This window comes from Triturus cristatus, chromosome 11 (genome assembly GCF_964204655.1).
Source record: "Triturus cristatus chromosome 11, aTriCri1.1, whole genome shotgun sequence".
Classification (NCBI taxonomy): Eukaryota; Metazoa; Chordata; class Amphibia; order Caudata; family Salamandridae; genus Triturus; species Triturus cristatus.
The window spans coordinates 585,963,859-586,108,037 of NC_140594.1; positions in this window are offsets into that span (position 1 = coordinate 585,963,859).

The window sequence follows — 144,179 nt, forward strand, 5'->3', positions numbered from 1 at the left end:
GGTCACATTGAGGCTTTAAAAAGTAGTTATTCAACATGAGGCACAATCCAAGTGACATTTTGAATCAATTTTTCTACAGTCAAAAAAATCAATTTTCTGATGAAAAACGATGACCCGGGACCTATCGAACATTCTCTAGATGGTCAGAAATGGTATTTTTTTAATGATTAATTTTTTTACTGTAAATGACTATTGCATGTGAATGATCACTTTTGGAACAAAAATAAGTGTGTTTAGAGTCATTTTAATGCCTGACATTGGTTGAAATAGAAGCTTCTGAGTATAAGAAAAAGTCTGTAAAAATGGCAATTTTATTCACATTGAGGCTGTAAAAAGTAGTTATTCAACATGAGGCACAATCCAAGTGACATTTTGAATCAATTTTTCTACAGTCAAAAAAATCAATTTTCTGATGAAAAACGATGACCCAGGACCTGTTGAACTTTCTCCAGATGGTCAGAAATGGTAATTTTTTAATGTTTAATTTTTTGACTGTAAAAGACTATTGCATGTGAATTATCACTTTTGGAACAAAAATAAGTTTGTTTAGAGTCATTTTAATGCCTGAAATTGGTTGAAATAGAAGCTTCTGAGTATAAGAAAAAGTCTGTAAAAATGGCAATTTTATTCACATTGAGGCTTTAAAAAGTAGTTATTCAACATGAGGCACAATCCAAGTGACATTTTGAATCAATTTTTCTACAGTCAAAAAAATCAATTTTCTGATGAAAAATGATGACCCGGGACCTGTTGAACTTTCTCCAGATGGTCAGAAATGGCAATTTTTTAATTTTTAATTTTTTGACTGTAAATGACTATAGCATGTGAATTATCACTTTTGGAAGAAAATTAAGTGTGTTTAGAGTCATTTTAATGCCTGAAATTGGTCGGAATAGAAGCTTCTGAGTAGGAGAAAAAGTCTGTAAAAATGGCAATTTTGGTCACATTGAGGCTTTAAAAAGTAGTTATTCAACATGAGGCACAATCCAAGTGACATTTTGAATCAATTTTTCTACAGTCAAAAAAATCAATTTTCTGATGAAAAACGATGACCCGGGACCTGTTGAACTTTGTCCAGATGGTCAGAAATGGTAATTTTTTAATTTTTAATTTTTTGACTGTAAATGACTATTGCATATGAATTATCACTTTTGGAACAAAAATAAGTTTGTTTAGAGTCATTTTAATGCCTGAAATTGGTCGAAATAGAAGCTTCTGAGTAGGAGAAAAAGTCTGTAAAAATGGCAATTTTGGTCACATTGAGGCTTTAAAAAGTAGTTATTCAACATGAGGCACAATCCAAGTGACATTTTTAATCAATTTTCTACAGTCCAAAAAATCTATTTTCTGATGGAAAATGATGACCCGTGACCTGTCGAACCTTCTCCAGATGGCCAGAAACGATAATTTTTTATTGTTAAATTTTTTGACTGTAAATGACTATTGCATGTGAATTATCACTTTTGGAACAAAAATAAGTGTGTTTAAAGTCATTTTAATGCGTGAAATTGGTTGAAATAGAAGCTTCTGAGTAGGAGAAAAAGTCTGTAAAAATGGCAATTTTGGTCACATTGAGGCTTTAAAAAGTAGTTATTCAACATGAGGCACAATCCAAGTGACATTTTGAATCAATTTTTCTACAGTCCAAAAAATTTATTTTCTGATGAAAAACGATGAGCCGTGACCTGTCGAACCTTCTCCAGATGGTCAGAAATGGTAATTTTTTAATGTTTAATTTTTTGACTGTAAATGACTATTGCATGTGAATTATCACTTTTGGAACAAAAATAAGTGTGTTTAGAGTCATTTTAATGTCTGAAATTGGTCGAAATAGAAGCTTCTGAGTAGGAGAAAAAGTCTGTAAAAATGGCAATTTTGGTCACATTGAGGCTTTAAAAAGTAGTTATTCAACATAAGGCACAATCCAAGTGACATTTTGAATCAATTTTCTACAGTCCCAAAAATCTATTTTCTGATGGAAAACGATGACCCGTGACCTGTCGAACCTTCTCTAGATGGTCAGAAATGGTAATTTTTTAATGTTTAATTTTTTGACTGTAAAAGACTATTGCATGTGAATTATCACTTTTGGAACAAAAATAAGTGTGTTTAGCGTCATTTTAATGCCTGAAATTGTTCGAAATAGAAGCTTCTGAGTAGGAGAAAAAGTCTGTAAAAATGGCAATTTTGGTCACATTGAGGCTTTAAAAAGTAGTTATTCAACATGAGGCACAATCCAAGTGACATTTTGAATCAATTTTTCTACAGTCCAAAAAATGTATTTTCTGATGAAAAACAATGACCCGGGACCTGTCGAACCTTCTCTAGATGGCCAGAAACGGTAATTTTTTATTGTTTAATTTTTTGACTGTAAATGACTATTGCATGTGAATTATCACTTTTGGAACAAAAATAAGTGTGTTTAAAGTCATTTTAATGCCTGAAATTGGTTGAAATAGAAGCTTCTGAGTATAAGAAAAAGTCTGTAAAAATGGCAATTTTATTCACATTGAGGCTTTACAAAGTAGTTATTCAACATGAGGCACAATCCAAGTGACATTTTGAATCAATTTTTCTACAGTCAAAAAAATCAATTTTCTGATGAAAAACGATGACCCGGGACCTGTTGAACTTTCTCCAGATGGTCAGAAATGGTAATTTTTTAATTTTTAATTTTTTGACTGTAAATGACTATTGCATGTGAATTCTCACTTTTGGAAGAAAAATAAGTGTGTTTAGAGTCATTTTAATGCCTGAAATTGGTCGAAATAGAAGCTTCAGAGTAGGAGAAAAAGTCTGTAAAAATGGCAATTTTGGTCACATTGAGGCTTTAAAAAGTAGTTATTCAACATGAGGCACAATCCAAGTGATATTTTGAATCAATTTTTCTACAGTCAAAAAAATCAATTTTCTGATGAAAAACGATGACCCGGGACCTGTTGAACTTTCTCCAGATGGTCAAAAATGGTAATTTTTTAATTTTTAATTTTTTGACTGTAAATGACTATTGCATGTGAATTCTCACTTTTGGAACAAAAATAAGTATGTTTAGAGTCATTTTAATGCCTGAAATTGGTCGAAATTGAAGCTTCTGAGTAGGAGAAAAAGTCTGTAAAAATGGCAATTTTGGTCACATTGAGGCTTTAAAAAGTAGTTATTCAACATGAGGCACAATCCAAGCGACATTTTGAATCAATTTTTCTACAGTCAAAAAAATGTATTTTCTGATGAAAAACAATGACCCGGGACCTGTCGAACCTTCTCTAGATGGCCAGAAACGGTAATTTTTTATTGTTTAATTTTTTGACTGTAAATGACTATTGCATGTGAATTATCACTTTTGGAAGAAAAATAAGTGTGTTTAGAGTCATTTTAATGCCTGAAATTGGTCGAAATAGAAGCTTCAGAGTAGGAGAAAAAGTCTGTAAAAATGGCAATTTTGGTCACATTGAGGCTTTAAAAAGTAGTTATTCAACATGAGGCACAATCCAAGTGATATTTTGAATCAATTTTTCTACAGTCAAAAAAATCAATTTTCTGATGAAAAACGATGACCCGGGACCTATCGAACATTCTCTAGATGGTCAGAAATGGTATTTTTTTAATGATTAATTTTTTTACTGTAAATGACTATTGCATGTGAATGATCACTTTTGGAACAAAAATAAGTGTGTTTAGAGTCATTTTAATGCCTGACATTGGTTGAAATAGAAGCTTCTGAGTATAAGAAAAAGTCTGTAAAAATGGCAATTTTATTCACATTGAGGCTTTAAAAAGTAGTTATTCAACATGAGGCACAATCCAAGTGACATTTTGAATCAATTTTTCTACAGTCAAAAAAATCAATTTTCTGATGAAAAACGATGACCCAGGACCTGTTGAACTTTCTCCAGATGGTCAGAAATGGTAATTTTTTAATGTTTAATTTTTTGACTGTAAAAGACTATTGCATGTGAATTATCACTTTTGGAACAAAAATAAGTTTGTTTAGAGTCATTTTAATGCCTGAAATTGGTTGAAATAGAAGCTTCTGAGTATAAGAAAAAGTCTGTAAAAATGGCAATTTTATTCACATTGAGGCTTTAAAAAGTAGTTATTCAACATGAGGCACAATCCAAGTGACATTTTGAATCAATTTTTCTACAGTCAAAAAAATCAATTTTCTGATGAAAAATGATGACCCGGGACCTGTTGAACTTTCTCCAGATGGTCAGAAATGGCAATTTTTTAATTTTTAATTTTTTGACTGTAAATGACTATAGCATGTGAATTATCACTTTTGGAAGAAAATTAAGTGTGTTTAGAGTCATTTTAATGCCTGAAATTGGTCGGAATAGAAGCTTCTGAGTAGGAGAAAAAGTCTGTAAAAATGGCAATTTTGGTCACATTGAGGCTTTAAAAAGTAGTTATTCAACATGAGGCACAATCCAAGTGACATTTTGAATCAATTTTTCTACAGTCAAAAAAATCAATTTTCTGATGAAAAACGATGACCCGGGACCTGTTGAACTTTGTCCAGATGGTCAGAAATGGTAATTTTTTAATTTTTAATTTTTTGACTGTAAATGACTATTGCATATGAATTATCACTTTTGGAACAAAAATAAGTTTGTTTAGAGTCATTTTAATGCCTGAAATTGGTCGAAATAGAAGCTTCTGAGTAGGAGAAAAAGTCTGTAAAAATGGCAATTTTGGTCACATTGAGGCTTTAAAAAGTAGTTATTCAACATGAGGCACAATCCAAGTGACATTTTGAATCAATTTTCTACAGTCCAAAAAATCTATTTTCTGATGGAAAATGATGACCCGTGACCTGTCGAACCTTCTCCAGATGGCCAGAAACGATAATTTTTTATTGTTAAATTTTTTGACTGTAAATGACTATTGCATGTGAATTATCACTTTTGGAACAAAAATAAGTGTGTTTAAAGTCATTTTAATGCGTGAAATTGGTTGAAATAGAAGCTTCTGAGTAGGAGAAAAAGTCTGTAAAAATGGCAATTTTGGTCACATTGAGGCTTTAAAAAGTAGTTATTCAACATGAGGCACAATCCAAGTGACATTTTGAATCAATTTTTCTACAGTCCAAAAAATTTATTTTCTGATGAAAAACGATGAGCCGTGACCTGTCGAACCTTCTCCAGATGGTCAGAAATGGTAATTTTTTAATGTTTAATTTTTTGACTGTAAATGACTATTGCATGTGAATTATCACTTTTGGAACAAAAATAAGTGTGTTTAGAGTCATTTTAATGTCTGAAATTGGTCGAAATAGAAGCTTCTGAGTAGGAGAAAAAGTCTGTAAAAATGGCAATTTTGGTCACATTGAGGCTTTAAAAAGTAGTTATTCAACATAAGGCACAATCCAAGTGACATTTTGAATCAATTTTCTACAGTCCCAAAAATCTATTTTCTGATGGAAAACGATGACCCGTGACCTGTCGAACCTTCTCCAGATGGTCAGAAATGGTAATTTTTTAATGTTTAATTTTTTGACTGTAAAAGACTATTGCATGTGAATTATCACTTTTGGAACAAAAATAAGTGTGTTTAGCGTCATTTTAATGCCTGAAATTGTTCGAAATAGAAGCTTCTGAGTAGGAGAAAAAGTCTGTAAAAATGGCAATTTTGGTCACATTGAGGCTTTAAAAAGTAGTTATTCAACATGAGGCACAATCCAAGTGACATTTTGAATCAATTTTTCTACAGTCCAAAAAATGTATTTTCTGATGAAAAACAATGACCCGGGACCTGTCGAACCTTCTCTAGATGGCCAGAAACGGTAATTTTTTATTGTTTAATTTTTTGACTGTAAATGACTATTGCATGTGAATTATCACTTTTGGAAGAAAAATAAGTGTGTTTAGAGTCATTTTAATGCCTGAAATTGGTCGAAATAGAAGCTTCAGAGTAGGAGAAAAAGTCTGTAAAAATGGCAATTTTGGTCACATTGAGGCTTTAAAAAGTAGTTATTCAACATGAGGCACAATCCAAGTGATATTTTGAATCAATTTTTCTACAGTCAAAAAAATCAATTTTCTGATGAAAAACGATGACCCGGGACCTGTTGAACTTTCTCCAGATGGTCAAAAATGGTAATTTTTTAATTTTTAATTTTTTGACTGTAAATGACTATTGCATGTGAATTCTCACTTTTGGAACAAAAATAAGTATGTTTAGAGTCATTTTAATGCCTGAAATTGGTCGAAATTGAAGCTTCTGAGTAGGAGAAAAAGTCTGTAAAAATGGCAATTTTGGTCACATTGAGGCTTTAAAAAGTAGTTATTCAACATGAGGCACAATCCAAGCGACATTTTGAATCAATTTTTCTACAGTCAAAAAAATCTATTTTCTGATGAAAAACGATGACCCGTGACCTGTCGAACCTTCTCCAGATGGTCAGAAATAGTAATTTTTAAATTTTTAATTTTTTGACTGTAAATGACTATTGCATGTGAATTATCACTTTTGGAACAAAAATAAGTTTGTTTAGAGTCATTTTAATGCCTGAAATTGGTTGAAATAGAAGCTTCTGAGTATAAGAAAAAGTCTGTAAAAATGGCAATTTTATTCACATTGAGGCTTTAAAAAGTAGTTATTCAACATGAGGCACAATCCAAGTGACATTTTGAATCAATTTTTCTACAGTCAAAAAAATCAATTTTCTGATGAAAAACGATGACCCGGGACCTGTTGAACTTTCTCCAGATGGTCAGAAATGGTAATTTTTTAATTTTTAATTTTTTGACTGTAAATGACTATAGCATGTGAATTATCACTTTTGGAAGAAAAATAAGCGTGTTTAGAGTCATTTTAATGCCTGAAATTGGTCGAAATAGAAGCTTCTGAGTAGGAGAAAAAGTCTGTAAAAATGGCAATTTTGGTCACATTCAGGCTTTAAAAAGTAGTTATTCAACATGAGGCACAATCCAAGCGACATTTTGAATCAATTTTTCTACAGTCAAAAAAATTAATTTTCTGATGAAAAACGATGACCCGTGACCTGTCGAACCTTATCCAGATGGCCAGAAACAGTAATTTTTTATTGTTTAATTTTTTGACTGTAAATGACTTTTGCATGTGAATTATCACTTTTGGAACAAAAATAAGTGTGTTTAAAGTCATTTTAATGCGTGAAATTGGTTGAAATAGAAGCTTCTGAGAGGAGAAAAAGTCTGTAAAAATGGCAATTTTGGTCACATTGAGGCTTTAAAAAGTAGTTATTCAACATGAGGCACAATCCAAGTGACATTTTGAATCAATTTTTCTACAGTCAAAAAAATCAATTTTCTGATGAAAAACGATGACCCGGGACCTATCGAACATTCTCTAGATGGTCAGAAATGGTATTTTTTTAATGATTAATTTTTTTACTGTAAATGACTATTGCATGTCAATGATCACTTTTGGAACAAAAATAAGTGTGTTTAGAGTCATTTTAATGCCTGACATTGGTTGAAATAGAAGCTTCTGAGTATAAGAAAAAGTCTGTAAAAATGGCAATTTTATTCACATTGAGGCTTTAAAAAGTAGTTATTCAACATGAGGCACAATCCAAGTGACATTTTGAATCAATTTTTCTACAGTCAAAAAAATCAATTTTCTGATGAAAAACGATGACCCAGGACCTGTTGAACTTTCTCCAGATGGTCAGAAATGGTAATTTTTTAATGTTTAATTTTTTGACTGTAAAAGACTATTGCATGTGAATTATCACTTTTGGAACAAAAATAAGTTTGTTTAGAGTCATTTTAATGCCTGAAATTGGTTGAAATAGAAGCTTCTGAGTATAAGAAAAAGTCTGTAAAAATGGCAATTTTATTCACATTGAGGCTTTAAAAAGTAGTTATTCAACATGAGGCACAATCCAAGTGACATTTTGAATCAATTTTTCTACAGTCAAAAAAATCAATTTTCTGATGAAAAATGATGACCCGGGACCTGTTGAACTTTCTCCAGATGGTCAGAAATGGCAATTTTTTAATTTTTAATTTTTTGACTGTAAATGACTATAGCATGTGAATTATCACTTTTGGAAGAAAATTAAGTGTGTTTAGAGTCATTTTAATGCCTGAAATTGGTCGGAATAGAAGCTTCTGAGTAGGAGAAAAAGTCTGTAAAAATGGCAATTTTGGTCACATTGAGGCTTTAAAAAGTAGTTATTCAACATGAGGCACAATCCAAGTGACATTTTGAATCAATTTTTCTACAGTCAAAAAAATCAATTTTCTGATGAAAAACGATGACCCGGGACCTGTTGAACTTTGTCCAGATGGTCAGAAATGGTAATTTTTTAATTTTTAATTTTTTGACTGTAAATGACTATTGCATATGAATTATCACTTTTGGAACAAAAATAAGTTTGTTTAGAGTCATTTTAATGCCTGAAATTGGTCGAAATAGAAGCTTCTGAGTAGGAGAAAAAGTCTGTAAAAATGGCAATTTTGGTCACATTGAGGCTTTAAAAAGTAGTTATTCAACATGAGGCACAATCCAAGTGACATTTTGAATCAATTTTCTACAGTCCAAAAAATCTATTTTCTGATGGAAAATGATGACCCGTGACCTGTCGAACCTTCTCCAGATGGCCAGAAACGATAATTTTTTATTGTTAAATTTTTTGACTGTAAATGACTATTGCATGTGAATTATCACTTTTGGAACAAAAATAAGTGTGTTTAAAGTCATTTTAATGCGTGAAATTGGTTGAAATAGAAGCTTCTGAGTAGGAGAAAAAGTCTGTAAAAATGGCAATTTTGGTCACATTGAGGCTTTAAAAAGTAGTTATTCAACATGAGGCACAATCCAAGTGACATTTTGAATCAATTTTTCTACAGTCCAAAAAATTTATTTTCTGATGAAAAACGATGAGCCGTGACCTGTCGAACCTTCTCCAGATGGTCAGAAATGGTAATTTTTTAATGTTTAATTTTTTGACTGTAAATGACTATTGCATGTGAATTATCACTTTTGGAACAAAAATAAGTGTGTTTAGAGTCATTTTAATGTCTGAAATTGGTCGAAATAGAAGCTTCTGAGTAGGAGAAAAAGTCTGTAAAAATGGCAATTTTGGTCACATTGAGGCTTTAAAAAGTAGTTATTCAACATAAGGCACAATCCAAGTGACATTTTGAATCAATTTTCTACAGTCCCAAAAATCTATTTTCTGATGGAAAACGATGACCCGTGACCTGTCGAACCTTCTCTAGATGGTCAGAAATGGTAATTTTTTAATGTTTAATTTTTTGACTGTAAAAGACTATTGCATGTGAATTATCACTTTTGGAACAAAAATAAGTGTGTTTAGCGTCATTTTAATGCCTGAAATTGTTCGAAATAGAAGCTTCTGAGTAGGAGAAAAAGTCTGTAAAAATGGCAATTTTGGTCACATTGAGGCTTTAAAAAGTAGTTATTCAACATGAGGCACAATCCAAGTGACATTTTGAATCAATTTTTCTACAGTCCAAAAAATGTATTTTCTGATGAAAAACAATGACCCGGGACCTGTCGAACCTTCTCTAGATGGCCAGAAACGGTAATTTTTTATTGTTTAATTTTTTGACTGTAAATGACTATTGCATGTGAATTATCACTTTTGGAACAAAAATAAGTGTGTTTAAAGTCATTTTAATGCCTGAAATTGGTTGAAATAGAAGCTTCTGAGTATAAGAAAAAGTCTGTAAAAATGGCAATTTTATTCACATTGAGGCTTTACAAAGTAGTTATTCAACATGAGGCACAATCCAAGTGACATTTTGAATCAATTTTTCTACAGTCAAAAAAATCAATTTTCTGATGAAAAACGATGACCCGGGACCTGTTGAACTTTCTCCAGATGGTCAGAAATGGTAATTTTTTAATTTTTAATTTTTTGACTGTAAATGACTATTGCATGTGAATTCTCACTTTTGGAAGAAAAATAAGTGTGTTTAGAGTCATTTTAATGCCTGAAATTGGTCGAAATAGAAGCTTCAGAGTAGGAGAAAAAGTCTGTAAAAATGGCAATTTTGGTCACATTGAGGCTTTAAAAAGTAGTTATTCAACATGAGGCACAATCCAAGTGATATTTTGAATCAATTTTTCTACAGTCAAAAAAATCAATTTTCTGATGAAAAACGATGACCCGGGACCTGTTGAACTTTCTCCAGATGGTCAAAAATGGTAATTTTTTAATTTTTAATTTTTTGACTGTAAATGACTATTGCATGTGAATTCTCACTTTTGGAACAAAAATAAGTATGTTTAGAGTCATTTTAATGCCTGAAATTGGTCGAAATTGAAGCTTCTGAGTAGGAGAAAAAGTCTGTAAAAATGGCAATTTTGGTCACATTGAGGCTTTAAAAAGTAGTTATTCAACATGAGGCACAATCCAAGCGACATTTTGAATCAATTTTTCTACAGTCAAAAAAATGTATTTTCTGATGAAAAACAATGACCCGGGACCTGTCGAACCTTCTCTAGATGGCCAGAAACGGTAATTTTTTATTGTTTAATTTTTTGACTGTAAATGACTATTGCATGTGAATTATCACTTTTGGAAGAAAAATAAGTGTGTTTAGAGTCATTTTAATGCCTGAAATTGGTCGAAATAGAAGCTTCAGAGTAGGAGAAAAAGTCTGTAAAAATGGCAATTTTGGTCACATTGAGGCTTTAAAAAGTAGTTATTCAACATGAGGCACAATCCAAGTGATATTTTGAATCAATTTTTCTACAGTCAAAAAAATCAATTTTCTGATGAAAAACGATGACCCGGGACCTGTTGAACTTTCTCCAGATGGTCAAAAATGGTAATTTTTTAATTTTTAATTTTTTGACTGTAAATGACTATTGCATGTGAATTCTCACTTTTGGAACAAAAATAAGTATGTTTAGAGTCATTTTAATGCCTGAAATTGGTCGAAATTGAAGCTTCTGAGTAGGAGAAAAAGTCTGTAAAAATGGCAATTTTGGTCACATTGAGGCTTTAAAAAGTAGTTATTCAACATGAGGCACAATCCAAGCGACATTTTGAATCAATTTTTCTACAGTCAAAAAAATCTATTTTCTGATGAAAAACGATGACCCGTGACCTGTCGAACCTTCTCCAGATGGTCAGAAATAGTAATTTTTAAATTTTTAATTTTTTGACTGTAAATGACTATTGCATGTGAATTATCACTTTTGGAACAAAAATAAGTTTGTTTAGAGTCATTTTAATGCCTGAAATTGGTCGAAATAGAAGCTTCGGAGTAGGAGAAAAAGTCTGTAAAAATGGCAATTTTGGTCACATTGAGGCTTTAAAAAGTAGTTATTCAACATGAGGCACAATCCAAGCGACATTTTGAATCAATTTTTCTACAGTCAAAAAAATCTATTTTCTGATGAAAAACGATGACCCGGGACCTGTCGAACCTTCTCTAGATGGTCAGAAATGGCATTTTTTTAATGATTAATTTTTTTACTGTAATTGACTATTGCATGTGAATTATCACTTTTGGAACAAAAATAAGTGTGTTTAGAGTCATTTTAATGCCTGAAATTGGTTGAAATAGAAGCTTCTGAGTATAAGAAAAAGTCTGTAAAAATGGCAATTTTATTCACATTGAGGCTTTAAAAAGTAGTTATTCAACATGAGGCACAATCCAAGTGACATTTTGAATCAATTTTTCTACAGTCAAAAAAATCAATTTTCTGATGAAAAACGATGACCCGGGACCTGTTGAACTTTCTCCAGATGGTCAGAAATGGTAATTTTTTAATTTTTAATTTTTTGACTGTAAATGACTATAGCATGTGAATTATCACTTTTGGAAGAAAAATAAGCGTGTTTAGAGTCATTTTAATGCCTGAAATTGGTCGAAATAGAAGCTTCTGAGTAGGAGAAAAAGTCTGTAAAAATGGCAATTTTGGTCACATTCAGGCTTTAAAAAGTAGTTATTCAACATGAGGCACAATCCAAGCGACATTTTGAATCAATTTTTCTACAGTCAAAAAAATTAATTTTCTGATGAAAAACGATGACCCGTGACCTGTCGAACCTTATCCAGATGGCCAGAAACAGTAATTTTTTATTGTTTAATTTTTTGACTGTAAATGACTTTTGCATGTGAATTATCACTTTTGGAACAAAAATAAGTGTGTTTAAAGTCATTTTAATGCGTGAAATTGGTTGAAATAGAAGCTTCTGAGAGGAGAAAAAGTCTGTAAAAATGGCAATTTTGGTCACATTGAGGCTTTAAAAAGTAGTTATTCAACATGAGGCACAATCCAAGTGACATTTTGAATCAATTTTTCTACAGTCAAAAAAATCAATTTTCTGATGAAAAACGATGACCCGGGACCTATCGAACATTCTCTAGATGGTCAGAAATGGTATTTTTTTAATGATTAATTTTTTTACTGTAAATGACTATTGCATGTGAATGATCACTTTTGGAACAAAAATAAGTGTGTTTAGAGTCATTTTAATGCCTGACATTGGTTGAAATAGAAGCTTCTGAGTATAAGAAAAAGTCTGTAAAAATGGCAATTTTATTCACATTGAGGCTTTAAAAAGTAGTTATTCAACATGAGGCACAATCCAAGTGACATTTTGAATCAATTTTTCTACAGTCAAAAAAATCAATTTTCTGATGAAAAACGATGACCCAGGACCTGTTGAACTTTCTCCAGATGGTCAGAAATGGTAATTTTTTAATGTTTAATTTTTTGACTGTAAAAGACTATTGCATGTGAATTATCACTTTTGGAACAAAAATAAGTTTGTTTAGAGTCATTTTAATGCCTGAAATTGGTTGAAATAGAAGCTTCTGAGTATAAGAAAAAGTCTGTAAAAATGGCAATTTTATTCACATTGAGGCTTTAAAAAGTAGTTATTCAACATGAGGCACAATCCAAGTGACATTTTGAATCAATTTTTCTACAGTCAAAAAAATCAATTTTCTGATGAAAAATGATGACCCGGGACCTGTTGAACTTTCTCCAGATGGTCAGAAATGGCAATTTTTTAATTTTTAATTTTTTGACTGTAAATGACTATAGCATGTGAATTATCACTTTTGGAAGAAAATTAAGTGTGTTTAAGTCATTTTAATGCCTGAAATTGGTCGGAATAGAAGCTTCTGAGTAGGAGAAAAAGTCTGTAAAAATGGCAATTTTGGTCACATTGAGGCTTTAAAAAGTAGTTATTCAACATGAGGCACAATCCAAGTGACATTTTGAATCAATTTTTCTACAGTCAAAAAAATCAATTTTCTGATGAAAAACGATGACCCGGGACCTGTTGAACTTTGTCCAGATGGTCAGAAATGGTAATTTTTTAATTTTTAATTTTTTGACTGTAAATGACTATTGCATATGAATTATCACTTTTGGAACAAAAATAAGTTTGTTTAGAGTCATTTTAATGCCTGAAATTGGTCGAAATAGAAGCTTCTGAGTAGGAGAAAAAGTCTGTAAAAATGGCAATTTTGGTCACATTGAGGCTTTAAAAAGTAGTTATTCAACATGAGGCACAATCCAAGTGACATTTTGAATCAATTTTCTACAGTCCAAAAAATCTATTTTCTGATGGAAAATGATGACCCGTGACCTGTCGAACCTTCTCCAGATGGCCAGAAACGATAATTTTTTATTGTTAAATTTTTTGACTGTAAATGACTATTGCATGTGAATTATCACTTTTGGAACAAAAATAAGTGTGTTTAAAGTCATTTTAATGCGTGAAATTGGTTGAAATAGAAGCTTCTGAGTAGGAGAAAAAGTCTGTAAAAATGGCAATTTTGGTCACATTGAGGCTTTAAAAAGTAGTTATTCAACATGAGGCACAATCCAAGTGACATTTTGAATCAATTTTTCTACAGTCCAAAAAATTTATTTTCTGATGAAAAACGATGAGCCGTGACCTGTCGAACCTTCTCCAGATGGTCAGAAATGGTAATTTTTTAATGTTTAATTTTTTGACTGTAAATGACTATTGCATGTGAATTATCACTTTTGGAACAAAAATAAGTGTGTTTAGAGTCATTTTAATGTCTGAAATTGGTCGAAATAGAAGCTTCTGAGTAGGAGAAAAAGTCTGTAAAAATGGCAATTTTGGTCACATTGAGGCTTTAAAAAGTAGTTATTCAACATAAGGCACAATCCAAGTGACATTTTGAATCAATTTTCTACAGTCCCAAAAATCTATTTTCTGATGGAAAACGATGACCCGTGACCTGTCGAACCTTCTCTAGATGGTCAGAAATGGTAATTTTTTAATGTTTAATTTTTTGACTGTAAAAGACTATTGCATGTGAATTATCACTTTTGGAACAAAAATAAGTGTGTTTAGCGTCATTTTAATGCCTGAAATTGTTCGAAATAGAAGCTTCTGAGTAGGAGAAAAAGTCTGTAAAAATGGCAATTTTGGTCACATTGAGGCTTTAAAAAGTAGTTATTCAACATGAGGCACAATCCAAGTGACATTTTGAATCAATTTTTCTACAGTCCAAAAAATGTATTTTCTGATGAAAAACAATGACCCGGGACCTGTCGAACCTTCTCTAGATGGCCAGAAACGGTAATTTTTTATTGTTTAATTTTTTGACTGTAAATGACTATTGCATGTGAATTATCACTTTTGGAACAAAAATAAGTGTGTTTAAAGTCATTTTAATGCCTGAAATTGGTTGAAATAGAAGCTTCTGAGTATAAGAAAAAGTCTGTAAAAATGGCAATTTTATTCACATTGAGGCTTTACAAAGTAGTTATTCAACATGAGGCACAATCCAAGTGACATTTTGAATCAATTTTTCTACAGTCAAAAAAAACAATTTTCTGATGAAAAACGATGACCCGGGACCTGTTGAACTTTCTCCAGATGGTCAGAAATGGTAATTTTTTAATTTTTAATTTTTTGACTGTAAATGACTATTGCATGTGAATTCTCACTTTTGGAAGAAAAATAAGTGTGTTTAGAGTCATTTTAATGCCTGAAATTGGTCGAAATAGAAGCTTCAGAGTAGGAGAAAAAGTCTGTAAAAATGGCAATTTTGGTCACATTGAGGCTTTAAAAAGTAGTTATTCAACATGAGGCACAATCCAAGTGATATTTTGAATCAATTTTTCTACAGTCAAAAAAATCAATTTTCTGATGAAAAACGATGACCCGGGACCTGTTGAACTTTCTCCAGATGGTCAAAAATGGTAATTTTTTAATTTTTAATTTTTTGACTGTAAATGACTATTGCATGTGAATTCTCACTTTTGGAACAAAAATAAGTATGTTTAGAGTCATTTTAATGCCTGAAATTGGTCGAAATTGAAGCTTCTGAGTAGGAGAAAAAGTCTGTAAAAATGGCAATTTTGGTCACATTGAGGCTTTAAAAAGTAGTTATTCAACATGAGGCACAATCCAAGCGACATTTTGAATCAATTTTTCTACAGTCAAAAAAATGTATTTTCTGATGAAAAACAATGACCCGGGACCTGTCGAACCTTCTCTAGATGGCCAGAAACGGTAATTTTTTATTGTTTAATTTTTTGACTGTAAATGACTATTGCATGTGAATTATCACTTTTGGAAGAAAAATAAGTGTGTTTAGAGTCATTTTAATGCCTGAAATTGGTCGAAATAGAAGCTTCAGAGTAGGAGAAAAAGTCTGTAAAAATGGCAATTTTGGTCACATTGAGGCTTTAAAAAGTAGTTATTCAACATGAGGCACAATCCAAGTGATATTTTGAATCAATTTTTCTACAGTCAAAAAAATCAATTTTCTGATGAAAAACGATGACCCGGGACCTGTTGAACTTTCTCCAGATGGTCAAAAATGGTAATTTTTTAATTTTTAATTTTTTGACTGTAAATGACTATTGCATGTGAATTCTCACTTTTGGAACAAAAATAAGTATGTTTAGAGTCATTTTAATGCCTGAAATTGGTCGAAATGGAAGCTTCTGAGTAGGAGAAAAAGTCTGTAAAAATGGCAATTTTGGTCACATTGAGGCTTTAAAAAGTAGTTATTCAACATGAGGCACAATCCAAGCGACATTTTGAATCAATTTTTCTACAGTCAAAAAAATCTATTTTCTGATGAAAAACGATGACCCGTGACCTGTCGAACCTTCTCCAGATGGTCAGAAATAGTAATTTTTAAATTTTTAATTTTTTGACTGTAAATGACTATTGCATGTGAATTATCACTTTTGGAACAAAAATAAGTTTGTTTAGAGTCATTTTAATGCCTGAAATTGGTCGAAATAGAAGCTTCGGAGTAGGAGAAAAAGTCTGTAAAAATGGCAATTTTGGTCACATTGAGGCTTTAAAAAGTAGTTATTCAACATGAGGCACAATCCAAGCGACATTTTGAATCAATTTTTCTACAGTCAAAAAAATCTATTTTCTGATGAAAAACGATGACCCGGGACCTGTCGAACCTTCTCTAGATGGTCAGAAATGGCATTTTTTTAATGAATAATTTTTTTACTGTAATTGACTATTGCATGTGAATTATCACTTTTGGAACAAAAATAAGTGTGTTTAGAGTCATTTTAATGCCTGAAATTGGTTGAAATAGAAGCTTCTGAGTATAAGAAAAAGTCTGTAAAAATGGCAATTTTATTCACATTGAGGCTTTAAAAAGTAGTTATTCAACATGAGGCACAATCCAAGTGACATTTTGAATCAATTTTTCTACAGTCAAAAAAATCAATTTTCTGATGAAAAACGATGACCCGGGACCTGTTGAACTTTCTCCAGATGGTCAGAAATGGTAATTTTTTAATTTTTAATTTTTTGACTGTAAATGACTATAGCATGTGAATTATCACTTTTGGAAGAAAAATAAGCGTGTTTAGAGTCATTTTAATGCCTGAAATTGTTCGAAATAGAAGCTTCTGAGTAGGAGAAAAAGTCTGTAAAAATGGCAATTTTGGTCACATTCAGGCTTTAAAAAGTAGTTATTCAACATGAGGCACAATCCAAGCGACATTTTGAATCAATTTTTCTACAGTCAAAAAAATTAATTTTCTGATGAAAAACGATGACTCGTGACCTGTCGAACCTTATCCAGATGGCCAGAAACAGTAATTTTTTATTGTTTAATTTTTTGACTGTAAATGACTTTTGCATGTGAATTATCACTTTTGGAACAAAAATAAGTGTGTTTAAAGTCATTTTAATGCGTGAAATTGGTTGAAATAGAAGCTTCTGAGAGGAGAAAAAGTCTGTAAAAATGGCAATTTTGGTCACATTGAGGCTTTAAAAAGTAGTTATTCAACATGAGGCACAATCCAAGTGACATTTTGAATCAATTTTTCTACAGTCAAAAAAATCAATTTTCTGATGAAAAACGATGACCCGGGACCTATCGAACCTTCTCTAGATGGTCAGAAATGGTATTTTTTTAATGATTATTTTTTTTACTGTAAATGACTATTGCATGTGAATGATCACTTTTGGAACAAAAATAAGTGTGTTTAGAGTCATTTTAATGCCTGACATTGGTTGAAATAGAAGCTTCTGAGTATAAGAAAAAGTCTGTAAAAATGGCAATTTTATTCACATTGAGGCTTTAAAAAGTAGTTATTCAACATGAGGCACAATCCAAGTGACATTTTGAATCAATTTTTCTACAGTCAAAAAAATCAATTTTCTGATGAAAAACGATGACCCAGGACCTGTTGAACTTTCTCCAGATGGTCAGAAATGGTAATTTTTTAATGTTTAATTTTTTGACTGTAAAAGACTATTGCATGTGAATTATCACTTTTGGAACAAAAATAAGTTTGTTTAGAGTCATTTTAATGCCTGAAATTGGTTGAAATAGAAGCTTCTGAGTATAAGAAAAAGTCTGTAAAAATGGCAATTTTATTCACATTGAGGCTTTAAAAAGTAGTTATTCAACATGAGGCACAATCCAAGTGACATTTTGAATCAATTTTTCTACAGTCAAAAAAATCAATTTTCTGATGAAAAATGATGACCCGGGACCTGTTGAACTTTCTCCAGATGGTCAGAAATGGCAATTTTTTAATTTTTAATTTTTTGACTGTAAATGACTATAGCATGTGAATTATCACTTTTGGAAGAAAATTAAGTGTGTTTAAGTCATTTTAATGCCTGAAATTGGTCGGAATAGAAGCTTCTGAGTAGGAGAAAAAGTCTGTAAAAATGGCAATTTTGGTCACATTGAGGCTTTAAAAAGTAGTTATTCAACATGAGGCACAATCCAAGTGACATTTTGAATCAATTTTTCTACAGTCAAAAAAATCAATTTTCTGATGAAAAACGATGACCCGGGACCTGTTGAACTTTGTCCAGATGGTCAGAAATGGTAATTTTTTAATTTTTAATTTTTTGACTGTAAATGACTATTGCATATGAATTATCACTTTTGGAACAAAAATAAGTTTGTTTAGAGTCATTTTAATGCCTGAAATTGGTCGAAATAGAAGCTTCTGAGTAGGAGAAAAAGTCTGTAAAAATGGCAATTTTGGTCACATTGAGGCTTTAAAAAGTAGTTATTCAACATGAGGCACAATCCAAGTGACATTTTGAATCAATTTTCTACAGTCCAAAAAATCTATTTTCTGATGGAAAATGATGACCCGTGACCTGTCGAACCTTCTCCAGATGGCCAGAAACGATAATTTTTTATTGTTAAATTTTTTGACTGTAAATGACTATTGCATGTGAATTATCACTTTTGGAACAAAAATAAGTGTGTTTAAAGTCATTTTAATGCGTGAAATTGGTTGAAATAGAAGCTTCTGAGTAGGAGAAAAAGTCTGTAAAAATGGCAATTTTGGTCACATTGAGGCTTTAAAAAGTAGTTATTCAACATGAGGCACAATCCAAGTGACATTTTGAATCAATTTTTCTACAGTCCAAAAAATTTATTTTCTGATGAAAAACGATGAGCCGTGACCTGTCGAACCTTCTCCAGATGGTCAGAAATGGTAATTTTTTAATGTTTAATTTTTTGACTGTAAATGACTATTGCATGTGAATTATCACTTTTGGAACAAAAATAAGTGTGTTTAGAGTCATTTTAATGTCTGAAATTGGTCGAAATAGAAGCTTCTGAGTAGGAGAAAAAGTCTGTAAAAATGGCAATTTTGGTCACATTGAGGCTTTAAAAAGTAGTTATTCAACATAAGGCACAATCCAAGTGACATTTTGAATCAATTTTCTACAGTCCCAAAAATCTATTTTCTGATGGAAAACGATGACCCGTGACCTGTCGAACCTTCTCTAGATGGTCAGAAATGGTAATTTTTTAATGTTTAATTTTTTGACTGTAAAAGACTATTGCATGTGAATTATCACTTTTGGAACAAAAATAAGTGTGTTTAGCGTCATTTTAATGCCTGAAATTGTTCGAAATAGAAGCTTCTGAGTAGGAGAAAAAGTCTGTAAAAATGGCAATTTTGGTCACATTGAGGCTTTAAAAAGTAGTTATTCAACATGAGGCACAATCCAAGTGACATTTTGAATCAATTTTTCTACAGTCCAAAAAATGTATTTTCTGATGAAAAACAATGACCCGGGACCTGTCGAACCTTCTCTAGATGGCCAGAAACGGTAATTTTTTATTGTTTAATTTTTTGACTGTAAATGACTATTGCATGTGAATTATCACTTTTGGAACAAAAATAAGTGTGTTTAAAGTCATTTTAATGCCTGAAATTGGTTGAAATAGAAGCTTCTGAGTATAAGAAAAAGTCTGTAAAAATGGCAATTTTATTCACATTGAGGCTTTACAAAGTAGTTATTCAACATGAGGCACAATCCAAGTGACATTTTGAATCAATTTTTCTACAGTCAAAAAAAACAATTTTCTGATGAAAAACGATGACCCGGGACCTGTTGAACTTTCTCCAGATGGTCAGAAATGGTAATTTTTTAATTTTTAATTTTTTGACTGTAAATGACTATTGCATGTGAATTCTCACTTTTGGAAGAAAAATAAGTGTGTTTAGAGTCATTTTAATGCCTGAAATTGGTCGAAATAGAAGCTTCAGAGTAGGAGAAAAAGTCTGTAAAAATGGCAATTTTGGTCACATTGAGGCTTTAAAAAGTAGTTATTCAACATGAGGCACAATCCAAGTGATATTTTGAATCAATTTTTCTACAGTCAAAAAAATCAATTTTCTGATGAAAAACGATGACCCGGGACCTGTTGAACTTTCTCCAGATGGTCAAAAATGGTAATTTTTTAATTTTTAATTTTTTGACTGTAAATGACTATTGCATGTGAATTCTCACTTTTGGAACAAAAATAAGTATGTTTAGAGTCATTTTAATGCCTGAAATTGGTCGAAATTGAAGCTTCTGAGTAGGAGAAAAAGTCTGTAAAAATGGCAATTTTGGTCACATTGAGGCTTTAAAAAGTAGTTATTCAACATGAGGCACAATCCAAGCGACATTTTGAATCAATTTTTCTACAGTCAAAAAAATGTATTTTCTGATGAAAAACAATGACCCGGGACCTGTCGAACCTTCTCTAGATGGCCAGAAACGGTAATTTTTTATTGTTTAATTTTTTGACTGTAAATGACTATTGCATGTGAATTATCACTTTTGGAAGAAAAATAAGTGTGTTTAGAGTCATTTTAATGCCTGAAATTGGTCGAAATAGAAGCTTCAGAGTAGGAGAAAAAGTCTGTAAAAATGGCAATTTTGGTCACATTGAGGCTTTAAAAAGTAGTTATTCAACATGAGGCACAATCCAAGTGATATTTTGAATCAATTTTTCTACAGTCAAAAAAATCAATTTTCTGATGAAAAACGATGACCCGGGACCTGTTGAACTTTCTCCAGATGGTCAAAAATGGTAATTTTTTAATTTTTAATTTTTTGACTGTAAATGACTATTGCATGTGAATTCTCACTTTTGGAACAAAAATAAGTATGTTTAGAGTCATTTTAATGCCTGAAATTGGTCGAAATGGAAGCTTCTGAGTAGGAGAAAAAGTCTGTAAAAATGGCAATTTTGGTCACATTGAGGCTTTAAAAAGTAGTTATTCAACATGAGGCACAATCCAAGCGACATTTTGAATCAATTTTTCTACAGTCAAAAAAATCTATTTTCTGATGAAAAACGATGACCCGTGACCTGTCGAACCTTCTCCAGATGGTCAGAAATAGTAATTTTTAAATTTTTAATTTTTTGACTGTAAATGACTATTGCATGTGAATTATCACTTTTGGAACAAAAATAAGTTTGTTTAGAGTCATTTTAATGCCTGAAATTGGTCGAAATAGAAGCTTCGGAGTAGGAGAAAAAGTCTGTAAAAATGGCAATTTTGGTCACATTGAGGCTTTAAAAAGTAGTTATTCAACATGAGGCACAATCCAAGCGACATTTTGAATCAATTTTTCTACAGTCAAAAAAATCTATTTTCTGATGAAAAACGATGACCCGGGACCTGTCGAACCTTCTCTAGATGGTCAGAAATGGCATTTTTTTAATGAATAATTTTTTTACTGTAATTGACTATTGCATGTGAATTATCACTTTTGGAACAAAAATAAGTGTGTTTAGAGTCATTTTAATGCCTGAAATTGGTTGAAATAGAAGCTTCTGAGTATAAGAAAAAGTCTGTAAAAATGGCAATTTTATTCACATTGAGGCTTTAAAAAGTAGTTATTCAACATGAGGCACAATCCAAGTGACATTTTGAATCAATTTTTCTACAGTCAAAAAAATCAATTTTCTGATGAAAAACGATGACCCGGGACCTGTTGAACTTTCTCCAGATGGTCAGAAATGGTAATTTTTTAATTTTTAATTTTTTGACTGTAAATGACTATAGCATGTGAATTATCACTTTTGGAAGAAAAATAAGCGTGTTTAGAGTCATTTTAATGCCTGAAATTGTTCGAAATAGAAGCTTCTGAGTAGGAGAAAAAGTCTGTAAAAATGGCAATTTTGGTCACATTCAGGCTTTAAAAAGTAGTTATTCAACATGAGGCACAATCCAAGCGACATTTTGAATCAATTTTTCTACAGTCAAAAAAATTAATTTTCTGATGAAAAACGATGACTCGTGACCTGTCGAACCTTATCCAGATGGCCAGAAACAGTAATTTTTTATTGTTTAATTTTTTGACTGTAAATGACTTTTGCATGTGAATTATCACTTTTGGAACAAAAATAAGTGTGTTTAAAGTCATTTTAATGCGTGAAATTGGTTGAAATAGAAGCTTCTGAGAGGAGAAAAAGTCTGTAAAAATGGCAATTTTGGTCACATTGAGGCTTTAAAAAGTAGTTATTCAACATGAGGCACAATCCAAGTGACATTTTGAATCAATTTTTCTACAGTCAAAAAAATCAATTTTCTGATGAAAAACGATGACCCGGGACCTATCGAACCTTCTCTAGATGGTCAGAAATGGTATTTTTTTAATGATTATTTTTTTTACTGTAAATGACTATTGCATGTGAATGATCACTTTTGGAACAAAAATAAGTGTGTTTAGAGTCATTTTAATGCCTGACATTGGTTGAAATAGAAGCTTCTGAGTATAAGAAAAAGTCTGTAAAAATGGCAATTTTATTCACATTGAGGCTTTAAAAAGTAGTTATTCAACATGAGGCACAATCCAAGTGACATTTTGAATCAATTTTTCTACAGTCAAAAAAATCAATTTTCTGATGAAAAACGATGACCCAGGACCTGTTGAACTTTCTCCAGATGGTCAGAAATGGTAATTTTTTAATGTTTAATTTTTTGACTGTAAAAGACTATTGCATGTGAATTATCACTTTTGGAACAAAAATAAGTTTGTTTAGAGTCATTTTAATGCCTGAAATTGGTTGAAATAGAAGCTTCTGAGTATAAGAAAAAGTCTGTAAAAATGGCAATTTTATTCACATTGAGGCTTTAAAAAGTAGTTATTCAACATGAGGCACAATCCAAGTGACATTTTGAATCAATTTTTCTACAGTCAAAAAAATCAATTTTCTGATGAAAAACGATGACCCGGGACCTGTTGAACTTTCTCCAGATGGTCAGAAATGGCAATTTTTTAATTTTTAATTTTTTGACTGTAAATGACTATAGCATGTGAATTATCACTTTTGGAAGAAAATTAAGTGTGTTTAGAGTCATTTTAATGCCTGAAATTGGTCGGAATAGAAGCTTCTGAGTAGGAGAAAAAGTCTGTAAAAATGGCAATTTTGGTCACATTGAGGCTTTAAAAAGTAGTTATTCAACATGAGGCACAATCCAAGTGACATTTTGAATCAATTTTTCTACAGTCCAAAAAATCTATTTTCTGATGAAAAACGATGACCCTTGACCTGTCGAACCTTCTCCAGATGGTCAGAAATGGTAATTTTTTAATTTTTAATTTTTTGACTGTAAATGACTATTGCATGTGAATTATCACTTTTGGAACAAAAATAAGTTTGTTTAGAGTCATTTTAATGCCTGAAATCGGTCGAAATAGAAGCTTCTGAGTAGGAGAAAAAGTCTGTAAAAATGGCAATTTTGGTCACATTGAGGCTTTAAAAAGTAGTTATTCAACATGAGGCACAATCCAAGTGACATTTTGAATCAATTTTTCTACAGTCAAAAAAACTCAATTTTCTGATGAAAAACGATGACCCGGGACCTGTTGAACTTTCTCCAGATGGTCAGAAATGGTAATTTTTTAATTTTTAATTTTTTGACTGTAAATGACTATTGCATGTGAATTATCACTTTTGGAACAAAAATAAGTGTGTTTAGAGTCATTTTAATGCCTGAAATTGTTCGAAATAGAAGCTTCTGAGTAGGAGAAAAAGTCTGTAAAAATGGCAATTTTGGTCACATTGAGGCTTTAAAAAGTAGTTATTCAACATGAGGCACAATCCAAGTGACATTTTGAATCAATTTTTCTACAGTCAAAAAAATCAATTTTCTGATGAAAAACGATGACCCGGGACCTATCGAACCTTCTCTAGATGGTCAGAAATGGTATTTTTTTAATGATTATTTTTTTTACTGTAAATGACTATTGCATGTGAATGATCACTTTTGGAACAAAAATAAGTGTGTTTAGAGTCATTTTAATGCCTGACATTGGTTGAAATAGAAGCTTCTGAGTATAAGAAAAAGTCTGTAAAAATGGCAATTTTATTCACATTGAGGCTTTAAAAAGTAGTTATTCAACATGAGGCACAATCCAAGTGACATTTTGAATCAATTTTTCTACAGTCAAAAAAATCAATTTTCTGATGAAAAACGATGACCCAGGACCTGTTGAACTTTCTCCAGATGGTCAGAAATGGTAATTTTTTGACTGTAAAAGACTATTGCATGTGAATTATCACTTTTGGAACAAAAATAAGTTTGTTTAGAGTCATTTTAATGCCTGAAATTGGTTGAAATAGAAGCTTCTGAGTATAAGAAAAAGTCTGTAAAAATGGCAATTTTATTCACATTGAGGCTTTAAAAAGTAGTTATTCAACATGAGGCACAATCCAAGTGACATTTTGAATCAATTTTTCTACAGTCAAAAAAATCAATTTTCTGATGAAAAACGATGACCCGGGACCTGTTGAACTTTCTCCAGATGGTCAGAAATGGCAATTTTTTAATTTTTAATTTTTTGACTGTAAATGACTATAGCATGTGAATTATCACTTTTGGAAGAAAATTAAGTGTGTTTAGAGTCATTTTAATGCCTGAAATTGGTCGGAATAGAAGCTTCTGAGTAGGAGAAAAAGTCTGTAAAAATGGCAATTTTGGTCACATTGAGGCTTTAAAAAGTAGTTATTCAACATGAGGCACAATCCAAGTGACATTTTGAATCAATTTTTCTACAGTCCAAAAAATCTATTTTCTGATGAAAAACGATGACCCTTGACCTGTCGAACCTTCTCCAGATGGTCAGAAATGGTAATTTTTTAATTTTTAATTTTTTGACTGTAAATGACTATTGCATGTGAATTATCACTTTTGGAACAAAAATAAGTTTGTTTAGAGTCATTTTAATGCCTGAAATCGGTCGAAATAGAAGCTTCTGAGTAGGAGAAAAAGTCTGTAAAAATGGCAATTTTGGTCACATTGAGGCTTTAAAAAGTAGTTATTCAACATGAGGCAAAATCCAAGTGACATTTTGAATCAATTTTTCTACAGTCAAAAAAACTCAATTTTCTGATGAAAAACGATGACCCGGGACCTGTTGAACTTTCTCCAGATGGTCAGAAATGGTAATTTTTTAATTTTTAATTTTTTGACTGTAAATGACTATTGCATGTGAATTATCACTTTTGGAACAAAAATAAGTGTGTTTAGAGTCATTTTAATGCCTGAAATTGTTCGAAATAGAAGCTTCTGAGTAGGAGAAAAAGTCTGTAAAAATGGCAATTTTGGTCACATTGAGGCTTTAAAAAGTAGTTATTCAACATGAGGCACAATCCAAGTGACATTTTGAATCAATTTTTCTACAGTCAAAAAAATCAATTTTCTGATGAAAAACGATGACCCTTGACCTGTCGAACCTTCTCCAGATGGTCAGAAATGGTAATTTTTTTATTTTTAATTTTTTGACTGTAAATGACTATTGCATGTGAATTATCACTTTTGGAACAAAAATAAGTTTGTTTAGAGTCATTTTAATGCCTGAAATTGGTCGAAATAGAAGCTTCTGAGTAGGAGAAAAAGTCTGTAAAAATGGCAATTTGGTCACATTGAGGCTTTAAAAAGTAGTTATTCAACATGAGGCACAATCCAAGTGACATTTTGAATCAATTTTTCTACAGTCAAAAAAATCAATTTTCTGATGAAAAACGATGACCCGGGACCTGTTGAACTTTCCCCAGATGGTCAGAAATGGCAATTTTTTAATTTTTAATTTTTTGACTGTAAATGACTATAGCATGTGAATTATCACTTTTGGAAGAAAATTAAGTGTGTTTAGAGTCATTTTAATGCCTGAAATTGGTCGGAATAGAAGCTTCTGAGTAGGAGAAAAAGTCTGTAAAAATGGCAATTTTGGTCACATTGAGGCTTTAAAAAGTAGTTATTCAACATGAGGCACAATCCAAGTGACATTTTGAATCAATTTTTCTACAGTCCAAAAAATCTATTTTCTGATGAAAAACGATGACCCTTGACCTGTCGAACCTTCTCCAGATGGTCAGAAATGGTAATTTTTTAATTTTTAATTTTTTGACTGTAAATGACTATTGCATGTGAATTATCACTTTTGGAACAAAAATAAGTTTGTTTAGAGTCATTTTAATGCCTGAAATTGGTCGAAATAGAAGCTTCTGAGTAGGAGAAAAAGTCTGTAAAAATGGCAATTTTGGTCACATTGAGGCTTTAAAAAGTAGTTATTCAACATGAGGCACAATCCAAGTGACATTTTGAATCAATTTTTCTACAGTCCAAAAAATTTATTTTCCGATGAAAAACGATGACCCGGGACCTGTCGAACCTTCTCTAGATGGTCAGAAATGGTATTTTTTTAATGATTAATTTTTTTACTGTAAATGACTATTGCATGTGTATTATCACTTTTGGAACAAAAATAAGTGTGTTTAGAGTCATTTTAATGCCTGAAATTGGTTGAAATAGAAGCTTCTGAGTATAAGAAAAAGTCTGTAAAAAGGGCAATTTTATTCACATTGAGGCTTTAAAAAGTAGTTATTCAACATAAGGCACAATCCAAGTGACATTTTGAATCAATTTTTCTACAGTCAAAAAAATCAATTTTCTGATGAAAAACGATGACCCGGGACCTGTTGAACTTTCTCCAGATGGTCAGAAATGGTAATTTTTTAATTTTAAATTTTTTGACTGTAAATGACTATAGCATGTGAATTATCACTTTTGGAAGAAAAATAAGTGTGTTTAGAGTCATTTTAATGCCTGAAATTGGTCGAAATAGAAGTTTCTGAGTAGGAGAAAAAGTCTGTAAAAATGGCAATTTTGGTCACATTGAGGCTTTAAAAAGTAGTTATTCAACATGAGGCACAATCCAAGTGACATTTTGAATCAATTTTTCTACAGTCCAAAAAATTTATTTTCTGATGAAAAACGATGACCCGTGACCTGTCGAACCTTCTCCAGATGGTCAAAACTGGTAATTTTTTAATGTTTAATTTTTTGACTGTAAATGTCTATTGCATGTGAATTATCACTTTTGGAACAAAAATAAGTGTGTTTAGAGACATTTTAATGTCTGAAATTGGTCGAAATAGAAGCTTCTGAGTAGGAGAAAAAGTCTGTAAAAATGGCAATTTTGGTCACATTGAGGCTTTAAAAAGTAGTTATTCAACATGAGGCACAATCCAAGTGACATTTTGAATCAATTTTTCTACAGTCAAAAAAATCAATTTTCTGATGAAAAACGATGACCCGGGACCTGTTGAACTTTCTCCAGATGGTCAGAAATGGTAATTTTTTAATTTTTAATTTTTTGACTGTAAATGACTATTGCATATGAATTATCACTTTTGGAACAAAAATAAGTTTGTTTAGAGTCATTTTAATGCCTGAAATTGGTCGAAATAGAAGCTTCTGAGTAGGAGAAACAGTCTGTAAAAATGGCAATTTTGGTCACATTGAGGCTTTAAAAAGTAGTTATTCAACATGAGGCACAATCCAAGTGACATTTTGAATCAATTTTCTACAGTCCAAAAAATCTATTTTCTGATGGAAAATGATGACCCGTGACCTGTCGAACCTTCTCCAGATGGCCAGAAACGATAATTTTTTATTGTTTAATTTTTTGACTGTAAATGACTATTGCATGTGAATTATCACTTTTGGAACAAAAATAAGTGTGTTTAAAGTCATTTTAATGCGTGAAATTGGTTGAAATAGAAGCTTCTGAGTAGGAGAAAAAGTCTGTAAAAATGGCAATTTTGGTCACATTGAGGCTTTAAAAAGTAGTTATTCAACATGAGGCACAATCCAAGTGACATTTTGAATCAATTTTTCTACAGTCCAAAAAATTTATTTTCTGATGAAAAACGATGAGCCGTGACCTGTCGAACCTTCTCCAGATGGTCAGAAATGGTAATTTTTTAATGTTTAATTTTTTGACTGTAAATGACTATTGCATGTGAATTATCACTTTTGGAACAAAAATAAGTGTGTTTAGAGTCATTTTAATGTCTGAAATTGGTCGAAATAGAAGCTTCTGAGTAGGAGAAAAAGTCTGTAAAAATGGCAATTTTGGTCACATTGAGGCTTTAAAAAGTAGATATTCAACATAAGGCACAATCCAAGTGACATTTTGAATCAATTTTCTACAGTCCAAAAAATCTTTTTTCTGATGGAAAACGATGACCCGTGACCTGTCGAACCTTCTCCAGATGGTCAGAAATGATAATTTTTTAATGTTTAATTTTTTGACTGTAAAAGACTATTGCATGTGAATTATCACTTTTGGAACAAAAATAAGTGTGTTTAGCGTCATTTTAATGCCTGAAAATGTTCGAAATAGAAGCTTCTGAGTAGGAGAAAAAGTCTGTAAAAATGGCAATTTTGGTCACATTGAGGCTTTAAAAAGTAGTTATTCAACATGAGGCACAATCCAAGTGACATTTTGAATCAATTTTTCTACAGTCCAAAAAATGTATTTTCTGATGAAAAACAATGACCCGGGACCTGTCGAACCTTCTCTAGATGGCCAGAAACGGTAATTTTTTATTGTTTAATTTTTTGACTGTAAATGACTATTGCATGTGAATTATCACTTTTGGAACAAAAATAAGTGTGTTTAAAGTCATTTTAATGCCTGAAATTGGTTGAAATAGAAGCTTCTGAGTATAAGATAAAGTCTGTAAAAATGGCAATTTTATTCACATTGAGGCTTTACAAAGTAGTTATTCAACATGAGGCACAATCCAAGCGACATTTTGAATCAATTTTTCTACAGTCCAAAAAATTTATTTTCCGATGAAAAACGATGACCCGTGACCTGTCGAACCTTCTCCAGATGGTCAGAAATGGTAATTTTTTAATGTTTAATTTTTTGACTGTAAATGACTATTGCATGTGAATTATCACTTTTGGAACAAAAATAATTGTGTTTAGAGTCATTTTAATGCCTGAAATTGGTCGAAATTGAAGCTTCTGAGTAGGAGAAAAAGTCTGTAAAAATGGCAATTTTGGTCACATTGAGGCTTTAAAAAGTAGTTATTCAACATGAGGCACAATCCAAGCGACATTTTGAATCAATTTTTCTACAGTCAAAAAAATCTATTTTCTGATGAAAAACGATGACCCGTGACCTGTCGAACCTTCTCCAGATGGTCAGAAATAGTAATTTTTAAATTTTTAATTTTTTGACTGTAAATGACTATTGCATGTGAATTATCACTTTTGGAACAAAAATAAGTTTGTTTAGAGTCATTTTAATGCCTGAAATTGGTCGAAATAGAAGCTTCGGAGTAGGAGAAAAAGTCTGTAAAAATGGCAATTTTGGTCACATTGAGGCTTTAAAAAGTAGTTATTCAACATGAGGCACAATCCAAGCGACATTTTGAATCAATTTTTCTACAGTCAAAAAAATCTATTTTCTGATGAAAAACGATGACCCGGGACCTGTCGAACCTTCTCTAGATGGTCAGAAATGGCATTTTTTTAATGATTAATTTTTTTACTGTAATTGACTATTGCATGTGAATTATCACTTTTGGAACAAAAATAAGTGTGTTTAGAGTCATTTTAATGCCTGAAATTGGTTGAAATAGAAGCTTCTGAGTATAAGAAAAAGTCTGTAAAAATGGCAATTTTATTCACATTGAGGCTTTAAAAAGTAGTTATTCAACATGAGGCACAATCCAAGTGACATTTTGAATCAATTTTTCTACAGTCAAAAAAATCAATTTTCTGATGAAAAACGATGACCCGGGACCTGTTGAACTTTCTCCAGATGGTCAGAAATGGTAATTTTTTAATTTTTAATTTTTTGACTGTAAATGACTATAGCATGTGAATTATCACTTTTGGAAGAAAAATAAGCGTGTTTAGAGTCATTTTAATGCCTGAAATTGGTCGAAATAGAAGCTTCTGAGTAGGAGAAAAAGTCTGTAAAAATGGCAATTTTGGTCACATTCAGGCTTTAAAAAGTAGTTATTCAACATGAGGCACAATCCAAGCGACATTTTGAATCAATTTTTCTACAGTCAAAAAAATTAATTTTCTGATGAAAAACGATGACCCGTGACCTGTCGAACCTTATCCAGATGGCCAGAAACAATAATTTTTTATTGTTTAATTTTTTGACTGTAAATGACTTTTGCATGTGAATTATCACTTTTGGAACAAAAATAAGTGTGTTTAAAGTCATTTTAATGCGTGAAATTGGTTGAAATAGAAGCTTCTGAGAGGAGAAAAAGTCTGTAAAAATGGCAATTTTGGTCACATTGAGGCTTTAAAAAGTAGTTATTCAACATGAGGCACAATCCAAGTGACATTTTGAATCAATTTTTCTACAGTCAAAAAAATCAATTTTCTGATGAAAAACGATGACCCGGGACCTATCGAACCTTCTCTAGATGGTCAGAAATGGTATTTTTTTAATGATTAATTTTTTTACTGTAAATGACTATTGCATGTGAATGATCACTTTTGGAACAAAAATAAGTGTGTTTAGAGTCATTTTAATGCCTGACATTGGTTGAAATAGAAGCTTCTGAGTATAAGAAAAAGTCTGTAAAAATGGCAATTTTATTCACATTGAGGCTTTAAAAAGTAGTTATTCAACATGAGGCACAATCCAAGTGACATTTTGAATCAATTTTTCTACAGTCAAAAAAATCAATTTTCTGATGAAAAACGATGACCCAGGACCTGTTGAACTTTCTCCAGATGGTCAGAAATGGTAATTTTTTAATGTTTAATTTTTTGACTGTAAAAGACTATTGCATGTGAATTATCACTTTTGGAACAAAAATAAGTTTGTTTAGAGTCATTTTAATGCCTGAAATTGGTTGAAATAGAAGCTTCTGAGTATAAGAAAAAGTCTGTAAAAATGGCAATTTTATTCACATTGAGGCTTTAAAAAGTAGTTATTCAACATGAGGCACAATCCAAGTGACATTTTGAATCAATTTTTCTACAGTCAAAAAAATCAATTTTCTGATGAAAAACGATGACCCGGGACCTGTTGAACTTTCTCCAGATGGTCAGAAATGGCAATTTTTTAATTTTTAATTTTTTGACTGTAAATGACTATAGCATGTGAATTATCACTTTTGGAAGAAAATTAAGTGTGTTTAGAGTCATTTTAATGCCTGAAATTGGTCGGAATAGAAGCTTCTGAGTAGGAGAAAAAGTCTGTAAAAATGGCAATTTTGGTCACATTGAGGCTTTAAAAAGTAGTTATTCAACATGAGGCACAATCCAAGTGACATTTTGAATCAATTTTTCTACAGTCCAAAAAATCTATTTTCTGATGAAAAACGATGACCCTTGACCTGTCGAACCTTCTCCAGATGGTCAGAAATGGTAATTTTTTAATTTTTAATTTTTTGACTGTAAATGACTATTGCATGTGAATTATCACTTTTGGAACAAAAATAAGTTTGTTTAGAGTCATTTTAATGCCTGAAATCGGTCGAAATAGAAGCTTCTGAGTAGGAGAAAAAGTCTGTAAAAATGGCAATTTTGGTCACATTGAGGCTTTAAAAAGTAGTTATTCAACATGAGGCACAATCCAAGTGACATTTTGAATCAATTTTTCTACAGTCAAAAAAACTCAATTTTCTGATGAAAAACGATGACCCGGGACCTGTTGAACTTTCTCCAGATGGTCAGAAATGGTAATTTTTTAATTTTTAATTTTTTGACTGTAAATGACTATTGCATGTGAATTATCACTTTTGGAACAAAAATAAGTGTGTTTAGAGTCATTTTAATGCCTGAAATTGTTCGAAATAGAAGCTTCTGAGTAGGAGAAAAAGTCTGTAAAAATGGCAATTTTGGTCACATTGAGGCTTTAAAAAGTAGTTATTCAACATGAGGCACAATCCAAGTGACATTTTGAATCAATTTTTCTACAGTCAAAAAAATCAATTTTCTGATGAAAAACGATGACCCCGGGACCTGTTGAACTTTCTCCAGATGGTCAGAAATGGTAATTTTTTAATTTTTAATTTTTTGACTGTAAATGACTATTGCATGTGAATTATCACTTTTGGAACAAAAATAAGTATGTTTAGAGTCATTTTAATGCCTGAAATTGGTCGAAATTGAAGCTTCTGAGTAGGAGAAAAAGTCTGTAAAAATGGCAATTTTGGTCACATTGAGGCTTTAAAAAGTAGTTATTCAACATGAGGCACAATCCAAGCGACATTTTGAATCAATTTTTCTACAGTCAAAAAAATCTATTTTCTGATGAAAAACGATGACCCTTGACCTGTCGAACCTTCTCCAGATGGTCAGAAATGGTAATTTTTTTATTTTTAATTTTTTGACTGTAAATGACTATTGCATGTGAATTATCAGTTTTGGAACAAAAATAAGTTTGTTTAGAGTCATTTTAATGCCTGAAATTGGTCGAAATAGAAGCTTCTGAGTAGGAGAAAAAGTCTGTAAAAATGGCAATTTGGTCACATTGAGGCTTTAAAAAGTAGTTATTCAACATGAGGCACAATCCAAGTGACATTTTGAATCAATTTTTCTACAGTCAAAAAAATCAATTTTCTGATGAAAAACGATGACCCGGGACCTGTTGAACTTTCCCCAGATGGTCAGAAATGGCAATTTTTTAATTTTTAATTTTTTGACTGTAAATGACTATAGCATGTGAATTATCACTTTTGGAAGAAAATTAAGTGTGTTTAGAGTCATTTTAATGCCTGAAATTGGTCGGAATAGAAGCTTCTGAGTAGGAGAAAAAGTCTGTAAAAATGGCAATTTTGGTCACATTGAGGCTTTAAAAAGTAGTTATTCAACATGAGGCACAATCCAAGTGACATTTTGAATCAATTTTTCTACAGTCCAAAAAATCTATTTTCTGATGAAAAACGATGACCCTTGACCTGTCGAACCTTCTCCAGATGGTCAGAAATGGTAATTTTTTAATTTTTAATTTTTTGACTGTAAATGACTATTGCATGTGAATTATCACTTTTGGAACAAAAATAAGTTTGTTTAGAGTCATTTTAATGCCTGAAATTGGTCGAAATAGAAGCTTCTGAGTAGGAGAAAAAGTCTGTAAAAATGGCAATTTTGGTCACATTGAGGCTTTAAAAAGTAGTTATTCAACATGAGGCACAATCCAAGTGACATTTTGAATCAATTTTTCTACAGTCCAAAAAATTTATTTTCCGATGAAAAACGATGACCCGTGACCTGTCGAACCTTCTCCAGATGGTCAGAAATGGTAATTTTTTAATGTTTAATTTTTTGACTGTAAATGACTATTGCATGTGAATTATCACTTTTGGAACAAAAATAAGTGTGTTTAGAGTCATTTTAATGTCTGAAATTGGTCGAAATAGAAGCTTCTGAGTATAAGAAAAAGTCTGTAAAAAGGGCAATTTTATTCACATTGAGGCTTTAAAAAGTAGTTATTCAACATAAGGCACAATCCAAGTGACATTTTGAATCAATTTTTCTACAGTCAAAAAAATCAATTTTCTGATGAAAAACGATGACCCGGGACCTGTCGAACCTTCTCCAGATGGTCAAAACTGGTAATTTTTTAATGTTTAATTTTTTGACTGTAAATGTCTATTGCATGTGAATTATCACTTTTGGAACAAAAATAAGTGTGTTTAGAGACATTTTAATGTCTGAAATTGGTCGAAATAGAAGCTTCTGAGTAGGAGAAAAAGTCTGTAAAAATGGCAATTTTGGTCACATTGAGGCTTTAAAAAGTAGTTATTCAACATGAGGCACAATCCAAGTGACATTTTGAATCAATTTTTCTACAGTCAAAAAAATCAATTTTCTGATGAAAAACGATGACCCGGGACCTGTTGAACTTTCTCCAGATGGTCAGAAATGGTAATTTTTTAATTTTTAATTTTTTGACTGTAAATGACTATTGCATATGAATTATCACTTTTGGAACAAAAATAAGTTTGTTTAGAGTCATTTTAATGCCTGAAATTGGTCGAAATAGAAGCTTCTGAGTAGGAGAAACAGTCTGTAAAAATGGCAATTTTGGTCACATTGAGGCTTTAAAAAGTAGTTATTCAACATGAGGCACAATCCAAGTGACATTTTGAATCAATTTTCTACAGTCCAAAAAATCTATTTTCTGATGGAAAATGATGACCCGTGACCTGTCGAACCTTCTCCAGATGGCCAGAAACGATAATTTTTTATTGTTTAATTTTTTGACTGTAAATGACTATTGCATGTGAATTATCACTTTTGGAACAAAAATAAGTGTGTTTAAAGTCATTTTAATGCGTGAAATTGGTTGAAATAGAAGCTTCTGAGTAGGAGAAAAAGTCTGTAAAAATGGCAATTTTGGTCACATTGAGGCTTTAAAAAGTAGTTATTCAACATGAGGCACAATCCAAGTGACATTTTGAATCAATTTTTCTACAGTCCAAAAAATTTATTTTCTGATGAAAAACGATGAGCCGTGACCTGTCGAACCTTCTCCAGATGGTCAGAAATGGTAATTTTTTAATGTTTAATTTTTTGACTGTAAATGACTATTGCATGTGAATTATCACTTTTGGAACAAAAATAAGTGTGTTTAGAGTCATTTTAATGTCTGAAATTGGTCGAAATAGAAGCTTCTGAGTAGGAGAAAAAGTCTGTAAAAATGGCAATTTTGGTCACATTGAGGCTTTAAAAAGTAGATATTCAACATAAGGCACAATCCAAGTGACATTTTGAATCAATTTTCTACAGTCCAAAAAATCTTTTTTCTGATGGAAAACGATGACCCGTGACCTGTCGAACCTTCTCCAGATGGTCAGAAATGATAATTTTTTAATGTTTAATTTTTTGACTGTAAAAGACTATTGCATGTGAATTATCACTTTTGGAACAAAAATAAGTGTGTTTAGTGTCATTTTAATGCCTGAAATTGTTCGAAATAGAAGCTTCTGAGTAGGAGAAAAAGTCTGTAAAAATGGCAATTTTGGTCACATTGAGGCTTTAAAAAGTAGTTATTCAACATGAGGCACAATCCAAGTGACATTTTGAATCAATTTTTCTACAGTCCAAAAAATCTATTTTCTGATGAAAAACGATGACCCTTGACCTGTCGAACCTTCTCCAGATGGTCAGAAATGGTAATTTTTTAATTTTTAATTTTTTGACTGTAAATGACTATTGCATGTGAATTATCACTTTTGGAACAAAAATAAGTTTGTTTAGAGTCATTTTAATGCCTGAAATCGGTCGAAATAGAAGCTTCTGAGTAGGAGAAAAAGTCTGTAAAAATGGCAATTTTGGTCACATTGAGGCTTTAAAAAGTAGTTATTCAACATGAGGCACAATCCAAGTGACATTTTGAATCAATTTTTCTACAGTCAAAAAAACTCAATTTTCTGATGAAAAACGATGACCCGGGACCTGTTGAACTTTCTCCAGATGGTCAGAAATGGTAATTTTTTAATTTTTAATTTTTTGACTGTAAATGACTATTGCATGTGAATTATCACTTTTGGAACAAAAATAAGTGTGTTTAGAGTCATTTTAATGCCTGAAATTGTTCGAAATAGAAGCTTCTGAGTAGGAGAGAAAGTCTGTAAAAATGGCAATTTTGGTCACATTGAGGCTTTAAAAAGTAGTTATTCAACATGAGGCACAATCCAAGTGACATTTTGAATCAATTTTTCTACAATCAAAAAAATCAATTTTCTGATGAAAAACGATGACCCCGGGACCTGTTGAACTTTCTCCAGATGGTCAGAAATGGTAATTTTTTAATTTTTAATTTTTTGACTGTAAATGACTATTGCATGTGAATTATCACTTTTGGAACAAAAATAAGTATGTTTAGAGTCATTTTAATGCCTGAAATTGGTCGAAATTGAAGCTTCTGAGTAGGAGAAAAAGTCTGTAAAAATGGCAATTTTGGTCACATTGAGGCTTTAAAAAGTAGTTTTCAACATGAGGCACAATCCAAGCGACATTTTGAATCAATTTTTCTACAGTCAAAAAAATCTATTTTCTGATGAAAAACGATGACCCTTGACCTGTCGAACCTTCTCCAGGTGGTCAGAAATGGTAATTTTTTTATTTTTAATTTTTTGACTGTAAATGACTATTGCATGTGAATTATCAGTTTTGGAACAAAAATAAGTTTGTTTAGAGTCATTTTAATGCCTGAAATTGGTCGAAATAGAAGCTTCTGAGTAGGAGAAAAAGTCTGTAAAAATGGCAATTTGGTCACATTGAGGCTTTAAAAAGTAGTTATTCAACATGAGGCACAATCCAAGTGACATTTTGAATCAATTTTTCTACAGTCAAAAAAATCAATTTTCTGATGAAAAACGATGACCCGGGACCTGTTGAACTTTCCCCAGATGGTCAGAAATGGCAATTTTTTAATTTTTAATTTTTTGACTGTAAATGACTATAGCATGTGAATTATCACTTTTGGAAGAAAATTAAGTGTGTTTAGAGTCATTTTAATGCCTGAAATTGGTCGGAATAGAAGCTTCTGAGTAGGAGAAAAAGTCTGTAAAAATGGCAATTTTGGTCACATTGAGGCTTTAAAAAGTAGTTATTCAACATGAGGCACAATCCAAGTGACATTTTGAATCAATTTTTCTACAGTCCAAAAAATCTATTTTCTGATGAAAAACGATGACCCTTGACCTGTCGAACCTTCTCCAGATGGTCAGAAATGGTAATTTTTTAATTTTTAATTTTTTGACTGTAAATGACTATTGCATGTGAATTATCACTTTTGGAACAAAAATAAGTTTGTTTAGAGTCATTTTAATGCCTGAAATTGGTCGAAATAGAAGCTTCTGAGTAGGAGAAAAAGTCTGTAAAAATGGCAATTTTGGTCACATTGAGGCTTTAAAAAGTAGTTATTCAACATGAGGCACAATCCAAGTGACATTTTGAATCAATTTTTCTACAGTCCAAAAAATTTATTTTCCGATGAAAAACGATGACCCGTGACCTGTCGAACCTTCTCCAGATGGTCAGAAATGGTAATTTTTTAATGTTTAATTTTTTGACTGTAAATGACTATTGCATGTGAATTATCACTTTTGGAACAAAAATAAGTGTGTTTAGAGTCATTTTAATGTCTGAAATTGGTCGAAATAGAAGCTTCTGAGTAGGAGAAAAAGTCTGTAAAAATGGCAATTTTGGTCACATTGAGGCTTTAAAAAGTAGTTATTCAACAGGAGGCACAATCCAAGTGACATTTTGAATCAATTTTTCTACAGTCAAAAAAATCAATTTTCTGATGAAAAACGATGACCCGGGACCTGTCGAACCTTCTCTAGATGGTCAGAAATGGTATTTTTTTAATGATTAATTTTTTTACTGTAAATGACTATTGCATGTGTATTATCACTTTTGGAACAAAAATAAGTGTGTTTAGAGTCATTTTAATGCCTGAAATTGGTTGAAATAGAAGCTTCTGAGTATAAGAAAAAGTCTGTAAAAAGGGCAATTTTATTCACATTGAGGCTTTAAAAAGTAGTTATTCAACATGAGGCACAATCCAAGTGACATTTTGAATCAATTTTTCTACAGTCAAAAAAATCAATTTTCTGATGAAAAACGATGACCCGGGACCTGTTGAACTTTCTCCAGATGGTCAGAAATGGTAATTTTTTAATTTTTAATTTTTTGACTGTAAATGACTATAGCATGTGAATTATCACTTTTGGAAGAAAAATAAGTGTGTTTAGAGTCATTTTAATGCCTGAAATTGGTCGAAATAGAAGCTTCTGAGTAGGAGAAAAAGTCTGTAAAAATGGCAATTTTGGTCACATTGAGGCTTTAAAAAGTAGTTATTCAACATGAGGCACAATCCAAGTGACATTTTGAATCAATTTTTCTACAGTCCAAAAAATTTATTTTCTGATGAAAAACGATGACCCGTGACCTGTCGAACCTTCTCCAGATGGTCAAAACTGGTAATTTTTTAATGTTTAATTTTTTGACTGTAAATGTCTATTGCATGTGAATTATCACTTTTGGAACAAAAATAAGTGTGTTTAGAGACATTTTAATGTCTGAAATTGGTCGAAATAGAAGCTTCTGAGTAGGAGAAAAAGTCTGTAAAAATGGCAATTTTGGTCACATTGAGGCTTTAAAAAGTAGTTATTCAACATGAGGCACAATCCAAGTGACATTTTGAATCAATTTTTCTACAGTCAAAAAAATCAATTTTCTGATGAAAAACGATGACCCGGGACCTGTCGAACCTTCTCCAGATGGTCAAAACTGGTAATTTTTTAATGTTTAATTTTTTGACTGTAAATGTCTATTGCATGTGAATTATCACTTTTGGAACAAAAATAAGTGTGTTTAGAGACATTTTAATGTCTGAAATTGGTCGAAATAGAAGCTTCTGAGTAGGAGAAAAAGTCTGTAAAAATGGCAATTTTGGTCACATTGAGGCTTTAAAAAGTAGTTATTCAACATGAGGCACAATCCAAGTGACATTTTGAATCAATTTTTCTACAGTCAAAAAAATCAATTTTCTGATGAAAAACGATGACCCGGGACCTGTTGAACTTTCTCCAGATGGTCAGAAATGGTAATTTTTTAATTTTTAATTTTTTGACTGTAAATGACTATTGCATATGAATTATCACTTTTGGAACAAAAATAAGTTTGTTTAGAGTCATTTTAATGCCTGAAATTGGTCGAAATAGAAGCTTCTGAGTAGGAGAAACAGTCTGTAAAAATGGCAATTTTGGTCACATTGAGGCTTTAAAAAGTAGTTATTCAACATGAGGCACAATCCAAGTGACATTTTGAATCAATTTTCTACAGTCCAAAAAATCTATTTTCTGATGGAAAATGATGACCCGTGACCTGTCGAACCTTCTCCAGATGGCCAGAAACGATAATTTTTTATTGTTTAATTTTTTGACTGTAAATGACTATTGCATGTGAATTATCACTTTTGGAACAAAAATAAGTGTGTTTAAAGTCATTTTAATGCGTGAAATTGGTTGAAATAGAAGCTTCTGAGTAGGAGAAAAAGTCTGTAAAAATGGCAATTTTGGTCACATTGAGGCTTTAAAAAGTAGTTATTCAACATGAGGCACAATCCAAGTGACATTTTGAATCAATTTTTCTACAGTCCAAAAAATTTATTTTCTGATGAAAAACGATGAGCCGTGACCTGTCGAACCTTCTCCAGATGGTCAGAAATGGTAATTTTTTAATGTTTAATTTTTTGACTGTAAATGACTATTGCATGTGAATTATCACTTTTGGAACAAAAATAAGTGTGTTTAGAGTCATTTTAATGTCTGAAATTGGTCGAAATAGAAGCTTCTGAGTAGGAGAAAAAGTCTGTAAAAATGGCAATTTTGGTCACATTGAGGCTTTAAAAAGTAGATATTCAACATAAGGCACAATCCAAGTGACATTTTGAATCAATTTTCTACAGTCCAAAAAATCTTTTTTCTGATGGAAAACGATGACCCGTGACCTGTCGAACCTTCTCCAGATGGTCAGAAATGATAATTTTTTAATGTTTAATTTTTTGACTGTAAAAGACTATTGCATGTGAATTATCACTTTTGGAACAAAAATAAGTGTGTTTAGTGTCATTTTAATGCCTGAAATTGTTCGAAATAGAAGCTTCTGAGTAGGAGAAAAAGTCTGTAAAAATGGCAATTTTGGTCACATTGAGGCTTTAAAAAGTAGTTATTCAACATGAGGCACAATCCAAGTGACATTTTGAATCAATTTTTCTACAGTCCAAAAAATCTATTTTCTGATGAAAAACGATGACCCTTGACCTGTCGAACCTTCTCCAGATGGTCAGAAATGGTAATTTTTTAATTTTTAATTTTTTGACTGTAAATGACTATTGCATGTGAATTATCACTTTTGGAACAAAAATAAGTTTGTTTAGAGTCATTTTAATGCCTGAAATCGGTCGAAATAGAAGCTTCTGAGTAGGAGAAAAAGTCTGTAAAAATGGCAATTTTGGTCACATTGAGGCTTTAAAAAGTAGTTATTCAACATGAGGCACAATCCAAGTGACATTTTGAATCAATTTTTCTACAGTCAAAAAAACTCAATTTTCTGATGAAAAACGATGACCCGGGACCTGTTGAACTTTCTCCAGATGGTCAGAAATGGTAATTTTTTAATTTTTAATTTTTTGACTGTAAATGACTATTGCATGTGAATTATCACTTTTGGAACAAAAATAAGTGTGTTTAGAGTCATTTTAATGCCTGAAATTGTTCGAAATAGAAGCTTCTGAGTAGGAGAAAAAGTCTGTAAAAATGGCAATTTTGGTCACATTGAGGCTTTAAAAAGTAGTTATTCAACATGAGGCACAATCCAAGTGACATTTTGAATCAATTTTTCTACAATCAAAAAAATCAATTTTCTGATGAAAAACGATGACCCCGGGACCTGTTGAACTTTCTCCAGATGGTCAGAAATGGTAATTTTTTAATTTTTAATTTTTTGACTGTAAATGACTATTGCATGTGAATTATCACTTTTGGAACAAAAATAAGTATGTTTAGAGTCATTTTAATGCCTGAAATTGGTCGAAATTGAAGCTTCTGAGTAGGAGAAAAAGTCTGTAAAAATGGCAATTTTGGTCACATTGAGGCTTTAAAAAGTAGTTTTCAACATGAGGCACAATCCAAGCGACATTTTGAATCAATTTTTCTACAGTCAAAAAAATCTATTTTCTGATGAAAAACGATGACCCTTGACCTGTCGAACCTTCTCCAGGTGGTCAGAAATGGTAATTTTTTTATTTTTAATTTTTTGACTGTAAATGACTATTGCATGTGAATTATCAGTTTTGGAACAAAAATAAGTTTGTTTAGAGTCATTTTAATGCCTGAAATTGGTCGAAATAGAAGCTTCTGAGTAGGAGAAAAAGTCTGTAAAAATGGCAATTTGGTCACATTGAGGCTTTAAAAAGTAGTTATTCAACATGAGGCACAATCCAAGTGACATTTTGAATCAATTTTTCTACAGTCAAAAAAATCAATTTTCTGATGAAAAACGATGACCCGGGACCTGTTGAACTTTCCCCAGATGGTCAGAAATGGCAATTTTTTAATTTTTAATTTTTTGACTGTAAATGACTATAGCATGTGAATTATCACTTTTGGAAGAAAATTAAGTGTGTTTAGAGTCATTTTAATGCCTGAAATTGGTCGGAATAGAAGCTTCTGAGTAGGAGAAAAAGTCTGTAAAAATGGCAATTTTGGTCACATTGAGGCTTTAAAAAGTAGTTATTCAACATGAGGCACAATCCAAGTGACATTTTGAATCAATTTTTCTACAGTCCAAAAAATCTATTTTCTGATGAAAAACGATGACCCTTGACCTGTCGAACCTTCTCCAGATGGTCAGAAATGGTAATTTTTTAATTTTTAATTTTTTGACTGTAAATGACTATTGCATGTGAATTATCACTTTTGGAACAAAAATAAGTTTGTTTAGAGTCATTTTAATGCCTGAAATTGGTCGAAATAGAAGCTTCTGAGTAGGAGAAAAAGTCTGTAAAAATGGCAATTTTGGTCACATTGAGGCTTTAAAAAGTAGTTATTCAACATGAGGCACAATCCAAGTGACATTTTGAATCAATTTTTCTACAGTCCAAAAAATTTATTTTCCGATGAAAAACGATGACCCGTGACCTGTCGAACCTTCTCCAGATGGTCAGAAATGGTAATTTTTTAATGTTTAATTTTTTGACTGTAAATGACTATTGCATGTGAATTATCACTTTTGGAACAAAAATAAGTGTGTTTAGAGTCATTTTAATGTCTGAAATTGGTCGAAATAGAAGCTTCTGAGTAGGAGAAAAAGTCTGTAAAAATGGCAATTTTGGTCACATTGAGGCTTTAAAAAGTAGTTATTCAACAGGAGGCACAATCCAAGTGACATTTTGAATCAATTTTTCTACAGTCAAAAAAATCAATTTTCTGATGAAAAACGATGACCCGGGACCTGTCGAACCTTCTCTAGATGGTCAGAAATTGTATTTTTTTAATGATTAATTTTTTTACTGTAAATGACTATTGCATGTGTATTATCACTTTTGGAACAAAAATAAGTGTGTTTAGAGTCATTTTAATGCCTGAAATTGGTTGAAATAGAAGCTTCTGAGTATAAGAAAAAGTCTGTAAAAAGGGCAATTTTATTCACATTGAGGCTTTAAAAAGTAGTTATTCAACATGAGGCACAATCCAAGTGACATTTTGAATCAATTTTTCTACAGTCAAAAAAATCAATTTTCTGATGAAAAACGATGACCCGGGACCTGTTGAACTTTCTCCAGATGGTCAGAAATGGTAATTTTTTAATTTTTAATTTTTTGACTGTAAATGACTATAGCATGTGAATTATCACTTTTGGAAGAAAAATAAGTGTGTTTAGAGTCATTTTAATGCCTGAAATTGGTCGAAATAGAAGCTTCTGAGTAGGAGAAAAAGTCTGTAAAAATGGCAATTTTGGTCACATTGAGGCTTTAAAAAGTAGTTATTCAACATGAGGCACAATCCAAGTGACATTTTGAATCAATTTTTCTACAGTCCAAAAAATTTATTTTCTGATGAAAAACGATGACCCGTGACCTGTCGAACCTTCTCCAGATGGTCAAAACTGGTAATTTTTTAATGTTTAATTTTTTGACTGTAAATGTCTATTGCATGTGAATTATCACTTTTGGAACAAAAATAAGTGTGTTTAGAGACATTTTAATGTCTGAAATTGGTCGAAATAGAAGCTTCTGAGTAGGAGAAAAAGTCTGTAAAAATGGCAATTTTGGTCACATTGAGGCTTTAAAAAGTAGTTATTCAACATGAGGCACAATCCAAGTGACATTTTGAATCAATTTTTCTACAGTCAAAAAAATCAATTTTCTGATGAAAAACGATGACCCGGGACCTGTTGAACTTTCTCCAGATGGTCAGAAATGGTAATTTTTTAATTTTTAATTTTTTGACTGTAAATGACTATTGCATATGAATTATCACTTTTGGAACAAAAATAAGTTTGTTTAGAGTCATTTTAATGCCTGAAATTGGTCGAAATAGAAGCTTCTGAGTAGGAGAAACAGTCTGTAAAAATGGCAATTTTGGTCACATTGAGGCTTTAAAAAGTAGTTATTCAACATGAGGCACAATCCAAGTGACATTTTGAATCAATTTTCTACAGTTCAAAAAATCTATTTTCTGATGGAAAATGATGACCCGTGACCTGTCGAACCTTCTCCAGATGGCCAGAAACGATAATTTTTTATTGTTTAATTTTTTGACTGTAAATGACTATTGCATGTGAATTATCACTTTTGGAACAAAAATAAGTGTGTTTAAAGTCATTTTAATGCGTGAAATTGGTTGAAATAGAAGCTTCTGAGTAGGAGAAAAAGTCTGTAAAAATGGCAAAATGGTCACATTGAGGCTTTAAAAAGTAGTTATTCAACATGAGGCACAATCCAAGTGACAGTTTGAATCAATTTTTCTACAGTCCAAAAAATTTATTTTCTGATGAAAAACGATGAGCCGTGACCTGTCGAACCTTCTCCAGATGGTCAGAAATGGTAATTTTTTAATGTTTAATTTTTTGACTGTAAAAGACTATTGCATGTGAATTATCACTTTTGGAACAAAAATAAGTGTGTTTAGCGTCATTTTAATGCCTGAAATTGTTCGAAATAGAAGCTTCTGAGTAGGAGAAAAAGTCTGTAAAAATGGCAATTTTGGTCACATTGAGGCTTTAAAAAGTAGTTATTCAACATGAGGCACAATCCAAGTGACATTTTGAATCAATTTTTCTACAGTCCAAAAAATGTATTTTCTGATGAAAAACAATGACCCGGGACCTGTCGAACCTTCTCTAGATGGCCAGAAACGGTAATTTTTTATTCTTTAATTTTTTGACTGTAAATGACTATTGCATGTGAATTATCACTTTTGGAACAAAAATAAGTGTGTTTAAAGTCATTTTAATGCCTGAAATTGGTTGAAATAGAAGCTTCTGAGTATAAGAAAAAGTCTGTAAAAATGGCAATTTTATTCACATTGAGGCTTTACAAAGTAGTTATTCAACATGAGGCACAATCCAAGCGACATTTTGAATCAATTTTTCTACAGTCAAAAAAATCTATTTTCTGATGAAAAACGATGACCCTTGACCTGTCGAACCTTCTCCAGATGGTCAGAAATGGTAATTTTTTTATTTTTAATTTTTTGACTGTTAATGACTATTGCATGTGAATTATCACTTTTGGAACAAAAATAAGTTTGTTTAGAGTCATTTTAATGCCTGAAATTGGTCGAAATAGAAGCTTCTGAGTAGGAGAAAAAGTCTGTAAAAATGGCAATTTGGTCACATTGAGGCTTTAAAAAGTAGTTATTCAACATGAGGCACAATCCAAGTGACATTTTGAATCAATTTTTCTACAGTCAAAAAAATCAATTTTCTGATGAAAAACGATGACCCGGGACCTGTTGAACTTTCCCCAGATGGTCAGAAATGGCAATTTTTTAATTTTTAATTTTTTGACTGTAAATGACTATAGCATGTGAATTATCACTTTTGGAAGAAAATTAAGTGTGTTTAGAGTCATTTTAATGCCTGAAATTGGTCGGAATAGAAGCTTCTGAGTAGGAGAAAAAGTCTGTAAAAATGGCAATTTTGGTCAAATTGAGGCTTTAAAAAGTAGTTATTCAACATGAGGCACAATCCAAGTGACATTTTGAATCAATTTTTCTACAGTCCAAAAAATCTATTTTCTGATGAAAAACGATGACCCTTGACCTGTCGAACCTTCTCCAGATGGTCAGAAATGGTAATTTTTTTATTTTTAATTTTTTGACTGTAAATGACTATTGCATGTGAATTATCACTTTTGGAACACAAATAAGTTTGTTTAGAGTCATTTTAATGCCTGAAATTGGTCGAAATAGAAGCTTCTGAGTAGGAGAAAAAGTCTGTAAAAATGGCAATTTGGTCACATTGAGGCTTTAAAAAGTAGTTATTCAACATGAGGCACAATCCAAGTGACATTTTGAATCAATTTTTCTACAGTCAAAAAAATCAATTTTCTGATGAAAAACGATGACCCGGGACCTGTTGAACTTTCCCCAGATGGTCAGAAATGGCAATTTTTTAATTTTTAATTTTTTGACTGTAAATGACTATAGCATGTGAATTATCACTTTTGGAAGAAAATTAGGTGTGTTTAGAGTCATTTTAATGCCTGAAATTGGTCGGAATAGAAGCTTCTGAGTAGGAGAAAAAGTCTGTAAAAATGGCAATTTTGGTCACATTGAGGCTTTAAAAAGTAGTTATTCAACATGAGGCACAATCCAAGTGACATTTTGAATCAATTTTTCTACAGTCCAAAAAATCAATTTTCTGATGAAAAACGATGACCCTTGACCTGTCGAACCTTCTCCAGATGGTCAGAAATGGTAATTTTTTAATTTTTAATTTTTTGACTGTAAATGACTATTGCATGTGAATTATCACTTTTGGAACAAAAATAAGTTTGTTTAGAGTCATTTTAATGCCTGAAATTGGTCGAAATAGAAGCTTCTGAGTAGGAGAAAAAGTCTGTAAAAATGGCAATTTTGTTCACATTGAGGCTTTAAAAAGTAGTTATTCAACATGAGGCACAATCCAAGTGACATTTTGAATCAATTTTTCTACAGTCCAAAAAATTTATTTTCCGATGAAAAACGATGACCCGTGACCTGTCGAACCTTCTCCAGATGGTCAGAAATGGTAATTTTTTAATGTTTAATTTTTTGACTGTAAATGACTATTGCATGTGAATTATCACTTTTGGAACAAAAATAAGTGTGTTTAGAGTCATTTTAATGTCTGAAATTGGTCGAAATAGAAGCTTCTGAGTAGGAGAAAAAGTCTGTAAAAATGGCAATTTTGGTCACATTGAGGCTTTACAAAGTAGTTATTCAACACGAGGCACAATCCAAGTGACATTTTGAATCAATTTTTCTACAGTCAAAAAAATCAATTTTCTGATGAAAAACGATGACACGGGACCTGTTGAACTTTCTCCAGATGGTCAGAAATGGTAATTTTTTAATTTTTAATTTTTGGACTATAAATGACTATAGCATGTGAATTATCACTTTTGGAAGAAAAATAAGTGTGTTTAGAGTCATTTTAATGCCTGAAATTGGTCGAAACAGAAGCTTCTGAGTAGGAGAAAAAGTCTGTAAAAATGGCAATTTTGGTCACATTGAGGCTTTAAAAAGTAGTTATTCAACATGAGGCACAATCCAAGTGACATTTTGAATCAATTTTTCTACAGTCCAAAAAATCAATTTTCCGATGAAAAACGATGACCCGTGACCTGTCGAACCTTCTCCAGATGGTCAGAAATGGTAATTTTTTAATGTTTAATTTTTTGACTGTAAATGACTATTGCATGTGAATTATCACTTTTGGAACAAAAATAAGTTTGTTTAGAGTCATTTTAATGCCTGAAATTGGTCGAAATAGAAGCTTCTGAGTAGGAGAAAAAGTCTGTAAAAATGGCAATTTTGGTCACATTGAGGCTTTAAAAAGTAGTTATTCAACATGAGGCCCAATCCAAGTGACATTTTGAATCAATTTTTCTACAGTCCAAAAAATGTATTTTCTGATGAAAAACGATGACCCGGGACCTGTTGAACTTTCTCCAGATGGTCAGAAATGGTAATTTTTTAATTTTTAATTTTTTGACTGTAAATGACTATTGCATGTGAATTATCACTTTTGGAACAAAAATAAGTTTGTTTAGAGTCATTTTAATGCCTGAAATTGGTCGAAATAGAAGCTTCTGAGTAGGAGAAAAAGTCTGTAAAAATGGCAATTTTGGTCACATTGAGGCTTTAAAAAGTAGTTATTCAACAGGTGGCACAATCCAAGTGACATTTTGAATCAATTTTTCCTCAGTCAAAAAAATCAATTTTCTGATGAAAAACGATGACCCGGGACCTGTCGAACCTTCTCTAGATGGTCAGAAATGGTATTTTTTTAATGATTAATTTTTTTACTGTAAATGACTATTGCATGTGTATTATCACTTTTGGAACAAAAATAAGTTTGTTTAGAGTCATTTTAATGCCTGAAATTGGTCGAAATAGAAGCTTCTGAGTAGGAGAAAAAGTCTGTAAAAATGGCAATTTTGGTCACATTGAGGCTTTAAAAAGAAGTTATTCAACATGAGGCACAATCCAAGTGACATTTTGAATCAATTTTTCTACAGTCAAAAAAATCAATTTTCTGATGAAAAACGATGACCCGGGACCTGTTGAACTTTCTCCAGATGGTCAGAAATGGTAATTTTTTAATTTTTAATTTTTGGACTGTAAATGACTATAGCATGTGAATTATCACTTTTGGAAGAAAAATAAGTGTGTTTAGAGTCATTTTAATGCCTGAAATTGGTCGAAACAGAAGCTTCTGAGTAGGAGAAAAAGTCTGTAAAAATGGCAATTTTGGTCACATTGAGGCTTTAAAAAGTAGTTATTCAACATGAGGCACAATCCAAGTGACATTTTGAATCAATTTTTCTACAGTCCCAAAAATTTATTTTCCGATGAAAAACAATGACCCGTGACCTGTCGAACCTTCTCCAGATGGTCAGAAATGGTAATTTTTTAATGTTTAATTTTTTGACTGTAAATGACTATTGCATGTGAATTATCACTTTTGGAACAAAAATAAGTTTGTTTAGAGTCATTTTAATGCCTGAAATTGGTCGAAATAGAAGCTTCTGAGTAGGAGAAAAAGTCTGTAAAAATGGCAATTTTGGTCACATTGAGGCTTTAAAAAGTAGTTATTCAACATGAGGCCCAATCCAAGTGACATTTTGAATCAATTTTTCTACAGTCCAAAAATTTTATTTTCTGATGAAAAACGATGACCCGGGACCTGTTGAACTTTCTCCAGATGGTCAGAAATGGTAATTTTTTAATTTTTAATTTTTTGACTGTAAATGACTATTGCATGTGAATTATCACTTTTGGAACAAAAATAAGTGTGTTTAGAGTCATTTTAATGCCTGAAATTGTTCGAAATAGAAGCTTCTGAGTAGGAGAAAAAGTCTGTAAAAATGGCAATTTTGGTCACATTGAGGCTTTAAAAAGTAGTTATTCAACATGAGGCACAATCCAAGTGACATTTTGAATCAATTTTTCTACAATCAAAAAAATCAATTTTCTGATGAAAAACGATGACCCCGGGACCTGTTGAACTTTCTCCAGATGGTCAGAAATGGTAATTTTTTAATTTTTAATTTTTTGACTGTAAATGACTATTGCATGTGAATTATCACTTTTGGAACAAAAATAAGTATGTTTAGAGTCATTTTAATGCCTGAAATTGGTCGAAATTGAAGCTTCTGAGTAGGAGAAAAAGTCTGTAAAAATGGCAATTTTGGTCACATTGAGGCTTTAAAAAGTAGTTTTCAACATGAGGCACAATCCAAGCGACATTTTGAATCAATTTTTCTACAGTCAAAAAAATCTATTTTCTGATGAAAAACGATGACCCTTGACCTGTCGAACCTTCTCCAGGTGGTCAGAAATGGTAATTTTTTTATTTTTAATTTTTTGACTGTAAATGACTATTGCATGTGAATTATCAGTTTTGGAACAAAAATAAGTTTGTTTAGAGTCATTTTAATGCCTGAAATTGGTCGAAATAGAAGCTTCTGAGTAGGAGAAAAAGTCTGTAAAAATGGCAATTTGGTCACATTGAGGCTTTAAAAAGTAGTTATTCAACATGAGGCACAATCCAAGTGACATTTTGAATCAATTTTTCTACAGTCAAAAAAATCAATTTTCTGATGAAAAACGATGACCCGGGACCTGTTGAACTTTCCCCAGATGGTCAGAAATGGCAATTTTTTAATTTTTAATTTTTTGACTGTAAATGACTATAGCATGTGAATTATCACTTTTGGAAGAAAATTAAGTGTGTTTAGAGTCATTTTAATGCCTGAAATTGGTCGGAATAGAAGCTTCTGAGTAGGAGAAAAAGTCTGTAAAAATGGCAATTTTGGTCACATTGAGGCTTTAAAAAGTAGTTATTCAACATGAGGCACAATCCAAGTGACATTTTGAATCAATTTTTCTACAGTCCAAAAAATCTATTTTCTGATGAAAAACGATGACCCTTGACCTGTCGAACCTTCTCCAGATGGTCAGAAATGGTAATTTTTTAATTTTTAATTTTTTGACTGTAAATGACTATTGCATGTGAATTATCACTTTTGGAACAAAAATAAGTTTGTTTAGAGTCATTTTAATGCCTGAAATTGGTCGAAATAGAAGCTTCTGAGTAGGAGAAAAAGTCTGTAAAAATGGCAATTTTGGTCACATTGAGGCTTTAAAAAGTAGTTATTCAACATGAGGCACAATCCAAGTGACATTTTGAATCAATTTTTCTACAGTCCAAAAAATTTATTTTCCGATGAAAAACGATGACCCGTGACCTGTCGAACCTTCTCCAGATGGTCAGAAATGGTAATTTTTTAATGTTTAATTTTTTGACTGTAAATGACTATTGCATGTGAATTATCACTTTTGGAACAAAAATAAGTGTGTTTAGAGTCATTTTAATGTCTGAAATTGGTCGAAATAGAAGCTTCTGAGTAGGAGAAAAAGTCTGTAAAAATGGCAATTTTGGTCACATTGAGGCTTTAAAAAGTAGTTATTCAACAGGAGGCACAATCCAAGTGACATTTTGAATCAATTTTTCTACAGTCAAAAAAATCAATTTTCTGATGAAAAACGATGACCCGGGACCTGTCGAACCTTCTCTAGATGGTCAGAAATGGTATTTTTTTAATGATTAATTTTTTTACTGTAAATGACTATTGCATGTGTATTATCACTTTTGGAACAAAAATAAGTGTGTTTAGAGTCATTTTAATGCCTGAAATTGGTTGAAATAGAAGCTTCTGAGTATAAGAAAAAGTCTGTAAAAAGGGCAATTTTATTCACATTGAGGCTTTAAAAAGTAGTTATTCAACATGAGGCACAATCCAAGTGACATTTTGAATCAATTTTTCTACAGTCAAAAAATCAATTTTCTGATGAAAAACGATGACCCGGGACCTGTTGAACTTTCTCCAGATGGTCAGAAATGGTAATTTTTTAATTTTTAATTTTTTGACTGTAAATGACAATAGCATGTGAATTATCACTTTTGGAAGAAAAATAAGTGTGTTTAGAGTCATTTTAATGCCTGAAATTGGTCGAAATAGAAGCTTCTGAGTAGGAGAAAAAGTCTGTAAAAATGGCAATTTTGGTCACATTGAGGCTTTAAAAAGTAGTTATTCAACATGAGGCACAATCCAAGTGACATTTTGAATCAATTTTTCTACAGTCCAAAAAATTTATTTTCTGATGAAAAACGATGACCCGTGACCTGTCGAACCTTCTCCAGATGGTCAAAACTGGTAATTTTTTAATGTTTAATTTTTTGACTGTAAATGTCTATTGCATGTGAATTATCACTTTTGGAACAAAAATAAGTGTGTTTAGAGACATTTTAATGTCTGAAATTGGTCGAAATAGAAGCTTCTGAGTAGGAGAAAAAGTCTGTAAAAATGGCAATTTTGGTCACATTGAGGCTTTAAAAAGTAGTTATTCAACATGAGGCACAATCCAAGTGACATTTTGAATCAATTTTTCTACAGTCAAAAAAATCAATTTTCTGATGAAAAACGATGACCCGGGACCTGTTGAACTTTCTCCAGATGGTCAGAAATGGTAATTTTTTAATTTTTAATTTTTTGACTGTAAATGACTATTGCATATGAATTATCACTTTTGGAACAAAAATAAGTTTGTTTAGAGTCATTTTAATGCCTGAAATTGGTCGAAATAGAAGCTTCTGAGTAGGAGAAACAGTCTGTAAAAATGGCAATTTTGGTCACATTGAGGCTTTAAAAAGTAGTTATTCAACATGAGGCACAATCCAAGTGACATTTTGAATCAATTTTCTACAGTTCAAAAAATCTATTTTCTGATGGAAAATGATGACCCGTGACCTGTCGAACCTTCTCCAGATGGCCAGAAACGATAATTTTTTATTGTTTAATTTTTTGACTGTAAATGACTATTGCATGTGAATTATCACTTTTGGAACAAAAATAAGTGTGTTTAAAGTCATTTTAATGCGTGAAATTGGTTGAAATAGAAGCTTCTGAGTAGGAGAAAAAGTCTGTAAAAATGGCAAAATGGTCACATTGAGGCTTTAAAAAGTAGTTATTCAACATGAGGCACAATCCAAGTGACAGTTTGAATCAATTTTTCTACAGTCCAAAAAATTTATTTTCTGATGAAAAACGATGAGCCGTGACCTGTCGAACCTTCTCCAGATGGTCAGAAATGGTAATTTTTTAATGTTTAATTTTTTGACTGTAAAAGACTATTGCATGTGAATTATCACTTTTGGAACAAAAATAAGTGTGTTTAGCGTCATTTTAATGCCTGAAATTGTTCGAAATAGAAGCTTCTGAGTAGGAGAAAAAGTCTGTAAAAATGGCAATTTTGGTCACATTGAGGCTTTAAAAAGTAGTTATTCAACATGAGGCACAATCCAAGTGACATTTTGAATCAATTTTTCTACAGTCCAAAAAATGTATTTTCTGATGAAAAACAATGACCCGGGACCTGTCGAACCTTCTCTAGATGGCCAGAAACGGTAATTTTTTATTGTTTAATTTTTTGACTGTAAATGACTATTGCATGTGAATTATCACTTTTGGAACAAAAATAAGTGTGTTTAAAGTCATTTTAATGCCTGAAATTGGTTGAAATAGAAGCTTCTGAGTATAAGAAAAAGTCTGTAAAAATGGCAATTTTATTCACATTGAGGCTTTACAAAGTAGTTATTCAACATGAGGCACAATCCAAGCGACATTTTGAATCAATTTTTCTACAGTCAAAAAAATCTATTTTCTGATGAAAAACGATGACCCTTGACCTGTCGAACCTTCTCCAGATGGTCAGAAATGGTAATTTTTTTATTTTTAATTTTTTGACTGTAAATGACTATTGCATGTGAATTATCACTTTTGGAACAAAAATAAGTTTGTTTAGAGTCATTTTAATGCCTGAAATTGGTCGAAATAGAAGCTTCTGAGTAGGAGAAAAAGTCTGTAAAAATGGCAATTTGGTCACATTGAGGCTTTAAAAAGTAGTTATTCAACATGAGGCACAATCCAAGTGACATTTTGAATCAATTTTTCTACAGTCAAAAAAATCAATTTTCTGATGAAAAACGATGACCCGGGACCTGTTGAACTTTCCCCAGATGGTCAGAAATGGCAATTTTTTAATTTTTAATTTTTTGACTGTAAATGACTATAGCATGTGAATTATCACTTTTGGAAGAAAATTAAGTGTGTTTAGAGTCATTTTAATGCCTGAAATTGGTCGGAATAGAAGCTTCTGAGTAGGAGAAAAAGTCTGTAAAAATGGCAATTTTGGTCACATTGAGGCTTTAAAAAGTAGTTATTCAACATGAGGCACAATCCAAGTGACATTTTGAATCAATTTTTCTACAGTCCAAAAAATCTATTTTCTGATGAAAAACGATGACCCTTGACCTGTCGAACCTTCTCCAGATGGTCAGAAATGGTAATTTTTTTATTTTTAATTTTTTGACTGTAAATGACTATTGCATGTGAATTATCACTTTTGGAACACAAATAAGTTTGTTTAGAGTCATTTTAATGCCTGAAATTGGTCGAAATAGAAGCTTCTGAGTAGGAGAAAAAGTCTGTAAAAATGGCAATTTGGTCACATTGAGGCTTTAAAAAGTAGTTATTCAACATGAGGCACAATCCAAGTGACATTTTGAATCAATTTTTCTACAGTCAAAAAAATCAATTTTCTGATGAAAAACGATGACCCGGGACCTGTTGAACTTTCCCCAGATGGTCAGAAATGGCAATTTTTTAATTTTTAATTTTTTGACTGTAAATGACTATAGCATGTGAATTATCACTTTTGGAAGAAAATTAAGTGTGTTTAGAGTCATTTTAATGCCTGAAATTGGTCGGAATAGAAGCTTCTGAGTAGGAGAAAAAGTCTGTAAAAATGGCAATTTTGGTCACATTGAGGCTTTAAAAAGTAGTTATTCAACATGAGGCACAATCCAAGTGACATTTTGAATCAATTTTTCTACAGTCCAAAAAATCAATTTTCTGATGAAAAACGATGACCCTTGACCTGTCGAACCTTCTCCAGATGGTCAGAAATGGTAATTTTTTAATTTTTAATTTTTTGACTGTAAATGACTATTGCATGTGAATTATCACTTTTGGAACAAAAATAAGTTTGTTTAGAGTCATTTTAATGCCTGAAATTGGTCGAAATAGAAGCTTCTGAGTAGGAGAAAAAGTCTGTAAAAATGGCAATTTTGTTCACATTGAGGCTTTAAAAAGTAGTTATTCAACATGAGGCACAATCCAAGTGACATTTTGAATCAATTTTTCTACAGTCCAAAAAATTTATTTTCCGATGAAAAACGATGACCCGTGACCTGTCGAACCTTCTCCAGATGGTCAGAAATGGTAATTTTTTAATGTTTAATTTTTTGACTGTAAATGACTATTGCATGTGAATTATCACTTTTGGAACAAAAATAAGTGTGTTTAGAGTCATTTTAATGTCTGAAATTGGTCGAAATAGAAGCTTCTGAGTAGGAGAAAAAGTCTGTAAAAATGGCAATTTTGGTCACATTGAGGCTTTACAAAGTAGTTATTCAACACGAGGCACAATCCAAGTGACATTTTGAATCAATTTTTCTACAGTCAAAAAAATCAATTTTCTGATGAAAAACGATGACACGGGACCTGTTGAACTTTCTCCAGATGGTCAGAAATGGTAATTTTTTAATTTTTAATTTTTGGACTATAAATGACTATAGCATGTGAATTATCACTTTTGGAAGAAAAATAAGTGTGTTTAGAGTCATTTTAATGCCTGAAATTGGTCGAAACAGAAGCTTCTGAGTAGGAGAAAAAGTCTGTAAAAATGGCAATTTTGGTCACATTGAGGCTTTAAAAAGTAGTTATTCAACATGAGGCACAATCCAAGTGACATTTTGAATCAATTTTTCTACAGTCCAAAAAATCAATTTTCCGATGAAAAACGATGACCCGTGACCTGTCGAACCTTCTCCAGATGGTCAGAAATGGTAATTTTTTAATGTTTAATTTTTTGACTGTAAATGACTATTGCATGTGAATTATCACTTTTGGAACAAAAATAAGTTTGTTTAGAGTCATTTTAATGCCTGAAATTGGTCGAAATAGAAGCTTCTGAGTAGGAGAAAAAGTCTGTAAAAATGGCAATTTTGGTCACATTGAGGCTTTAAAAAGTAGTTATTCAACATGAGGCCCAATCCAAGTGACATTTTGAATCAATTTTTCTACAGTCCAAAAAATGTATTTTCTGATGAAAAACGATGACCCGGGACCTGTTGAACTTTCTCCAGATGGTCAGAAATGGTAATTTTTTAATTTTTAATTTTTTGACTGTAAATGACTATTGCATGTGAATTATCACTTTTGGAACAAAAATAAGTTTGTTTAGAGTCATTTTAATGCCTGAAATTGGTCGAAATAGAAGCTTCTGAGTAGGAGAAAAAGTCTGTAAAAATGGCAATTTTGGTCACATTGAGGCTTTAAAAAGTAGTTATTCAACAGGTGGCACAATCCAAGTGACATTTTGAATCAATTTTTCCTCAGTCAAAAAAATCAATTTTCTGATGAAAAACGATGACCCGGGACCTGTCGAACCTTCTCTAGATGGTCAGAAATGGTATTTTTTTAATGATTAATTTTTTTACTGTAAATGACTATTGCATGTGTATTATCACTTTTGGAACAAAAATAAGTGTGTTTAGAGTCATTTTAATGCCTGAAATTGGTTGAAATAGAAGCTTCTGAGTATAAGAAAAAGTCTGTAAAAAGGGCAATTTTATTCACATTGAGGCTTTAAAAAGTAGTTATTCAACATAAGGCACAATCCAAGTGACATTTTGAATCAATTTTTCTACAGTCAAAAAAATCAATTTTCTGATGAAAAACGATGACCCGGGACCTGTTGAACTTTCTCCAGATGGTCAGAAATGGTAATTTTTTAATTTTAAATTTTTTGACTGTAAATGACTATAGCATGTGAATTATCACTTTTGGAAGAAAAATAAGTGTGTTTAGAGTCATTTTAATGCCTGAAATTGGTCGAAATAGAAGCTTCTGAGTAGGAGAAAAAGTCTGTAAAAATGGCAATTTTGGTCACATTGAGGCTTTAAAAAGTAGTTATTCAACATGAGGCACAATCCAAGTGACATTTTGAATCAATTTTTCTACAGTCCAAAAAATTTATTTTCTGATGAAAAACGATGACCCGTGACCTGTCGAACCTTCTCCAGATGGTCAAAACTGGTAATTTTTTAATGTTTAATTTTTTGACTGTAAATGTCTATTGCATGTGAATTATCACTTTTGGAACAAAAATAAGTGTGTTTAGAGACATTTTAATGTCTGAAATTGGTCGAAATAGAAGCTTCTGAGTAGGAGAAAAAGTCTGTAAAAATGGCAATTTTGGTCACATTGAGGCTTTAAAAAGTAGTTATTCAACATGAGGCACAATCCAAGTGACATTTTGAATCAATTTTTCTACAGTCAAAAAAATCAATTTTCTGATGAAAAACGATGACCCGGGACCTGTTGAACTTTCTCCAGATGGTCAGAAATGGTAATTTTTTAATTTTTAATTTTTTGACTGTAAATGACTATTGCATATGAATTATCACTTTTGGAACAAAAATAAGTTTGTTTAGAGTCATTTTAATGCCTGAAATTGGTCGAAATAGAAGCTTCTGAGTAGGAGAAACAGTCTGTAAAAATGGCAATTTTGGTCACATTGAGGCTTTAAAAAGTAGTTATTCAACATGAGGCACAATCCAAGTGACATTTTGAATCAATTTTCTACAGTCCAAAAAATCTATTTTCTGATGGAAAATGATGACCCGTGACCTGTCGAACCTTCTCCAGATGGCCAGAAACGATAATTTTTTATTGTTTAATTTTTTGACTGTAAATGACTATTGCATGTGAATTATCACTTTTGGAACAAAAATAAGTGTGTTTAAAGTCATTTTAATGCGTGAAATTGGTTGAAATAGAAGCTTCTGAGTAGGAGAAAAAGTCTGTAAAAATGGCAATTTTGGTCACATTGAGGCTTTAAAAAGTAGTTATTCAACATGAGGCACAATCCAAGTGACATTTTGAATCAATTTTTCTACAGTCCAAAAAATTTATTTTCTGATGAAAAACGATGAGCCGTGACCTGTCGAACCTTCTCCAGATGGTCAGAAATGGTAATTTTTTAATGTTTAATTTTTTGACTGTAAATGACTATTGCATGTGAATTATCACTTTTGGAACAAAAATAAGTGTGTTTAGAGTCATTTTAATGTCTGAAATTGGTCGAAATAGAAGCTTCTGAGTAGGAGAAAAAGTCTGTAAAAATGGCAATTTTGGTCACATTGAGGCTTTAAAAAGTAGATATTCAACATAAGGCACAATCCAAGTGACATTTTGAATCAATTTTCTACAGTCCAAAAAATCTTTTTTCTGATGGAAAACGATGACCCGTGACCTGTCGAACCTTCTCCAGATGGTCAGAAATGATAATTTTTTAATGTTTAATTTTTTGACTGTAAAAGACTATTGCATGTGAATTATCACTTTTGGAACAAAAATAAGTGTGTTTAGCGTCATTTTAATGCCTGAAAATGTTCGAAATAGAAGCTTCTGAGTAGGAGAAAAAGTCTGTAAAAATGGCAATTTTGGTCACATTGAGGCTTTAAAAAGTAGTTATTCAACATGAGGCACAATCCAAGTGACATTTTGAATCAATTTTTCTACAGTCCAAAAAATGTATTTTCTGATGAAAAACAATGACCCGGGACCTGTCGAACCTTCTCTAGATGGCCAGAAACGGTAATTTTTTATTGTTTAATTTTTTGACTGTAAATGACTATTGCATGTGAATTATCACTTTTGGAACAAAAATAAGTGTGTTTAAAGTCATTTTAATGCCTGAAATTGGTTGAAATAGAAGCTTCTGAGTATAAGATAAAGTCTGTAAAAATGGCAATTTTATTCACATTGAGGCTTTACAAAGTAGTTATTCAACATGAGGCACAATCCAAGCGACATTTTGAATCAATTTTTCTACAGTCAAAAAAATCTATTTTCTGATGAAAAACGATGACCCTTGACCTGTCGAACCTTCTCCAGATGGTCAGAAATGGTAATTTTTTTATTTTTAATTTTTTGACTGTAAATGACTATTGCATGTGAATTATCACTTTTGGAACAAAAATAAGTTTGTTTAGAGTCATTTTAATGCCTGAAATTGGTCGAAATAGAAGCTTCTGAGTAGGAGAAAAAGTCTGTAAAAATGGCAATTTGGTCACATTGAGGCTTTAAAAAGTAGTTATTCAACATGAGGCACAATCCAAGTGACATTTTGAATCAATTTTTCTACAGTCAAAAAAATCAATTTTCTGATGAAAAACGATGACCCGGGACCTGTTGAACTTTCCCCAGATGGTCAGAAATGGCAATTTTTTAATTTTTAATTTTTTGACTGTAAATGACTATAGCATGTGAATTATCACTTTTGGAAGAAAATTAAGTGTGTTTAGAGTCATTTTAATGCCTGAAATTGGTCGGAATAGAAGCTTCTGAGTAGGAGAAAAAGTCTGTAAAAATGGCAATTTTGGTCACATTGAGGCTTTAAAAAGTAGTTATTCAACATGAGGCACAATCCAAGTGACATTTTGAATCAATTTTTCTACAGTCCAAAAAATCAATTTTCTGATGAAAAACGATGACCCTTGACCTGTCGAACCTTCTCCAGATGGTCAGAAATGGTAATTTTTTAATTTTTAATTTTTTGACTGTAAATGACTATTGCATGTGAATTATCACTTTTGGAACAAAAATAAGTTTGTTTAGAGTCATTTTAATGCCTGAAATTGGTCGAAATAGAAGCTTCTGAGTAGGAGAAAAAGTCTGTAAAAATGGCAATTTTGTTCACATTGAGGCTTTAAAAAGTAGTTATTCAACATGAGGCACAATCCAAGTGACATTTTGAATCAATTTTTCTACAGTCCAAAAAATTTATTTTCCGATGAAAAACGATGACCCGTGACCTGTCGAACCTTCTCCAGATGGTCAGAAATGGTAATTTTTTAATGTTTAATTTTTTGACTGTAAATGACTATTGCATGTGAATTATCACTTTTGGAACAAAAATAAGTGTGTTTAGAGTCATTTTAATGTCTGAAATTGGTCGAAATAGAAGCTTCTGAGTAGGAGAAAAAGTCTGTAAAAATGGCAATTTTGGTCACATTGAGGCTTTACAAAGTAGTTATTCAACACGAGGCACAATCCAAGTGACATTTTGAATCAATTTTTCTACAGTCAAAAAAATCAATTTTCTGATGAAAAACGATGACACGGGACCTGTTGAACTTTCTCCAGATGGTCAGAAATGGTAATTTTTTAATTTTTAATTTTTGGACTATAAATGACTATAGCATGTGAATTATCACTTTTGGAAGAAAAATAAGTGTGTTTAGAGTCATTTTAATGCCTGAAATTGGTCGAAACAGAAGCTTCTGAGTAGGAGAAAAAGTCTGTAAAAATGGCAATTTTGGTCACATTGAGGCTTTAAAAAGTAGTTATTCAACATGAGGCACAATCCAAGTGACATTTTGAATCAATTTTTCTACAGTCCAAAAAATCAATTTTCCGATGAAAAACGATGACCCGTGACCTGTCGAACCTTCTCCAGATGGTCAGAAATGGTAATTTTTTAATGTTTAATTTTTTGACTGTAAATGACTATTGCATGTGAATTATCACTTTTGGAACAAAAATAAGTTTGTTTAGAGTCATTTTAATGCCTGAAATTGGTCGAAATAGAAGCTTCTGAGTAGGAGAAAAAGTCTGTAAAAATGGCAATTTTGGTCACATTGAGGCTTTAAAAAGTAGTTATTCAACATGAGGCCCAATCCAAGTGACATTTTGAATCAATTTTTCTACAGTCCAAAAAATGTATTTTCTGATGAAAAACGATGACCCGGGACCTGTTGAACTTTCTCCAGATGGTCAGAAATGGTAATTTTTTAATTTTTAATTTTTTGACTGTAAATGACTATTGCATGTGAATTATCACTTTTGGAACAAAAATAAGTTTGTTTAGAGTCATTTTAATGCCTGAAATTGGTCGAAATAGAAGCTTCTGAGTAGGAGAAAAAGTCTGTAAAAATGGCAATTTTGGTCACATTGAGGCTTTAAAAAGTAGTTATTCAACAGGTGGCACAATCCAAGTGACATTTTGAATCAATTTTTCCTCAGTCAAAAAAATCAATTTTCTGATGAAAAACGATGACCCGGGACCTGTCGAACCTTCTCTAGATGGTCAGAAATGGTATTTTTTTAATGATTAATTTTTTTACTGTAAATGACTATTGCATGTGTATTATCACTTTTGGAACAAAAATAAGTGTGTTTAGAGTCATTTTAATGCCTGAAATTGGTTGAAATAGAAGCTTCTGAGTATAAGAAAAAGTCTGTAAAAAGGGCAATTTTATTCACATTGAGGCTTTAAAAAGTAGTTATTCAACATAAGGCACAATCCAAGTGACATTTTGAATCAATTTTTCTACAGTCAAAAAAATCAATTTTCTGATGAAAAACGATGACCCGGGACCTGTTGAACTTTCTCCAGATGGTCAGAAATGGTAATTTTTTAATTTTAAATTTTTTGACTGTAAATGACTATAGCATGTGAATTATCACTTTTGGAAGAAAAATAAGTGTGTTTAGAGTCATTTTAATGCCTGAAATTGGTCGAAATAGAAGCTTCTGAGTAGGAGAAAAAGTCTGTAAAAATGGCAATTTTGGTCACATTGAGGCTTTAAAAAGTAGTTATTCAACATGAGGCACAATCCAAGTGACATTTTGAATCAATTTTTCTACAGTCCAAAAAATTTATTTTCTGATGAAAAACGATGACCCGTGACCTGTCGAACCTTCTCCAGATGGTCAAAACTGGTAATTTTTTAATGTTTAATTTTTTGACTGTAAATGTCTATTGCATGTGAATTATCACTTTTGGAACAAAAATAAGTGTGTTTAGAGACATTTTAATGTCTGAAATTGGTCGAAATAGAAGCTTCTGAGTAGGAGAAAAAGTCTGTAAAAATGGCAATTTTGGTCACATTGAGGCTTTAAAAAGTAGTTATTCAACATGAGGCACAATCCAAGTGACATTTTGAATCAATTTTTCTACAGTCAAAAAAATCAATTTTCTGATGAAAAACGATGACCCGGGACCTGTTGAACTTTCTCCAGATGGTCAGAAATGGTAATTTTTTAATTTTTAATTTTTTGACTGTAAATGACTATTGCATATGAATTATCACTTTTGGAACAAAAATAAGTTTGTTTAGAGTCATTTTAATGCCTGAAATTGGTCGAAATAGAAGCTTCTGAGTAGGAGAAACAGTCTGTAAAAATGGCAATTTTGGTCACATTGAGGCTTTAAAAAGTAGTTATTCAACATGAGGCACAATCCAAGTGACATTTTGAATCAATTTTCTACAGTCCAAAAAATCTATTTTCTGATGGAAAATGATGACCCGTGACCTGTCGAACCTTCTCCAGATGGCCAGAAACGATAATTTTTTATTGTTTAATTTTTTGACTGTAAATGACTATTGCATGTGAATTATCACTTTTGGAACAAAAATAAGTGTGTTTAAAGTCATTTTAATGCGTGAAATTGGTTGAAATAGAAGCTTCTGAGTAGGAGAAAAAGTCTGTAAAAATGGCAATTTTGGTCACATTGAGGCTTTAAAAAGTAGTTATTCAACATGAGGCACAATCCAAGTGACATTTTGAATCAATTTTTCTACAGTCCAAAAAATTTATTTTCTGATGAAAAACGATGAGCCGTGACCTGTCGAACCTTCTCCAGATGGTCAGAAATGGTAATTTTTTAATGTTTAATTTTTTGACTGTAAATGACTATTGCATGTGAATTATCACTTTTGGAACAAAAATAAGTGTGTTTAGAGTCATTTTAATGTCTGAAATTGGTCGAAATAGAAGCTTCTGAGTAGGAGAAAAAGTCTGTAAAAATGGCAATTTTGGTCACATTGAGGCTTTAAAAAGTAGATATTCAACATAAGGCACAATCCAAGTGACATTTTGAATCAATTTTCTACAGTCCAAAAAATCTTTTTTCTGATGGAAAACGATGACCCGTGACCTGTCGAACCTTCTCCAGATGGTCAGAAATGATAATTTTTTAATGTTTAATTTTTTGACTGTAAAAGACTATTGCATGTGAATTATCACTTTTGGAACAAAAATAAGTGTGTTTAGCGTCATTTTAATGCCTGAAAATGTTCGAAATAGAAGCTTCTGAGTAGGAGAAAAAGTCTGTAAAAATGGCAATTTTGGTCACATTGAGGGTTTAAAAAGTAGTTATTCAACATGAGGCACAATCCAAGTGACATTTTGAATCAATTTTTCTACAGTCCAAAAAATGTATTTTCTGATGAAAAACAATGACCCGGGACCTGTCGAACCTTCTCTAGATGGCCAGAAACGGTAATTTTTTATTGTTTAATTTTTTGACTGTAAATGACTATTGCATGTGAATTATCACTTTTGGAACAAAAATAAGTGTGTTTAAAGTCATTTTAATGCCTGAAATTGGTTGAAATAGAAGCTTCTGAGTATAAGATAAAGTCTGTAAAAATGGCAATTTTATTCACATTGAGGCTTTACAAAGTAGTTATTCAACATGAGGCACAATCCAAGCGACATTTTGAATCAATTTTTCTACAGTCAAAAAAATCTATTTTCTGATGAAAAACGATGACCCTTGACCTGTCGAACCTTCTCCAGATGGTCAGAAATGGTAATTTTTTTATTTTTAATTTTTTGACTGTAAATGACTATTGCATGTGAATTATCACTTTTGGAACAAAAATAAGTTTGTTTAGAGTCATTTTAATGCCTGAAATTGGTCGAAATAGAAGCTTCTGAGTAGGAGAAAAAGTCTGTAAAAATGGCAATTTGGTCACATTGAGGCTTTAAAAAGTAGTTATTCAACATGAGGCACAATCCAAGTGACATTTTGAATCAATTTTTCTACAGTCAAAAAAATCAATTTTCTGATGAAAAACGATGACCCGGGACCTGTTGAACTTTCCCCAGATGGTCAGAAATGGCAATTTTTTAATTTTTAATTTTTTGACTGTAAATGACTATAGCATGTGAATTATCACTTTTGGAAGAAAATTAAGTGTGTCTAGAGTCATTTTAATGCCTGAAATTGGTCGGAATAGAAGCTTCTGAGTAGGAGAAAAAGTCTGTAAAAATGGCAATTTTGGTCACATTGAGGCTTTAAAAAGTAGTTATTCAACATGAGGCACAATCCAAGTGACATTTTGAATCAATTTTTCTACAGTCCAAAAAATCTATTTTCTGATGAAAAACGATGACCCTTGACCTGTCGAACCTTCTCCAGATGGTCAGAAATGGTAATTTTTTAATTTTTAATTTTTTGACTGTAAATGACTATTGCATGTGAATTATCACTTTTGGAACAAAAATAAGTTTGTTTAGAGTCATTTTAATGCCTGAAATTGGTCGAAATAGAAGCTTCTGAGTAGGAGAAAAAGTCTGTAAAAATGGCAATTTTGGTCACATTGAGGCTTTAAAAAGTAGTTATTCAACATGAGGCACAATCCAAGTGACATTTTGAATCAATTTTTCTACAGTCCAAAAAATTTATTTTCCGATGAAAAACGATGACCCGTGACCTGTCGAACCTTCTCCAGATGGTCAGAAATGGTAATTTTTTAATGTTTAATTTTTTGACTGTAAATGACTATTGCATGTGAATTATCACTTTTGGAACAAAAATAATTGTGTTTAGAGTCATTTTAATGCCTGAAATTGGTCGAAATTGAAGCTTCTGAGTAGGAGAAAAAGTCTGTAAAAATGGCAATTTTGGTCACATTGAGGCTTTAAAAAGTAGTTATTCAACATGAGGCACAATCCAAGCGACATTTTGAATCAATTTTTCTACAGTCAAAAAAATCTATTTTCTGATGAAAAACGATGACCCGTGACCTGTCGAACCTTCTCCAGATGGTCAGAAATAGTAATTTTTAAATTTTTAATTTTTTGACTGTAAATGACTATTGCATGTGAATTATCACTTTTGGAACAAAAATAAGTTTGTTTAGAGTCATTTTAATGCCTGAAATTGGTCGAAATAGAAGCTTCGGAGTAGGAGAAAAAGTCTGTAAAAATGGCAATTTTGGTCACATTGAGGCTTTAAAAAGTAGTTATTCAACATGAGGCACAATCCAAGCGACATTTTGAATCAATTTTTCTACAGTCAAAAAAATCTATTTTCTGATGAAAAACGATGACCCGGGACCTGTCGAACCTTCTCTAGATGGTCAGAAATGGCATTTTTTTAATGATTAATTTTTTTACTGTAATTGACTATTGCATGTGAATTATCACTTTTGGAACAAAAATAAGTGTGTTTAGAGTCATTTTAATGCCTGAAATTGGTTGAAATAGAAGCTTCTGAGTATAAGAAAAAGTCTGTAAAAATGGCAATTTTATTCACATTGAGGCTTTAAAAAGTAGTTATTCAACATGAGGCACAATCCAAGTGACATTTTGAATCAATTTTTCTACAGTCAAAAAAATCAATTTTCTGATGAAAAACGATGACCCAGGACCTGTTGAACTTTCTCCAGATGGTCAGAAATGGTAATTTTTTAATTTTTAATTTTTTGACTGTAAATGACTATAGCATGTGAATTATCACTTTTGGAAGAAAAATAAGCGTGTTTAGAGTCATTTTAATGCCTGAAATTGGTCGAAATAGAAGCTTCTGAGTAGGAGAAAAAGTCTGTAAAAATGGCAATTTTGGTCACATTCAGGCTTTAAAAAGTAGTTATTCAACATGAGGCACAATCCAAGCGACATTTTGAATCAATTTTTCTACAGTCAAAAAAATTAATTTTCTGATGAAAAACGATGACCCGTGACCTGTCGAACCTTATCCAGATGGCCAGAAACAATAATTTTTTATTGTTTAATTTTTTGACTGTAAATGACTTTTGCATGTGAATTATCACTTTTGGAACAAAAATAAGTGTGTTTAAAGTCATTTTAATGCGTGAAATTGGTTGAAATAGAAGCTTCTGAGAGGAGAAAAAGTCTGTAAAAATGGCAATTTTGGTCACATTGAGGCTTTAAAAAGTAGTTATTCAACATGAGGCACAATCCAAGTGACATTTTGAATCAATTTTTCTACAGTCAAAAAAATCAATTTTCTGATGAAAAACGATGACCCGGGACCTATCGAACCTTCTCTAGATGGTCAGAAATGGTATTTTTTTAATGATTAATTTTTTTACTGTAAATGACTATTGCATGTGAATGATCACTTTTGGAACAAAAATAAGTGTGTTTAGAGTCATTTTAATGCCTGACATTGGTTGAAATAGAAGCTTCTGAGTATAAGAAAAAGTCTGTAAAAATGGCAATTTTATTCACATTGAGGCTTTAAAAAGTAGTTATTCAACATGAGGCACAATCCAAGTGACATTTTGAATCAATTTTTCTACAGTCAAAAAAATCAATTTTCTGATGAAAAACGATGACCCAGGACCTGTTGAACTTTCTCCAGATGGTCAGAAATGGTAATTTTTTAATGTTTAATTTTTTGACTGTAAAAGACTATTGCATGTGAATTATCACTTTTGGAACAAAAATAAGTTTGTTTAGAGTCATTTTAATGCCTGAAATTGGTTGAAATAGAAGCTTCTGAGTATAAGAAAAAGTCTGTAAAAATGGCAATTTTATTCACATTGAGGCTTTAAAAAGTAGTTATTCAACATGAGGCACAATCCAAGTGACATTTTGAATCAATTTTTCTACAGTCAAAAAAATCAATTTTCTGATGAAAAACGATGACCCGGGACCTGTTGAACTTTCTCCAGATGGTCAGAAATGGCAATTTTTTAATTTTTAATTTTTTGACTGTAAATGACTATAGCATGTGAATTATCACTTTTGGAAGAAAATTAAGTGTGTTTAGAGTCATTTTAATGCCTGAAATTGGTCGGAATAGAAGCTTCTGAGTAGGAGAAAAAGTCTGTAAAAATGGCAATTTTGGTCACATTGAGGCTTTAAAAAGTAGTTATTCAACATGAGGCACAATCCAAGTGACATTTTGAATCAATTTTTCTACAGTCCAAAAAATCTATTTTCTGATGAAAAACGATGACCCTTGACCTGTCGAACCTTCTCCAGATGGTCAGAAATGGTAATTTTTTAATTTTTAATTTTTTGACTGTAAATGACTATTGCATGTGAATTATCACTTTTGGAACAAAAATAAGTTTGTTTAGAGTCATTTTAATGCCTGAAATCGGTCGAAATAGAAGCTTCTGAGTAGGAGAAAAAGTCTGTAAAAATGGCAATTTTGGTCACATTGAGGCTTTAAAAAGTAGTTATTCAACATGAGGCACAATCCAAGTGACATTTTGAATCAATTTTTCTACAGTCAAAAAAACTCAATTTTCTGATGAAAAACGATGACCCGGGACCTGTTGAACTTTCTCCAGATGGTCAGAAATGGTAATTTTTTAATTTTTAATTTTTTGACTGTAAATGACTATTGCATGTGAATTATCACTTTTGGAACAAAAATAAGTGTGTTTAGAGTCATTTTAATGCCTGAAATTGTTCGAAATAGAAGCTTCTGAGTAGGAGAAAAAGTCTGTAAAAATGGCAATTTTGGTCACATTGAGGCTTTAAAAAGTAGTTATTCAACATGAGGCACAATCCAAGTGACATTTTGAATCAATTTTTCTACAGTCAAAAAAATCAATTTTCTGATGAAAAACGATGACCCCGGGACCTGTTGAACTTTCTCCAGATGGTCAGAAATGGTAATTTTTTAATTTTTAATTTTTTGACTGTAAATGACTATTGCATGTGAATTATCACTTTTGGAACAAAAATAAGTATGTTTAGAGTCATTTTAATGCCTGAAATTGGTCGAAATTGAAGCTTCTGAGTAGGAGAAAAAGTCTGTAAAAATGGCAATTTTGGTCACATTGAGGCTTTAAAAAGTAGTTATTCAACATGAGGCACAATCCAAGCGACATTTTGAATCAATTTTTCTACAGTCAAAAAAATCTATTTTCTGATGAAAAACGATGACCCTTGACCTGTCGAACCTTCTCCAGATGGTCAGAAATGGTAATTTTTTTATTTTTAATTTTTTGACTGTAAATGACTATTGCATGTGAATTATCAGTTTTGGAACAAAAATAAGTTTGTTTAGAGTCATTTTAATGCCTGAAATTGGTCGAAATAGAAGCTTCTGAGTAGGAGAAAAAGTCTGTAAAAATGGCAATTTGGTCACATTGAGGCTTTAAAAAGTAGTTATTCAACATGAGGCACAATCCAAGTGACATTTTGAATCAATTTTTCTACAGTCAAAAAAATCAATTTTCTGATGAAAAACGATGACCCGGGACCTGTTGAACTTTCCCCAGATGGTCAGAAATGGCAATTTTTTAATTTTTAATTTTTTGACTGTAAATGACTATAGCATGTGAATTATCACTTTTGGAAGAAAATTAAGTGTGTTTAGAGTCATTTTAATGCCTGAAATTGGTCGGAATAGAAGCTTCTGAGTAGGAGAAAAAGTCTGTAAAAATGGCAATTTTGGTCACATTGAGGCTTTAAAAAGTAGTTATTCAACATGAGGCACAATCCAAGTGACATTTTGAATCAATTTTTCTACAGTCCAAAAAATCTATTTTCTGATGAAAAACGATGACCCTTGACCTGTCGAACCTTCTCCAGATGGTCAGAAATGGTAATTTTTTAATTTTTAATTTTTTGACTGTAAATGACTATTGCATGTGAATTATCACTTTTGGAACAAAAATAAGTTTGTTTAGAGTCATTTTAATGCCTGAAATTGGTCGAAATAGAAGCTTCTGAGTAGGAGAAAAAGTCTGTAAAAATGGCAATTTTGGTCACATTGAGGCTTTAAAAAGTAGTTATTCAACATGAGGCACAATCCAAGTGACATTTTGAATCAATTTTTCTACAGTCCAAAAAATTTATTTTCCGATGAAAAACGATGACCCGTGACCTGTCGAACCTTCTCCAGATGGTCAGAAATGGTAATTTTTTAATGTTTAATTTTTTGACTGTAAATGACTATTGCATGTGAATTATCACTTTTGGAACAAAAATAAGTGTGTTTAGAGTCATTTTAATGTCTGAAATTGGTCGAAATAGAAGCTTCTGAGTATAAGAAAAAGTCTGTAAAAAGGGCAATTTTATTCACATTGAGGCTTTAAAAAGTAGTTATTCAACATAAGGCACAATCCAAGTGACATTTTGAATCAATTTTTCTACAGTCAAAAAAATCAATTTTCTGATGAAAAACGATGACCCGGGACCTGTCGAACCTTCTCCAGATGGTCAAAACTGGTAATTTTTTAATGTTTAATTTTTTGACTGTAAATGTCTATTGCATGTGAATTATCACTTTTGGAACAAAAATAAGTGTGTTTAGAGACATTTTAATGTCTGAAATTGGTCGAAATAGAAGCTTCTGAGTAGGAGAAAAAGTCTGTAAAAATGGCAATTTTGGTCACATTGAGGCTTTAAAAAGTAGTTATTCAACATGAGGCACAATCCAAGTGACATTTTGAATCAATTTTTCTACAGTCAAAAAAATCAATTTTCTGATGAAAAACGATGACCCGGGACCTGTTGAACTTTCTCCAGATGGTCAGAAATGGTAATTTTTTAATTTTTAATTTTTTGACTGTAAATGACTATTGCATATGAATTATCACTTTTGGAACAAAAATAAGTTTGTTTAGAGTCATTTTAATGCCTGAAATTGGTCGAAATAGAAGCTTCTGAGTAGGAGAAACAGTCTGTAAAAATGGCAATTTTGGTCACATTGAGGCTTTAAAAAGTAGTTATTCAACATGAGGCACAATCCAAGTGACATTTTGAATCAATTTTCTACAGTCCAAAAAATCTATTTTCTGATGGAAAATGATGACCCGTGACCTGTCGAACCTTCTCCAGATGGCCAGAAACGATAATTTTTTATTGTTTAATTTTTTGACTGTAAATGACTATTGCATGTGAATTATCACTTTTGGAACAAAAATAAGTGTGTTTAAAGTCATTTTAATGCGTGAAATTGGTTGAAATAGAAGCTTCTGAGTAGGAGAAAAAGTCTGTAAAAATGGCAATTTTGGTCACATTGAGGCTTTAAAAAGTAGTTATTCAACATGAGGCACAATCCAAGTGACATTTTGAATCAATTTTTCTACAGTCCAAAAAATTTATTTTCTGATGAAAAACGATGAGCCGTGACCTGTCGAACCTTCTCCAGATGGTCAGAAATGGTAATTTTTTAATGTTTAATTTTTTGACTGTAAATGACTATTGCATGTGAATTATCACTTTTGGAACAAAAATAAGTGTGTTTAGAGTCATTTTAATGTCTGAAATTGGTCGAAATAGAAGCTTCTGAGTAGGAGAAAAAGTCTGTAAAAATGGCAATTTTGGTCACATTGAGGCTTTAAAAAGTAGATATTCAACATAAGGCACAATCCAAGTGACATTTTGAATCAATTTTCTACAGTCCAAAAAATCTTTTTTCTGATGGAAAACGATGACCCGTGACCTGTCGAACCTTCTCCAGATGGTCAGAAATGATAATTTTTTAATGTTTAATTTTTTGACTGTAAAAGACTATTGCATGTGAATTATCACTTTTGGAACAAAAATAAGTGTGTTTAGCGTCATTTTAATGCCTGAAATTGTTCGAAATAGAAGCTTCTGAGTAGGAGAAAAAGTCTGTAAAAATGGCAATTTTGGTCACATTGAGGCTTTAAAAAGTAGTTATTCAACATGAGGCACAATCCAAGTGACATTTTGAATCAATTTTTCTACAGTCCAAAAAATCTATTTTCTGATGAAAAACGATGACCCTTGACCTGTCGAACCTTCTCCAGATGGTCAGAAATGGTAATTTTTTAATTTTTAATTTTTTGACTGTAAATGACTATTGCATGTGAATTATCACTTTTGGAACAAAAATAAGTTTGTTTAGAGTCATTTTAATGCCTGAAATCGGTCGAAATAGAAGCTTCTGAGTAGGAGAAAAAGTCTGTAAAAATGGCAATTTTGGTCACATTGAGGCTTTAAAAAGTAGTTATTCAACATGAGGCACAATCCAAGTGACATTTTGAATCAATTTTTCTACAGTCAAAAAAACTCAATTTTCTGATGAAAAACGATGACCCGGGACCTGTTGAACTTTCTCCAGATGGTCAGAAATGGTAATTTTTTAATTTTTAATTTTTTGACTGTAAATGACTATTGCATGTGAATTATCACTTTTGGAACAAAAATAAGTGTGTTTAGAGTCATTTTAATGCCTGAAATTGTTCGAAATAGAAGCTTCTGAGTAGGAGAAAAAGTCTGTAAAAATGGCAATTTTGGTCACATTGAGGCTTTAAAAAGTAGTTATTCAACATGAGGCACAATCCAAGTGACATTTTGAATCAATTTTTCTACAATCAAAAAAATCAATTTTCTGATGAAAAACGATGACCCCGGGACCTGTTGAACTTTCTCCAGATGGTCAGAAATGGTAATTTTTTAATTTTTAATTTTTTGACTGTAAATGACTATTGCATGTGAATTATCACTTTTGGAACAAAAATAAGTATGTTTAGAGTCATTTTAATGCCTGAAATTGGTCGAAATTGAAGCTTCTGAGTAGGAGAAAAAGTCTGTAAAAATGGCAATTTTGGTCACATTGAGGCTTTAAAAAGTAGTTATTCAACATGAGGCACAATCCAAGCGACATTTTGAATCAATTTTTCTACAGTCAAAAAAATCTATTTTCTGATGAAAAACGATGACCCTTGACCTGTCGAACCTTCTCCAGGTGGTCAGAAATGGTAATTTTTTTATTTTTAATTTTTTGACTGTAAATGACTATTGCATGTGAATTATCAGTTTTGGAACAAAAATAAGTTTGTTTAGAGTCATTTTAATGCCTGAAATTGGTCGAAATAGAAGCTTCTGAGTAGGAGAAAAAGTCTGTAAAAATGGCAATTTGGTCACATTGAGGCTTTAAAAAGTAGTTATTCAACATGAGGCACAATCCAAGTGACATTTTGAATCAATTTTTCTACAGTCAAAAAAATCAATTTTCTGATGAAAAACGATGACCCGGGACCTGTTGAACTTTCCCCAGATGGTCAGAAATGGCAATTTTTTAATTTTTAATTTTTTGACTGTAAATGACTATTGCATGTGAATTATCACTTTTGGAAGAAAATTAAGTGTGTTTAGAGTCATTTTAATGCCTGAAATTGGTCGGAATAGAAGCTTCTGAGTAGGAGAAAAAGTCTGTAAAAATGGCAATTTTGGTCACATTGAGGCTTTAAAAAGTAGTTATTCAACATGAGGCACAATCCAAGTGACATTTTGAATCAATTTTTCTACAGTCCAAAAAATCTATTTTCTGATGAAAAACGATGACCCTTGACCTGTCGAACCTTCTCCAGATGGTCAGAAATGGTAATTTTTTAATTTTTAATTTTTTGACTGTAAATGACTATTGCATGTGAATTATCACTTTTGGAACAAAAATAAGTTTGTTTAGAGTCATTTTAATGCCTGAAATTGGTCGAAATAGAAGCTTCTGAGTAGGAGAAAAAGTCTGTAAAAATGGCAATTTTGGTCACATTGAGGCTTTAAAAAGTAGTTATTCAACATGAGGCACAATCCAAGTGACATTTTGAATCAATTTTTCTACAGTCCAAAAAATTTATTTTCCGATGAAAAACGATGACCCGTGACCTGTCGAACCTTCTCCAGATGGTCAGAAATGGTAATTTTTTAATGTTTAATTTTTTGACTGTAAATGACTATTGCATGTGAATTATCACTTTTGGAACAAAAATAAGTGTGTTTAGAGTCATTTTAATGTCTGAAATTGGTCGAAATAGAAGCTTCTGAGTAGGAGAAAAAGTCTGTAAAAATGGCAATTTTGGTCACATTGAGGCTTTAAAAAGTAGTTATTCAACAGGAGGCACAATCCAAGTGACATTTTGAATCAATTTTTCTACAGTCAAAAAAATCAATTTTCTGATGAAAAACGATGACCCGGGACCTGTCGAACCTTCTCTAGATGGTCAGAAATGGTATTTTTTTAATGATTAATTTTTTTACTGTAAATGACTATTGCATGTGTATTATCACTTTTGGAACAAAAATAAGTGTGTTTAGAGTCATTTTAATGCCTGAAATTGGTTGAAATAGAAGCTTCTGAGTATAAGAAAAAGTCTGTAAAAAGGGCAATTTTATTCACATTGAGGCTTTAAAAAGTAGTTATTCAACATGAGGCACAATCCAAGTGACATTTTGAATCAATTTTTCTACAGTCAAAAAAATCAATTTTCTGATGAAAAACGATGACCCGGGACCTGTTGAACTTTCTCCAGATGGTCAGAAATGGTAATTTTTTAATTTTTAATTTTTTGACTGTAAATGACTATAGCATGTGAATTATCACTTTTGGAAGAAAAATAAGTGTGTTTAGAGTCATTTTAACCCCTTCCATGCTGCGCAGATTCCGCCGCTGTGCTGGCGGAATCTTGCGCGGGCGGGGTCATGACGGAATGGTTCCGTCATGAGCACAGCTCAACCGTGGGTCATGACGGAACCATTCCGTCATGAGCACCGAAGGGGTTAATGCCTGAAATTGGTCGAAATAGAAGCTTCTGAGTAGGAGAAAAAGTCTGTAAAAATGGCAATTTTGGTCACATTGAGGCTTTAAAAAGTAGTTATTCAACATGAGGCACAATCCAAGTGACATTTTGAATCAATTTTTCTACAGTCCAAAAAATTTATTTTCTGATGAAAAACGATGACCCGTGACCTGTCGAACCTTCTCCAGATGGTCAAAACTGGTAATTTTTTAATGTTTAATTTTTTGACTGTAAATGTCTATTGCATGTGAATTATCACTTTTGGAACAAAAATAAGTGTGTTTAGAGACATTTTAATGTCTGAAATTGGTCGAAATAGAAGCTTCTGAGTAGGAGAAAAAGTCTGTAAAAATGGCAATTTTGGTCACATTGAGGCTTTAAAAAGTAGTTATTCAACATGAGGCACAATCCAAGTGACATTTTGAATCAATTTTTCTACAGTCAAAAAAATCAATTTTCTGATGAAAAACGATGACCCGGGACCTGTTGAACTTTCTCCAGATGGTCAGAAATGGTAATTTTTTAATTTTTAATTTTTTGACTGTAAATGACTATTGCATATGAATTATCACTTTTGGAACAAAAATAAGTTTGTTTAGAGTCATTTTAATGCCTGAAATTGGTCGAAATAGAAGCTTCTGAGTAGGAGAAACAGTCTGTAAAAATGGCAATTTTGGTCACATTGAGGCTTTAAAAAGTAGTTATTCAACATGAGGCACAATCCAAGTGACATTTTGAATCAATTTTCTACAGTTCAAAAAATCTATTTTCTGATGGAAAATGATGACCCGTGACCTGTCGAACCTTCTCCAGATGGCCAGAAACGATAATTTTTTATTGTTTAATTTTTTGACTGTAAATGACTATTGCATGTGAATTATCACTTTTGGAACAAAAATAAGTGTGTTTAAAGTCATTTTAATGCGTGAAATTGGTTGAAATAGAAGCTTATGAGTAGGAGAAAAAGTCTGTAAAAATGGCAAAATGGTCACATTGAGGCTTTAAAAAGTAGTTATTCAACATGAGGCACAATCCAAGTGACAGTTTGAATCAATTTTTCTACAGTCCAAAAAATTTATTTTCTGATGAAAAACGATGAGCCGTGACCTGTCGAACCTTCTCCAGATGGTCAGAAATGGTAATTTTTTAATGTTTAATTTTTTGACTGTAAAAGACTATTGCATGTGAATTATCACTTTTGGAACAAAAATAAGTGTGTTTAGCGTCATTTTAATGCCTGAAATTGTTCGAAATAGAAGCTTCTGAGTAGGAGAAAAAGTCTGTAAAAATGGCAATTTTGGTCACATTGAGGCTTTAAAAAGTAGTTATTCAACATGAGGCACAATCCAAGTGACATTTTGAATCAATTTTTCTACAGTCCAAAAAATGTATTTTCTGATGAAAAACAATGACCCGGGACCTGTCGAACCTTCTCTAGATGGCCAGAAACGGTAATTTTTAATTGTTTAATTTTTTGACTGTAAATGACTATTGCATGTGAATTATCACTTTTGGAACAAAAATAAGTGTGTTTAAAGTCATTTTAATGCCTGAAATTGGTTGAAATAGAAGCTTCTGAGTATAAGAAAAAGTCTGTAAAAATGGCAATTTTATTCACATTGAGGCTTTACAAAGTAGTTATTCAACATGAGGCACAATCCAAGCGACATTTTGAATCAATTTTTCTACAGTCAAAAAAATCTATTTTCTGATGAAAAACGATGACCCTTGACCTGTCGAACCTTCTCCAGATGGTCAGAAATGGTAATTTTTTTATTTTTAATTTTTTGACTGTAAATGACTATTGCATGTGAATTATCACTTTTGGAACAAAAATAAGTTTGTTTAGAGTCATTTTAATGCCTGAAATTGGTCGAAATAGAAGCTTCTGAGTAGGAGAAAAAGTCTGTAAAAATGGCAATTTGGTCACATTGAGGCTTTAAAAAGTAGTTATTCAACATGAGGCACAATCCAAGTGACATTTTGAATCAATTTTTCTACAGTCAAAAAAATCAATTTTCTGATGAAAAACGATGACCCGGGACCTGTTGAACTTTCCCCAGATGGTCAGAAATGGCAATTTTTTAATTTTTAATTTTTTGACTGTAAATGACTATAGCATGTGAATTATCACTTTTGGAAGAAAATTAAGTGTGTTTAGAGTCATTTTAATGCCTGAAATTGGTCGGAATAGAAGCTTCTGAGTAGGAGAAAAAGTCTGTAAAAATGGCAATTTTGGTCACATTGAGGCTTTAAAAAGTAGTTATTCAACATGAGGCACAATCCAAGTGACATTTTGAATCAATTTTTCTACAGTCCAAAAAATCTATTTTCTGATGAAAAACGATGACCCTTGACCTGTCGAACCTTCTCCAGATGGTCAGAAATGGTAATTTTTTTATTTTTAATTTTTTGACTGTAAATGACTATTGCATGTGAATTATCACTTTTGGAACACAAATAAGTTTGTTTAGAGTCATTTTAATGCCTGAAATTGGTCGAAATAGAAGCTTCTGAGTAGGAGAAAAAGTCTGTAAAAATGGCAATTTGGTCACATTGAGGCTTTAAAAAGTAGTTATTCAACATGAGGCACAATCCAAGTGACATTTTGAATCAATTTTTCTACAGTCAAAAAAATCAATTTTCTGATGAAAAACGATGACCCGGGACCTGTTGAACTTTCCCCAGATGGTCAGAAATGGCAATTTTTTAATTTTTAATTTTTTGACTGTAAATGACTATAGCATGTGAATTATCACTTTTGGAAGAAAATTAAGTGTGTTTAGAGTCATTTTAATGCCTGAAATTGGTCGGAATAGAAGCTTCTGAGTAGGAGAAAAAGTCTGTAAAAATGGCAATTTTGGTCACATTGAGGCTTTAAAAAGTAGTTATTCAACATGAGGCACAATCCAAGTGACATTTTGAATCAATTTTTCTACAGTCCAAAAAATCAATTTTCTGATGAAAAACGATGACCCTTGACCTGTCGAACCTTCTCCAGATGGTCAGAAATGGTAATTTTTTAATTTTTAATTTTTTGACTGTAAATGACTATTGCATGTGAATTATCACTTTTGGAACAAAAATAAGTTTGTTTAGAGTCATTTTAATGCCTGAAATTGGTCGAAATAGAAGCTTCTGAGTAGGAGAAAAAGTCTGTAAAAATGGCAATTTTGTTCACATTGAGGCTTTAAAAAGTAGTTATTCAACATGAGGCACAATCCAAGTGACATTTTGAATCAATTTTTCTACAGTCAAAAAAATCAATTTTCTGATGAAAAACGATGACCCGGGACCTGTTGAACTTTCTCCAGATGGTCAGAAATGGTAATTTTTTAATTTTTAATTTTTGGACTATAAATGACTATAGCATGTGAATTATCACTTTTGGAAGAAAAATAAGTGTGTTTAGAGTCATTTTAATGCCTGAAATTGGTCGAAACAGAAGCTTCTGAGTAGGAGAAAAAGTCTGTAAAAATGGCAATTTTGGTCACATTGAGGCTTTAAAAAGTAGTTATTCAACATGAGGCACAATCCAAGTGACATTTTGAATCAATTTTTCTACAGTCCAAAAAATCAATTTTCCGATGAAAAACGATGACCCGTGACCTGTCGAACCTTCTCCAGATGGTCAGAAATGGTAATTTTTTAATGTTTAATTTTTTGACTGTAAATGACTATTGCATGTGAATTATCACTTTTGGAACAAAAATAAGTTTGTTTAGAGTCATTTTAATGCCTGAAATTGGTCGAAATAGAAGCTTCTGAGTAGGAGAAAAAGTCTGTAAAAATGGCAATTTTGGTCACATTGAGGCTTTAAAAAGTAGTTATTCAACATGAGGCCCAATCCAAGTGACATTTTGAATCAATTTTTCTACAGTCCAAAAAATTTATTTTCTGATGAAAAACGATGACCCGGGACCTGTTGAACTTTCTCCAGATGGTCAGAAATGGTAATTTTTTAATTTTTAATTTTTTGACTGTAAATGACTATTGCATGTGAATTATCACTTTTGGAACAAAAATAAGTTTGTTTAGAGTCATTTTAATGCCTGAAATTGGTCGAAATAGAAGCTTCTGAGTAGGAGAAAAAGTCTGTAAAAATGGCAATTTTGGTCACATTGAGGCTTTAAAAAGTAGATATTCAACATGAGGCACAATCCAAGTGACATTTTGAATCAATTTTTCTACAGTCAAAAAAATCAATTTTCTGATGAAAAACGATGACCCGGGACCTGTTGAACTTTCTCCAGATGGTCAGAAATGGTAATTTTTTAATTTTTAACTTTTTTGGCTGTAAATGACTATTGCATGTGAATTATCACTTTTGGAACAAAAATAAGTTTGTTTAGAGTCATTTTAATGCCTGAAATTGGTCGAAATAGAAGCTTCTGAGTAGGAGAAAAAGTCTGTAAAAATGGCAATTTTGGTCACATTGAGGCTTTAAAAAGTAGTTATTCAACATGAGGCCCAATCCAAGTGACATTTTGAATCAATTTTTCTACAGTCCAAAAAATTTATTTTCTGATGAAAAACGATGACCCGGGACCTGTTGAACTTTCTCCAGATGGTCAGAAATGGTAATTTTTTAATTTTGAATTTTTTGACTGTAAATGACTATTGCATGTGAATTATCACTTTTGGAACAAAAATAAGTTTGTTTAGAGTCATTTTAATGCCTGAAATTGGTCGAAATAGAAGCTTCTGAGTAGGAGAAAAAGTCTGTAAAAATGGCAATTTTGGTCATATTGAGGCTTTAAAAAGTAGTTATTCAACATGAGGCACAATCCAAGTGACATTTTGAATCAATTTTTCTACAGTCAAAAAAATCAATTTTCTGATGAAAAACGATGACCCGGGACCTGTTGAACTTTCTCCAGATGGTCAGAAATGGTAATTTTTTAATTTTTAATTTTTTGACTGTAAATGACTATTGCATGTGAATTATCACTTTTGGAACAAACATAAGTTTGTTTAGAGTCATTTTAATGCCTGAAATTGATCGAAATAGAAGCTTCTGAGTAGGAGAAAAAGTCTGTAAAAATGGCAATTTTGGTCACATTGAGGCTTTAAAAAGTAGTTATTCAACATGAGGCACAATCCAAGTGACATTTTGAATCAATTTTTCTACAGTCAAAAAAAGCAATTTTCTGATGAAAAACGATGACCCGGGACCTGTCGAACCTTCTCTAGATGGTCAGAAATTGTATTTTTTTAATGATTAATTTTTTTACTGTAAATGACTATTGCATGTGAATTATCACTTTTGGAACAAAAATAAGTGTGTTTAGAGTCATTTTAATGTCTGAAATTGGTCGAAATAGAAGTTTCTGAGTAGGAGAAAAAGTCTGTAAAAATGGCAATTTTGGTCACATTGAGGCTTTAAAAAGTAGTTATTCAACATGAGGCACAATCCAAGTGACATTTTGAATCAATTTTTCTACAGTCAAAAAAACTCAATTTTCTGATGAAAAACGATGACCCGGGACCTGTTGAACTTTCTCCAGATGGTCAGAAATGGTAATTTTTTAATTTTTAATTTTTTGACTGTAAATGACTATTGCATGTGAATTATCACTTTTGGAACAAAAATACGTTTGTTTAGAGTCATTTTAATGCCTGAAATTGGTCGAAATAGAAGCTTCTGAGTAGGAGAAAAAGTCTGTAAAAATGGCAATTTTGGTCACGTTGAGGCTTTAAAAAGTAGTTATTCAACATAAGGCACAATCCAAGTGACATTTTGAATCAATTTTCTACAGTCCAAAAAATCTATTTTCTGATGGAAAACGATGACCTGTCGAACCTTCTCCAGATGGTCAGAAATGGTAATTTTTTAATGTTTAATTTTTTGACTGTAAAAGACTATTGCATGTGAATTATCACTTTTGGAACAAAAATAAGTGTGTTTAGAGTCATTTTAATGTCTGAAATTGGTCGAAATAGAAGCTTCTGAGTAGGAGAAAAAGTCTGTAAAAATGGCAATTTTGGTCACATTGAGGCTTTAAAAAGTAGTTATTCAACATGAGGCACAATCCAAGTGACATTTTGAATCAATTTTTCTACAGTCAAAAAAATCAATTTTCTGATGAAAAACGATGAGCGGGACCTGTTGAACTTTCTCCAGATGGTCAGAAATGGTAATTTTTTTAATTTTTAATTTTTTGACTGTAAATGACTATAGCATGTGAATTATCACTTTTGGAAGAAAAATAAGTGTGTTTAGAGTCATTTTAATGTCTGAAATTGGTCGAAATAGAAGCTTCTGAGTAGGAGAAAAAGTCTGTAAAAATGGCAATTTTGGTCACATTGAGGCTTTAAAAAGTAGTTATTCAACATAAGGCACAATCCAAGTGACATTGTGAATCAATTTTTCTACAGTCCAAAAAATCAATTTTCTGATGAAAAACGATGACCCTTGACCTGTCGAACCTTCTCCAGATGGTCAGAAATGGTAATTTTTTAATTTTTAATTTTTTGACTGTAAATGACTATTGCATGTGAATTATCACTTTTGGAACAAAAATAAGTTTGTTTAGAGTCATTTTAATGCCTGAAATTGGTCGAAATAGAAGCTTCTGAGTAGGAGAAAAAGTCTGTAAAAATGGCAATTTTGTTCACATTGAGGCTTTAAAAAGTAGTTATTCAACATGAGGCACAATCCAAGTGACATTTTGAATCAATTTTTCTACAGTCCAAAAAATTTATTTTCCGATGAAAAACGATGACCCGTGACCTGTCGAACCTTCTCCAGATGGTCAGAAATGGTAATTTTTTAATGTTTAATTTTTTGACTGTAAATGACTATTGCATGTGAATTATCACTTTTGGAACAAAAATAAGTGTGTTTAGAGTCATTTTAATGTCTGAAATTGGTCGAAATAGAAGCTTCTGAGTAGGAGAAAAAGTCTGTAAAAATGGCAATTTTGGTCACATTGAGGCTTTACAAAGTAGTTATTCAACACGAGGCACAATCCAAGTGACATTTTGAATCAATTTTTCTACAGTCAAAAAAATCAATTTTCTGATGAAAAACGATGACCCGGGACCTGTTGAACTTTCTCCAGATGGTCAGAAATGGTAATTTTTTAATTTTTAATTTTTGGACTATAAATGACTATAGCATGTGAATTATCACTTTTGGAAGAAAAATAAGTGTGTTTAGAGTCATTTTAATGCCTGAAATTGGTCGAAACAGAAGCTTCTGAGTAGGAGAAAAAGTCTGTAAAAATGGCAATTTTGGTCACATTGAGGCTTTAAAAAGTAGTTATTCAACATGAGGCACAATCCAAGTGACATTTTGAATCAATTTTTCTACAGTCCAAAAAATCAATTTTCCGATGAAAAACGATGACCCGTGACCTGTCGAACCTTCTCCAGATGGTCAGAAATGGTAATTTTTTAATGTTTAATTTTTTGACTGTAAATGACTATTGCATGTGAATTATCACTTTTGGAACAAAAATAAGTTTGTTTAGAGTCATTTTAATGCCTGAAATTGGTCGAAATAGAAGCTTCTGAGTAGGAGAAAAAGTCTGTAAAAATGGCAATTTTGGTCACATTGAGGCTTTAAAAAGTAGTTATTCAACATGAGGCCCAATCCAAGTGACATTTTGAATCAATTTTTCTACAGTCCAAAAAATTTATTTTCTGATGAAAAACGATGACCCGGGACCTGTTGAACTTTCTCCAGATGGTCAGAAATGGTAATTTTTTAATTTTTAATTTTTTGACTGTAAATGACTATTGCATGTGAATTATCACTTTTGGAACAAAAATAAGTTTGTTTAGAGTCATTTTAATGCCTGAAATTGGTCGAAATAGAAGCTTCTGAGTAGGAGAAAAAGTCTGTAAAAATGGCAATTTTGGTCACATTGAGGCTTTAAAAAGTAGTTATTCAACATGAGGCACAATCCAAGTGACATTTTGAATCAATTTTTCTACAGTCAAAAAAATCAATTTTCTGATGAAAAACGATGACCCGGGACCTGTTGAACTTTCTCCAGATGGTCAGAAATGGTAATTTTTTAATTTTTAACTTTTTTGGCTGTAAATGACTATTGCATGTGAATTATCACTTTTGGAACAAAAATAAGTTTGTTTAGAGTCATTTTAATGCCTGAAATTGGTCGAAATAGAAGCTTCTGAGTAGGAGAAAAAGTCTGTAAAAATGGCAATTTTGGTCACATTGAGGCTTTAAAAAGTAGTTATTCAACATGAGGCCCAATCCAAGTGACATTTTGAATCAATTTTTCTACAGTCCAAAAAATTTATTTTCTGATGAAAAACGATGACCCGGGACCTGTTGAACTTTCTCCAGATGGTCAGAAATGGTAATTTTTTAATTTTGAATTTTTTGACTGTAAATGACTATTGCATGTGAATTATCACTTTTGGAACAAAAATAAGTTTGTTTAGAGTCATTTTAATGCCTGAAATTGGTCGAAATAGAAGCTTCTGAGTAGGAGAAAAAGTCTGTAAAAATGGCAATTTTGGTCATATTGAGGCTTTAAAAAGTAGTTATTCAACATGAGGCACAATCCAAGTGACATTTTGAATCAATTTTTCTACAGTCAAAAAAATCAATTTTCTGATGAAAAACGATGACCCGGGACCTGTTGAACTTTCTCCAGATGGTCAGAAATGGTAATTTTTTAATTTTTAATTTTTTGACTGTAAATGACTATTGCATGTGAATTATCACTTTTGGAACAAACATAAGTTTGTTTAGAGTCATTTTAATGCCTGAAATTGATCGAAATAGAAGCTTCTGAGTAGGAGAAAAAGTCTGTAAAAATGGCAATTTTGGTCACATTGAGGCTTTAAAAAGTAGTTATTCAACATGAGGCACAATCCAAGTGACATTTTGAATCAATTTTTCTACAGTCAAAAAAAGCAATTTTCTGATGAAAAACGATGACCCTTGACCTGTCGAACCTTCTCCAGATGGTCAGAAATGGTAATTTTTTTATTTTTAATTTTTTGACTGTAAATGACTATTGCATGTGAATTATCACTTTTGGAACACAAATAAGTTTGTTTAGAGTCATTTTAATGCCTGAAATTGGTCGAAATAGAAGCTTCTGAGTAGGAGAAAAAGTCTGTAAAAATGGCAATTTTGGTCACATTGAGGCTTTAAAAAGTAGTTATTCAACATGAGGCACAATCCAAGTGACATTTTGAATCAATTTTTCTACAGTCCAAAAAATCAATTTTCCGATGAAAAACGATGACCCGTGACCTGTCGAACCTTCTCCAGATGGTCAGAAATGGTAATTTTTTAATGTTTAATTTTTTGACTGTAAATGACTATTGCATGTGAATTATCACTTTTGGAACAAAAATAAGTTTGTTTAGAGTCATTTTAATGCCTGAAATTGGTCGAAATAGAAGCTTCTGAGTAGGAGAAAAAGTCTGTAAAAATGGCAATTTTGGTCACATTGAGGCTTTAAAAAGTAGTTATTCAACATGAGGCCCAATCCAAGTGACATTTTGAATCAATTTTTCTACAGTCCAAAAAATTTATTTTCTGATGAAAAACGATGACCCGGGACCTGTTGAACTTTCTCCAGATGGTCAGAAATGGTAATTTTTTAATTTTTAATTTTTTGACTGTAAATGACTATTGCATGTGAATTATCACTTTTGGAACAAAAATAAGTTTGTTTAGAGTCATTTTAATGCCTGAAATTGGTCGAAATAGAAGCTTCTGAGTAGGAGAAAAAGTCTGTAAAAATGGCAATTTTGGTCACATTGAGGCTTTAAAAAGTAGTTATTCAACATGAGGCACAATCCAAGTGACATTTTGAATCAATTTTTCTACAGTCAAAAAAATCAATTTTCTGATGAAAAACGATGACCCGGGACCTGTTGAACTTTCTCCAGATGGTCAGAAATGGTAATTTTTTAATTTTTAACTTTTTTGGCTGTAAATGACTATTGCATGTGAATTATCACTTTTGGAACAAAAATAAGTTTGTTTAGAGTCATTTTAATGCCTGAAATTGGTCGAAATAGAAGCTTCTGAGTAGGAGAAAAAGTCTGTAAAAATGGCAATTTTGGTCACATTGAGGCTTTAAAAAGTAGTTATTCAACATGAGGCCCAATCCAAGTGACATTTTGAATCAATTTTTCTACAGTCCAAAAAATTTATTTTCTGATGAAAAACGATGACCCGGGACCTGTTGAACTTTCTCCAGATGGTCAGAAATGGTAATTTTTTAATTTTGAATTTTTTGACTGTAAATGACTATTGCATGTGAATTATCACTTTTGGAACAAAAATAAGTTTGTTTAGAGTCATTTTAATGCCTGAAATTGGTCGAAATAGAAGCTTCTGAGTAGGAGAAAAAGTCTGTAAAAATGGCAATTTTGGTCATATTGAGGCTTTAAAAAGTAGTTATTCAACATGAGGCACAATCCAAGTGACATTTTGAATCAATTTTTCTACAGTCAAAAAAATCAATTTTCTGATGAAAAACGATGACCCGGGACCTGTTGAACTTTCTCCAGATGGTCAGAAATGGTAATTTTTTAATTTTTAATTTTTTGACTGTAAATGACTATTGCATGTGAATTATCACTTTTGGAACAAACATAAGTTTGTTTAGAGTCATTTTAATGCCTGAAATTGATCGAAATAGAAGCTTCTGAGTAGGAGAAAAAGTCTGTAAAAATGGCAATTTTGGTCACATTGAGGCTTTAAAAAGTAGTTATTCAACATGAGGCACAATCCAAGTGACATTTTGAATCAATTTTTCTACAGTCAAAAAAAGCAATTTTCTGATGAAAAACGATGACCCGGGACCTGTCGAACCTTCTCTAGATGGTCAGAAATTGTATTTTTTTAATGATTAATTTTTTTACTGTAAATGACTATTGCATGTGAATTATCACTTTTGGAACAAAAATAAGTGTGTTTAGAGTCATTTTAATGTCTGAAATTGGTCGAAATAGAAGTTTCTGAGTAGGAGAAAAAGTCTGTAAAAATGGCAATTTTGGTCACATTGAGGCTTTAAAAAGTAGTTATTCAACATGAGGCACAATCCAAGTGACATTTTGAATCAATTTTTCTACAGTCAAAAAAACTCAATTTTCTGATGAAAAACGATGACCCGGGACCTGTTGAACTTTCTCCAGATGGTCAGAAATGGTAATTTTTTAATTTTTAATTTTTTGACTGTAAATGACTATTGCATGTGAATTATCACTTTTGGAACAAAAATACGTTTGTTTAGAGTCATTTTAATGCCTGAAATTGGTCGAAATAGAAGCTTCTGAGTAGGAGAAAAAGTCTGTAAAAATGGCAATTTTGGTCACGTTGAGGCTTTAAAAAGTAGTTATTCAACATAAGGCACAATCCAAGTGACATTTTGAATCAATTTTCTACAGTCCAAAAAATCTATTTTCTGATGGAAAACGATGACCTGTCGAACCTTCTCCAGATGGTCAGAAATGGTAATTTTTTAATGTTTAATTTTTTGACTGTAAAAGACTATTGCATGTGAATTATCACTTTTGGAACAAAAATAAGTGTGTTTAGAGTCATTTTAATGTCTGAAATTGGTCGAAATAGAAGCTTCTGAGTAGGAGAAAAAGTCTGTAAAAATGGCAATTTTGGTCACATTGAGGCTTTAAAAAGTAGTTATTCAACATGAGGCACAATCCAAGTGACATTTTGAATCAATTTTTCTACAGTCAAAAAAATCAATTTTCTGATGAAAAACGATGAGCGGGACCTGTTGAACTTTCTCCAGATGGTCAGAAATGGTAATTTTTTTAATTTTTAATTTTTTGACTGTAAATGACTATAGCATGTGAATTATCACTTTTGGAAGAAAAATAAGTGTGTTTAGAGTCATTTTAATGTCTGAAATTGGTCGAAATAGAAGCTTCTGAGTAGGAGAAAAAGTCTGTAAAAATGGCAATTTTGGTCACATTGAGGCTTTAAAAAGTAGTTATTCAACATAAGGCACAATCCAAGTGACATTGTGAATCAATTTTTCTACAGTCCAAAAAATCAATTTTCTGATGAAAAACGATGACCCTTGACCTGTCGAACCTTCTCCAGATGGTCAGAAATGGTAATTTTTTAATTTTTAATTTTTTGACTGTAAATGACTATTGCATGTGAATTATCACTTTTGGAACAAAAATAAGTTTGTTTAGAGTCATTTTAATGCCTGAAATTGGTCGAAATAGAAGCTTCTGAGTAGGAGAAAAAGTCTGTAAAAATGGCAATTTTGTTCACATTGAGGCTTTAAAAAGTAGTTATTCAACATGAGGCACAATCCAAGTGACATTTTGAATCAATTTTTCTACAGTCCAAAAAATTTATTTTCCGATGAAAAACGATGACCCGTGACCTGTCGAACCTTCTCCAGATGGTCAGAAATGGTAATTTTTTAATGTTTAATTTTTTGACTGTAAATGACTATTGCATGTGAATTATCACTTTTGGAACAAAAATAAGTGTGTTTAGAGTCATTTTAATGTCTGAAATTGGTCGAAATAGAAGCTTCTGAGTAGGAGAAAAAGTCTGTAAAAATGGCAATTTTGGTCACATTGAGGCTTTACAAAGTAGTTATTCAACACGAGGCACAATCCAAGTGACATTTTGAATCAATTTTTCTACAGTCAAAAAAATCAATTTTCTGATGAAAAACGATGACCCGGGACCTGTTGAACTTTCTCCAGATGGTCAGAAATGGTAATTTTTTAATTTTTAATTTTTGGACTATAAATGACTATAGCATGTGAATTATCACTTTTGGAAGAAAAATAAGTGTGTTTAGAGTCATTTTAATGCCTGAAATTGGTCGAAACAGAAGCTTCTGAGTAGGAGAAAAAGTCTGTAAAAATGGCAATTTTGGTCACATTGAGGCTTTAAAAAGTAGTTATTCAACATGAGGCACAATCCAAGTGACATTTTGAATCAATTTTTCTACAGTCCAAAAAATCAATTTTCCGATGAAAAACGATGACCCGTGACCTGTCGAACCTTCTCCAGATGGTCAGAAATGGTAATTTTTTAATGTTTAATTTTTTGACTGTAAATGACTATTGCATGTGAATTATCACTTTTGGAACAAAAATAAGTTTGTTTAGAGTCATTTTAATGCCTGAAATTGGTCGAAATAGAAGCTTCTGAGTAGGAGAAAAAGTCTGTAAAAATGGCAATTTTGGTCACATTGAGGCTTTAAAAAGTAGTTATTCAACATGAGGCCCAATCCAAGTGACATTTTGAATCAATTTTTCTACAGTCCAAAAAATTTATTTTCTGATGAAAAACGATGACCCGGGACCTGTTGAACTTTCTCCAGATGGTCAGAAATGGTAATTTTTTAATTTTTAATTTTTTGACTGTAAATGACTATTGCATGTGAATTATCACTTTTGGAACAAAAATAAGTTTGTTTAGAGTCATTTTAATGCCTGAAATTGGTCGAAATAGAAGCTTCTGAGTAGGAGAAAAAGTCTGTAAAAATGGCAATTTTGGTCACATTGAGGCTTTAAAAAGTAGTTATTCAACATGAGGCACAATCCAAGTGACATTTTGAATCAATTTTTCTACAGTCAAAAAAATCAATTTTCTGATGAAAAACGATGACCCGGGACCTGTTGAACTTTCTCCAGATGGTCAGAAATGGTAATTTTTTAATTTTTAACTTTTTTGGCTGTAAATGACTATTGCATGTGAATTATCACTTTTGGAACAAAAATAAGTTTGTTTAGAGTCATTTTAATGCCTGAAATTGGTCGAAATAGAAGCTTCTGAGTAGGAGAAAAAGTCTGTAAAAATGGCAATTTTGGTCACATTGAGGCTTTAAAAAGTAGTTATTCAACATGAGGCCCAATCCAAGTGACATTTTGAATCAATTTTTCTACAGTCCAAAAAATTTATTTTCTGATGAAAAACGATGACCCGGGACCTGTTGAACTTTCTCCAGATGGTCAGAAATGGTAATTTTTTAATTTTGAATTTTTTGACTGTAAATGACTATTGCATGTGAATTATCACTTTTGGAACAAAAATAAGTTTGTTTAGAGTCATTTTAATGCCTGAAATTGGTCGAAATAGAAGCTTCTGAGTAGGAGAAAAAGTCTGTAAAAATGGCAATTTTGGTCATATTGAGGCTTTAAAAAGTAGTTATTCAACATGAGGCACAATCCAAGTGACATTTTGAATCAATTTTTCTACAGTCAAAAAAATCAATTTTCTGATGAAAAACGATGACCCGGGACCTGTTGAACTTTCTCCAGATGGTCAGAAATGGTAATTTTTTAATTTTTAATTTTTTGACTGTAAATGACTATTGCATGTGAATTATCACTTTTGGAACAAACATAAGTTTGTTTAGAGTCATTTTAATGCCTGAAATTGATCGAAATAGAAGCTTCTGAGTAGGAGAAAAAGTCTGTAAAAATGGCAATTTTGGTCACATTGAGGCTTTAAAAAGTAGTTATTCAACATGAGGCACAATCCAAGTGACATTTTGAATCAATTTTTCTACAGTCAAAAAAAGCAATTTTCTGATGAAAAACGATGACCCGGGACCTGTCGAACCTTCTCTAGATGGTCAGAAATTGTATTTTTTTAATGATTAATTTTTTTACTGTAAATGACTATTGCATGTGAATTATCACTTTTGGAACAAAAATAAGTGTGTTTAGAGTCATTTTAATGTCTGAAATTGGTCGAAATAGAAGTTTCTGAGTAGGAGAAAAAGTCTGTAAAAATGGCAATTTTGGTCACATTGAGGCTTTAAAAAGTAGTTATTCAACATGAGGCACAATCCAAGTGACATTTTGAATCAATTTTTCTACAGTCAAAAAAACTCAATTTTCTGATGAAAAACGATGACCCGGGACCTGTTGAACTTTCTCCAGATGGTCAGAAATGGTAATTTTTTAATTTTTAATTTTTTGACTGTAAATGACTATTGCATGTGAATTATCACTTTTGGAACAAAAATACGTTTGTTTAGAGTCATTTTAATGCCTGAAATTGGTCGAAATAGAAGCTTCTGAGTAGGAGAAAAAGTCTGTAAAAATGGCAATTTTGGTCACGTTGAGGCTTTAAAAAGTAGTTATTCAACATAAGGCACAATCCAAGTGACATTTTGAATCAATTTTCTACAGTCCAAAAAATCTATTTTCTGATGGAAAACGATGACCTGTCGAACCTTCTCCAGATGGTCAGAAATGGTAATTTTTTAATGTTTAATTTTTTGACTGTAAAAGACTATTGCATGTGAATTATCACTTTTGGAACAAAAATAAGTGTGTTTAGAGTCATTTTAATGTCTGAAATTGGTCGAAATAGAAGCTTCTGAGTAGGAGAAAAAGTCTGTAAAAATGGCAATTTTGGTCACATTGAGGCTTTAAAAAGTAGTTATTCAACATGAGGCACAATCCAAGTGACATTTTGAATCAATTTTTCTACAGTCAAAAAAATCAATTTTCTGATGAAAAACGATGAGCGGGACCTGTTGAACTTTCTCCAGATGGTCAGAAATGGTAATTTTTTTAATTTTTAATTTTTTGACTGTAAATGACTATAGCATGTGAATTATCACTTTTGGAAGAAAAATAAGTGTGTTTAGAGTCATTTTAATGTCTGAAATTGGTCGAAATAGAAGCTTCTGAGTAGGAGAAAAAGTCTGTAAAAATGGCAATTTTGGTCACATTGAGGCTTTAAAAAGTAGTTATTCAACATAAGGCACAATCCAAGTGACATTGTGAATCAATTTTCTACAGTCCAAAAAATCTATTTTCTGATGGAAAACGATGACCCGTGACCTGTCGAACCTTCTCCAGATGGTCAGAAATGGTAATTTTTTAATGTTTAATTTTTTGACTGTAAAAGACTATTGCATGTGAATTATCACTTTTGGAACAAAAATATGTGTGTTTAGCGTCATTTTAATGCCTGAAATTGTTCGAAATAGAAGCTTCTGAGTAGGAGAAAAAGTCTGTAAAAATGGCAATTTTGGTCACATTGAGGCTTTAAAAAGTAGTTATTCAACATGAGGCACAATCCAAGTGACATTTTGAATCAATTTTTCTACAGTCAAAAAAATCAATTTTCTGATGAAAAACGATGACCCGAGACCTGTTGAACTTTCTCCAGATGGTCAGGAATGGTAATTTTTTAATTTTTAACTTTTTTGACTGTAAATGACTATTGCATGTGAATTATCACTTTTGGAACAAAAATAAGTATGTTTAGAGTCATTTTAATGCCTGAAATTGGTCGAAATTGAAGCTTCTGAGTAGGAGAAAAAGTCTGTAAAAATGGCAATTTTGGTCACATTGAGGCTTTAAAAAGTAGTTATTCAACATGAGGCACAATCCAAGTGACATTTTGAATCAATTTTTCTACAGTCCAAAAAATTTATTTTCTGATGAAAAACGATGACCCGTGACCTGTCGAACCTTCTCCAGATGGTCAGAAATGGTAATTTTTTAATTTTTAATTTTTTGACTGTAAATGACTATTGCATGTGAATTATCACTTTTGGAACAAAAATAAGTGTGTTTAGAGTCATTTTAATGTCTGAAATTGGTCGAAATAGAAGCTTCTGAGTAGGAGAAAAAGTCTGTAAAAATGGCAATTTTGGTCACATTGAGGCTTTAAAAAGTAGTTATTCAACATAAGGCACAATCCAAGTGACATTTTGAATCAATTTTCTACAGTCCAAAAAATCTATTTTCTGATGGAAAACGATGACCCGTGACCTGTCGAACCTTCTCCAGATGGTCAGAAATGGTAATTTTTTAATGTTTAATTTTTTGACTGTAAAAGACTATTGCATGTGAATTATCACTTTTGGAACAAAAATAAGTGTGTTTAGCGTCATTTTAATGCCTGAAATTGTTCGAAATAGAAGCTTCTGAGTAGGAGAAAAAGTCTGTAAAAATGGCAATTTTGGTCACATTGAGGCTTTAAAAAGTAGTTATTCAACATGAGGCACAATCCAAGTGACATTTTGAATCAATTTTTCTACAGTCAAAAAAATCAATTTTCTGATGAAAAACGATGACCCGGGACCTGTTGAACTTTCTCCAGATGGTCAGAAATGGTAATTTTTTAATTTTTAACTTTTTTGACTGTAAATGACTATTGCATGTGAATTATCACTTTTGGAACAAAAATAAGTTTGTTTAGAGTCATTTTAATGCCTGAAATTGGTCGAAATAGAAGCTTCTGAGTAGGAGAAAAAGTCTGTAAAAATGGCAATTTTGGTCACATTGAGGCTTTAAAAAGTAGTTATTCAACATGAGGCCCAATCCAAGGGACATTTTGAATCAATTTTTCTACAGTCCAAAAAATTTATTTTCTGATGAAAAACGATGACCCGGGACCTGTTGAACTTTCTCCAGATGGTCAGAAATGGTAATTTTTTAATTTTGAATTTTTTGACTGTAAATGACTATTGCATGTGAATTATCACTTTTGGAACAAAAATAAGTTTGTTTAGAGTCATTTTAATGCCTGAAATTGGTCGAAATAGAAGCTTCTGAGTAGGAGAAAAAGTCTGTAAAAATGGCAATTTTGGTCACATTGAGGCTTTAAAAAGTAGTTATTCAACATGAGGCACAATCCAAGTGACATTTTGAATCAATTTTTCTACAGTCAAAAAAATCAATTTTCTGATGAAAAACGATGACCCGGGACCTGTTGAACTTTCTCCAGATGGTCAGAAATGGTAATTTTTTAATTTTTAATTTTTTGACTGTAAATGACTATTGCATGTGAATTATCACTTTTGGAACAAAAATAAGTTTGTTTAGAGTCATTTTAATGCCTGAAATTGGTCGAAATAGAAGCTTCTGAGTAGGAGAAAAAGTCTGTAAAAATGGCAATTTTGGTCACATTGAGGCTTTAAAAAGTAGTTATTCAACATGAGGCACAATCCAAGTGACATTTTGAATCAATTTTTCTACAGTCAAAAAAAGCAATTTTCTGATGAAAAACAATGACCCGGGACCTGTCGAACCTTCTCTAGATGGTCAGAAATTGTATTTTTTTAATGATTAATTTTTTTACTCTAAATGACTATTGCATGTGAATTATCACTTTTGGAACAAAAATAAGTGTGTTTAGAGTCATTTTAATGCCTGAAATTGGTTGAAATAGAAGCTTCTGAGTATAAGAAAAAGTCTGTAAAAATGGCAATTTTATTCACATTGAGGCTTTAAAAAGTAGTTATTCAACATGAGGCACAATCCAAGTGACATTTTGAATCAATTTTTCTACAGTCAAAAAAATCAATTTTCTGATGAAAAACGATGACCCGGGACCTGTTGAACTTTCTCCAGATGGTCAGAAATGGTAATTTTTTAATTTTTAATTTTTGGACTGTAAATGACTATAGCATGTGAATTATCACTTTTGGAAGAAAAATAAGTGTGTTTAGAGTCATTTTAATGCCTGAAATTGGTCGAAACAGAAGCTTCTGAGTAGGAGAAAAAGTCTGTAAAAATGGCAATTTTGGTCACATTGAGGCTTTAAAAAGTAGTTATTCAACATGAGGCACAATCCAAGTGACATTTTGAATCAATTTTTCTACAGTCCAAAAAATTTATTTTCCGATGAAAAACGATGACCCGTGACCTGTTGAACTTTCTCCAGATGGTCAGAAATGGTAATTTTTTAATTTTTAATTTTTTGACTGTAAATGACTATTGCATGTGAATTATCACTTTTGGAACAAAAATAAGTTTGTTTAGAGTCATTTTAATGCCTGAAATTGGTCGAAATAGAAGCTTCTGAGTAGGAGAAAAAGTCTGTAAAAATGGCAATTTTGGTCACATTGAGGCTTTAAAAAGTAGTTATTCAACATGAGGCACAATCCAAGTGACATTTTGAATCAATTTTTCTACAGTCAAAAAAATCAATTTTCTGATGAAAAACGATGACCCGGGACCTGTTGAACTTTCTCCAGATGGTCAGAAATGGTAATTTTTTAATTTTTAACTTTTTTGGCTGTAAATGACTATTGCATGTGAATTATCACTTTTGGAACAAAAATAAGTTTGTTTAGAGTCATTTTAATGCCTGAAATTGGTCGAAATAGAAGCTTCTGAGTAGGAGAAAAAGTCTGTAAAAATGGCAATTTTGGTCACATTGAGGCTTTAAAAAGTAGTTATTCAACATGAGGCCCAATCCAAGTGACATTTTGAATCAATTTTTCTACAGTCCAAAAAATTTATTTTCTGATGAAAAACGATGACCCGGGACCTGTTGAACTTTCTCCAGATGGTCAGAAATGGTAATTTTTTAATTTTGAATTTTTTGACTGTAAATGACTATTGCATGTGAATTATCACTTTTGGAACAAAAATAAGTATGTTTAGAGTCATTTTAATGCCTGAAATTGGTCGAAATAGAAGCTTCTGAGTAGGAGAAAAAGTCTGTAAAAATGGCAATTTTGGTCACATTGAGGCTTTAAAAAGTAGTTATTCAACATAAGGCACAATCCAAGTGACATTTTGAATCAATTTTCTACAGTCCAAAAAATCTATTTTCTGATGGAAAACGATGACCCGTGACCTGTCGAACCTTCTCCAGATGGTCAGAAATGGTAATTTTTTAATGTTTAATTTTTTGACTGTAAAAGACTATTGCATGTGAATTATCACTTTTGGAACAAAAATAAGTGTGTTTAGCGTCATTTTAATGCCTGAAATTGTTCGAAATAGAAGCTTCTGAGTAGGAGAAAAAGTCTGTAAAAATGGCAATTTTGGTCACATTGAGGCTTTAAAAAGTAGTTATTCAACATGAGGCACAATCCAAGTGACATTTTGAATCAATTTTTCTACAGTCAAAAAAATCAATTTTCTGATGAAAAACGATGACCCGGGACCTGTTAAACTTTCTCCAGATGGTCAGAAATGGTAATTTTTTAATTTTTAATTTTTTGACTGTAAATGACTATTGCATGTGAATTATCACTTTTGGAACAAACATAAGTTTGTTTAGAGTCATTTTAATGCCTGAAATTGGTCGAAATAGAAGCTTCTGAGTAGGAGAAAAAGTCTGTAAAAATGGCAATTTTGGTCACATTGAGGCTTTAAAAAGTAGTTATTCAACATGAGGCACAATCCAAGTGACATTTTGAATCAATTTTTCTACAGTCAAAAAAAGCAATTTTCTGATGAAAAACGATGACCCGGGACCTGTCGAACCTTCTCTAGATGGTCAGAAATTGTATTTTTTTAATGATTAATTTTTTTACTGTAAATGACTATTGCATGTGAATTATCACTTTTGGAACAAAAATAAGTGTGTTTAGAGTCATTTTAATGTCTGAAATTGGTCGAAATAGAAGTTTCTGAGTAGGAGAAAAAGTCTGTAAAAATGGCAATTTTGGTCACATTGAGGCTTTAAAAAGTAGTTATTCAACATGAGGCACAATCCAAGTGACATTTTGAATCAATTTTTCTACAGTCAAAAAAACTCAATTTTCTGATGAAAAACGATGACCCGGGACCTGTTGAACTTTCTCCAGATGGTCAGAAATGGTAATTTTTTAATTTTTAATTTTTTGACTGTAAATGACTATTGCATGTGAATTATCACTTTTGGAACAAAAATACGTTTGTTTAGAGTCATTTTAATGCCTGAAATTGGTCGAAATAGAAGCTTCTGAGTAGGAGAAAAAGTCTGTAAAAATGGCAATTTTGGTCACGTTGAGGCTTTAAAAAGTAGTTATTCAACATAAGGCACAATCCAAGTGACATTTTGAATCAATTTTCTACAGTCCAAAAAATCTATTTTCTGATGGAAAACGATGACCTGTCGAACCTTCTCCAGATGGTCAGAAATGGTAATTTTTTAATGTTTAATTTTTTGACTGTAAAAGACTATTGCATGTGAATTATCACTTTTGGAACAAAAATAAGTGTGTTTAGAGTCATTTTAATGTCTGAAATTGGTCGAAATAGAAGCTTCTGAGTAGGAGAAAAAGTCTGTAAAAATGGCAATTTTGGTCACATTGAGGCTTTAAAAAGTAGTTATTCAACATGAGGCACAATCCAAGTGACATTTTGAATCAATTTTTCTACAGTCAAAAAAATCAATTTTCTGATGAAAAACGATGAGCGGGACCTGTTGAACTTTCTCCAGATGGTCAGAAATGGTAATTTTTTTAATTTTTAATTTTTTGACTGTAAATGACTATAGCATGTGAATTATCACTTTTGGAAGAAAAATAAGTGTGTTTAGAGTCATTTTAATGTCTGAAATTGGTCGAAATAGAAGCTTCTGAGTAGGAGAAAAAGTCTGTAAAAATGGCAATTTTGGTCACATTGAGGCTTTAAAAAGTAGTTATTCAACATAAGGCACAATCCAAGTGACATTGTGAATCAATTTTCTACAGTCCAAAAAATCTATTTTCTGATGGAAAACGATGACCCGTGACCTGTCGAACCTTCTCCAGATGGTCAGAAATGGTAATTTTTTAATGTTTAATTTTTTGACTGTAAAAGACTATTGCATGTGAATTATCACTTTTGGAACAAAAATAAGTGTGTTTAGCGTCATTTTAATGCCTGAAATTGTTCGAAATAGAAGCTTCTGAGTAGGAGAAAAAGTCTGTAAAAATGGCAATTTTGGTCACATTGAGGCTTTAAAAAGTAGTTATTCAACATGAGGCACAATCCAAGTGACATTTTGAATCAATTTTTCTACAGTCAAAAAAATCAATTTTCTGATGAAAAACGATGACCCGGGACCTGTTGAACTTTCTCCAGATGGTCAGGAATGGTAATTTTTTAATTTTTAACTTTTTTGACTGTAAATGACTATTGCATGTGAATTATCACTTTTGGAACAAAAATAAGTATGTTTAGAGTCATTTTAATGCCTGAAATTGGTCGAAATTGAAGCTTCTGAGTAGGAGAAAAAGTCTGTAAAAATGGCAATTTTGGTCACATTGAGGCTTTAAAAAGTAGTTATTCAACATGAGGCACAATCCAAGTGACATTTTGAATCAATTTTTCTACAGTCCAAAAAATTTATTTTCTGATGAAAAACGATGACCCGTGACCTGTCGAACCTTCTCCAGATGGTCAGAAATGGTAATTTTTTAATTTTTAATTTTTTGACTGTAAATGACTATTGCATGTGAATTATCACTTTTGGAACAAAAATAAGTGTGTTTAGAGTCATTTTAATGTCTGAAATTGGTCGAAATAGAAGCTTCTGAGTAGGAGAAAAAGTCTGTAAAAATGGCAATTTTGGTCACATTGAGGCTTTAAAAAGTAGTTATTCAACATAAGGCACAATCCAAGTGACATTTTGAATCAATTTTCTACAGTCCAAAAAATCTATTTTCTGATGGAAAACGATGACCCGTGACCTGTCGAACCTTCTCCAGATGGTCAGAAATGGTAATTTTTTAATGTTTAATTTTTTGACTGTAAAAGACTATTGCATGTGAATTATCACTTTTGGAACAAAAATAAGTGTGTTTAGCGTCATTTTAATGCCTGAAATTGTTCGAAATAGAAGCTTCTGAGTAGGAGAAAAAGTCTGTAAAAATGGCAATTTTGGTCACATTGAGGCTTTAAAAAGTAGTTATTCAACATGAGGCACAATCCAAGTGACATTTTGAATCAATTTTTCTACAGTCAAAAAAATCAATTTTCTGATGAAAAACGATGACCCGGGACCTGTTGAACTTTCTCCAGATGGTCAGAAATGGTAATTTTTTAATTTTTAACTTTTTTGACTGTAAATGACTATTGCATGTGAATTATCACTTTTGGAACAAAAATAAGTTTGTTTAGAGTCATTTTAATGCCTGAAATTGGTCGAAATAGAAGCTTCTGAGTAGGAGAAAAAGTCTGTAAAAATGGCAATTTTGGTCACATTGAGGCTTTAAAAAGTAGTTATTCAACATGAGGCCCAATCCAAGTGACATTTTGAATCAATTTTTCTACAGTCCAAAAAATTTATTTTCTGATGAAAAACGATGACCCGGGACCTGTTGAACTTTCTCCAGATGGTCAGAAATGGTAATTTTTTAATTTTGAATTTTTTGACTGTAAATGACTATTGCATGTGAATTATCACTTTTGGAACAAAAATAAGTTTGTTTAGAGTCATTTTAATGCCTGAAATTGGTCGAAATAGAAGCTTCTGAGTAGGAGAAAAAGTCTGTAAAAATGGCAATTTTGGTCACATTGAGGCTTTAAAAAGTAGTTATTCAACATGAGGCACAATCCAAGTGACATTTTGAATCAATTTTTCTACAGTCAAAAAAATCAATTTTCTGATGAAAAACGATGACCCGGGACCTGTTGAACTTTCTCCAGATGGTCAGAAATGGTAATTTTTTAATTTTTAATTTTTTGACTGTAAATGACTATTGCATGTGAATTATCACTTTTGGAACAAAAATAAGTTTGTTTAGAGTCATTTTAATGCCTGAAATTGGTCGAAATAGAAGCTTCTGAGTAGGAGAAAAAGTCTGTAAAAATGGCAATTTTGGTCACATTGAGGCTTTAAAAAGTAGTTATTCAACATGAGGCACAATCCAAGTGACATTTTGAATCAATTTTTCTACAGTCAAAAAAAGCAATTTTCTGATGAAAAACAATGACCCGGGACCTGTCGAACCTTCTCTAGATGGTCAGAAATTGTATTTTTTTAATGATTAATTTTTTTACTCTAAATGACTATTGCATGTGAATTATCACTTTTGGAACAAAAATAAGTGTGTTTAGAGTCATTTTAATGCCTGAAATTGGTTGAAATAGAAGCTTCTGAGTATAAGAAAAAGTCTGTAAAAATGGCAATTTTATTCACATTGAGGCTTTAAAAAGTAGTTATTCAACATGAGGCACAATCCAAGTGACATTTTGAATCAATTTTTCTACAGTCAAAAAAATCAATTTTCTGATGAAAAACGATGACCCGGGACCTGTTGAACTTTCTCCAGATGGTCAGAAATGGTAATTTTTTAATTTTTAATTTTTGGACTGTAAATGACTATAGCATGTGAATTATCACTTTTGGAAGAAAAATAAGTGTGTTTAGAGTCATTTTAATGCCTGAAATTGGTCGAAACAGAAGCTTCTGAGTAGGAGAAAAAGTCTGTAAAAATGGCAATTTTGGTCACATTGAGGCTTTAAAAAGTAGTTATTCAACATGAGGCACAATCCAAGTGACATTTTGAATCAATTTTTCTACAGTCCAAAAAATTTATTTTCCGATGAAAAACGATGACCCGTGACCTGTTGAACTTTCTCCAGATGGTCAGAAATGGTAATTTTTTAATTTTTAATTTTTTGACTGTAAATGACTATTGCATGTGAATTATCACTTTTGGAACAAAAATAAGTTTGTTTAGAGTCATTTTAATGCCTGAAATTGGTCGAAATAGAAGCTTCTGAGTAGGAGAAAAAGTCTGTAAAAATGGCAATTTTGGTCACATTGAGGCTTTAAAAAGTAGTTATTCAACATGAGGCACAATCCAAGTGACATTTTGAATCAATTTTTCTACAGTCAAAAAAAGCAATTTTCTGATGAAAAACGATGACCCGGGACCTGTCGAACCTTCTCTAGATGGTCAGAAATTGTATTTTTTTAATGATTAATTTTTTTACTGTAAATGACTATTGCATGTGAATTATCACTTTTGGAACAAAAATAAGTGTGTTTAGAGTCATTTTAATGTCTGAAATTGGTCGAAATAGAAGTTTCTGAGTAGGAGAAAAAGTCTGTAAAAATGGCAATTTTGGTCACATTGAGGCTTTAAAAAGTAGTTATTCAACATGAGGCACAATCCAAGTGACATTTTGAATCAATTTTTCTACAGTCAAAAAAACTCAATTTTCTGATGAAAAACGATGACCCGGGACCTGTTGAACTTTCTCCAGATGGTCAGAAATGGTAATTTTTTAATTTTTAATTTTTTGACTGTAAATGACTATTGCATGTGAATTATCACTTTTGGAAAAAAAATACGTTTGTTTAGAGTCATTTTAATGCCTGAAATTGGTCGAAATAGAAGCTTCTGAGTAGGAGAAAAAGTCTGTAAAAATGGCAATTTTGGTCACGTTGAGGCTTTAAAAAGTAGTTATTCAACATAAGGCACAATCCAAGTGACATTTTGAATCAATTTTCTACAGTCCAAAAAATCTATTTTCTGATGGAAAACGATGACCTGTCGAACCTTCTCCAGATGGTCAGAAATGGTAATTTTTTAATGTTTAATTTTTTGACTGTAAAAGACTACTGCATGTGAATTATCACTTTTGGAACAAAAATAAGTGTGTTTAGAGTCATTTTAATGTCTGAAATTGGTCGAAATAGAAGCTTCTGAGTAGGAGAAAAAGTCTGTAAAAATGGCAATTTTGGTCACATTGAGGCTTTAAAAAGTAGTTATTCAACATGAGGCACAATCCAAGTGACATTTTGAATCAATTTTTCTACAGTCAAAAAAATCAATTTTCTGATGAAAAACGATGAGCGGGACCTGTTGAACTTTCTCCAGATGGTCAGAAATGGTAATTTTTTTAATTTTTAATTTTTTGACTGTAAATGACTATAGCATGTGAATTATCACTTTTGGAAGAAAAATAAGTGTGTTTAGAGTCATTTTACTGCCTGAAATTGGTCGAAATAGAAGCTTCTGAGTAGGAGAAAAAGTCTGTAAAAATGGCAATTTTGGTCACATTGAGGCTTTAAAAAGTAGTTATTCAACATGAGGCACAATCCAAGTGACATTTTGAATCAATTTTTCTACAGTCCAAAAAATTTATTTTCTGATGAAAAACGATGACCCGGGACCTGTTGAACTTTCTCCAGATGGTCAGAAATGGTAATTTTTTAATTTTGAATTTTTTGACTGTAAATGACTATTGCATGTGAATTATCACTTTTGGAACAAAAATAAGTTTGTTTAGAGTCATTTTAATGCCTGAAATTGGTCGAAATAGAAGCTTCTGAGTAGGAGAAAAAGTCTGTAAAAATGGCAATTTTGGTCACATTGAGGCTTTAAAAAGTAGTTATTCAACATGAGGCACAATCCAAGTGACATTTTGAATCAATTTTTCTACAGTCAAAAAAATCAATTTTCTGATGAAAAACGATGACCCGGGACCTGTTGAACTTTCTCCAGATGGTCAGAAATGGTAATTTTTTAATTTTTAATTTTTTGACTGTAAATGACTATTGCATGTGAATTATCACTTTTGGAACAAAAATAAGTTTGTTTAGAGTCATTTTAATGCCTGAAATTGGTCGAAATAGAAGCTTCTGAGTAGGAGAAAAAGTCTGTAAAAATGGCAATTTTGGTCACATTGAGGCTTTAAAAAGTAGTTATTCAACATGAGGCACAATCCAAGTGACATTTTGAATCAATTTTTCTACAGTCAAAAAAAGCAATTTTCTGATGAAAAACAATGACCCGGGACCTGTCGAACCTTCTCTAGATGGTCAGAAATTGTATTTTTTTAATGATTAATTTTTTTACTCTAAATGACTATTGCATGTGAATTATCACTTTTGGAACAAAAATAAGTGTGTTTAGAGTCATTTTAATGCCTGAAATTGGTTGAAATAGAAGCTTCTGAGTATAAGAAAAAGTCTGTAAAAATGGCAATTTTATTCACATTGAGGCTTTAAAAAGTAGTTATTCAACATGAGGCACAATCCAAGTGACATTTTGAATCAATTTTTCTACAGTCAAAAAAATCAATTTTCTGATGAAAAACGATGACCCGGGACCTGTTGAACTTTCTCCAGATGGTCAGAAATGGTAATTTTTTAATTTTTAATTTTTGGACTGTAAATGACTATAGCATGTGAATTATCACTTTTGGAAGAAATATAAGTGTGTTTAGAGTCATTTTAATGCCTGAAATTGGTCGAAACAGAAGCTTCTGAGTAGGAGAAAAAGTCTGTAAAAATGGCAATTTTGGTCACATTGAGGCTTTAAAAAGTAGTTATTCAACATGAGGCACAATCCAAGTGACATTTTGAATCAATTTTTCTACAGTCCAAAAAATTTATTTTCCGATGAAAAACGATGACCCGTGACCTGTTGAACTTTCTCCAGATGGTCAGAAATGGTAATTTTTTAATTTTTAATTTTTTGACTGTAAATGACTATTGCATGTGAATTATCACTTTTGGAACAAAAATAAGTTTGTTTAGAGTCATTTTAATGCCTGAAATTGGTCGAAATAGAAGCTTCTGAGTAGGAGAAAAAGTCTGTAAAAATGGCAATTTTGGTCACATTGAGGCTTTAAAAAGTAGTTATTCAACATGAGGCACAATCCAAGTGACATTTTGAATCAATTTTTCTACAGTCAAAAAAAGCAATTTTCTGATGAAAAACGATGACCCGGGACCTGTCGAACCTTCTCTAGATGGTCAGAAATTGTATTTTTTTAATGATTAATTTTTTTACTGTAAATGACTATTGCATGTGAATTATCACTTTTGGAACAAAAATAAGTGTGTTTAGAGTCATTTTAATGTCTGAAATTGGTCGAAATAGAAGTTTCTGAGTAGGAGAAAAAGTCTGTAAAAATGGCAATTTTGGTCACATTGAGGCTTTAAAAAGTAGTTATTCAACATGAGGCACAATCCAAGTGACATTTTGAATCAATTTTTCTACAGTCAAAAAAACTCAATTTTCTGATGAAAAACGATGACCCGGGACCTGTTGAACTTTCTCCAGATGGTCAGAAATGGTAATTTTTTAATTTTTAATTTTTTGACTGTAAATGACTATTGCATGTGAATTATCACTTTTGGAAAAAAAATACGTTTGTTTAGAGTCATTTTAATGCCTGAAATTGGTCGAAATAGAAGCTTCTGAGTAGGAGAAAAAGTCTGTAAAAATGGCAATTTTGGTCACGTTGAGGCTTTAAAAAGTAGTTATTCAACATAAGGCACAATCCAAGTGACATTTTGAATCAATTTTCTACAGTCCAAAAAATCTATTTTCTGATGGAAAACGATGACCTGTCGAACCTTCTCCAGATGGTCAGAAATGGTAATTTTTTAATGTTTAATTTTTTGACTGTAAAAGACTACTGCATGTGAATTATCACTTTTGGAACAAAAATAAGTGTGTTTAGAGTCATTTTAATGTCTGAAATTGGTCGAAATAGAAGCTTCTGAGTAGGAGAAAAAGTCTGTAAAAATGGCAATTTTGGTCACATTGAGGCTTTAAAAAGTAGTTATTCAACATGAGGCACAATCCAAGTGACATTTTGAATCAATTTTTCTACAGTCAAAAAAATCAATTTTCTGATGAAAAACGATGAGCGGGACCTGTTGAACTTTCTCCAGATGGTCAGAAATGGTAATTTTTTTAATTTTTAATTTTTTGACTGTAAATGACTATAGCATGTGAATTATCACTTTTGGAAGAAAAATAAGTGTGTTTAGAGTCATTTTACTGCCTGAAATTGGTCGAAATAGAAGCTTCTGAGTAGGAGAAAAAGTCTGTAAAAATGGCAATTTTGGTCACATTGAGGCTTTAAAAAGTAGTTATTCAACATGAGGCACAATCCAAGTGACATTTTGAATCAATTTTTCTACAGTCCAAAAAATTTATTTTCTGATGAAAAATGATGACCCGTGACCTGTCGAACCTTCTCCAGATGGTCAGAAATGGTAATTTTTTAATGTTTAATTTTTTGACTGTAAATGACTATTGCATGTGAATTATCACTTTTGGAACAAAAATAAGTGTGTTTAGAGTCATTTTAATGTCTTAAATTGGTCGAAATAGAAGCTTCTGAGTAGGAGAAAAAGTCTGTAAAAATGGCAATTTTGGTCACATTGAGGCTTTAAAAGTAGTTATTCAACATAAGGCACAATCCAAGTGACATTTTGAATCAATTTTCTACAGTCCAAAAAATCTATTTTCTGATGGAAAACGATGACCCGTGACCTGTCGAACCTTCTCCAGATGGTCAGAAATGGTAATTTTTTAATGTTTAATTTTTTGACTGTAAAAGACTATTGCATGTGAATTATCACTTTTGGAACAAAAATAAGTGTGTTTAGCGTCATTTTAATGCCTGAAATTGTTCGAAATAGAAGCTTCTGAGTAGGAGAAAAAGTCTGTAAAAATGGCAATTTTGGTCACATTGAGGCTTTAAAAAGTAGTTATTCAACATGAGGCACAATCCAAGTGACATTTTGAATCAATTTTTCTACAGTCAAAAAAATCAATTTTCTGATGAAAAACGATGACCCGGGACCTGTTGAACTTTCTCCAGATGGTCAGAAATGGTAATTTTTTAATTTTTAACTTTTTTGACTGTAAATGACTATTGCATGTGAATTATCACTTTTGGAACAAAAATAAGTATGTTTAGAGTCATTTTAATGCCTGAAATTGGTCGAAATTGAAGCTTCTGAGTAGGAGAAAAAGTCTGTAAAAATGGCAATTTTGGTCACATTGAGGCTTTAAAAAGTAGTTATTCAACATGAGGCACAATCCAAGTGACATTTTGAATCAATTTTTCTACAGTCAAAAAAATCAATTTTCTGATGAAAAACGATGACCCGGGACCTGTCGAACCTTCTCTAGATGGTCAGAAATGGTATTTTTTTAATGATTAATTTTTTTACTGTAAATGACTATTGCATGTGAATTATCACTTTTGGAACAAAAATAAGTGTGTTTAGAGTCATTTTAATGCCTGAAATTGGTTGAAATAGAAGCTTCTGAGTATAAGAAAAAGTCTGTAAAAGGGCAATTTTATTCACATTGAGGCTTTAAAAAGTAGTTATTCAACATGAGGCACAATCCAAGTCACATTTTGAATCAATTTTTCTACAGTCAAAAAAATCAATTTTCTGATGAAAAACGATGACCCGGGACCTGTTGAACTTTCTCCAGATGGTCAGAAATGGTAATTTTTTCATTTTTAATTTTTTGACTGTAAATGACTATTGCATGTGAATTATCACTTTTGGAACAAAAATAAGTGTGTTTAGAGACATTTTAATGTCTGAAATTGGTCGAAATAGAAGCTTCTGAGTAGGAAAAAAAGTCTGTAAAAATGGCAATTTTGGTCACATTGAGGCTTTAAAAAGTAGGTATTCAACATGAGGCACAATCCAAGTGACATTTTGAATCAATTTTTCTACAGTCAAAAAAATCAATTTTCTGATGAAAAACGATGACCCGGGACCTGTTGAACTTTCTCCAGATGGTCAGAAATGGTAATTTTTTAATTTTTAATTTTTTGACTTTAAATGACTACTGCATGTGAATTATCACTTTTGGAACAAAAATAAGTTTGTTTAGAGCCATTTTAATGCCTGAAATTGGTCGAAATAGAAGCTTCTGAGTAGGAGAAACAGTCTGTAAAAATGGCAATTTTGGTCACATTGAGGCTTTAAAAAGTAGTTATTCAACATGAGGCACAATCCAAGTGACAGTTTGAATCAATTTTCTACAGTCCAAAAAATCTATTTTCTGATGGAAAATGATGACCCGTGACCTGTCGAACCTTCTCCAGATGGCCAGAAACGATAATTTTTTATTGTTTAATTATTTGACTGTAAATGACTATTGCATGTGAATTATCACTTTTGGAACACAAATAAGTGTGTTTAAAGTCATTTTAATGCGTGAAATTGGTTGAAATAGAAGCTTCTGAGTAGGAGAAAAAGTCTGTAAAAATGGCAATTTTGGTCACATTGAGGCTTTAAAAAGTAGTTATTCAACATGAGGCACAATCCAAGTGACATTTTGAATCAATTTTTCTACAGTCAAAAAAATCAATTTTCTGATGAAAAACGATGAGCGGGACCTGTTGAACTTTCTCCAGATGGTCAGAAATGGTAATTTTTTAATTTTAAATTTTTTGACTGTAAATGACTATAGCATGTGAATTATCACTTTTGGAAGAAAAATAAGTGTGTTTAGAGTCATTTTACTGCCTGAAATTGGTCGAAATAGAAGCTTCTGAGTAGGAGAAAAAGTCTGTAAAACTGGCAATTTTGGTCACATTGAGGCTTTAAAAAGTAGTTATTCAACATGAGGCACAATCCAAGTGACATTTTGAATCAATTTTTCTACAGTCCAAAAAATTTATTTTCTGATGAAAAACGATGACCCGTGACCTGTCGAACCTTCTCCAGATGGTCAGAAATGGTAATTTTTTAATGTTTAATTTTTTGACTGTAAATGACTATTGCATGTGAATTATCACTTTTGGAACAAAAATAAGTGTGTTTAGAGTCATTTTAATGTCTGAAATTAGTCGAAATAGAAGCTTCTGAGTAGGAGAAAAAGTCTGTAAAAATGGCAATTTTGGTCACATTGAGGCTTTAAAAAGTAGTTATTCAACATAAGGCACAATCCAAGTGACATTTTGAATCAATTTTCTACAGTCCAAAAAATCTATTTTCTGATGGAAAACGATGACCCGTGACCTGTCGAACCTTCTCCAGATGGTCAGAAATGGTAATTTTTTAATGTTTAATTTTTTGACTGTAAAAGACTATTGCATGTGAATTATCACTTTTGGAACAAAAATAAGTGTGTTTAGCGTCATTTAATGCCTGAAATTGTTCGAAATAGAAGCTTCTGAGTAGGAGAAAAAGTCTGTAAAAATGGCAATTTTGGTCACATTGAGGCTTTAAAAAGTAGTTATTCAACATGAGGCACAATCCAAGTGACATTTTGAATCAATTTTTCTACAGTCCAAAAAATGTATTTTCTGATGAAAAACAATGACCCGGGACCTGTCGAACCTTCTCTAGATTGCCAGAAACGGTAATTTTTTATTGTTTAATTTTTTGACTGTAAATGACTATTGCATGTGAATTATCACTTTTGGAACAAAAATAAGTGTGTTTAGAGTCATTTTAATGTCTTAAATTGGTCGAAATAGAAGCTTCTGAGTAGGAGAAAAAGTCTGTAAAAATGGCAATTTTGGTCACATTGAGGCTTTAAAAAGTAGTTATTCAACATGAGGCACAATCCAAGTGACATTTTGAATCAATTTTTCTACAGTCAAAAAAACTCAATTTTCTGATGAAAAACGATGACCCGGGACCTGTTGAACTTTCTCCAGATGGTCAGAAATGGTAATTTTTTAATTTTTAATTTTTTGACTGTAAATGACTATTGCATGTGAATTATCACTTTTGGAACAAAAATAAGTTTGTTTAGAGTCATTTTAATGCCTGAAATTGGTCGAAATAGAAGCTTCTGAGTAGGAGAAAAAGTCTGTAAAAATGGCAATTTTGGTCACGTTGAGGCTTTAAAAAGTAGTTATTCAACATAAGGCACAATCCAAGTGACATTTTGAATCATTTTTCTACAGTCCAAAAAATCTATTTTCTGATGGAAAACGATGACCTGTCGAACCTTCTCCAGATGGTCAGAAATGGTAATTTTTTAATGTTTAATTTTTTGACTGTAAAAGACTATTGCATGTGAATTATCACTTTTGGAACAAAAATAAGTGTGTTTAGATTCCTTTTAATGCCTGAAATTGTTCGAAATAGAAGCTTCTGAGTAGGAGAAAAAGTCTGTAAAAATGGCAATTTTGGTCACATTGAGGCTTTAAAAAGTAGTTATTCAACATGAGGCCCAATCCAAGTGACATTTTGAATCAATTTTTCTAAAGTCCAAAAAATGTATTTTCTGATGAAAAACGATGACCCGTGACCTGTCGAACCTTCTACAGATGGTCAGAAATGGTAATTTTTTAATGTTTAATTTTTTGACTGTAAATGACTATTGCATGTGAATTATCACTTTTGGAACAAAAATACGTTTGTTTAGAGTCATTTTAATGCCTGAAATTGGTCGAAATAGAACCTTCTGAGTAGGAGAAAATGTCTGTAAAAATGGCAATTTTGGTCACATTGAGGCTTTAAAAAGTAGTTATTCAACATGAGGCACAATCCAAGTGACATTTTGAATCAATTTTTCTACAGTCAAAAAAAGCAATTTTCTGATGAAAAACGATGACCCGGGACCTGTCGAACCTTCTCTAGATGGTCAGAAATGGTAATTTTTTAATTTTTAATTTTTTTACTGTAAATGACTATTGCATGTGAATTATCACTTTTGGAACAAAAATAAGTGTGTTTAGAGTCATTTTAATGCCTGAAATTGGTTGAAATAGAAGCTTCTGAGTATAAGAAAAAGTCTGTAAAAATGGCAATTTTATTCACATTGAGGCTTTAAAAAGTAGTTATTCAACATGAGGCACAATCCAAGTGACATTTTGAATCAATTTTTCTACAGTCAAAAAAATCAATTTTCTGATGAAAAACGATGACCCGGGACCTGTTGAACCTTCTCCAGATGGTCAGAAATGGTAATTTTTTAATGTTTAATTTTTTGACTGTAAATGACTATTGCATGTGAATTATCACTTTTGGAACAAAAAAAAGTGTGTTTAGAGTCATTTTAATGTCTTAAATTGGTCGAAATAGAAGCTTCTGAGTAGGAGAAAAAGTCTGTAAAAATGGCAATTTTGGTCACGTTGAGGCTTTAAAAAGTAGTTATTCAACATGAGGCACAATCCAAGTGACATTTTGAATCAATTTTTCTACAGTCAAAAAAATCAATTTTCTGATGAAAAACGATGACCCGGGACCTGTTGAACTTTCTCCAGATGGTCAGAAATGGCAATTTTTTAATTTTTAATTTTTTGACTGTAAATGACTATAGCATGTGAATTATCACTTTTGGAAGAAAAATAAGTGTGTTTAGAGTCATTTTAATGCCTGAAATTGGTCGAAATAGAAGCTTCTGAGTAGGAGAAAAAGTCTGTAAAAATGGCAATTTTGGTCACATTGAGGCTTTAAAAAGTAGGTATTCAACATGAGGCACAATCCAAGTGACATTTTGAATCAATTTTTCTACAGTCAAAAAAATCAATTTTCTGATGAAAAACGATGACCCGGGACCTGTTGAACTTTCTCCAGATGGTCAGAAATGGTAATTTTTTAATTTTTAATTTTTTGACTGTAAATGACTATTGCATGTGAATTATCACTTTTGGAACAAAAATAAGTTTGTTTAGAGTCATTTTAATGCCTGAAATTGGTCGAAATAGAAGCTTCTGAGTAGGAGAAACAGTCTGTAAAAATGGCAATTTTGGTCACATTGAGGCTTTAAAAAGTAGTTATTCAACATGAGGCACAATCCAAGTGACAGTTTGAATCAATTTTCTACAGTCCAAAAAATCTATTTTCTGATGGAAAATGATGACCCGTGACCTGTCGAACCTTCTCCAGATGGCCAGAAACGATAATTTTTTATTGTTTAATTATTTGACTGTAAATGACTATTGCATGTGAATTATCACTTTTGGAACAAAAATAAGTGTGTTTAAAGTCATTTTAATGCGTGAAATTGGTTGAAATAGAAGCTTCTGAGTAGGAGAAAAAGTCTGTAAAAATGGCAATTTTGGTCACATTGAGGCTTTAAAAAGTAGTTATTCAACATGAGGCACAATCCAAGTGACATTTTGAATCAATTTTTCTACAGTCAAAAAAATCAATTTTCTGATGAAAAACGATGAGCGGGACCTGTTGAACTTTCTCCAGATGGTCAGAAATGGTAATTTTTTTATTTTAAATTTTTTGACTGTAAATGACTATAGCATGTGAATTATCACTTTTGGAAGAAAAATAAGTGTGTTTAGAGTCATTTTACTGCCTGAAATTGGTCGAAATAGAAGCTTCTGAGTAGGAGAAAAAGTCTGTAAAACTGGCAATTTTGGTCACATTGAGGCTTTAAAAAGTAGTTATTGAACATGAGGCACAATCCAAGTGACATTTTGAATCAATTTTTCTACAGTCCAAAAAATTTATTTTCTGATGAAAAACGATGACCCGTGACCTGTCGGACCTTCTCCAGATGGTCAGAAATGGTAATTTTTTAATGTTTAATTTTTTGACTGTAAATGACTATTGCATGTGAATTATCACTTTTGGAACAAAAATAAGTGTGTTTAGAGTCATTTTAATGTCTGAAATTGGTCGAAATAGAAGCTTCTGAGTAGGAGAAAAAGTCTGTAAAAATGGCAATTTTGGTCACATTGAGGCTTTAAAAAGTAGTTATTCAACATAAGGCACAATCCAAGTGACATTTTGAATCAATTTTCTACAGTCCAAAAAATCTATTTTCTGATGGAAAACGATGACCCGTGACCTGTCGAACCTTCTCCAGATGGTCAGAAATGGTAATTTTTTAATGTTTAATTTTTTGACTGTAAAAGACTATTGCATGTGAATTATCACTTTTGGAACAAAAATAAGTGTGTTTAGAGTCATTTTAATGCCTGAAATTGTTCGAAATAGAAGCTTCTGAGTAGGAGAAAAAGTCTGTAAAAATGGCAATTTTGGTCACATTGAGGCTTTAAAAAGTAGTTATTCAACATGAGGCACAATCCAAGTGACATTTTGAATCAATTTTTCTACAGTCCAAAAAATGTATTTTCTGATGAAAAACAATGACCCGGGACCTGTCGAACCTTCTCTAGATTGCCAGAAACGGTAATTTTTTATTGTTTAATTTTTTGACTGTAAATGACTATTGCATGTGAATTATCGCTTTTGGAACAAAAATAAGTTTGTTTAGAGTCATTTTAATGCCTGAAATTGGTCGAAATAGAAGCTTCTGAGTAGGAGAAAAAGTCTGTAAAAATGGCAATTTTGGTCACATTGAGGCTTTAAAAAGTAGTTATTCAACATGAGGCACAATCCAAGTGACATTTTGAATCAATTTTTCTACAGTCAAAAAAAGCAATTTTCTGATGAAAAACGATGACCCGGGACCTGTCGAACCTTCTCTAGATGGTCAGAAATTGTATTTTTTTAATGATTAATTTTTTTACTGTAAATGACTATTGCATGTGAATTATCACTTTTGGAACAAAAATAAGTGTGTTTAGAGTCATTTTAATGCCTGAAATTGGTTGAAATAGAAGCTTCTGAGTATAAGAAAAAGTCTGTAAAAATGGCAATTTTATTCACATTGAGGCTTTAAAAAGTAGTTATTCAACATGAGGCACAATCCAAGTGACATTTTGAATCAATTTTTCTACAGTCAAAAAAATCAATTTTCTGATGAAAAACGATGACCCGGGACCTGTTGAACTTTCTCCGGATGTTCAGAAATGGTAATTTTTTAATTTTTAATTTTTTGACTGTAAATGACTATAGCATGTGAATTATCACTTTTGGAAGAAAAATAAGTGTGTTTAGAGTCATTTTAATGCCTGAAATTGGTCGAAATAGAAGCTTCTGAGTAGGAGAAAAAGTCTGTAAAAATGGCAATTTTGGTCACATTGAGGCTTTAAAAAGTAGTTATTCAACATGAGGCACAATCCAAGTGACATTTTGAATCAATTTTTCTACAGTCCAAAAAATGTATTTTCTGATGAAAAACAATGACCCGGGACCTGTCGAACCTTCTCTAGATTGCCAGAAACGGTAATTTTTTATTGTTTAATTTTTTGACTGTAAATGACTATTGCATGTGAATTATCGCTTTTGGAACAAAAATAAGTTTGTTTAGAGTCATTTTAATGCCTGAAATTGGTCGAAATAGAAGCTTCTGAGTAGGAGAAAAAGTCTGTAAAAATGGCAATTTTGGTCACATTGAGGCTTTAAAAAGTAGTTATTCAACATGAGGCACAATCCAAGTGACATTTTGAATCAATTTTTCTACAGTCAAAAAAAGCAATTTTCTGATGAAAAACGATGACCCGGGACCTGTCGAACCTTCTCTAGATGGTCAGAAATTGTATTTTTTTAATGATTAATTTTTTTACTGTAAATGACTATTGCATGTGAATTATCACTTTTGGAACAAAAATAAGTGTGTTTAGAGTCATTTTAATGCCTGAAATTGGTTGAAATAGAAGCTTCTGAGTATAAGAAAAAGTCTGTAAAAATGGCAATTTTATTCACATTGAGGCTTTAAAAAGTAGTTATTCAACATGAGGCACAATCCAAGTGACATTTTGAATCAATTTTTCTACAGTCAAAAAAATCAATTTTCTGATGAAAAACGATGACCCGGGACCTGTTGAACTTTCTCCGGATGTTCAGAAATGGTAATTTTTTAATTTTTAATTTTTTGACTGTAAATGACTATAGCATGTGAATTATCACTTTTGGAAGAAAAATAAGTGTGTTTAGAGTCATTTTAATGCCTGAAATTGGTCGAAATAGAAGCTTCTGAGTAGGAGAAAAAGTCTGTAAAAATGGCAATTTTGGTCACATTGAGGCTTTAAAAAGTAGTTATTCAACATGAGGCACAATCAAAGTGACATTTTGAATCAATTTTTCTACAGTCCAAAAAATTTATTTTCCGATGAAAAACGATGACCCGTGACCTGTCGAACCTTCTCCAGATGGTCAGAAATGGTAATTTTTTAATGTTTAATTTTTTGACTGTAAATGACTATTGCATGTGAATTATCACTTTTGGAACAAAAATAAGTTTGTTTAGAGTCATTTTAATGCCTGAAATTGGTCGAAATAGAAGCTTCTGAGTAGGAGAAAAAGTCTGTAAAAATGGCAATTTTGGTCACATTGAGGCTTTAAAAAGTAGTTATTCAACATGAGGCCCAATCCAAGTGACATTTTGAATCAATTTTTCTACAGTCAAAAAAATCAATTTTCTGATGAAAAACGATGACCCGGGACCTGTTGAACTTTCTCCAGATGGTCAGAAATGGTAATTTTTTAATTTTTAATTTTTTGACTGTAAATGACTATTGCATGTGAATTATCACTTTTGGAACAAAAATAAGTTTGTTTAGAGTCATTTTAATGCCTGAAATTGGTCGAAATGGAAGCTTCTGAGTAGGAGAAAAAGTCTGTAAAAATGGCAATTTTGGTCACATTGAGGCTTTAAAAAGTAGTTATTCAACATGAGGCACAATCCAAGTGACATTTTGAATCAATTTTTCTACAGTCAAAAAAATCAATTTTCTGATGAAAAACGATGACCCGGGACCTGTTGAACTTTCTCCAGATGTTCAGAAATGGTAATTTTTTAATTTTTAATTTTTTGACTGTAAATGACTATTGCATGTGAATTATCACTTTTGGAACAAAAATAAGTTTGTTTAGAGTCATTTTAATGCCTGAAATTGGTCGAAATAGAAGCTTCTGAGTAGGAGAAAAAGTCTGTAAAAATGGCAATTTTGGTCACATTGAGGCTTTAAAAAGTAGTTATTCAACATGAGGCACAATCCAAGTGACATTTTGAATCAATTTTTCTACAGTCAAAAAAAGCAATTTTCTGATGAAAAACGATGACCCGGGACCTGTCGAACCTTTTCTAGATGGTCAGAAATTGTATTTTTTTAATGATTAATTTTTTTACTGTAAATGACTATTGCATGTGAATTATCACTTTTGGAACAAAAATAAGTGTGTTTAGAGTCATTTTAATGCCTGAAATTGGTTGAAATAGAAGCTTCTGAGTATAAGAAAAAGTCTGTAAAAATGGCAATTTTATTCACATTGAGGCTTTAAAAAGTAGTTATTCAACATGAGGCACAATCCAAGTGACATTTTGAATCAATTTTTCTACAGTCAAAAAAATCAATTTTCTGATGAAAAACGATGACCCGGGACCTGTTGAACTTTCTCCGGATGTTCAGAAATGGTAATTTTTTAATTTTTAATTTTTTGACTGTAAATGACTATAGCATGTGAATTATCACTTTTGGAAGAAAAATAAGTGTGTTTAGAGTCATTTTAATGCCTGAAATTGGTCGAAATAGAAGCTTCTGAGTAGGAGAAAAAGTCTGTAAAAATGGCAATTTTGGTCACATTGAGGCTTTAAAAAGTAGTTATTCAACATGAGGCACAATCCAAGTGACATTTTGAATCAATTTTTCTACAGTCCAAAAAATTTATTTTCCGATGAAAAACGATGACCCGTGACCTGTCGAACCTTCTCCAGATGGTCAGAAATGGTAATTTTTTAATGTTTAATTTTTTGACTGTAAATGACTATTGCATGTGAATTATCACGTTTGGAACAAAAATAAGTTTGTTTAGAGTCATTTTAATGCCTGAAATTGGTCGAAATAGAAGCTTCTGAGTAGGAGAAAAAGTCTGTAAAAATGGCAATTTTGGTCACATTGAGGCTTTAAAAAGTAGTTATTCAACATGAGGCACAATCCAAGTGACATTTTGAATCAATTTTTCTACAGTCAAAAAAAATCAATTTTCTGATGAAAAACGATGACCCGGCGCCTGTTGAACTTTCTCCAGATGGTCAGAAATGGTAATTTTTTAATTTTTAATTTTTTGACTGTAAATGACTATTGCATGTGAATTATCACTTTTGGAACAAAAATACGTTTGTTTAGAGTCATTTTAATGCCTGAAATTGGTCGAAATAGAACCTTCTGAGTAGGAGAAAATGTCTGTAAAAATGGCAATTTTGGTCACATTGAGGCTTTAAAAAGTAGTTATTCAACATGAGGCACAATCCAAGTGACATTTTGAATCAATTTTTCTACAGTCAAAAAAAGCAATTTTCTGATGAAAAACGATGACCCGGGACCTGTCGAACCTTATCTAGATGGTCAGAAATGGTAATTTTTTAATTTTTAATTTTTTTACTGTAAATGACTATTGCATGTGAATTATCACTTTTGGAACAAAAATAAGTGTGTTTAGAGTCATTTTAATGCCTGAAATTGGTTGAAATAGAAGCTTCTGAGTATAAGAAAAAGTCTGTAAAAATGGCAATTTTATTCACATTGAGGCTTTAAAAAGTAGTTATTCAACATGAGGCACAATCCAAGTGACATTTTGAATCAATTTTTCTACAGTCAAAAAAATCAATTTTCTGATGAAAAACGATGACCCGGGACCTGTTGAACCTTCTCCAGATGGTCAGAAATGGTAATTTTTTAATGTTTAATTTTTTGACTGTAAATGACTATTGCATGTGAATTATCACTTTTGGAACAAAAAAAAGTGTGTTTAGAGTCATTTTAATGTCTTAAATTGGTCGAAATAGAAGCTTCTGAGTAGGAGAAAAAGTCTGTAAAAATGGCAATTTTGGTCACGTTGAGGCTTTAAAAAGTAGTTATTCAACATGAGGCACAATCCAAGTGACATTTTGAATCAATTTTTCTACAGTCAAAAAAATCAATTTTCTGATGAAAAACGATGACCCGGGACCTGTTGAACTTTCTCCAGATGGTCAGAAATGGCAATTTTTTAATTTTTAATTTTTTGACTGTAAATGACTATAGCATGTGAATTATCACTTTTGGAAGAAAAATAAGTGTGTTTAGAGTCATTTTAATGCCTGAAATTGGTCGAAATAGAAGCTTCTGAGTAGGAGAAAAAGTCTGTAAAAATGGCAATTTTGGTCACATTGAGGCTTTAAAAAGTAGTTATTCAACATGAGGCACAATCCAAGTGACATTTTGAATCAATTTTTCTACAGTCCAAAAAATTTATTTTCTGATGAAAAACGATGACCCGTTACCTGTCGAACCTTCTCCAGATGGTCAGAAATGGTAATTTTTTAATGTTTAATTTTTTGACTGTAAATGACTATTGCATGTGAATTATCACTTTTGGAACAAAAATAAGTGTGTTTAGAGTCATTTTAATGCCTGAAATTGGTTGAAATAGAAGCTTCTGAGCATAAGAAAAAGTCTGTAAAAATGGCAATTTTATTCACATTGAGGCTTTAAAAAGTAGTTATTCAACATGAGGCACAATCCAAGTGACATTTTGAATCAATTTTTCTACTGTCAAAAAAATCAATTTTCTGATGAAAAACGATGACCCGGGACCTGTTGAACTTTCTCCAGATGGTCAGAAATGGTAATTTTTTAATTTTTAATTTTTTGACTGTAAATGACTATAGCATGTGAATTATCACTTTTGGAAGAAAAATAAGTGTGTTTAGAGTCATTTTAATGCCTGAAATTGGTCGAAATAGAAGCTTCTGAGTAGGAGAAAAAGTCTGTAAAAATGGCAATTTTGGTCACATTGAGGCTTTAAAAAGTAGTTATTCAACATGAGGCACAATCCAAGTGACATTTTGAATCAATTTTTCTATACTAAAAAAAATCAATTTTCTGATGAAAAACGATGACCCGGGACCTGTCGAACCTTCTCTAGATGGTCAGAAATGGTATTTTTTTAATGATTAATTTTTTTACTGTAAATGACTATTGCATGTGAATTATCACTTTTGGAACAAAAATAAGTGTGTTTAGAGTCATTTTAATGCCTGAAATTGGTCGAAATAGAAGCTTCTGAGTAGGAGAAAAAGTCTGTAAAAATGGCAATTTTGGTCACATTGAGGCTTTAAAAAGTAGTTATTCAACATGAGGCCCAATCCAAGTGACATTTTGAATCAATTTTTCTAAAGTCCAAAAAATGTATTTTCTGATGAAAAACGATGACCCGTGACCTGTCGAACCTTCTACAGATGGTCAGAAATGGTAATTATTTAATGTTTAATTTTTTGACTGTAAATGACTATTGCATGTGAATTATCACTTTTGGAACAAAAATAAGTGTGTTTAGAGTCATTTTAATGCCTGAAATTGGTTGAAATAGAAGCTTCTGAGTAGGAGAAACAGTCTGTAAAAATGGCAATTTTGGTCACATTGAGGCTTTAAAAAGTAGTTATTCAACATGAGGCACAATCCAAGTGACATTTTGAATCAATTTTTCTACAGTAAAAAAAAATCAATTTTCTGATGAAAAACGATGACCCGGCGCCTGTTGAACTTTCTCCAGATGGTCAGAAATGGTAATTTTTTAATTTTTAATTTTTTGACTGTAAATGACTATTGCATGTGAATTATCACTTTTGGAACAAAAATACGTTTGTTTAGAGTCATTTTAATGCCTGAAATTGGTCGAAATAGAACCTTCTGAGTAGGAGAAAATGTCTGTAAAAATGGCAATTTTGGTCACATTGAGGCTTTAAAAAGTAGTTATTCAACATGAGGCACAATCCAAGTGACATTTTGAATCAATTTTTCTACAGTCAAAAAAAGCAATTTTCTGATGAAAAACGATGACCCGGGACCTGTCGAACCTTATCTAGATGGTCAGAAATGGTAATTTTTTAATTTTTAATTTTTTTACTGTAAATGACTATTGCATGTGAATTATCACTTTTGGAACAAAAATAAGTGTGTTTAGAGTCATTTTAATGCCTGAAATTGGTTGAAATAGAAGCTTCTGAGTATAAGAAAAAGTCTGTAAAAATGGCAATTTTATTCACATTGAGGCTTTAAAAAGTAGTTATTCAACATGAGGCACAATCCAAGTGACATTTTGAATCAATTTTTCTACAGTCAAAAAAATCAATTTTCTGATGAAAAACGATGACCCGGGACCTGTTGAACCTTCTCCAGATGGTCAGAAATGGTAATTTTTTAATGTTTAATTTTTTGACTGTAAATGACTATTGCATGTGAATTATCACTTTTGGAACAAAAAAAAGTGTGTTTAGAGTCATTTTAATGTCTTAAATTGGTCGAAATAGAAGCTTCTGAGTAGGAGAAAAAGTCTGTAAAAATGGCAATTTTGGTCACGTTGAGGCTTTAAAAAGTAGTTATTCAACATGAGGCACAATCCAAGTGACATTTTGAATCAATTTTTCTACAGTCAAAAAAATCAATTTTCTGATGAAAAACGATGACCCGGGACCTGTTGAACTTTCTCCAGATGGTCAGAAATGGCAATTTTTTAATTTTTAATTTTTTGACTGTAAATGACTATAGCATGTGAATTATCACTTTTGGAAGAAAAATAAGTGTGTTTAGAGTCATTTTAATGCCTGAAATTGGTCGAAATAGAAGCTTCTGAGTAGGAGAAAAAGTCTGTAAAAATGGCAATTTTGGTCACATTGAGGCTTTAAAAAGTAGTTATTCAACATGAGGCACAATCCAAGTGACATTTTGAATCAATTTTTCTACAGTCCAAAAAATTTATTTTCTGATGAAAAACGATGACCCGTTACCTGTCGAACCTTCTCCAGATGGTCAGAAATGGTAATTTTTTAATGTTTAATTTTTTGACTGTAAATGACTATTGCATGTGAATTATCACTTTTGGAACAAAAATAAGTGTGTTTAGAGTCATTTTAATGCCTGAAATTGGTTGAAATAGAAGCTTCTGAGTATAAGAAAAAGTCTGTAAAAATGGCAATTTTATTCACATTGAGGCTTTAAAAAGTAGTTATTCAACATGAGGCACAATCCAAGTGACATTTTGAATCAATTTTTCTACAGTCAAAAAAATCAATTTTCTGATGAAAAACGATGACCCGGGACCTGTTGAACTTTCTCCAGATGGTCAGAAATGGTAATTTTTTAATTTTTAATTTTTTGACTGTAAATGACTATAGCATGTGAATTATCACTTTTGGAAGAAAAATAAGTGTGTTTAGAGTCATTTTAATGCCTGAAATTGGTCGAAATAGAAGCTTCTGAGTAGGAGAAAAAGTCTGTAAAAATGGCAATTTTGGTCACATTGAGGCTTTAAAAAGTAGTTATTCAACATGAGGCACAATCCAAGTGACATTTTGAATCAATTTTTCTACAGTCCAAAAAATGTATTTTCTGATGAAAAACAATGACCCGGGACCTGTCGAACCTTCTCTAGATTGCCAGAAACGGTAATTTTTTATTGTTTAATTTTTTGACTGTAAATGACTATTGCATGTGAATTATCGCTTTTGGAACAAAAATAAGTTTGTTTAGAGTCATTTTAATGCCTGAAATTGGTCGAAATAGAAGCTTCTGAGTAGGAGAAAAAGTCTATAAAAATGGCAATTTTGGTCACATTGAGGCTTTAAAAAGTAGTTATTCAACATGAGGCACAATCCAAGTGACATTTTGAATCAATTTTTCTACAGTCAAAAAAAGCAATTTTCTGATGAAAAACGATGACCCGGGACCTGTCGAACCTTCTCTAGATGGTCAGAAATTGTATTTTTTTAATGATTAATTTTTTTACTGTAAATGACTATTGCATGTGAATTATCACTTTTGGAACAAAAATAAGTGTGTTTAGAGTCATTTTAATGCCTGAAATTGGTTGAAATAGAAGCTTCTGAGTATAAGAAAAAGTCTGTAAAAATGGCAATTTTATTCACATTGAGGCTTTAAAAAGTAGTTATTCAACATGAGGCACAATCCAAGTGACATTTTGAATCAATTTTTCTACAGTCAAAAAAATCAATTTTCTGATGAAAAACGATGACCCGGGACCTGTTGAACTTTCTCCGGATGTTCAGAAATGGTAATTTTTAAATTTTTAATTTTTTGACTGTAAATGACTATAGCATGTGAATTATCACTTTTGGAAGAAAAATAAGTGTGTTTAGAGTCATTTTAATGCCTGAAATTGGTCGAAATAGAAGCTTCTGAGTAGGAGAAAAAGTCTGTAAAAATGGCAATTTTGGTCACATTGAGGCTTTAAAAAGTAGTTATTCAACATGAGGCACAATCCAAGTGACATTTTGAATCAATTTTTCTACAGTCCAAAAAATGTATTTTCTGATGAAAAACAATGACCCGGGACCTGTCGAACCTTCTCTAGATTGCCAGAAACGGTAATTTTTTATTGTTTAATTTTTTGACTGTAAATGACTATTGCATGTGAATTATCGCTTTTGGAACAAAAATAAGTTTGTTTAGAGTCATTTTAATGCCTGAAATTGGTCGAAATAGAAGCTTCTGAGTAGGAGAAAAAGTCTGTAAAAATGGCAATTTTGGTCACATTGAGGCTTTAAAAAGTAGTTATTCAACATGAGGCACAATCCAAGTGACATTTTGAATCAATTTTTCTACAGTCAAAAAAAGCAATTTTCTGATGAAAAACGATGACCCGGGACCTGTCGAACCTTCTCTAGATGGTCAGAAATTGTATTTTTTTAATGATTAATTTTTTTACTGTAAATGACTATTGCATGTGAATTATCACTTTTGGAACAAAAATAAGTGTGTTTAGAGTCATTTTAATGCCTGAAATTGGTTGAAATAGAAGCTTCTGAGTATAAGAAAAAGTCTGTAAAAATGGCAATTTTATTCACATTGAGGCTTTAAAAAGTAGTTATTCAACATGAGGCACAATCCAAGTGACATTTTGAATCAATTTTTCTACAGTCAAAAAAATCAATTTTCTGATGAAAAACGATGACCCGGGACCTGTTGAACTTTCTCCGGATGTTCAGAAATGGTAATTTTTTAATTTTTAATTTTTTGACTGTAAATGACTATAGCATGTGAATTATCACTTTTGGAAGAAAAATAAGTGTGTTTAGAGTCATTTTAATGCCTGAAATTGGTCGAAATAGAAGCTTCTGAGTAGGAGAAAAAGTCTGTAAAAATGGCAATTTTGGTCACATTGAGGCTTTAAAAAGTAGTTATTCAACATGAGGCACAATCAAAGTGACATTTTGAATCAATTTTTCTACAGTCCAAAAAATTTATTTTCCGATGAAAAACGATGACCCGTGACCTGTCGAACCTTCTCCAGATGGTCAGAAATGGTAATTTTTTAATGTTTAATTTTTTGACTGTAAATGACTATTGCATGTGAATTATCACTTTTGGAACAAAAATAAGTTTGTTTAGAGTCATTTTAATGCCTGAAATTGGTCGAAATAGAAGCTTCTGAGTAGGAGAAAAAGTCTGTAAAAATGGCAATTTTGGTCACATTGAGGCTTTAAAAAGTAGTTATTCAACATGAGGCCCAATCCAAGTGACATTTTGAATCAATTTTTCTACAGTCCAAAAAATTTATTTTCTGATGAAAAACGATGACCCGGGACCTGTTGAACTTTCTCCAGATGGTCTGAAATGGTAATTTTTTAATTTTTAATTTTTTGACTGTAAATGACTATTGCATGTGAATTATCACTTTTGGAACACAAATAAGTTTGTTTAGAGTCATTTTAATGCCTGAAATTGGTTGAAATAGAAGCTTCTGAGTAGGAGAAAAAGTCTGTAAAAATGGCAATTTTGGTCACATTGAGGCTTTAAAAAGTAGTTATTCAACATGAGGCACAATCCAAGTGACATTTTGAATCAATTTTTCTACAGTCAAAAAAATCAATTTTCTGATGAAAAACGATGACCCGGGACCTGTTGAACTTTCTCCAGATGGTCAGAAATGGTAATTTTTTAATTTTTAATTTTTTGACTGTAAATGACTATTGCATGTGAATTATCACTTTTGGAACAAAAATAAGTTTGTTTAGAGTCATTTTAATGCCTGAAATTGGTCGAAATGGAAGCTTCTGAGTAGGAGAAAAAGTCTGTAAAAATGGCAATTTTGGTCACATTGAGGCTTTAAAAAGTAGTTATTCAACATGAGGCACAATCCAAGTGACATTTTGAATCAATTTTTCTACAGTCAAAAAAATCAATTTTCTGATGAAAAACGATGACCCGGGACCTGTTGAACTTTCTCCAGATGTTCAGAAATGGTAATTTTTTAATTTTTAATTTTTTGACTGTAAATGACTATTGCATGTGAATTATCACTTTTGGAACAAAAATAAGTTTGTTTAGAGTCATTTTAATGCCTGAAATTGGTCGAAATAGAAGCTTCTGAGTAGGAGAAAAAGTCTGTAAAAATGGCAATTTTGGTCACATTGAGGCTTTAAAAAGTAGTTATTCAACATGAGGCACAATCCAAGTGACATTTTGAATCAATTTTTCTACAGTCAAAAAAAGCAATTTTCTGATGAAAAACGATGACCCGGGACCTGTCGAACCTTTTCTAGATGGTCAGAAATTGTATTTTTTTAATGATTAATTTTTTTACTGTAAATGACTATTGCATGTGAATTATCACTTTTGGAACAAAAATAAGTGTGTTTAGAGTCATTTTAATGCCTGAAATTGGTTGAAATAGAAGCTTCTGAGTATAAGAAAAAGTCTGTAAAAATGGCAATTTTATTCACATTGAGGCTTTAAAAAGTAGTTATTCAACATGAGGCACAATCCAAGTGACATTTTGAATCAATTTTTCTACAGTCAAAAAAATCAATTTTCTGATGAAAAACGATGACCCGGGACCTGTTGAACTTTCTCCGGATGTTCAGAAATGGTAATTTTTTAATTTTTAATTTTTTGACTGTAAATGACTATAGCATGTGAATTATCACTTTTGGAAGAAAAATAAGCGTGTTTAGAGTCATTTTAATGCCTGAAATTGGTCGAAATAGAAGCTTCTGAGTAGGAGAAAAAGTCTGTAAAAATGGCAATTTTGGTCACATTGAGGCTTTAAAAAGTAGTTATTCAACATGAGGCACAATCAAAGTGACATTTTGAATCAATTTTTCTACAGTCCAAAAAATTTATTTTCCGATGAAAAACGATGACCCGTGACCTGTCGAACCTTCTCCAGATGGTCAGAAATGGTAATTTTTTAATGTTTAATTTTTTGACTGTAAATGACTATTGCATGTGAATTATCACTTTTGGAACAAAAATAAGTTTGTTTAGAGTCATTTTAATGCCTGAAATTGGTCGAAATAGAAGCTTCTGAGTAGGAGAAAAAGTCTGTAAAAATGGCAATTTTGGTCACATTGAGGCTTTAAAAAGTAGTTATTCAACATGAGGCCCAATCCAAGTGACATTTTGAATCAATTTTTCTACAGTCCAAAAAATTTATTTTCTGATGAAAAACGATGACCCGGGACCTGTTGAACTTTCTCCAGATGGTCTGAAATGGTAATTTTTTAATTTTTAATTTTTTGACTGTAAATGACTATTGCATGTGAATTATCACTTTTGGAACACAAATAAGTTTGTTTAGAGTCATTTTAATGCCTGAAATTGGTTGAAATAGAAGCTTCTGAGTAGGAGAAAAAGTCTGTAAAAATGGCAATTTTGGTCACATTGAGGCTTTAAAAAGTAGTTATTCAACATGAGGCACAATCCAAGTGACATTTTGAATCAATTTTTCTACAGTCAAAAAAATCAATTTTCTGATGAAAAACGATGACCCGGGACCTGTTGAACTTTCTCCAGATGGTCAGAAATGGTAATTTTTTAATTTTTAATTTTTTGACTGTAAATGACTATTGCATGTGAATTATCACTTTTGGAACAAAAATAAGTTTGTTTAGAGTCATTTTAATGCCTGAAATTGGTCGAAATGGAAGCTTCTGAGTAGGAGAAAAAGTCTGTAAAAATGGCAATTTTGGTCACATTGAGGCTTTAAAAAGTAGTTATTCAACATGAGGCACAATCCAAGTGACATTTTGAATCAATTTTTCTACAGTCAAAAAAATCAATTTTCTGATGAAAAACGATGACCCGGGACCTGTTGAACTTTCTCCAGATGTTCAGAAATGGTAATTTTTTAATTTTTAATTTTTTGACTGTAAATGACTATTGCATGTGAATTATCACTTTTGGAACAAAAATAAGTTTGTTTAGAGTCATTTTAATGCCTGAAATTGGTCGAAATAGAAGCTTCTGAGTAGGAGAAAAAGTCTGTAAAAATGGCAATTTTGGTCACATTGAGGCTTTAAAAAGTAGTTATTCAACATGAGGCACAATCCAAGTGACATTTTGAATCAATTTTTCTACAGTCAAAAAAAGCAATTTTCTGATGAAAAACGATGACCCGGGACCTGTCGAACCTTTTCTAGATGGTCAGAAATTGTATTTTTTTAATGATTAATTTTTTTACTGTAAATGACTATTGCATGTGAATTATCACTTTTGGAACAAAAATAAGTGTGTTTAGAGTCATTTTAATGCCTGAAATTGGTTGAAATAGAAGCTTCTGAGTATAAGAAAAAGTCTGTAAAAATGGCAATTTTATTCACATTGAGGCTTTAAAAAGTAGTTATTCAACATGAGGCACAATCCAAGTGACATTTTGAATCAATTTTTCTACAGTCAAAAAAATCAATTTTCTGATGAAAAACGATGACCCGGGACCTGTTGAACTTTCTCCGGATGTTCAGAAATGGTAATTTTTTAATTTTTAATTTTTTGACTGTAAATGACTATAGCATGTGAATTATCACTTTTGGAAGAAAAATAAGTGTGTTTAGAGTCATTTTAATGCCTGAAATTGGTCGAAATAGAAGCTTCTGAGTAGGAGAAAAAGTCTGTAAAAATGGCAATTTTGGTCACATTGAGGCTTTAAAAAGTAGTTATTCAACATGAGGCACAATCCAAGTGACATTTTGAATCAATTTTTCTACAGTCCAAAAAATTTATTTTCCGATGAAAAACGATGACCCGTGACCTGTCGAACCTTCTCCAGATGGTCAGAAATGGTAATTTTTTAATGTTTAATTTTTTGACTGTAAATGACTATTGCATGTGAATTATCACGTTTGGAACAAAAATAAGTTTGTTTAGAGTCATTTTAATGCCTGAAATTGGTCGAAATAGAAGCTTCTGAGTAGGAGAAAAAGTCTGTAAAAATGGCAATTTTGGTCACATTGAGGCTTTAAAAAGTAGTTATTCAACATGAGGCACAATCCAAGTGACATTTTGAATCAATTTTTCTACAGTCAAAAAAAATCAATTTTCTGATGAAAAACGATGACCCGGCGCCTGTTGAACTTTCTCCAGATGGTCAGAAATGGTAATTTTTTAATTTTTAATTTTTTGACTGTAAATGACTATTGCATGTGAATTATCACTTTTGGAACAAAAATACGTTTGTTTAGAGTCATTTTAATGCCTGAAATTGGTCGAAATAGAACCTTCTGAGTAGGAGAAAATGTCTGTAAAAATGGCAATTTTGGTCACATTGAGGCTTTAAAAAGTAGTTATTCAACATGAGGCACAATCCAAGTGACATTTTGAATCAATTTTTCTACAGTCAAAAAAAGCAATTTTCTGATGAAAAACGATGACCCGGGACCTGTCGAACCTTATCTAGATGGTCAGAAATGGTAATTTTTTAATTTTTAATTTTTTTACTGTAAATGACTATTGCATGTGAATTATCACTTTTGGAACAAAAATAAGTGTGTTTAGAGTCATTTTAATGCCTGAAATTGGTTGAAATAGAAGCTTCTGAGTATAAGAAAAAGTCTGTAAAAATGGCAATTTTATTCACATTGAGGCTTTAAAAAGTAGTTATTCAACATGAGGCACAATCCAAGTGACATTTTGAATCAATTTTTCTACAGTCAAAAAAATCAATTTTCTGATGAAAAACGATGACCCGGGACCTGTTGAACCTTCTCCAGATGGTCAGAAATGGTAATTTTTTAATGTTTAATTTTTTGACTGTAAATGACTATTGCATGTGAATTATCACTTTTGGAACAAAAAAAAGTGTGTTTAGAGTCATTTTAATGTCTTAAATTGGTCGAAATAGAAGCTTCTGAGTAGGAGAAAAAGTCTGTAAAAATGGCAATTTTGGTCACGTTGAGGCTTTAAAAAGTAGTTATTCAACATGAGGCACAATCCAAGTGACATTTTGAATCAATTTTTCTACAGTCAAAAAAATCAATTTTCTGATGAAAAACGATGACCCGGGACCTGTTGAACTTTCTCCAGATGGTCAGAAATGGCAATTTTTTAATTTTAAATTTTTTGACTGTAAATGACTATAGCATGTGAATTATCACTTTTGGAAGAAAAATAAGTGTGTTTAGAGTCATTTTAATGCCTGAAATTGGTCGAAATAGAAGCTTCTGAGTAGGAGAAAAAGTCTGTAAAAATGGCAATTTTGGTCACATTGAGGCTTTAAAAAGTAGTTATTCAACATGAGGCACAATCCAAGTGACATTTTGAATCAATTTTTCTACAGTCCAAAAAATTTATTTTCTGATGAAAAACGATGACCCGTTACCTGTCGAACCTTCTCCAGATGGTCAGAAATGGTAATTTTTTAATGTTTAATTTTTTGACTGTAAATGACTATTGCATGTGAATTATCACTTTTGGAACAAAAATAAGTGTGTTTAGAGTCATTTTAATGCCTGAAATTGGTTGAAATAGAAGCTTCTGAGTATAAGAAAAAGTCTGTAAAAATGGCAATTTTATTCACATTGAGGCTTTAAAAAGTAGTTATTCAACATGAGGCACAATCCAAGTGACATTTTGAATCAATTTTTCTACAGTCAAAAAAATCAATTTTCTGATGAAAAACGATGACCCGGGACCTGTTGAACTTTCTCCAGATGGTCAGAAATGGTAATTTTTTAATTTTTAATTTTTTGACTGTAAATGACTATAGCATGTGAATTATCACTTTTGGAAGAAAAATAAGTGTGTTTAGAGTCATTTTAATGCCTGAAATTGGTCGAAATAGAAGCTTCTGAGTAGGAGAAAAAGTCTGTAAAAATGGCAATTTTGGTCACATTGAGGCTTTAAAAAGTAGTTATTCAACATGAGGCACAATCCAAGTGACATTTTGAATCAATTTTTCTATACTAAAAAAAATCAATTTTCTGATGAAAAACGATGACCCGGGACCTGTCGAACCTTCTCTAGATGGTCAGAAATGGTATTTTTTTAATGATTAATTTTTTTACTGTAAATGACTATTGCATGTGAATTATCACTTTTGGAACAAAAATAAGTGTGTTTAGAGTCATTTTAATGCCTGAAATTGGTCGAAATAGAAGCTTCTGAGTAGGAGAAAAAGTCTGTAAAAATGGCAATTTTGGTCACATTGAGGCTTTAAAAAGTAGTTATTCAACATGAGGCCCAATCCAAGTGACATTTTGAATCAATTTTTCTAAAGTCCAAAAAATGTATTTTCTGATGAAAAACGATGACCCGTGACCTGTCGAACCTTCTACAGATGGTCAGAAATGGTAATTATTTAATGTTTAATTTTTTGACTGTAAATGACTATTGCATGTGAATTATCACTTTTGGAACAAAAATAAGTGTGTTTAGAGTCATTTTAATGCCTGAAATTGGTTGAAATAGAAGCTTCTGAGTAGGAGAAACAGTCTGTAAAAATGGCAATTTTGGTCACATTGAGGCTTTAAAAAGTAGTTATTCAACATGAGGCACAATCCAAGTGACATTTTGAATCAATTTTTCTACAGTCAAAAAAAATCAATTTTCTGATGAAAAACGATGACCCGGCGCCTGTTGAACTTTCTCCAGATGGTCAGAAATGGTAATTTTTTAATTTTTAATTTTTTGACTGTAAATGATTATTGCATGTGAATTATCACTTTTGGAACAAAAATACGTTTGTTTAGAGTCATTTTAATGCCTGAAATTGGTCGAAATAGAAGCTTCTGAGTAGGAGAAAAAGTCTGTAAAAATGGCAATTTTGGTCACATTGAGGCTTTAAAAAGTAGTTATTCAACATGAGGCACAATCCAAGTGACATTTTGAATCAATTTTTCTACAGTCAAAAAAAATCAATTTTCTGATGAAAAACGATGACCCGGCGCCTGTTGAACTTTCTCCAGATGGTCAGAAATGGTAATTTTTTAATTTTTAATTTTTTGACTGTAAATGACTATTGCATGTGAATTATCACTTTTGGAACAAAAATACGTTTGTTTAGAGTCATTTTAATGCCTGAAATTGGTCGAAATAGAACCTTCTGAGTAGGAGAAAATGTCTGTAAAAATGGCAATTTTGGTCACATTGAGGCTTTAAAAAGTAGTTATTCAACATGAGGCACAATCCAAGTGACATTTTGAATCAATTTTTCTACAGTCAAAAAAAGCAATTTTCTGATGAAAAACGATGACCCGGGACCTGTCGAACCTTATCTAGATGGTCAGAAATGGTAATTTTTTAATTTTTAATTTTTTTACTGTAAATGACTATTGCATGTGAATTATCACTTTTGGAACAAAAATAAGTGTGTTTAGAGTCATTTTAATGCCTGAAATTGGTTGAAATAGAAGCTTCTGAGTATAAGAAAAAGTCTGTAAAAATGGCAATTTTATTCACATTGAGGCTTTAAAAAGTAGTTATTCAACATGAGGCACAATCCAAGTGACATTTTGAATCAATTTTTCTACAGTCAAAAAAATCAATTTTCTGATGAAAAACGATGACCCGGGACCTGTTGAACCTTCTCCAGATGGTCAGAAATGGTAATTTTTTAATGTTTAATTTTTTGACTGTAAATGACTATTGCATGTGAATTATCACTTTTGGAACAAAAAAAAGTGTGTTTAGAGTCATTTTAATGTCTTAAATTGGTCGAAATAGAAGCTTCTGAGTAGGAGAAAAAGTCTGTAAAAATGGCAATTTTGGTCACGTTGAGGCTTTAAAAAGTAGTTATTCAACATGAGGCACAATCCAAGTGACATTTTGAATCAATTTTTCTACAGTCAAAAAAATCAATTTTCTGATGAAAAACGATGACCCGGGACCTGTTGAACTTTCTCCAGATGGTCAGAAATGGCAATTTTTTAATTTTTAATTTTTTGACTGTAAATGACTATAGCATGTGAATTATCACTTTTGGAAGAAAAATAAGTGTGTTTAGAGTCATTTTAATGCCTGAAATTGGTCGAAATAGAAGCTTCTGAGTAGGAGAAAAAGTCTGTAAAAATGGCAATTTTGGTCACATTGAGGCTTTAAAAAGTAGTTATTCAACATGAGGCACAATCCAAGTGACATTTTGAATCAATTTTTCTACAGTCCAAAAAATTTATTTTCTGATGAAAAACGATGACCCGTTACCTGTCGAACCTTCTCCAGATGGTCAGAAATGGTAATTTTTTAATGTTTAATTTTTTGACTGTAAATGACTATTGCATGTGAATTATCACTTTTGGAACAAAAATAAGTGTGTTTAGAGTCATTTTAATGCCTGAAATTGGTTGAAATAGAAGCTTCTGAGTATAAGAAAAAGTCTGTAAAAATGGCAATTTTATTCACATTGAGGCTTTAAAAAGTAGTTATTCAACATGAGGCACAATCCAAGTGACATTTTGAATCAATTTTTCTACAGTCAAAAAAATCAATTTTCTGATGAAAAACGATGACCCGGGACCTGTTGAACTTTCTCCAGATGGTCAGAAATGGTAATTTTTTAATTTTTAATTTTTTGACTGTAAATGACTATAGCATGTGAATTATCACTTTTGGAAGAAAAATAAGTGTGTTTAGAGTCATTTTAATGCCTGAAATTGGTCGAAATAGAAGCTTCTGAGTAGGAGAAAAAGTCTGTAAAAATGGCAATTTTGGTCACATTGAGGCTTTAAAAAGTAGTTATTCAACATGAGGCACAATCCAAGTGACATTTTGAATCAATTTTTCTATACTCAAAAAAATCAATTTTCTGATGAAAAATGATGACCCGGGACCTGTCGAACCTTCTCTAGATGGTCAGAAATGGTATTTTTTTAATGATTAATTTTTTTACTGTAAATGACTATTGCATGTGAATTATCACTTTTGGAACAAAAATAAGTGTGTTTAGAGTCATTTTAATGCCTGAAATTGGTCGAAATAGAAGCTTCTGAGTAGGAGAAAAAGTCTGTAAAAATGGCAATTTTGGTCACATTGAGGCTTTAAAAAGTAGTTATTCAACATGAGGCCCAATCCAAGTGACATTTTGAATCAATTTTTCTAAAGTCCAAAAAATGTATTTTCTGATGAAAAACGATGACCCGTGACCTGTCGAACCTTCTACAGATGGTCAGAAATGGTAATTATTTAATGTTTAATTTTTTGACTGTAATGACTATTGCATGTGAATTATCACTTTTGGAACAAAAATAAGTGTGTTTAGAGTCATTTTAATGCCTGAAATTGGTTGAAATAGAAGCTTCTGAGTAGGAGAAACAGTCTGTAAAAATGGCAATTTTGGTCACATTGAGGCTTTAAAAAGTAGTTATTCAACATGAGGCACAATCCAAGTGACATTTTGAATCAATTTTTCTACAGTCAAAAAAAGCAATTTTCTGATGAAAAACGATGACCCGGGACCTGTCGAACCTTCTCTAGATGGTCAGAAATGGTAACTTTTTAATTTTTAATTTTTTTACTGTAAATGACTATTGCATGTGAATTATCACTTTTGGAACAAAAATAAGTGTGTTTAGAGTCATTTTAATGCCTGAAATTGGTTGAAATAGAAGCTTCTGAGTATAAGAAAAAGTCTGTAAAAATGGCAATTTTATTCACATTGAGGCTTTAAAAAGTAGTTATTCAACATGAGGCACAATCCAAGTGACATTTTGAATCAATTTTTCTACAGTCAAAAAAAATCAATTTTCTGATGAAAAACGATGACCCGGCGCCTGTTGAACTTTCTCCAGATGGTCAGAAATGGTAATTTTTTAATTTTTAATTTTTTGACTGTAAATGATTATTGCATGTGAATTATCACTTTTGGAACAAAAATACGTTTGTTTAGAGTCATTTTAATGCCTGAAATTGGTCGAAATAGAAGCTTCTGAGTAGGAGAAAAAGTCTGTAAAAATGTCAATTTTGGTCACATTGAGGCTTTAAAAAGTAGTTATTCAACATGAGGCACAATCCAAGTGACATTTTGAATCAATTTTTCTACAGTCAAAAAAAATCAATTTTCTGATGAAAAACGATGACCCGGCGCCTGTTGAACTTTCTCCAGATGGTCAGAAATGGTAATTTTTTAATTTTTAATTTTTTTACTGTAAATGACTATTGCATGTGAATTATCACTTTTGGAACAAAAATACGTTTGTTTAGAGTCATTTTAATGCCTGAAATTGGTTGAAATAGAAGCTTCTGAGTATAAGAAAAAGTCTGTAAAAATGGCAATTTTATTCACATTGAGGCTTTAAAAAGTAGTTATTCAACATGAGGCACAATCCAAGTGACATTTTGAATCAATTTTTCTACAGTCAAAAAAATCAATTTTCTGATGAAAAACGATGACCCGGGACCTGTTGAACCTTCTCCAGATGGTCAGAAATGGTAATTTTTTAATGTTTAATTTTTTGACTGTAAATGACTATTGCATGTGAATTATCACTTTTGGAACAAAAAAAAGTGTGTTTAGAGTCATTTTAATGTCTTAAATTGGTCGAAATAGAAGCTTCTGAGTAGGAGAAAAAGTCTGTAAAAATGGCAATTTTGGTCACGTTGAGGCTTTAAAAAGTAGTTATTCAACATGAGGCACAATCCAAGTGACATTTTGAATCAATTTTTCTACAGTCAAAAAAATCAATTTTCTGATGAAAAACGATGACCCGGGACCTGTTGAACTTTCTCCAGATGGTCAGAAATGGCAATTTTTTAATTTTTAATTTTTTGACTGTAAATGACTATAGCATGTGAATTATCACTTTTGGAAGAAAAATAAGTGTGTTTAGAGTCATTTTAATGCCTGAAATTGGTCGAAATAGAAGCTTCTGAGTAGGAGAAAAAGTCTGTAAAAATGGCAATTTTGGTCACATTGAGGCTTTAAAAAGTAGTTATTCAACATGAGGCACAATCCAAGTGACATTTTGAATCAATTTTTCTACAGTCCAAAAAATTTATTTTCTGATGAAAAACGATGACCCGTTACCTGTCGAACCTTCTCCAGATGGTCAGAAATGGTAATTTTTTAATGTTTAATTTTTTGACTGTAAATGACTATTGCATGTGAATTATCACTTTTGGAACAAAAATAAGTGTGTTTAGAGTCATTTTAATGCCTGAAATTGGTTGAAATAGAAGCTTCTGAGTATAAGAAAAAGTCTGTAAAAATGGCAATTTTATTCACATTGAGGCTTTAAAAAGTAGTTATTCAACATGAGGCACAATCCAAGTGACATTTTGAATCAATTTTTCTACAGTCAAAAAAATCAATTTTCTGATGAAAAACGATGACCCGGGACCTGTTGAACTTTCTCCAGATGGTCAGAAATGGTAATTTTTTAATTTTTAATTTTTTGACTGTAAATGACTATAGCATGTGAATTATCACTTTTGGAAGAAAAATAAGTGTGTTTAGAGTCATTTTAATGCCTGAAATTGGTCGAAATAGAAGCTTCTGAGTAGGAGAAAAAGTCTGTAAAAATGGCAATTTTGGTCACATTGAGGCTTTAAAAAGTAGTTATTCAACATGAGGCACAATCCAAGTGACATTTTGAATCAATTTTTCTATACTCAAAAAAATCAATTTTCTGATGAAAAACGATGACCCGGGACCTGTCGAACCTTCTCTAGATGGTCAGAAATGGTATTTTTTTAATGATTAATTTTTTTACTGTAAATGACTATTGCATGTGAATTATCACTTTTGGAACAAAAATAAGTGTGTTTAGAGTCATTTTAATGCCTGAAATTGGTCGAAATAGAAGCTTCTGAGTAGGAGAAAAAGTCTGTAAAAATGGCAATTTTGGTCACATTGAGGCTTTAAAAAGTAGTTATTCAACATGAGGCCCAATCCAAGTGACATTTTGAATCAATTTTTCTAAAGTCCAAAAAATGTATTTTCTGATGAAAAACGATGACCCGTGACCTGTCGAACCTTCTACAGATGGTCAGAAATGGTAATTATTTAATGTTTAATTTTTTGACTGTAATGACTATTGCATGTGAATTATCACTTTTGGAACAAAAATAAGTGTGTTTAGAGTCATTTTAATGCCTGAAATTGGTTGAAATAGAAGCTTCTGAGTAGGAGAAACAGTCTGTAAAAATGGCAATTTTGGTCACATTGAGGCTTTAAAAAGTAGTTATTCAACATGAGGCACAATCCAAGTGACATTTTGAATCAATTTTTCTACAGTCAAAAAAAGCAATTTTCTGATGAAAAACGATGACCCGGGACCTGTCGAACCTTCTCTAGATGGTCAGAAATGGTAACTTTTTAATTTTTAATTTTTTTACTGTAAATGACTATTGCATGTGAATTATCACTTTTGGAACAAAAATAAGTGTGTTTAGAGTCATTTTAATGTCTGAAATTGGTCGAAATAGAAGCTTCTGAGTAGGAGAAAAAGTCTGTAAAAATGGCAATTTTGGTCACATTGAGGCTTTAAAAAGTAGTTATTCAACATGAGGCACAATCCAAGTGACATTTTGAATCAATTTTTCTACACTCAAAAAAATCAATTTTCTGATGAAAAACGATGACCCGGGACCTGTCGAACCTTCTCTAGATGGTCAGAAATTGTATTTTTTTAATGATTAATTTTTTTACTGTAAATGACTATTGCATGTGAATTATCACTTTTGGAACAAAAATAAGTGTGTTTAGAGTCATTTTAATGCCTGAAATTGGTTGAAATAGAAGCTTCTGAGTATAAGAAAAAGTCTGTAAAAATGGCAATTTTATTCACATTGAGGCTTTAAAAAGTAGTTATTCAACATGAGGCACAATCCAAGTGACATTTTGAATCAATTTTTCTACAGTCAAAAAAATCAATTTTCTGATGAAAAACGATGACCCGGGACCTGTTGAACTTTCTCCAGATGGTCAGAAATGGTAATTTTTTAATTTTTAATTTTTTGACTGTAAATGACTATAGCATGTGAATTATCACTTTTGGAAGAAAAATAAGTGTGTTTAGAGTCATTTTAATGCCTGAAATTGGTCGAAATAGAAGCTTCTGAGTAGGAGAAAAAGTCTGTAAAAATGGCAATTTTGGTCACATTGAGGCTTTAAAAAGTAGTTATTCAACATGAGGCACAATCCAAGTGACATTTTGAATCAATTTTTCTACACTCAAAAAAATCAATTTTCTGATGAAAAACGATGACCCGGGACCTGTCGAACCTTCTCTAGATGGTCAGAAATGGTATTTTTTTAATGATTAATTTTTTTACTGTAAATGACTATTGCATGTGAATTATCACTTTTGGAACAAAAATAAGTGTGTTTAGAGTCATTTTAATGCCTGAAATTGGTCGAAATAGAAGCTTCTGAGTAGGAGAAAAGTCTGTAAAAATGGCAATTTTGGTCACATTGAGGCTTTAAAAAGTAGTTATTCAACATGAGGCCCAATCCAAGTGACATTTTGAATCAATTTTTCTAAAGTCCAAAAAATGTATTTTCTGATGAAAAACGATGACCCGTGACCTGTCGAACCTTCTACAGATGGTCAGAAATGGTAATTTTTTAATGTTTAATTTTTTGACTGTAAATGACTATTGCATGTGAATTATCACTTTTGGAACAAAAATAAGTGTGTTTAGAGTCATTTTAATGCCTGAAATTGGTTGAAATAGAAGCTTCTGAGTATGAGAAACAGTCTGTAAAAATGGCAATTTTATTCACATTGAGGCTTTAAAAAGTAGTTATTCAACATGAGGCACAATCCAAGTGACATTTTGAATCAATTTTTCTACAGTCAAAAAAATCAATTTTCTGATGAAAAACGATGACCCGGGACCTGTTGAACTTTCTCCAGATGGTCAGAAATGGCAATTTTTTAATTTTTAATTTTTTGACTGTAAATGACTATAGCATGTGAATTATCACTTTTGGAAGAAAAATAAGTGTGTTTAGAGTCATTTTAATGCCTGAAATTGGTCGAAATAGAAGCTTCTGAGTAGGAGAAAAAGTCTGTAAAAATGGCAATTTTGGTCACATTGAGGCTTTAAAAAGTAGTTATTCAACATGAGGCACAATCCAAGTGACATTTTGAATCAATTTTTCTATACTCAAAAAAATCAATTTTCTGATGAAAAACGATGACCCGGGACCTGTCGAACCTTCTCTAGATGGTCAGAAATGGTATTTTTTTAATGATTAATTTTTTTACTGTAAATGACTATTGCATGTGAATTATCACTTTTGGAACAAAAATAAGTGTGTTTAGAGTCATTTTAATGCCTGAAATTGGTCGAAATAGAAGCTTCTGAGTAGGAGAAAAAGTCTGTAAAAATGGCAATTTTGGTCACATTGAGGCTTTAAAAAGTAGTTATTCAACATGAGGCCCAATCCAAGTGACATTTTGAATCAATTTTTCTAAAGTCCAAAAAATGTATTTTCTGATGAAAAACGATGACCCGTGACCTGTCGAACCTTCTACAGATGGTCAGAAATGGTAATTATTTAATGTTTAATTTTTTGACTGTAATGACTATTGCATGTGAATTATCACTTTTGGAACAAAAATAAGTGTGTTTAGAGTCATTTTAATGCCTGAAATTGGTTGAAATAGAAGCTTCTGAGTAGGAGAAACAGTCTGTAAAAATGGCAATTTTGGTCACATTGAGGCTTTAAAAAGTAGTTATTCAACATGAGGCACAATCCAAGTGACATTTTGAATCAATTTTTCTACAGTCAAAAAAAATCAATTTTCTGATGAAAAACGATGACCCGGCGCCTGTTGAACTTTCTCCAGATGGTCAGAAATGGTAATTTTTTAATTTTTAATTTTTTGACTGTAAATGATTATTGCATGTGAATTATCACTTTTGGAACAAAAATACGTTTGTTTAGAGTCATTTTAATGCCTGAAATTGGTCGAAATAGAAGCTTCTGAGTAGGAGAAAAAGTCTGTAAAAATGGCAATTTTGGTCACATTGAGGCTTTAAAAAGTAGTTATTCAACATGAGGCACAATCCAAGTGACATTTTGAATCAATTTTTCTACAGTCAAAAAAAGCAATTTTCTGATGAAAAACGATGACCCGGGACCTGTCGAACCTTCTCTAGATGGTCAGAAATGGTAACTTTTTAATTTTTAATTTTTTTACTGTAAATGACTATTGCATGTGAATTATCACTTTTGGAACAAAAATAAGTGTGTTTAGAGTCATTTTAATGTCTGAAATTGGTCGAAATAGAAGCTTCTGAGTAGGAGAAAAAGTCTGTAAAAATGGCAATTTTGGTCACATTGAGGCTTTAAAAAGTAGTTATTCAACATGAGGCACAATCCAAGTGACATTTTGAATCAATTTTTCTACACTCAAAAAAATCAATTTTCTGATGAAAAACGATGACCCGGGACCTGTCGAACCTTCTCTAGATGGTCAGAAATTGTATTTTTTTAATGATTAATTTTTTTACTGTAAATGACTATTGCATGTTAATTATCACTTTTGGAACAAAAATAAGTGTGTTTAGAGTCATTTTAATGCCTGAAATTGGTTGAAATAGAAGCTTCTGAGTATAAGAAAAAGTCTGTAAAAATGGCAATTTTATTCACATTGAGGCTTTAAAAAGTAGTTATTCAACATGAGGCACAATCTAAGTGACATTTTGAATCAATTTTTCTACAGTCAAAAAAATCAATTTTCTGATGAAAAACGATGACCCGGGACCTGTTGAACTTTCTCCAGATGGTCAGAAATGGTAATTTTTTAATTTTTAATTTTTTGACTGTAAATGACTATAGCATGTGAATTATCACTTTTGGAAGAAAAATAAGTGTGTTTAGAGTCATTTTAATGCCTGAAATTGGTCGAAATAGAAGCTTCTGAGTAGGAGAAAAAGTCTGTAAAAATGGCAATTTTGGTCACATTGAGGCTTTAAAAAGTAGTTATTCAACATGAGGCACAATCCAAGTGACATTTTGAATCAATTTTTCTACACTCAAAAAAATCAATTTTCTGATGAAAAACGATGACCCGGGACCTGTCGAACCTTCTCTAGATGGTCAGAAATGGTATTTTTTTAATGATTAATTTTTTTACTGTAAATGACTATTGCATGTGAATTATCACTTTTGGAACAAAAATAAGTGTGTTTAGAGTCATTTTAATGCCTGAAATTGGTCGAAATAGAAGCTTCTGAGTAGGAGAAAAGTCTGTAAAAATGGCAATTTTGGTCACATTGAGGCTTTAAAAAGTAGTTATTCAACATGAGGCCCAATCCAAGTGACATTTTGAATCAATTTTTCTAAAGTCCAAAAAATGTATTTTCTGATGAAAAACGATGACCCGTGACCTGTCGAACCTTCTACAGATGGTCAGAAATGGTAATTTTTTAATGTTTAATTTTTTGACTGTAAATGACTATTGCATGTGAATTATCACTTTTGGAACAAAAATAAGTGTGTTTAGAGTCATTTTAATGCCTGAAATTGGTTGAAATAGAAGCTTCTGAGTAGGAGAAACAGTCTGTAAAAATGGCAATTTTGGTCACATTGAGGCTTTAAAAAGTAGTTATTCAACATGAGGCACAATCCAAGTGACATTTTGAATCAATTTTTCTACAGTCAAAAAAAAATCAATTTTCTGATGAAAAACGATGACCCGGCGCCTGTTGAACTTTCTCCAGATGGTCAGAAATGGTAATTTTTTAATTTTTAATTTTTTGACTGTAAATGACTATTGCATGTGAATTATCACTTTTGGAACAAAAATACGTTTGTTTAGAGTCATTTTAATGCCTGAAATTGGTCGAAATAAAAGCTTCTGAGTAGGAGAAAAAGTCTGTAAAAATGGCAATTTTGGTCACATTGAGGCTTTAAAAAGTAGTTATTCAACATGAGGCACAATCCAAGTGACATTTTGAATCAATTTTTCTACAGTCAAAAAAAGCAATTTTCTGATGAAAAACGATGACCCGGGACCTGTCGAACCTTCTCTAGATGGTCAGAAATGGTAATTTTTTAATTTTTAATTTTTTTACTGTAAATGACTATTGCATGTGAATTATCACTTTTGGAACAAAAATAAGTGTGTTTAGAGTCATTTTAATGCCTGAAATTGGTTGAAATAGAAGCTTCTGAGTATAAGAAAAAGTCTGTAAAAATTGCAATTTTATTCACATTGAGGCTTTAAAAAGTAGTTATTCAACATGAGGCACAATCCAAGTGACATTTTGAATCAATTTTTCTACAGTCAAAAAAATCAATTTTCTGATGAAAAACGATGACCCGGGACCTGTTGAACTTTCTCCAGATGGTCAGAAATGGCAATTTTTTAATTTTTAATTTTTTGACTGTAAATGACTATAGCATGTGAATTATCACTTTTGGAAGAAAAAAAAGTGTGTTTAGAGTCATTTTAATGCCTGAAATTGGTCGAAATAGAAGCTTCTGAGTAGGAGAAAAAGTCTGTAAAAATGGCAATTTTGGTCACATTGAGGCTTTAAAAAGTAGTTATTCAACATGAGGCACAATCCAAGTGACATTTTGAATCAATTTTTCTACACTCAAAAAAATCAATTTTCTGATGAAAAACGATGACCCGGGACCTGTCGAACCTTCTCTAGATGGTCAGAAATTGTATTTTTTTAATGATAAGTTTTTTTACTGTAAATGACTATTGCATGTGAATTATCACTTTTGGAACAAAAATAAGTGTGTTTAGAGTCATTTTAATGCCTGAAATTGGTTGAAATAGAAGCTTCTGAGTATAAGAAAAAGTCTGTAAAAATGGCAATTTTATTCACATTGAGGCTTTAAAAAGTAGTTATTCAACATGAGGCACAATCCAAGTGACATTTTGAATCAATTTTTCTACAGTCAAAAAATCAATTTTCTGATGAAAAACGATGACCCGGGACCTGTTGAACTTTCTCCAGATGGTCAGAAATGGTAATTTTTGAATTTTTAATTTTTTGACTGTAAATGACTATAGCATGTGAATTATCACTTTTGGAAGAAAAATAAGTGTGTTTAGAGTCATTTTAATGCCTGAAATTGGTCGAAATAGAAGCTTCTGAGTAGGAGAAAAAGTCTGTAAAAATGGCAATTTTGGTCACATTGAGGCTTTAAAAAGTAGTTATTCAACATGAGGCACAATCCAAGTGACATTTTGAATCAATTTTTCTACACTCAAAAAAATCAATTTTCTGATGAAAAACGATGACCCGGGACCTGTCGAACCTTCTCTAGATGGTCAGAAATTGTATTTTTTTAATGATTAATTTTTTTACTGTAAATGACTATTGCATGTGAATTATCACTTTTGGAACAAAAATAAGTGTGTTTAGAGTCATTTTAATGCCTGAAATTGGTTGAAATAGAAGCTTCTGAGTATAAGAAAAAGTCTGTAAAAATGGCAATTTTATTCACATTGAGGCTTTAAAAAGTAGTTATTCAACATGAGGCACAATCCAAGTGACATTTTGAATCAATTTTTCTACAGTCAAAAAAATCAATTTTCTGATGAAAAACGATGACCCGGGACCTGTTGAACTTTCTCCAGATGGTCAGAAATGGTAATTTTTTAATTTTTAATTTTTTGACTGTAAATGACTATTGCATGTGAATTATCACTTTTGGAACAAAAATAAGTGTGTTTAGAGTCATTTTAATGTCTGAAATTGGTCGAAATAGAAGCTTCTGAGTAGGAGAAAAAGTCTGTAAAAATGGCAATTTTGGTCACATTGAGGCTTTAAAAAGTAGTTATTCAACATGAGGCACAATCCAAGTGACATTTTGAATCAATTTTTCTACACTCAAAAAAATCAATTTTCTGATGAAAAACGATGACCCGGGACCTGTCGAACCTTCTCTAGATGGTCAGAAATTGTATTTTTTTAATGATTAATTTTTTTACTGTAAATGACTATTGCATGTGAATTATCACTTTTGGAACAAAAATAAGTGTGTTTAGAGTCATTTTAATGCCTGAAATTGGTCGAAATAGAAGCTTCTGAGTAGGAGAAAAAGTCTGTAAAAATGGCAATTTTGGTCACATTGAGGCTTTAAAAAGTAGTTATTCAACATGAGGCACAATCCAAGTGACATTTTGAATCAATTTTCTACACTCAAAAAAATCAATTTTCTGATGAAAAACGATGACCCGGGACCTGTCGAACCTTCTCTAGATGGTCAGAAATGGTATTTTTTTAATGATTAATTTTTTTACTGTAAATGACTATTGCATGTGAATTATCACTTTTGGAACAAAAATAAGTGTGTTTAGAGTCATTTTAATGCCTGAAATTGGTCGAAATAGAAGCTTCTGAGTAGGAGAAAAAGTCTGTAAAAATGGCAATTTTGGTCACATTGAGGCTTTAAAAAGTAGTTATTCAACATGAGGCCCAATCCAAGTGACATTTTGAATCAATTTTTCTAAAGTCCAAAAAATGTATTTTCTGATGAAAAACGATGACCCGTGACCTGTCGAACCTTCTACAGATGGTCAGAAATGGTAATTTTTTAATGTTTAATTTTTTGACTGTAAATGACTATTGCATGTGAATTATCACTTTTGGAACAAAAATAAGTGTGTTTAGAGTCATTTTAATGCCTGAAATTGGTTGAAATAGAAGCTTCTGAGTAGGAGAAACAGTCTGTAAAAATGGCAATTTTGGTCACATTGAGGCTTTAAAAAGTAGTTATTCAACATGAGGCACAATCCAAGTGACATTTTGAATCAATTTTTCTACAGTCAAAAAAAATCAATTTTCTGATGAAAAACGATGACCCGGCGCCTGTTGAACTTTCTCCAGATGGTCAGAAATGGTAATTTTTTAATTTTTAATTTTTTGACTGTAAATGACTATTGCATGTGAATTATCACTTTGGAACAAAAATACTTTTGTTTAGAGTCATTTTAATGCCTGAAATTGGTCGAAATAGAAGCTTCTGAGTAGGAGAAAAAGTCTGTAAAAATGGCAATTTTGGTCACATTGAGGCTTTAAAAAGTAGTTATTCAACATGAGGCACAATCCAAGTGACATTTTGAATCAATTTTTCTATACTCAAAAAAATCAATTTCTGATGAAAAACGATGACCCGGGACCTGTCGAACCTTCTCTAGATGGTCAGAAATGGTATTTTTTTAATGATTAATTTTTTTACTGTAAATGACTATTGCATGTGAATTATCACTTTTGGAACAAAAATAAGTGTGTTTAGAGTCATTTTAATGCCTGAAATTGGTCGAAATAGAAGCTTCTGAGTAGGAGAAAAAGTCTGTAAAAATGGCAATTTTGGTCACATTGAGGCTTTAAAAAGTAGTTATTCAACATGAGGCCCAATCCAAGTGACATTTTGAATCAATTTTTCTAAAGTCCAAAAAATGTATTTTCTGATGAAAAACGATGACCCGTGACCTGTCGAACCTTCTACAGATGGTCAGAAATGGTAATTATTTAATGTTTAATTTTTTGACTGTAAATGACTATTGCATGTGAATTATCACTTTTGGAACAAAAATAAGTGTGTTTAGAGTCATTTTAATGCCTGAAATTGGTTGAAATAGAAGCTTCTGAGTAGGAGAAACAGTCTGTAAAAATGGCAATTTTGGTCACATTGAGGCTTTAAAAAGTAGTTATTCAACATGAGGCACAATCCAAGTGACATTTTGAATCAATTTTTCTACAGTCAAAAAAAATCAATTTTCTGATGAAAAACGATGACCCGGCGCCTGTTGAACTTTCTCCAGATGGTCAGAAATGGTAATTTTTTAATTTTTAATTTTTTGACTGTAAATGATTATTGCATGTGAATTATCACTTTTGGAACAAAAATACGTTTGTTTAGAGTCATTTTAATGCCTGAAATTGGTCGAAATAGAAGCTTCTGAGTAGGAGAAAAAGTCTGTAAAAATGGCAATTTTGGTCACATTGAGGCTTTAAAAAGTAGTTATTCAACATGAGGCACAATCCAAGTGACATTTTGAATCAATTTTTCTACAGTCAAAAAAAGCAATTTTCTGATGAAAAACGATGACCCGGGACCTGTCGAACCTTCTCTAGATGGTCAGAAATGGTAACTTTTTAATTTTTAATTTTTTTACTGTAAATGACTATTGCATGTGAATTATCACTTTTGGAACAAAAATAAGTGTGTTTAGAGTCATTTTAATGTCTGAAATTGGTCGAAATAGAAGCTTCTGAGTAGGAGAAAAAGTCTGTAAAAATGGCAATTTTGGTCACATTGAGGCTTTAAAAAGTAGTTATTCAACATGAGGCACAATCCAAGTGACATTTTGAATCAATTTTTCTACACTCAAAAAAATCAATTTTCTGATGAAAAACGATGACCCGGGACCTGTCGAACCTTCTCTAGATGGTCAGAAATTGTATTTTTTTAATGATTAATTTTTTTACTGTAAATGACTATTGCATGTGAATTATCACTTTTGGAACAAAAATAAGTGTGTTTAGAGTCATTTTAATGCCTGAAATTGGTTGAAATAGAAGCTTCTGAGTATAAGAAAAAGTCTGTAAAAATGGCAATTTTATTCACATTGAGGCTTTAAAAAGTAGTTATTCAACATGAGGCACAATCCAAGTGACATTTTGAATCAATTTTTCTACAGTCAAAAAAATCAATTTTCTGATGAAAAACGATGACCCGGGACCTGTTGAACTTTCTCCAGATGGTCAGAAATGGTAATTTTTAAATTTTTAATTTTTTGACTGTAAATGACTATAGCATGTGAATTATCACTTTTGGAAGAAAAATAAGTGTGTTTAGAGTCATTTTAATGCCTGAAATTGGTCGAAATAGAAGCTTCTGAGTAGGAGAAAAAGTCTGTAAAAATGGCAATTTTGGTCACATTGAGGCTTTAAAAAGTAGTTATTCAACATGAGGCACAATCCAAGTGACATTTTGAATCAATTTTTCTACACTCAAAAAAATCAATTTTCTGATGAAAAACGATGACCCGGGACCTGTCGAACCTTCTCTAGATGGTCAGAAATGGTATTTTTTTAATGATTAATTTTTTTACTGTAAATGACTATTGCATGTGAATTATCACTTTTGGAACAAAAATAAGTGTGTTTAGAGTCATTTTAATGCCTGAAATTGGTCGAAATAGAAGCTTCTGAGTAGGAGAAAAGTCTGTAAAAATGGCAATTTTGGTCACATTGAGGCTTTAAAAAGTAGTTATTCAACATGAGGCCCAATCCAAGTGACATTTTGAATCAATTTTTCTAAAGTCCAAAAAATGTATTTTCTGATGAAAAACGATGACCCGTGACCTGTCGAACCTTCTACAGATGGTCAGAAATGGTAATTTTTTAATGTTTAATTTTTTGACTGTAAATGACTATTGCATGTGAATTATCACTTTTGGAACAAAAATAAGTGTGTTTAGAGTCATTTTAATGCCTGAAATTGGTTGAAATAGAAGCTTCTGAGTAGGAGAAACAGTCTGTAAAAATGGCAATTTTGGTCACATTGAGGCTTTAAAAAGTAGTTATTCAACATGAGGCACAATCCAAGTGACATTTTGAATCAATTTTTCTACAGTCAAAAAAAATCAATTTTCTGATGAAAAACGATGACCCGGCGCCTGTTGAACTTTCTCCAGATGGTCAGAAATGGTAATTTTTTAATTTTTAATTTTTTGACTGTAAATGACTATTGCATGTGAATTATCACTTTTGGAACAAAAATACGTTTGTTTAGAGTCATTTTAATGCCTGAAATTGGTCGAAATAGAAGCTTCTGAGTAGGAGAAAAAGTCTGTAAAAATGGCAATTTTGGTCACATTGAGGCTTTAAAAAGTAGTTATTCACATGAGGCACAATCCAAGTGACATTTTGAATCAATTTTTCTACAGTCAAAAAAAGCAATTTTCTGATGAAAAACGATGACCCGGGACCTGTCGAACCTTCTCTAGATGGTCAGAAATGGTAATTTTTTAATTTTTAATTTTTTTACTGTAAATGACTATTGCATGTGAATTATCACTTTTGGAACAAAAATAAGTGTGTTTAGAGTCATTTTAATGCCTGAAATTGGTTGAAATAGAAGCTTCTGAGTATAAGAAAAAGTCTGTAAAAATGGCAATTTTATTCACATTGAGGCTTTAAAAAGTAGTTATTCAACATGAGGCACAATCCAAGTGACATTTTGAATCAATTTTTCTACAGTCAAAAAAATCAATTTTCTGATGAAAAACGATGACCCGGGACCTGTTGAACCTTCTCCAGATGGTCAGAAATGGTAATTTTTTAATGTTTAATTTTTGACTGTAAATGACTATTGCATGTGAATTATCACTTTTGGAACAAAAAAAAGTGTGTTTAGAGTCATTTTAATGTCTGAAATTGGTCGAAATAGAAGCTTCTGAGTAGGAGAAAAAGTCTGTAAAAATGGCAATTTTGGTCACGTTGAGGCTTTAAAAAGTAGTTATTCAACATGAGGCACAATCCAAGTGACATTTTGAATCAATTTTTCTACAGTCAAAAAAATCAATTTTCTGATGAAAAACGATGACCCGGGACCTGTTGAACTTTCTCCAGATGGTCAGAAATGGCAATTTTTTAATTTTTAATTTTTTGACTGTAAATGACTATAGCATGTGAATTATCACTTTTGGAAGAAAAAAAAGTGTGTTTAGAGTCATTTTAATGCCTGAAATTGGTCGAAATAGAAGCTTCTGAGTAGGAGAAAAAGTCTGTAAAAATGGCAATTTTGGTCACATTGAGGCTTTAAAAAGTAGTTATTCAACATGAGGCACAATCCAAGTGACATTTTGAATCAATTTTTCTACAGTCCAAAAAATTTATTTTCTGATGAAAAACGATGACCCGTGACCTGTCGAACCTTCTCCAGATGGTCAGAAATGGTAATTTTTTAATGTTTAATTTTTTGACTGTAAATGACTATTGCATGTGAATTATCACTTTTGGAACAAAAATAAGTGTGTTTAGAGTCATTTTAATGTCTGAAATTGGTCGAAATAGAAGCTTCTGAGTAGGAGAAAAAGTCTGTAAAAATGGCAATTTTGGTCACATTGAGGCTTTAAAAAGTAGTTATTCAACATGAGGCACAATCCAAGTGACATTTTGAATCAATTTTTCTACACTCAAAAAAATCAATTTTCTGATGAAAAACGATGACCCGGGACCTGTCGAACCTTCTCTAGATGGTCAGAAATTGTATTTTTTTAATGATAAATTTTTTTACTGTAAATGACTATTGCATGTGAATTATCACTTTTGGAACAAAAATAAGTGTGTTTAGAGTCATTTTAATGCCTGAAATTGGTTGAAATAGAAGCTTCTGAGTATAAGAAAAAGTCTGTAAAAATGGCAATTTTATTCACATTGAGGCTTTAAAAAGTAGTTATTCAACATGAGGCACAATCCAAGTGACATTTTGAATCAATTTTTCTACAGTCAAAAAAATCAATTTTCTGATGAAAAACGATGACCCGGGACCTGTTGAACTTTCTCCAGATGGTCAGAAATGGTAATTTTTTAATTTTTAATTTTTTGACTGTAAATGACTATAGCATGTGAATTATCACTTTTGGAAGAAAAATAAGTGTGTTTAGAGTCATTTTAATGCCTGAAATTGGTCGAAATAGAAGCTTCTGAGTAGGAGAAAAAGTCTGTAAAAATGGCAATTTTGGTCACATTGAGGCTTTAAAAAGTAGTTATTCAACATGAGGCACAATCCAAGTGACATTTTGAATCAATTTTTCTACACTCAAAAAAATCAATTTTCTGATGAAAAACGATGACCCGGGACCTGTCGAACCTTCTCTAGATGGTCAGAAATTGTATTTTTTTAATGATTAATTTTTTTACTGTAAATGACTATTGCATGTGAATTATCACTTTTGGAACAAAAATAAGTGTGTTTAGAGTCATTTTAATGCCTGAAATTGGTTGAAATAGAAGCTTCTGAGTATAAGAAAAAGTCTGTAAAAATGGCAATTTTATTCACATTGAGGCTTTAAAAAGTAGTTATTCAACATGAGGCACAATCCAAGTGACATTTTGAATCAATTTTTCTACAGTCAAAAAAATCAATTTCTGATGAAAAACGATGACCCGGGACCTGTTGAACTTTCTCCAGATGGTCAGAAATGGTAATTTTTTAATTTTTAATTTTTTGACTGTAAATGACTATAGCATGTGAATTATCACTTTTGGAAGAAAAATAAGTGTGTTTAGAGTCATTTTAATGCCTGAAATTGGTCGAAATAGAAGCTTCTGAGTAGGAGAAAAAGTCTGTAAAAATGGCAATTTTGGTCACATTGAGGCTTTAAAAAGTAGTTATTCAACATGAGGCACAATCCAAGTGACATTTTGAATCAATTTTCTACACTCAAAAAAATCAATTTTCTGATGAAAAACGATGACCCGGGACCTGTCGAACCTTCTCTAGATGGTCAGAAATGGTATTTTTTTAATGATTAATTTTTTTACTGTAAATGACTATTGCATGTGAATTATCACTTTTGGAACAAAAATAAGTGTGTTTAGAGTCATTTTAATGCCTGAAATTGGTCGAAATAGAAGCTTCTGAGTAGGAGAAAAAGTCTGTAAAAATGGCAATTTTGGTCACATTGAGGCTTTAAAAAGTAGTTATTCAACATGAGGCCCAATCCAAGTGACATTTTGAATCAATTTTTCCAAAGTCCAAAAAATGTATTTTCTGATGAAAAACGATGACCCGTGACCTGTCGAACCTTCTACAGATGGTCAGAAATGGTAATTTTTTAATGTTTAATTTTTTGACTGTAAATGACTATTGCATGTGAATTATCACTTTTGGAACAAAAATAAGTGTGTTTAGAGTCATTTTAATGCCTGAAATTGGTTGAAATAGAAGCTTCTGAGTAGGAGAAACAGTCTGTAAAAATGGCAATTTTGGTCACATTGAGGCTTTAAAAAGTAGTTATTCAACATGAGGCACAATCCAAGTGACATTTTGAATCAATTTTTCTACAGTCAAAAAAAATCAATTTTCTGATGAAAAACGATGACCCGGCGCCTGTTGAACTTTCTCCAGATGGTCAGAAATGGTAATTTTTTAATTTTTAATTTTTTGACTGTAAATGACTATTGCATGTGAATTATCACTTTTGGAACAAAAATACTTTTGTTTAGAGTCATTTTAATGCCTGAAATTGGTCGAAATAGAAGCTTCTGAGTAGGAGAAAAAGTCTGTAAAAATGGCAATTTTGGTCACATTGAGGCTTTAAAAAGTAGTTATTCAACATGAGGCACAATCCAAGTGACATTTTGAATCAATTTTTCTACAGTCAAAAAAAGCAATTTTCTGATGAAAAACGATGACCCGGGACCTGTTGAACCTTCTCCAGATGGTCAGAAATGGTAATTTTTTAATGTTTAATTTTTTGACTGTAAATGACTATTGCATGTGAATTATCACTTTTGGAACAAAAATAAGTGTGTTTAGAGTCATTTTAATGCCTGAAATTGGTCGAAATAGAAGCTTCTGAGTAGGAGAAAAAGTCTGTAAAAATGGCAATTTTGGTCACATTGAGGCTTTAAAAAGTAGTTATTCAACATGAGGCCCAATCCAAGTGACATTTTGAATCAATTTTTCTAAAGTCCAAAAAATTCATTTCTGATGAAAAACGATGACCCCGTGACCTGTCGAACCTTCTACAGATGGTCAGAAATGGTAATTTTTTAATGTT